This window comes from Coffea eugenioides, chromosome 9 (genome assembly GCF_003713205.1).
Source record: "Coffea eugenioides isolate CCC68of chromosome 9, Ceug_1.0, whole genome shotgun sequence".
Classification (NCBI taxonomy): Eukaryota; Viridiplantae; Streptophyta; class Magnoliopsida; order Gentianales; family Rubiaceae; genus Coffea; species Coffea eugenioides.
Genome location: NC_040043.1, coordinates 2,411,688 through 2,550,816, shown reverse-complemented (window position 1 = coordinate 2,550,816; position 139,129 = coordinate 2,411,688). Strand labels below are relative to the sequence as shown.

The 139,129-nt window shown below is 37.2% G+C and overlaps 17 protein-coding genes across 30 annotated transcripts in view; 12 read left to right on the top strand and 5 right to left on the bottom strand.

Annotated features, from left to right (window-relative positions):
- Positions 1–26,605: 26,605 nt before the first annotated feature.
- LOC113783048 (protein PYRICULARIA ORYZAE RESISTANCE 21-like) lies at positions 26,606–27,752 on the bottom strand. The gene is made up of 3 exons (XM_027329064.1): positions 27,616–27,752; positions 27,233–27,314; positions 26,606–26,986 (listed from the first exon to the last, which is right to left on the bottom strand). The coding sequence occupies exons 1-3, from the start codon at positions 27,625–27,627 to the stop codon at positions 26,685–26,687; spliced, it is 396 nt and encodes a 131-aa protein (XP_027184865.1). The 5' UTR covers positions 27,628–27,752; the 3' UTR covers positions 26,606–26,684.
- Positions 27,753–32,083: 4,331 nt separating this feature from the next.
- LOC113782655 (heavy metal-associated isoprenylated plant protein 7-like) lies at positions 32,084–36,657 on the top strand. The gene is made up of 5 exons (XM_027328528.1): positions 32,084–32,624; positions 32,770–32,968; positions 33,863–34,050; positions 35,695–35,785; positions 36,222–36,657. The coding sequence occupies exons 1-5, from the start codon at positions 32,616–32,618 to the stop codon at positions 36,557–36,559; spliced, it is 825 nt and encodes a 274-aa protein (XP_027184329.1). The 5' UTR covers positions 32,084–32,615; the 3' UTR covers positions 36,560–36,657.
- Positions 36,658–44,197: 7,540 nt separating this feature from the next.
- LOC113782647 (oligopeptide transporter 3-like) lies at positions 44,198–48,802 on the top strand. Its single transcript, XM_027328520.1, has 6 exons — positions 44,198–44,865; positions 45,336–45,433; positions 46,055–46,624; positions 46,980–47,235; positions 47,365–47,547; positions 47,656–48,802. The coding sequence occupies exons 1-6, from the start codon at positions 44,323–44,325 to the stop codon at positions 48,271–48,273; spliced, it is 2,268 nt and encodes a 755-aa protein (XP_027184321.1). The 5' UTR covers positions 44,198–44,322; the 3' UTR covers positions 48,274–48,802.
- Positions 48,803–50,769: 1,967 nt separating this feature from the next.
- On the top strand, positions 50,770–54,269 carry LOC113783299 (oligopeptide transporter 3-like). Its single transcript, XM_027329391.1, has 6 exons — positions 50,770–51,213; positions 51,814–51,911; positions 52,300–52,869; positions 53,003–53,258; positions 53,363–53,545; positions 53,652–54,269. Exons 1-6 carry the CDS (start codon positions 50,854–50,856, stop codon positions 54,267–54,269), a joined length of 2,085 nt encoding a protein of 694 aa, XP_027185192.1. The 5' UTR covers positions 50,770–50,853.
- Positions 54,270–55,351: 1,082 nt separating this feature from the next.
- On the top strand, positions 55,352–59,092 carry LOC113783542 (oligopeptide transporter 3-like). The gene is made up of 6 exons (XM_027329703.1): positions 55,352–55,858; positions 56,760–56,857; positions 57,015–57,584; positions 57,661–57,916; positions 58,069–58,251; positions 58,352–59,092. Exons 1-6 carry the CDS (start codon positions 55,352–55,354, stop codon positions 58,967–58,969), a joined length of 2,232 nt encoding a protein of 743 aa, XP_027185504.1. The 3' UTR covers positions 58,970–59,092.
- Positions 59,093–59,192: 100 nt separating this feature from the next.
- LOC113783543 (SNF1-related protein kinase regulatory subunit beta-2) lies at positions 59,193–65,867 on the bottom strand. Its single transcript, XM_027329704.1, has 4 exons — positions 65,272–65,867; positions 63,964–64,142; positions 63,707–63,869; positions 59,193–59,681 (listed from the first exon to the last, which is right to left on the bottom strand). The coding sequence occupies exons 1-4, from the start codon at positions 65,476–65,478 to the stop codon at positions 59,358–59,360; spliced, it is 873 nt and encodes a 290-aa protein (XP_027185505.1). The 5' UTR covers positions 65,479–65,867; the 3' UTR covers positions 59,193–59,357.
- A 1,793-nt stretch (positions 65,868–67,660) lies between these two features.
- LOC113783712 (acyl carrier protein 3, mitochondrial) lies at positions 67,661–71,297 on the top strand. Of its 4 annotated transcripts, none has more exons than XM_027329921.1 (3): positions 67,661–67,794; positions 69,795–70,028; positions 70,948–71,297. In XM_027329921.1, the coding sequence occupies exons 2-3, from the start codon at positions 69,804–69,806 to the stop codon at positions 71,137–71,139; spliced, it is 417 nt and encodes a 138-aa protein (XP_027185722.1). In that variant the 5' UTR covers positions 67,661–67,794; positions 69,795–69,803; the 3' UTR covers positions 71,140–71,297. The 4 variants fall into 4 exon arrangements, with proteins under 4 accessions (XP_027185722.1, XP_027185724.1, XP_027185721.1 ...); XM_027329923.1 differs by having other exon boundaries at positions 67,662–67,794; positions 69,811–70,028; XM_027329920.1 differs by lacking the exon at positions 67,661–67,794 and adding an exon at positions 67,855–69,692 and having other exon boundaries at positions 69,811–70,028.
- A 66-nt stretch (positions 71,298–71,363) lies between these two features.
- LOC113783711 lies at positions 71,364–73,814 on the bottom strand. Its single transcript, XM_027329919.1, has 2 exons — positions 73,464–73,814; positions 71,364–71,981 (listed from the first exon to the last, which is right to left on the bottom strand). Exons 1-2 carry the CDS (start codon positions 73,759–73,761, stop codon positions 71,626–71,628), a joined length of 654 nt encoding a protein of 217 aa, XP_027185720.1. The 5' UTR covers positions 73,762–73,814; the 3' UTR covers positions 71,364–71,625.
- A 2,535-nt stretch (positions 73,815–76,349) lies between these two features.
- LOC113781945 (nudix hydrolase 2) lies at positions 76,350–81,010 on the bottom strand. Of its 2 annotated transcripts, none has more exons than XM_027327823.1 (9): positions 80,589–81,010; positions 80,217–80,476; positions 79,470–79,535; positions 79,203–79,340; positions 77,866–77,943; positions 77,645–77,695; positions 77,502–77,536; positions 77,025–77,133; positions 76,350–76,724 (listed from the first exon to the last, which is right to left on the bottom strand). In XM_027327823.1, exons 1-9 carry the CDS (start codon positions 80,809–80,811, stop codon positions 76,533–76,535), a joined length of 1,152 nt encoding a protein of 383 aa, XP_027183624.1. In that variant the 5' UTR covers positions 80,812–81,010; the 3' UTR covers positions 76,350–76,532. The 2 variants fall into 2 exon arrangements, with proteins under 2 accessions (XP_027183624.1, XP_027183625.1); XM_027327824.1 differs by having other exon boundaries at positions 76,634–76,724; positions 77,025–77,129.
- Positions 81,011–84,032: 3,022 nt separating this feature from the next.
- LOC113781946 (nuclear transcription factor Y subunit B-6-like) lies at positions 84,033–87,707 on the top strand. The gene is made up of 2 exons (XM_027327825.1): positions 84,033–84,093; positions 86,968–87,707. The coding sequence occupies exons 1-2, from the start codon at positions 84,033–84,035 to the stop codon at positions 87,705–87,707; spliced, it is 801 nt and encodes a 266-aa protein (XP_027183626.1).
- A 2,139-nt stretch (positions 87,708–89,846) lies between these two features.
- LOC113783364 (tRNA (guanine(9)-N1)-methyltransferase) lies at positions 89,847–93,717 on the bottom strand. Of its 3 annotated transcripts, none has more exons than XM_027329482.1 (4): positions 93,169–93,717; positions 91,326–91,685; positions 90,179–90,396; positions 89,847–90,026 (listed from the first exon to the last, which is right to left on the bottom strand). In XM_027329482.1, the coding sequence occupies exons 1-3, from the start codon at positions 93,571–93,573 to the stop codon at positions 90,190–90,192; spliced, it is 972 nt and encodes a 323-aa protein (XP_027185283.1). In that variant the 5' UTR covers positions 93,574–93,717; the 3' UTR covers positions 89,847–90,026; positions 90,179–90,189. The 3 variants fall into 3 exon arrangements, with proteins under 3 accessions (XP_027185283.1, XP_027185282.1, XP_027185281.1); XM_027329481.1 differs by having other exon boundaries at positions 89,847–90,396; positions 93,169–93,599; positions 93,653–93,699; XM_027329480.1 differs by having other exon boundaries at positions 89,847–90,396; positions 93,169–93,716.
- A 2,073-nt stretch (positions 93,718–95,790) lies between these two features.
- LOC113782828 (sister chromatid cohesion protein PDS5 homolog A) lies at positions 95,791–117,482 on the top strand. The gene is made up of 33 exons (XM_027328757.1): positions 95,791–96,025; positions 97,814–98,017; positions 98,125–98,306; positions 99,590–99,716; positions 99,821–100,039; positions 100,440–100,656; positions 100,734–100,879; positions 100,981–101,126; positions 101,223–101,372; positions 101,476–101,524; positions 101,612–101,803; positions 101,888–102,070; positions 102,817–102,971; positions 103,049–103,175; positions 103,314–103,463; positions 103,556–103,615; positions 103,823–103,959; positions 104,036–104,153; positions 104,282–104,413; positions 104,544–104,743; positions 106,693–106,849; positions 107,069–107,215; positions 108,268–108,348; positions 108,514–109,131; positions 109,242–109,346; positions 112,124–112,203; positions 112,751–112,802; positions 112,928–113,008; positions 113,090–113,127; positions 115,112–115,177; positions 115,254–115,420; positions 116,409–116,791; positions 116,901–117,482. The coding sequence occupies exons 1-33, from the start codon at positions 95,930–95,932 to the stop codon at positions 116,943–116,945; spliced, it is 5,010 nt and encodes a 1,669-aa protein (XP_027184558.1). The 5' UTR covers positions 95,791–95,929; the 3' UTR covers positions 116,946–117,482.
- Positions 117,483–118,094: 612 nt separating this feature from the next.
- Positions 118,095–122,116, top strand: LOC113783687 (protein C2-DOMAIN ABA-RELATED 11). Of its 3 annotated transcripts, none has more exons than XM_027329891.1 (4): positions 118,095–118,256; positions 118,705–118,848; positions 119,299–119,394; positions 121,512–122,116. In XM_027329891.1, exons 2-4 carry the CDS (start codon positions 118,738–118,740, stop codon positions 121,809–121,811), a joined length of 507 nt encoding a protein of 168 aa, XP_027185692.1. In that variant the 5' UTR covers positions 118,095–118,256; positions 118,705–118,737; the 3' UTR covers positions 121,812–122,116. The 3 variants fall into 3 exon arrangements, with proteins under 3 accessions (XP_027185692.1, XP_027185690.1, XP_027185691.1); XM_027329889.1 differs by having other exon boundaries at positions 118,096–118,262; XM_027329890.1 differs by lacking the exon at positions 118,095–118,256 and adding an exon at positions 118,294–118,441.
- A 1,014-nt stretch (positions 122,117–123,130) lies between these two features.
- Positions 123,131–125,407, top strand: LOC113783464 (DNA oxidative demethylase ALKBH2). 2 transcript variants are annotated; one of them, XM_027329603.1, is made up of 4 exons: positions 123,131–123,789; positions 124,434–124,550; positions 124,649–124,838; positions 124,923–125,407. In XM_027329603.1, the coding sequence occupies exons 1-4, from the start codon at positions 123,511–123,513 to the stop codon at positions 125,126–125,128; spliced, it is 792 nt and encodes a 263-aa protein (XP_027185404.1). In that variant the 5' UTR covers positions 123,131–123,510; the 3' UTR covers positions 125,129–125,407. The 2 variants fall into 2 exon arrangements, with proteins under 2 accessions (XP_027185404.1, XP_027185405.1); XM_027329604.1 differs by having other exon boundaries at positions 123,132–123,789; positions 124,926–125,407.
- A 315-nt stretch (positions 125,408–125,722) lies between these two features.
- Positions 125,723–131,483, top strand: LOC113783565 (probable acetyl-CoA acetyltransferase, cytosolic 2). Of its 5 annotated transcripts, none has more exons than XM_027329739.1 (15): positions 125,723–125,967; positions 126,240–126,314; positions 126,729–126,827; positions 126,930–127,103; positions 127,262–127,367; positions 127,864–128,002; positions 128,151–128,228; positions 128,324–128,389; positions 129,061–129,146; positions 129,421–129,520; positions 129,600–129,710; positions 129,790–129,831; positions 129,992–130,078; positions 130,248–130,333; positions 130,557–130,690. In XM_027329739.1, the coding sequence occupies exons 2-15, from the start codon at positions 126,275–126,277 to the stop codon at positions 130,621–130,623; spliced, it is 1,281 nt and encodes a 426-aa protein (XP_027185540.1). In that variant the 5' UTR covers positions 125,723–125,967; positions 126,240–126,274; the 3' UTR covers positions 130,624–130,690. The 5 variants fall into 5 exon arrangements, with proteins under 5 accessions (XP_027185540.1, XP_027185539.1, XP_027185542.1 ...); XM_027329738.1 differs by having other exon boundaries at positions 125,723–125,939; positions 130,557–130,689; XM_027329741.1 differs by lacking the exon at positions 130,557–130,690 and adding an exon at positions 131,168–131,483 and having other exon boundaries at positions 125,726–125,939.
- Positions 131,484–133,874: 2,391 nt separating this feature from the next.
- LOC113783298 (WEB family protein At1g12150-like) lies at positions 133,875–136,188 on the top strand. Its single transcript, XM_027329390.1, has 3 exons — positions 133,875–133,896; positions 134,208–134,515; positions 134,656–136,188. The coding sequence occupies exons 2-3, from the start codon at positions 134,243–134,245 to the stop codon at positions 136,186–136,188; spliced, it is 1,806 nt and encodes a 601-aa protein (XP_027185191.1). The 5' UTR covers positions 133,875–133,896; positions 134,208–134,242.
- Positions 136,189–137,250: 1,062 nt separating this feature from the next.
- Positions 137,251–139,129, top strand: part of LOC113783539 — a 2,119-nt gene continuing 240 nt past the window's right edge. The window contains exons 1-5 of the mRNA XM_027329697.1: positions 137,251–137,312; positions 137,572–138,174; positions 138,315–138,436; positions 138,584–138,699; positions 138,819–139,129. The exon at positions 138,819–139,129 is cut by the window's right edge and continues 240 nt beyond it. Coding sequence (XP_027185498.1) covers positions 137,297–137,312; positions 137,572–138,174; positions 138,315–138,436; positions 138,584–138,699; positions 138,819–139,098 — 1,137 coding nt within the window. The 5' untranslated portion in view covers positions 137,251–137,296 and the 3' untranslated portion in view covers positions 139,099–139,129. The remainder of the gene's footprint in view (positions 137,313–137,571; positions 138,175–138,314; positions 138,437–138,583; positions 138,700–138,818) is intronic.

The following is a 139,129-nucleotide window of genomic DNA, read 5'->3' as shown; positions in this document are numbered from 1 at the left end:
ACTCTTTTGCAATAGGGTTTCGATATTAAAAATTAATATTACATTTACAAAATTTAACCTCATAATGCACATATTTACTACAGATATGCACAATAAGTACCTCAATTTGTCAAATGCAGCTGTTGAAATTGGTGGGTTTTGATTAATTTAATCCCTCGCTCAAAGGTCGGCTGCCCACCGCTGCTATCTACTCCATTTTGAGCTCCAGGAGAAGGAAGAGGGAAGATTAGCTTAACTGCTTAACTGCTGATGTCGCGGCTGCCTTGCGACGTGTAACAGTTGAGAGAATGAGGGATTGAGATTTGAGACTGAAGCTGAGCTGCTGAAGAGGAACGAAGAAGAACTGAAGAAGAATGAAGGACGACGGAAGGAAGGACCAAGGAGTTTTCAGTTTTCGTTTTTAGTTTTCATCATTTCATCACATTTCTCAAGCCAAAATTACTTATTCACCCTTCATTATTACTACAACATAACTGGTTAAGCCCGTAAATAGACTAGCTAACAAACCTAAAAGAGTAAATTGATAACTAAAATAACATTCAATACACAATCAAGCTATCGATCTCAAGCTACTCGACAAGCTAACAATTCTTCCTTCTAACTACTCGAACTCGACTCGTTTCCTGTAGTGAGTAGCTCGAGATCGACTCGAGATCGAATCCGATCGAGCTCGAGTCGAGTACCTAATCAAGCTACTCGCGAGCTCGATTCAAGCTATTCGATTTCTCTGCACCCCTAATTGGAACTGAGAACTAAGTAAGAATAAGGCAGATGACTTTAAAGAGATGATACCTGAAAGTGTTTCAGGAACCCAAAACCGTTTTCAGAAATTGGTAACTTTTTTACTTAAATATGAACATTTTTTACTTTTAGTATTAGTAAGTTTAATTTAAACATAAGTAAATTTTGTCAAATAATAAGTAAATTAAATTACTCAAAGTGTAAATTTCTATTTCTGACTAAAACTTATCTTTCAGGCATATACTTACTAGTTTTAATTAAAAACTTACTAAAGTTAATATTAATTACTTTAATATAATATTTAAAAAGGTTGCTAAAAAATTTGATCTGTCACTAAAGGTAATAGAAACCTATAATAGCAGGTTTCCCTAATATCGTTACCATAACTATAGGCACTGTAGCATTGTCAAGATCAAATGCTAAACTTCACAAAATGATGAATGGAAACTGATTTATTAGGATTAAATGACAAAATTAACTAAAATATTAATCAAATGAAAATCAAAACTATAAATTCTTCAAAATTATTAAACCTTCCCTATTTCATCCTAAAATTCACGAAAAATCTGTCCAAAAAACATATTCAGATTTTGCCAACAACAATTCAGATTTTGAAGGGACAAAATTGATTGTATTTTCCTAATTGTTATGGGCCTTAGTAACATTAAGCCAAAATTCGAGGGTTAAACATGCAATTTCTGAAATTTGTTGCATGCATGTTACGAAGCTTTCTTATGCTTCTGCAATTTCTTATCCGCAAGGTTCTGCAACTTTCCATACCGCAACTTTCTTTCCATTTCAGCATGCAGACATGTTCACCAACTACCAGGATCTTAACTCTCAATTATCAACTAAATCAAAAGCTACATTTTGTTGCAGGATTAAAGCAAAAATCTGAGCTGACCGTCAGGGACAAAGGGAACTAATCAGCAAAAGAAAAAAAATGCAGCAGGACCTTTCTCTGCAAAATCACATTTACAAGCTTTCCGTAGCTCTCGGCTATTCATCACCTAAATCTATCGCACAACAATGAACGAAAAGGGAACTACAACATGCCATTTTGATAAGAAAAACAATTCCATCCCTCTAGCATCAAGAACATGAACTAAACTACCCAACCTGATAAACAAAGTTTCTGAAACAAGAACATACAAGGCAGGAGCAAAGAATCTGGCTTGACTGAGATAGAAAGAGGGAAACCTCAACAACTCGAGCGTATAAAACACAAAAGAAAGACCAATGCAACATCAAAACCTTAGGTTTCCTTTTAAAATTCTGGTTTAAGACTTTTTGCGAGAAAATTATTTCAATCAGTACCAACCTACCCCATTACCGATCACTGGATTGAGAGCAAGAGGAAAGGAAAGAGGATATACAAACGGATACTTATGCATATTTTAATAGAAAATAAGTACAGAATTCATTCATCAAAAATGTTAACGGATACTTATGCATATTTTATAGAAAATAAAAATTTTTATACATATCGAAAATTAATAGAAATAAGAAACAATCAAAGTCTGCTTTATGACTTCTAATTTTTAAAATTTAAGCACCAGCCAACCAGAGACAATATGATAACTAACAATTAATGTGTTTCATTTTTCAAGTGGGAATAAAAAATGAAAGATCAAAAAATATCCAGAGAAAAAGGACAAAACTGTTTTCCAGGAAATGGGTAGTCATTGTCTGCAAGTCATTTCTACTTATTTTCATTTCTTAGTATTGAATTGCACCGGCCAAACCCACCCTTGAGGGGGCCTTAACTGCCACGTTTTGCAAAACAGCCACAACAATAAAGGACATAAAAAATAAAAACAAAGAAAACATCAAGGACCTCTGTTTTGTCGGTTGGAGGAAAAATCAGGACGCAGCAAAATCACAACCTTAGATTCAAGAACTTAAAGCTTAAAAAAAAATATATATATTGGAACACCAGAAATATATATTGGACATTTTCAGCCCCAAAATTGAAATAAAATCTTCAAATTCTCAGCCTTGATTTCGCAAGAAAATCTTGACAAACAAAACAAATGAACTATAAATAAATTACAGCAATATAATCAAACGATTTCAAGAGGACATGATGGTCTAACCTCGTCACTGCTATTTTTCATACGCTCTTTGGTTGGCTACCACCGTCGCTAACCCTTTTATTGTGTCTGCATATGGCAGCACCCAAAAACAACCAATCTATGAGAAAGGATAGAGGGAAAGTGGAAACTGAAGATCAAAATTTGAAGTGAGAAAATTTATTCAATTGTAACCAAGAGAAAGTGTGGATCAAAGTGGAAACCTTTGCCTGGGAATTCAATCGTATGTTGGAACTGAGAACTAAGTAATAAGAAGGCAGATGACTTTAAAGAGATGATATCCGAAAGTGTTTCAGGAACCCAAAACTGATTTCAGAAACTGGTAACTTTTTTACTTAAATATGAACATTTTTTACTTGTAGTATTAGTAAGTTTAATTCAAAAATAAGTAATTTTCGTCAAATAATAAGTAAATTAAATTACTCAAAGTGTAAATTTCTATTTCTGACTTAAACTTATCTTTCAGGCATAAACTTACTAGTTTTAATTAAAAACTTACTAAATTTAATATTAATTATTTTAATATAATATTTAAAAAGTCGCTAAAAAATTGGATCTGTCACTAAAGGTAATAGAAACCTATAATAGCAGGTTTTTCTAATATCGTTACCATAACTATAGGCACTGTAGCATTGTCCCCATTTTATATTCATTTTTACATTACATATGCATGTCATTCTTTTTAGTGGTTGCACCTTATATTCGTGAACTATCTGTAGAAAAAAAAATAAAATTCTAGACTATACTAAATTTGTTATACCAAATATGTTATTCTTATTATTGTATTATTTGTTATGCCACTTTTCTCATTTTGTTAGGCCTACATTAATGCAAGTTTAATTCTTATTATGTCTCGTGTATCAGAAAATACATATTATCTTATTGATGTTGATACGTCCAATAGGTAATCAAATTGATGCTAAAATTTTAGAATGAATAAGTTGCTTTTGCATAACGGTTGTAAAGGTTTCTTGAGACTTTATGAATTATTCTTCTTGCGTTTGCAAAAACAATTGCAGAAGATTTTTTGTAGTGGAAACGGAGTTAAAACTTGCTATAGGTTACTTTCCTGTATTTCAATTTTATCCTAAAGGGTAATTTGCTGTTCAACCTAATTTTATTCCAATTTTATCCAACTAGTAAATTAACTTATGAAAAATAGTGAAGTGGATAATTTATGGAGGCAAGCCGTAAATAGTGGGTGGTTAACTGTAAAACGCCTTTATGTTTATTTTATTTCGATAAATAAATTTGTTTTTGAGAAAATGGGTACTCTTTCCTTATAATGCAGGAAAGCCATAAACAGCGACTGTTTTATTAGAAAACGGGCTTATTTTCTTTTTTTTTCGAAAAGAAAATTTGTTTTTGGAAAAATGAGTGTTAAAATAAATTTTCTTTTAATCCGATCAATAAATTTTATCTAGACATCCATACAAAAATTTATTTATCGGATAAAATAAAAATAAACCTGTTTTTGAATACAACACTAGCTCTTTATGGCTTTCCGCCATTATAAGAATAGAGTACACATTTTTCCATAAAAAAAATTTATGGATAAAATAAAATTCTGCATAAACCCATTTTCCAATAAAACACTACCTCTTTATGACTTTCCTCCATTATAAGAACACAGTGCCCGTTTTTCTCATAAAAAATTTTATTTATCGGATCAAATAAAAATAAACCCGTTTTTCAATAAAACACTAGCTCTTTATGACTTTTTTCCATTATAAGAACAGCGTACCCATTTTTCTATAAATAAAAAATTTTATTTATTGGCTAAACTAAAAATAAACACATTTTTTTATAAAATACTAGCTCTTCCTGACTTTCCTCCATTATAAGAATAGAGTACCCATTTTTGCATACAAAAATTTTATTTATTGGATAAAATAAAAATAGATCCTTTTTGAATAAAACACTAGCTCTTTATGGCTTTCCTCCATTATAAGAACAGAGTACCCATTTTTCATAAACTAATTTATTTATTGGATAAAATAAAAATAAATCTATTTTTCAAAATAAGCACCAGCTACTTATAGCTTTCCTCCATAAATTATCTATTTTCTTAAGTTAATTTATTAGCTGGATATAATCAGAAAAAAAATTAGGTTCAACAGTAAATTACCCTTTACGATAAGATTGAAATACAGGAAAGTAACCTATAGCAAGTTTTAACTCCATTTCCAATACAAAAAATCTTCTGAAATTCTTTTTGCAAACGCAAGACACCTAATTCATAAAGTCTCAAGAAACCTTTACAACCGTTATGCAAAAGCAACTTATTCATTCTAAATTTTTACCATCAATTTGATTATCTGTTGCACGTATCCACCTGAATAGGATATTATGTATTTTCTGGGACACGAGACATAATAACAATTACACTTGTATTAATGTAGACCCAACAAAATGAGAGAAATAGCGTAACAATTAATACACTAATAAGAATAACAGAGTTGGTATAACAAAATTAGTATAGTCCAGAATTTTTTTTTTTTTGCAGATAGTTTACGAATATGAGATTGAACCACTAAAAAAAAGACATCTATATTTATCTATATCTATATAAATTTGAGAAAGAATTTTTAGCAACAAACCTTCACACATCTTCCCACTATCAATTCTATTTTTCTAGCATTTCACATTTAATTTAATTTATAAAATATATTTCTCTTAACTTCCACATCTACTTTTCACATTTGAAATTGTTAGTTACTTTTTAAAATCATTTCATTTCAAATTGTTGGTTAATGTGCATGTTATCTTATTTGTACTTCAACCTATCATGTTTTCGATTACCTTGCGTTATTTATGATTCTACTCCAATTAAAACTTCTATAAGACCATAACAAGAGATAACAAATATGATATCCTTTCATGCTTTCTTATTAATTTAAATAAGTAAGATTATTTACACTATATTTTTGTTATTCACACTTCAATAATCATTTTGATCATATAGTTTTCATTAATTAGACTATATGATAAAACAAATGGTGGAATTACAAATAATAAAAAATGGAGTGCAAATAACATTTTTCTAAATAAGAAGTGGCTTCCATGCCTTTCTAATTTAAATAAGTAAGAAGTGGCTCCACTTATATAGGAATTTGGTTTGAAATTTATTAGTGGGAGGGTAAATAAAGAGAAAACATTACCAAACTTAGTAAAAGTAAAAAAGTAAATGATAGTATTTTATCTTTTAACTTGGTAATCCTAAGTAAAATAGCAAAATTATACAGAAAACAAAAGGAAATAATGTCGTGAATTTAAAAAATCAAGAATGGTACCATTCATGAAATCTAAATTATGAAATCACTAAATAAAAAAAAAAGTACTACTGGCCTTTTAACGTGGAAATTTTTTTTTTGATAAATATTATAATAACAACACCAATTTTACCAAAAATTTTAAAAAAAGTAACATTATAGTTTAAGAAAAAAATATAGAACATTCGACCCTAAAATACTACTTAATTTGTATATATCTAATCCAAATTTGACCCTGATTAGATTTGAATAAGAATGTAAAACCCAAACACTAAGGATAACTTTTGATATCATTAATTATTTTATGTATTCTTATTACCGTCTTCATATGTAAATATGTATTTGCTATGTTAAATATATATATATATATATATTGATTGTAGTACTTGAGAATATTATAGATATTATCAGTTTTTCATTTCCATTTTTAGGTACTAATAATTGCAACCATTGTAATCAATTTTCAATTTTATATTTTGATTATGATAGGTAAAGTTAAATATATTGGGTACATGGATATGAATTTAGAAGTTGGGTATGGGGGGAGAAGGGAGGGAAGAAAATGGTGAGGAGTTGAAAAATGGCGAGAAAGGTTGAAGAAGAAATGTGGGTTACAAGGATTAGGGGTGTGCATTCGGTGCAAATTCGGTAATTCGGTGCACTGAATTCGGTGAATTCGGTTATTCTATCTGTAAAAATTTAAACCGTTTTCAATTCCGAATTGGGCATAACCGAATTCATTCCGCAACCGATTTCAAATTCGAAAACGGTAATGAATTCGGTTAAACCGAATTCATCTATGATTTATAAATTATTACTGATTTGATTCCTAAATTTATTCATAATTGAACACATTACTTATGTTCTAATCATTTTGTGGTTTAATTGGCATTTATTTGATCACTTATACCTAGAATCCTTAGTCTATGATTTAAGAAACACATAAAAAGTGATTAATTTAAACTAAAATAAACCTTAGACTATACAATGATTGGTGATAATTTATGAATTTATAATTTACAATGATTAATTATAAGCAATATTAGTTAGTAGTTACAATGAATTTATAATTTACACTGATTAATAATAAGTAATATTAGTTACAAACTTACAAACTACAATGATTAGTGATAAGTTATATTAGTTACAAACTTATAATTTATTTCAAATCAAAATAAAAACTTATTTACTTACACATGTTATTGTGAAAGTCAATACACTAATACATTGATTTGCAATTCACATACATTCACTTACAGTCTTACACTGCTTAGTTGTCTTGTCTATACTTAAAGCCTTAAGATTAGTAAATAGATAATATGAATTTTAACTTATTTGATAACTTATGCCTAAAATCATTAGTCTATGATTTAAGAAACACATAAAAAGTGATTAATTTAAACTAGAATAAACCTTAGACTGTACAATGATTAGTGATAATTTATGAATTTATAATTTACAATGATTAATAATAAGTAATATTAGTTACAAACTTACAAATTACAATGAGTAGTGATAAGTTATATTACTTACAAACTTATAATTTATTTCAAATCAAAATAAAACTTATTTACTTACATATATTATTGTGAAAGTCAATACACTAGTACATTGATTTGCAATTCATATGCATTCACTTACACTGCTAACTACTTAGTTGTCTTATCTATACGTAAAGTCTTAAGAATTAAGATTAGTGAATAGATAATATGAATTTTTATGTTAAATATGTAGAGTACACTAATACTTGCAAGTTAGAGATTACGCATTCAAATATTCAATAATTCAAACATGAATGATGTATCAAATTACCAATATCTAAATTTAATTACAAATTATGTTTATTGTTTAATATTTAGTATTATACATATATGTGTTAATTATTATCTAATTCTAGTCATGTTACTCATGTATAAAATAATAAGTATTATAGTTATCTTATATTGTTATGTATTACTATATATTGGTATTATTATAGTCATATAACAATTAACAAATACTAAAATAATATATTGTACATTATTATATATTATTATTATTATAAGTACATGATATGATGATAAATTGATAATACCATATACTAATTATTATTAATAGCATTTACCTATATAATATAATAAAGTATTAGTAGTATATACTAATACTAAATAGCATTTATCTATATATTATATAATTTTATATATCAATTTGGTAATTCGAATGCGGTAATGCGGTACCCGATTTCAATTACCGAATTTGAATGCGAAATCGGTTATTACCTAATTCATAATCTCATTACCTATTTCATACCATATTAGAATTCGGTGAATGTGGTACGTACCGAATTTGTACCAAATTACCAAATACCCGATTTCAAATTACCGAATTGAATTTGAAATCGGTTATGAATTCGGTAAGAACCGAATTTGCTCACCCCTAACAAGGATGGGCGGAGTAGGGAGAGAAGAAGAAAGGGGATTGCAAGAATATGACAGAGATGACAAAAAAAAAAAAATAGAGAGAATGGTACCATGATAGAAGATACGAAAGTCGTAGAAGGCATCTCATGACTAGCTGACGGATAAGAAAAGAGAGATATGATGGTGATTTTTAATAATTTTGAGAACTCTAAAAATATATATTACATAGATTTTTTTTGTTAGGATTCAAACGCGGAATAAACAACTATTGAGATATCAAGTGCACAACAATTTAATGGCAAATAAGCCACAAGTATGAAAGATAAACGACACACAATATTTAACGTGGTTCGACTCCACCATTGAGCCTACGTCCACGAAGAGAAACCTGTTCTTTATTATGAGAGAAAAACTCTATACAAGAATACAACTTGAATCCAAACCCAACCCTTGTATAGCATTTCTCATCTCTCAAGAACCCTCTTTCACACCCCATGTATAAGGCTATATGATGCCCCTTGTGTCTCCTTGTGTGTTTCTTTTGTGTGTCTCTCTGTGTAGTATGCCAACCTATCTATTAATAGGGAACATTTCTGTCAAAAAATCAAATAACAATTGGAAACCAATACTATTTCCTAAACTTACATAGAATAACTTCTAATTCTAAACTAAATAGAATATTTCTTGGCTACTACTTCAAGTAACTAAAACCAATTAGAAAACTAACTTCCACACAAAACAAGAATTCTATCTAAAAGAAATTAAGTCAATTTCCTAACACATCTCCACCTTGGCGAAAGTTTCTTTTAGCAACCATTTGCCTTCAACTACCAAATAATATGGTACCAAACTACACACCCGAATCAATACAATCCTGACATCAAATGGATTCAATCGGCAAACGAACATGTGTAGTTACACCGAGTCCAACCTCCAGTTGACTCGTGAGAAGGTGCCTCAATTCACCATCTCCCTTTGCAGGATTTCTTCTTACCACCACTTATAATCTGGGATCCCCTTCTGTGAGCTCTAACCCTAACCATTGAGGCAATCAAGTGGTAAAGTCACCATACTTCTTCCCATCCTCAGGACTGTCTCGCCATATGTGGTTTTCAAGACTCCACTTAAAACAAAAAATTCGTAACTGTCAGAGTCTTCTGACGCATAGAAATTAGATCTCTTTGTTTCTTTGGGACACGTGCTACACCACCCAAAAAACATAACTAAAATCTAAAATTCACCGGAATGAAATATCTACCGTTGGAGGTGTGAGAAAGTCTCCACCGATTCACGTCCAAAATTAATATTGGACTCTACCTTTTGCTTGACCCTTGAATCACTTACCTAGATTCATCGTCAAGTATTTTAATGCTTTTTGACTTTCTATCATTCACCATCAATGATTTTTGCCAAACCATTGAAACAAGAATACCACTCATTAAATTGTTCAATTAGTAACAGCTACCAATCTACTTGATCTCAATAATTAATTAGGATCCAACTACGAACCTTGAGCAGCTCAGTCTCGCAATCAAGCTCTGATACCACTTGTTAGGATCCAAATGCGGAATAAACAACTATTGAGATATCAAGTGCACAACAATTTAATGGCAAATAAGCCACAAGTATGAAAGATAAACGACACACAATATTTAACGTGGTTCGGCTCCATCATTGAGCCTACGTCCACGGAGAGAAACTTGTTCTTTATTATGAGAGAAAAATCCTATACAAGAATATAAATTGAACCCAAATCCAACCCTTGTATACCATCTCTCATCTCCCAAGAACCCTCTATCACACCCCATGTATAAGGCTACATGATGCCCCTTGTGTCTCCTTGTGTGTCTCTTTTATGTGTCTCTCTGTGTAGTATGCCAACCCATCTATTTATAGGGAACATTACTGCCAAAAAATCAAATAACAATTGGAAACCAATACTATTTCCTAAATTTACATAGAATAACTTCTAATCCTAAACTAAATAGAATATTTCTTGACTACTATTTCAAGTAACTAAAACCAATTAGAAAATTAGTTACTTCCACACAAAATAAGAATTCTATCTAAAAGAAATTAAACCAATTTCCTAACATTTTTAAATATACGTTAAAGTTTATAAAAAAAATGCTAATCTAAATGCAGTCAACAATTTTAGAGGTACAAGATAGGAGAAAGATTTTTTTTCTAAAAATGGAAGAAAATAAATTGGTTATAATTTATTTTTTTATATTGTAAGTTTTGATATATGGGTATAACATAATATGTTTTGTTGGGTACTGATAAATTGATTTTTTTTTAGAAAACTCTTCTTACCTTACCACCTAACCTAACCCTATCCTTAAATGCGTTAACAATTTCTCTATCATGTAAATCATTATAAATTAAAATTTTTTTCAACATGTTAAACATGCACTTCTTTAAAATAATATATATATTATTCTGTACCACAATATATAAATATATACAATATTATTTTAATATGAAATATAATCCCGTGCATAGCACGGGTCAAAATACTAATATATATGTATTGCAGAGGGAATTTTGGATAAGGAGCTTTCCAAATTGTTATGTTGTCTGAATACTATTTTATTACAATTTTACATTTCTAAAATTAAGAAATGTTTACCTGACAACTAATCCTATAACTGGTCGTATAAATCCTATAATCATGCTCATGTTTGTCCCACATTTCTCTCACGTTTTCCCTTCTAACCCATAAAATTAAAACTCCTAAATTTTAACTAACAGATAATAACCACCCATGTAAAATGATATCTGAAAATTTTAATTAATATCTCACATTTACTGCCGATTTTACTGAGACTAATAACTAACAGTTATTACTGACATTCACATCTCACACTTACCACAATACTCATAGTAACAACTAACTGTTAATTTAATAAATTCGCAACTAGAAAAGTCACATATCCAAAATTTAGGAGCATGTTTCAATTATAATTTTCACAATTCAACGTATTTTATTGTTATAATATAGTTTACTCTCACAATCATTTACAAAACTGATGCTCACTAATCCAATTCACCTATTTCATTTTTCATCATATAAATTCAATACAGTGAAAAAATTATGTTTCATACATTCACCATAGATAAATCTCAGTTACAAACATTTCAGTTAGTGACAAAGCCAAGATTTTTTTTAGAGGGGCTAAAATGAGTACTCTGTTTTTATAATGGAGGAAACCCATAATGAGTTACTGTTTTACTGAAAAATTGATTTATTTTTATTTCATCCGATAAATAAATTTGTTTATGCAAAAATGGGTAATCTGTTCTTATAATGGAGGAAAGTCATAAAGAGCTAGTGTTTTATTCAAAAATAAATTTTTATACTTTTTATCCGATAAATAAATTTGTTTATGTGAAAATTGGTGTTAAAGAGGTGGTATTTGATGAAAAAATAATACTTTACGATACCAATGGATAACAGTTCAAACACAATCACAGATTTGACATTTTAAATAGTGAAGAATCGGTTCCATTTGAATTAGATATTTTTCGGGATATTTTTTTAAAAACAGCACTATAGTCCTTCGAACATGAACTACAAGTACTGTATGTATCTGCTATTATTTTCCCTTTTAGACCATTTCTTTTGACTTATGTGCTTTCTCATAGAACATTTTCATTCATTTTTTTAAAAAGCAAAAAATATTAATTAAATATGTACAAATCGAAAAAAAATACTATTTTCATTATTGCCACTTTGCTCATATGTTACAAGACTGATAAGAAAACCGTGAAGCGTTGCTATTTTTATGAATGATAACTTTTCCTGTAAATGGCTAGCTCTTTATGACTTTCCTTTATTATATGTCAATACACCTATTTTTAACGACCATTTTACATCTCATTTATTTAGTACTTTAAACAATGATATTCAGAATGTCTCTTTCCCTTTTATACCAACTACTTTAATTTGTGAATTTTTGTGCTCTGAGGAAAAATGTTTTCGCTTTGTTTCTTTTAAAACTCCAAAAGAAAAGATTAATTTCCCTACAAATTTCAAAAATACTTATTTATTCACATACGATCAAATATGTATACAAGTATATTAACAGTACCTACTAAGTAAGGTACTCAGTTTTAATCATTAATAATACATTTTAGTGTTATTTCAAATAACACTAAAATATGGCCTTCGTATAAGTTTTTTTAAGCATAATACAATATTTTAGCCATACATTAGCATATTTTTGTCATTAATCAAATTAACTATGTTATCAGTAAAAATCACTATTTATGTATACAAACAAACTTTTACTTCAAATAAACTTACACCCTCAAAAGTATATTTGGGATATACTTTTGTAATTTATCTCTTTAAAAAGTATGTTTCATATTAATTACAATTTACCTTTTCGATTGCAAAACTTACTAATTTATTACGTTAACTTACTATTTTAGATGAGAAATTCAATCCCTTATTTTTACCCATAAAACTATTCAAGTGGATAGGTCTAACGGGTAATCAAATGGTCGCTAAAATTTTTATAACCAATTACATCATGTCTAAAACTATTTTATTTACCGTAACGATAGTTATGGGACCATTTTACCGGATGCTTAACCTAAACACTTGGGTACTAAATTTATATGTGTATATAAATATAATGAAGGCTTCAATCTCTTTGTGTTTCACGTTGCCGTTGAACTACTACGTTTACCTCTGCTCCACTTTTCCTTCTTTCAAGTTATTATCCCTGACACGTGTGACATTTACATTTATTATTTGTTAAAACTTCAGTACCTTCTTTGCGCATATTTCTTTGTCCAAGGCATTTTCAATATTTTTCCGTTCCTAACGGGTACAACTGCAAATGCATAAATGCCAGTGGTTCTGACGTGCAATTACCCTTCCCTGCCCCAACCTACTGATTTGGAAAACGGAAGTCCAAACTTGTGCTTTTTTTGCTTCTGGCCACAGACCAAAATTTGAGATTTGCTCTTCACGCGTTCTCCAACAATTTAACATCTCCGTTTGTACTCCATCCAACTCCAACACGTGTCATGCTCTGAGAAGCTGCCTACGATAGGAATGGTCAAACGCTTCCTACCATAAAGGTATCCCTGTTCGTACCCTGGAATTGAATAACGAATTCGAAGTCACTTGACTCGACCAGTTGAGTGGATCATGTACGCTGGAGGAATTGAATAACGAATAATTGTCACTTGACTAGTTGAATGGATGGTGTGCGCTGGAGGAATTGAAGATGGAATGGAAAGGAAAGGCGGCCCATCTTGAAACCCAGTTCTGTTCGTAGCAATTCTATGGGCTCACTCTTGAAACTACACAGCGAGGCCCATGAGACTGGCTGCAGAGCCAGGCACCAGGCAAAATGCCTTTGGACATGAATATGAATTGTCTGTCTTTCTTCATCCAAAAATATATCTTCTAGGTACGGTTTGAAATCATAATAATAATGTGTCATGTACTGTAGGAAACTAACCCACAGGATAGAATAATTCAAGCGAATCACACACACAAAGTAATAACTTGGTAGCGGAATATTTATATATATAAACAAACGGGACAGCTAAAGAAAGAAACGAAGGACGACAAAATCTTCAGGAGGCAAACTTCATGGATTGTTTGCAATTCTCGGCTCATAGTAACAAGGCTACCAGTAGTGGTTTATATAGACCACTTTGTCTCCTAAAACTTAGATTCCAAATCACAAAGGGAATACAATTGGACTTGGACTTAAAGAAACCAATACCGACTAGGAAACCAAGACTTGATTTAACTACTACATAGCCTCCCTTAAATCAAGATATTCAAATTTCACCATGCCGAGCATCTTCTTCAATTTTATGAACATCTCCAATTTGTGCGACTTTGTCAAAATATCAGCCACTTGATCTTCACTTTTGCAATAGTCAATGACAATTTCTTGCTCTTAAACCAACTCACGAATAAAATGATACTTGATGTCAATATGTTTGCTGCGCCCATGAAAAACTGGATTTTTTGTCAACTCAATAGCAGACATGCTATCACAAAATATTGTGGTAGGACCATCTTGCTTGTGTTGCAAGAATCCAAGCATTCTCCGCAACCAAAGTGCTTGAGTAGCACTACTTGTAGCTGCCATGTACTCCGCTTCTGCCGTGGACAAAGCAACCACCTGTTGTTTCTTTAAGGACTAAGAAAATACACCAGATCCCAAGTAAAATGCATAACCAGAAGTGCTTCTCCTTTGTATTGTGTCACCAGCCCAATCACTATCAGTGTATCCAACAAGATTGTTATCATGTGAAGATGAATAAAATATACCGTCAGATTGTGTAGCTTGAATGTATCTCAAAATTCTCTTAGCAGCTTGCAAGTGAGACTGGCGTGGAGATTCCATGAATCTACTAATCAAACCAACTCCATAAGTGATGTCAGGCCTCGTAGAAGTTAAATACCTGAGACTCCCCACCAACCTCCTAAAATAAGTAACATCAACAAAATCACCGGTGCCATCTTTGGTTAATTTCAATTTTTCTTCAACCGGTGTCATCATTGGTTTAGCCACATCTATCTTAAATTTCTTCAGAATATCACTTGCATACTTCCTTTGTGAGATAAAAATTCCATCATCCAACTGATGAACCTCAATACCAAGAAAATAAGACATCAATTCCAAATCTGTCATCTCAAATTGACTAATCATGGCCTCCCTGAATTCAGAAATTAGTTTAGGATTGTTGCCTGTAAATATCAAGTCATCCATATACAAGCATACAATAAGGACATCTCTTTCAGGATTGAATTTGATGTACAGAGTATGTTCATATGGACATCTCAAAAAACCATGCTCAATAAAATAAGTAACGATGCGAGTATACCAAACTCTAGGAGCTTGTTTCAACCCGTATAATGCCTTTTTCAATCTATATACTTTGCCTTCTTGACCCTTTCTAACATAACCTGCAGGCTGCTCAACATATACCTTTTCTTGAAGAAAACCATTTAAAAATGTAAATTTTACATCCATTTGATGAATTTTCCAGCAATTATTTACAGCAGGTGATACAATCATACGTACCGTATCAAGTCTGGCAACTGGTGCAAAAATTTCAAAATAATCAATACCTGCCTTCTGCTTATAGCCTTTGACAACCAATCTCGCTTTGAAGCGATCCACCTCTCCTGTTGGCTTATACTTTATCTTATATACCCATTTCACTCCAATTGGCTTCTTTTCAGGTGGGATAGTGGTCAACTCCCATGTATTATTTTTCTCGATGGCATGAATTTCTTCATCCATTGCACGAACCCAACGATCATCTTTGATAGCTTCTTTAAATGAGATAGGATCACAATCTGTAAAAAGAGCAAAATTTACAATTGCTTCATTAGTTAAATCATCATCTGTGCCAACAACATAATCATCAAATCAGGTTGGCATGCGTCGTTCTCTCTGTGGTCGACTGGATGTCTCAACCTGAATAGCGGAAGATGAAGGATCACCAAGAGATTGCACAACTTGCTCCACTGCTTGCTTATCAGCACTTGGTCCCATAATGGGAGAAATGGATGGGTGCTTTGGCGATGTCTCGGGATCTTGTTTGGACCAATTCCAAGCTCCATGTTCATCAAAAATCACATCTCTGCTAACAATCACCTTTCCTGTGTTTGGATTGAATAATTTATACCCTTTTGTCTCATGACTATATCCAATAAAAATACACTTCTCTGCTTTGTTATCCAATTTCTTTCTCAACTGATCTGGAACATGTGCATAAGCAAGACAGCCAAATATCTTGAAGTGAGAGATATCCGGTTTCATGCCAGTCCAAACCTCTTGTGGGGTCTTCCCAAAATTGCATCTAGTAGGACACCTGTTCAAAACATAAATAGCACAAGAGACTGCTTCTGCCCAAAAAGATTTAGGAATACCTTTAAAGTGCATCATAGACCTCACCATGTCCATCACAGCCTATTCTTCCTTTTTGCCACACCATTTTGCTGAGGTGTATATCTGGCTGTCAATTGATGTTTTATACCACTTTCCACTAAATAGTCATCACAAACAAGATACTCAGTGCCTCTGTCAGTTCTCAAAATTTTAATAGAGTAGCCACTCTGCTTCTCTATATAATTTTTGAACTTTTTAAACACATCACATGCATCAGATTTATTCCTTAAAAAATACACCCATGTCTTCCTACTGAAATCATCAATGAAGGTGATAAAATACTTACTACCACCATTGGAAGGAACTTCAACTGAGCATAAATCTGAATGAATCAGTTCAAGTGGTCGATTTGCCCTCCAAGTCTTGCCTTTTGGAAAATGATCCCTGTGCTTCTTTCTCAAAATACAAGACTCACACTTTTTGTCAGGAAACTCAACAGAAGGCAACCCAATAACTAATTTCTTTCTTTCAAGAAATTTCAAGCTCTCAAAATTCAAATGCCCAAAACGCATATGCCATAACCAAGCATCATCACAAGTCATGGAATTAAAGCAAGGTAAATCGCCACAATTAAGAGAAAGGGGCCATAAACGACTACGGTTCATCTTTACCTTAGCAATTAATCCCAATTTCTCATCACTTATGGTGCCATCGCCATATTTAAAATGCAAGTCATAACCTTTCTCAGACAGTTGTCCCAAACTCAACAAATTATGATATAAACTTGGTACATAGAAAACATCAGAAATATAATTCGAAGGCCCATCTTGCAAGATAATTCTGATTTTTTCTTTTCCAAGAACAGGCACTGTTTCATTGTTTCCAAATCTCACAGATGCATGAAAAGATTCATCCAAATCAGAAAACATCTCCTTTTCACCACACATATGATTACTACAACCAGATTCAATAAACCAATCATTCTTCATAAACTCTTCAGATGTAGAACTAGAAAACAACAAGGTCTCCTCTCTATCACTACTATTTTCAGCCACTTTAGCATACACCTCTTTATTAGACCAACATTCATTCTGATAATGACCAATTTTACCACAATTATAACATTGGACATTAGATCTATCACGCCTTTGAAAATTATTTCTTTGACTTTGTTGTTGACTATTTTTCTGATCCCTATTAGAATTGTTTCTGGGTTGGTAAGAATAATTACCTCTTCCACGACCACGAGAGTTATCTCTGCCTCCACGTTCTCTACCTCTGAAGTTCTGGCCCCTTTGATTTGTGTCCATACGATTCACCTCCTCTTTTTCTTTTGGGTGATCTACCTTGGCTTGTAACACCTCCTCTACTGTATCTGATGGCTGCGAATTCAGGGACATCTCATAAGTCAGCAATTCACCTTCCAATTCAGCAAATGACAAATTGTCAAGGTCCTTTGTGGCTTCAAGGACCGTCTTCTTGGTGTGAAATTTGGCAGTTAGAGATCTTAAAACTTTTTCAACAACTCTAACCTTTTCCAAATTCTCACCATTTGACTCCATATCATTGACAATTTCTTTAATTGTGCTAATAAAATCTTTAACTGACTCCGTAGATTTTATTTGGGCCAACTCAAATTGTCTCCTAAGTTCCTGCAATCTGATTTTTCTCACGTTAGCAGCACCTCGATTTGAGTTCACCAAAATTGTCCAAACCTCTTTTGCCGACTTTGCATGTATAAATTTTTTGGCAACATGCAACTGGACTTGAGTGTTGAGATAGTACATTACCTTGCAATCCAACTATCTATTTCTCTCTAATTCTTTAACTGCATCGCTTGATAATTCTATACCTTCTATCGACTCCGTATATCCTGTTTCGACAATATTCCAAACTCCAATATTTTGGAAAAAATTCTTCATCATCGACCTCCAAACCTCAAAATCGTTTTTACCATCGAAGATAAAAACGTGACAATTGTGCAAATAATTTGGATCCATATTTTAATTTCTCAGGATCTCAGACAAAGCTCTGATACCACTTTGTAGGAAACTAACCCACAGGATAGAATAATTCAAGCGAATCACACACACAAAGTAATAGCTTGGCAGCGGAATATTTACATAAATAAACAAACGGGACAGCTAAAGAAAGAAACGAAGGATGACAAAATCTTCAGGAGGCAAACTTCATGGATTGTTTGCAATTCTCGGATCACAGTAACAAGGCTACCAGTAGTGGTTTATATAGACCACTTTGTCTCCTAAAACTTAGCTTCCAAATCACAAAGGGAATACAATTGGACTTGGACTTAAAGAAACCAATACCGACTAGGAAACCAAGACTTGATTTAACTACTACATGTACCAACATGTTGTTGGTGATAGTATCGAAGAATTCCTCAACCATTTGAGATCCATGGAACTTGGACCACTTTTGCAGTGGGCTGCCGTCTTTGTCAAATGTTACAGCCTCGTCTTTTAAAAATTGTGGTGGCCGCTTCTTTCTCTGTGATTTCAAGTCAGGATAATCTTTCCATCCCTCCTACACAAGTATACCGTTGTCATCACTATATATGATATGTTAGTGTACGCAAAGCTTTCAAAAAAAAATCGCCCCACTTCGGGACGTCGGATACTCTTTGTCTATTCGTCAAAACTTATCCTTCTTCCCCCAACTTTTCTATTTTTTTTCTTTATTACTGCTCGCTTTTAGATGTATACCAGTGTTCGATTTCTCTTGGAATGACGAGCTGCATTAATTGTTTCTTTCCTGCACCTGTACGTCTGTTTTCCTGTTTAACATTTTGCGCCTAACTAAGTTTGAAAATGTTGTCAAAACATTTGAACAGCAACTTGCAATCTTTCCCATAACGTGCAATGTTGAAGCTATGGTCCGTCCAGTATATTTATCCAGCTGCAGTTAAAATAGTTACAGTTGTCATCAAATTAAAAACATACTCCTATATATATATATACACACACAATAGTTACAGTGAATGGTTATATACATGAGCGGAAGCCAGAAGCGTCACATATATACAGTGAATGGTTTCTTGAACACTGGTAGTAAATTGGGGGGGTCCCGCTAGATTCCAACTTTTCTTTTTTAAAGATCCTGATAGCCCTTGCCAGGCCGACCATTCGTTTGGCTTTTGCTTGCAGGATAACTCCAAGGGCTTTTACAAAGTTGGAATCCTTTCCCATCCATCTCCGTAATAATTCTTAGTATTTCCTCTTCCACGCATGCAAGATTTTATTTACTATATATATTTTTTCCTAAATTACGGTAGTGTCAGACTACTATTTAATCAGTCAAAGGCGACTACTACACTTGCAGATGATGTACTCGTAGTCGGAGATAGAATCATAACAAGGGGGCCAAAATTATGAGGTGCTGAGTCAGCTGAAGGACAACACCGTAAGTAACTCGCTTTAATGAAATTTGGAATTTTGGAGCAGCAGCTGCAGCAGTGGGCACCGGGCAGTGTAGGCAGTACCACCAGACCGCGACCACCCGCTACTTAAATTACATGTTCCTCTCTTCCCATTTTCCTTCACCCCAAAGCCTCGAGCTTGCTGTATGCCTACTATACTGATTAGTAGTATTAGCTTGGAATAGGGGCTTGTCAGAATTAGACGATATAAGCGAAGCAAGTTTTTAGTTTTCTACTTCCAAATATCCTTGCACATGATTATTCTAATTGCTCCCTCGAATGAATGGAAAGAAATCCCAGTAACTACTATAAGTTTTGCTATCATTTTCTCGTTGATCTCATGCATGGTATGCTGTAGGAGAAGAAAGAGGAAGCGAACAAGGAGGAGGAAAAGAAACAAATACTGGGAAACAAAGAAGACACTAGTAAAAAAGAAGAAGAAGGGGACAAGAAAGAAGAAAAGAAGGAAGAAGAGGTTCAGGAGATTGTTCTCAAGGTTGACATGCATTGCGAGGCTTGTGCAAGAAAAGTTACTCGAGCTTTGAAAGGATTCCAAGGTTCCATTCATTGCATTATCTATTTCTCCCCCTTTCACCCTAGTTTAGTTAGTAGGATTTGCATTATTCTCAACCTTGTGTACAGAGGCTCAACCAATTTTTCCTGCCTCCCTAAGCTTGAAACCTCAAAATTCAATTTTTTGAAACTTTAGTTAATATTTTTTTAAAAAAGGAGAATTTCGAAAGGGGAAAGGCCTCCAATTAGTTGTTTCTAACAGCATTTGTTATCGCAGTAATGACACTTTTAAGAAGGCACCCAAACATTGACACTTTTAAGAAGGCACCCAAGCATTGCTTCTAACCAAGTTTTCAACAACCAAACAAACGATTCTTCGGTTTCATCCCAAAGCAGAGCACCCCCAAACAAAATTGACTGGTAATGATGATTAACTCCAGTTAATGGAACAAAAGGCATCTTATATTTATTTGTCAGGTATGTAGGGTCAAATGTAACCACGTCACCAAAGTGTTTATGTGAGGACTTGCAAAATCCCGCATATTTTCTTAAAATCTCCTTTTATTTTGAATAAATTATTTTATAATATCTTTACTACTCATTTACTTTTTTAATAGTTGTAATATATAATAGAATTAAGAGTTTTACCCTTAATTTTATAGTTAGGGTAAAATATGATTTTTGTGTATTTTAGTAGTGTGATTAATTGGTGAGGTGTGTGTTCTAAATTTGGTGGTTAAGAGTGAGTTTTAGATAAAAGAAAAGGTGTGATTAGAAGTGCTACTAATAAGTGAGTGAATCATAAGTTAAAACATAAGTACACAAGAGTTAAGGAAAATAGGCTTGAATCGATGTGCACCGTTTACTGCTAATTGAATACACCACTTGAACACTACTTTATTACTTTAATCTCCTTACTTTTATTTTAGCAAAATTAGCCCCAAAATATCCCTCAAGGCAGTCGAAATTTTGGACTAAATAAAAAGGGAGAAAATAAAATATTTTGAGATTAATCCATGAAGCGACACTTGGCGAAAATCAAACCAATTTTGACTAAGCAAATTTCCTTCCTTCTTATCTTCAAATTGGCTTCTTTTCTTCTTCATTTTTTTTCTTGTTGGCTGAGAGTGAGAGGAGGGAAAAGAGAGAAGAAAGTTTGCAACTCCAACCTTAAATCAACCCTTGTTTGAGTGAAATCAACAAAATCAAACCGATTAAACTTACCTCTTGGTGATTGGAAGGTTTGGTGTGGTGAAATTTTTAAAAGGTAGTGGTTTGTTTCTCACTTGCAAGAAGTTATTGGAAGGTATAAGGCCTAAACTTCCTTTTCTCTTGCTTAATCTTGCTAATTTTGATATAGAAGTTTTTAATTTTGACTTGTTATGGTTGATTTTCTAGTTTTTGATGGTGTAGTAGAATTTTCAACTAGGGTTTGCCTTCTTCAGTTTTGATTAGTGTTGTTTAACTAGTAAATGATGTTATTGAACTTGAAAATGGAACTTATGAAGTGATTATGGGTTTGAGTGTGACTTTGTAATGTTAAAATTTGAAATTCCAGCATGTGATAGGGAATTTCAGTTCAGCCCTATTTTTGGTATCATGCTGGGCTGCAAATTTCTCCATGTTTTAGATTGAATTAGCTTTTGGACAAAACATGAAAGATATAGGGTTTTGAGTTAACTTTCTACCTACAAAATTTCAGATCAATCAGATCATGTTAGCTTAGGATTTAACCAGAGCATTCCTAACTGCACAAAAAAAAAACTCTAATATTCCTGACTTGTTTTCATGTACTTCTGACAGTCTTGTTTTGACCCTGAAAATGCGAGAATTGGGTGTTAATGTCTTTATAAAAAATGTAGGTCTATATTTTAGTTTCGAAACGCCATAAAATTTACCTTGATCCAATATATCTAACTGCAGTTATGGTCAAAATACCGAAGGATGACACATCTGCCATTTATAATTTCTTTTTTAAAACTGGTTTCCAGCTTTGATCTTGATGGTTTCATTGCTAGAACTGACTTGTATTTGGATAATATTGGGCCTAGTTGAAGAGTTATTTTGTTAAGCTTGCTTATGTGTTGAATTTGGGCTGAATTGAGAAAAAAAATGAAACCATAAATGCCTGAAAAATAGCGAAATACAAAGGACATGCTGCCCAAATTTTTGCTCAAGGGTTAAACGAGAGAACTTGAGACTTGAGCGACGACTCAGGGTTGAAGCGAATTTCGATTGTTTATAGTATTTGAGTTTTCGTTAGTAAAAGGTACATAAGTTGAAATTTTTGTCGAAACTTATACCCTTGAAAAAGTAAAGGTAGCGACTCTTAAAAATATGATTTTCTCAAGTTTTATACCAAGTGTGACCTCAAAAGTATAAATCACTTCTCTATCGAAACTAAAAGAGCGAGCATGAGTTTTCTCAAGTTTGATAAACCATATGACTACTACTTAAGCAAGTTTTATTTATTTGATTTTCTTGAAGTGAAATTCTTATGTTTCGAACTCTAGTGAATTTGACACTCTTAAATGATATTTTGTCGCAGATTTGGACTCCAACCAAGGAGTTGTATCTGAATGTGATTTTGACAAGTATTAAATCTTTGGTGAGTGTTTCCAAGTGCATGATTGTACTTGATACTTGCTTTTAAATGTTTTACCAATGTGATTTGACAATAGTTGACTTGTTTGAACCGGCAAGGGTGTACTTTATCGCACTTGCCCTAAAAGTGACTTGTTACTATGCATTGAATGCAATTGACTTGATATATTTGTGTATGACATGAGCACTCCCTGAAATTCTAGAAACCCTGTGGCTAGTTACTCGAGTCGAGTCGGTAAGAGTTTGGTCGATTAGGTAACGAACCCTGGATCTCTTGTTTTGTCGAGTAGAGTGTTATCTTCTCGACTAAACGATATACTCGAATATTACCACACGTGTTTATCTTGGCATTCGGACCTGATAAGTGGATTAAACGGTGGACGGAGATTGGCGTTAAGTAGGGCACTACTAGACTGGTTACTTTACCTGAAAGTTGACGAAATGTCAACTATTACTTGATCAAGTTATGGCGGCGTTATTTTGGCAATAGCGGCTGTATCCTTTTACTTAACTTGTTAAATATCCAGTGATTGACTTTACGAAGTGTTATTGCTTCCTTTTCTTGACTTCATAAGTTCGCTATTTTGATACATATGATTTTAAATCATGGTCAACTTACTATTTGGACATGTCTGATGTTTTGGAACCTCACTGAGTTTTAACTTACTCTATTAGTTTTTGTTTTTCTTACAGGGGGTACGAGCGAGAGCGTGAGACTGGTACAGACTAGCGTAATCTAGTTTTTGAATTTTACAATTGTACTTGCGCTAGTGTTCGATTTGGGTTGAATGTATCTGGAACTCATATCTTTTGTTATATTTGGGATTGTAAGAATGCTTGAGATAGAAATGAATGTAAATGTACGTTCCAAACTTGGGAACAGTTATTTCATTAACTTTTGAGGTTGTGAACTATTTTATTTGATGTAAGTGAGAGTGAGTCCTGACGAGATTTGGGTAGGCGGTCCGCTAAACCCTGAGGTATGCCTTAGGGGGAGGTGGGGTCGTCACAGTTTATGTGATAACCTTGACTTAGTATCAGGCCAAAAACAATTAGCAAGGCGACCCCCTCGGTATCTACTTGAATTGCATAAAAGAAGCCAGGATTCTCAGATTGTCGCTTTTGAAAATATTGCAGCATTAACTGTGCATCTCCTTTTTCTAGTTCCTTTTGTCTTTTTGTACTCAAATAGTTACAAACATCATAATCAGTTAAATTCAAGTTTCCAATTCCCCCAACTTGAGTAGCTAAAATTGAGACAATCTTGCTTGGCCGAACACCAGATTGGTCTAGCATATCAATCAAATTCTTTTGGGTCTCACTTTTTTTTCTTTTTGAATAAAATTTTTTTTGCTATAAGGAGAGGCATGTTCAGGATTATGTTCTAAAACAAGTCTAGCAATAATCCACTTGCCATCTTCCTTTTGGGATACAAACACCAATGCCTTGCATCCTTGTCTTGTTTTATCTCGTGGCATATCAACTTTAGAATCTCTTTTGGAGCGAAATCCTTCTTTGGAACAAACAAATTCTTGTCCAGTTATCGATTTATCGCTCCTTGATTTCGTGATACGATTTCTTCGCACACTAAAACCTTTATTGTGTGCATAGTTAGAGTAACACTTAAAGGCATCACCCAATGATTCAAATTCCATTCCAACATATAAGTTTACCTCTTTTCCAGGTTCAATTTGTTCATTAGTAGAATATTCAGGCATAGATCCATGTGCAGCGTCATGGTCAAATTGATCTTGTTCCATAGGACATTCAGTACCAAGTTCACGTTCCATAGGACATTCAGTACTGATTGTTTTTCGGAAAGATGCAACCACAATACCAAACTAGAGACACAAGTTTCACTAAATTCAATAAACACAACAATAAAAACTAGCACTCTTGAAATATTCAAAACAGATTTAATAAGAATTTCCACTAACATGGTTGGAATCGACCTACACTATAATTTAGTTACTTTTCCAGGATTTCATTTTGTTAGAAAAATCAAGTTCAAAAATCAACATAACCCATGAACTTCTATATTCCAAAATTCAATCATTCAGCAATATGATAGTCATGGCGACAATTTTTTGACATATTTATTTCATCTTTCTTTTATACTGCAAAATCCATTCTTGAACAAATATTGAATTAGGGTTTACACTTTGTAAAAATTAAGTTAAAGTGGGTTTATAAAAGACATCATACATATGAAAGAGAGAGAGAGATTAAAGAAGTCTAACATGTCATCCCAATTTTGAGTTGATTAATGAAGAAACTTGGTTGCAAATCCAGAATACAATAGAAAGACAAGGAAGAGGTAATAGGTAATGGTTACAGGTTAGTTAAACAAGATATTTATCATTAAAATATTTTATATTTGGTAATATGTAATGGTTACAAGTTATAACAGGTTGCCAATTTTCATTAACAAGGTGGCGCAATATGATGAGCCGTCAGTATAAAGTAGGTTTACACTGACGGTATAGGAAAGATTAACTCTTTCTTTTTCTTCCCTTTTTTTGAAGATGAATAATCATAGTCAAAAGAGTTGTTCCAGCAATCATCACATTTGTTACATATATCAAAATATGTGTCTAGAAATGAGGTATGGGAAATAATAAACAGGGTCACCTTCTTGATCAAAATGATCAATGATGTCTTGGAAATTACATTTCTCACAGTCATAATCATATGCACCCAGAGCCTTTCCTTGTTCGAATGGCATTTCTATGGAAACCTTTGCAAGTATAATAGATGGGTAAGACTTATTTCGATCCAGCTTAAGATGTGAATGATTAAAACTAATAGAAACTCGTCCCTCAAATATTTGAGAAATTTTTTAAATTGACGATTCAATGGATTCATTAGCATGAGTGTGAAGAGTTTCACAATCTTTAATCTAATTATCTAGTAACAATTGGATCAATTCAGATTTTGAAATCTGTTTTGGAACATGAGTGCAAGAAGCTAAATTCTTTTCATGTACTCGGGTGAGAAGAGCTTCCTTTCCACCACAAATTGTCAGACCTAGAGCATGGTTTTGTATCTATATACCATCTGATAGTGGAGAGTGGCAACTATGGCATCTGAAACTTGATCTGCTCCTATTATTTGAACATGTACCTTAAGAGCATCAAGTAGATGAGGATCAAACAAAGACGTATTAAAATTTGGAAACAAGGTTATAAAAACTGTTCCTGCGTCTAGAGTTGTTTCGACTATCGCAATGCATGCATGTTGATATTTTTTGAATCTTGTATCCAATAGAGCTATTCTAGCAACCATGCGTAAACCTTTTCTTTCATGAAAAGATAAGGAAAAACGTATGGCACCAAAATAAATATGAGTGAATCCTTGTTGCTTCCATTGAGAAAGAAAGTTTGGTGGGATAAAGAGAGGGATAAATTGTTTTTTTTTGTAGCAAGGATATGATGCTGATCAACCTTGGAGGCCTGGATATATTCTCGTACTCCTTTTGGATGATGCTTGATTAAGTATTTGATGACCCTTAATAGTGAGAAAGCTTGTTTTCCAAATGCAGAATAAGGATTAATAAGGGGTAAGGAGGTTGGATTTACTACTTCTTGTTCAATGGATATTTCATATAGATAATCTAACTTATTAGAATTAGATTTATGTAAAATGAGATCAGAAGAAGATAAGGATGCTGTTAAGGATGACATTGTAACTAGTTTTCTCCTTAGAATCTGGCTCTGATACCAGACTTCAAAGTCTCCTGCAAAAATACTTCAGAGTATTCCCCAACAACAAACAAGCCACCAAACAGGTGTCTTCGACTTTTCAACTACTCTAACTGTGGGTCTCTCTGACTGTGTGGTGTCATCCGGCTCATCGAGCGGTGGCTTGGGCTTTTCGGGCTCTTTAGGCTTCTCCGGCGGTGGCTTGGGCTTTGGTGGCTCCACGATCTCAATACTCTTAATGACTTTGCCACCCTTGCAACATAATTTGTCGCGGATTTTCTCGGGGCTACAGCACACGACGGTGATGGTCACCAGATTTTGCTTCTCATCATATATCTGGTCTCTGATTTCTCTTGTCCAAAAATATTAAAGCCACTAACTGATCACTAGTAGTTTCATAAGCCACACTACCCAACTTTTGTTGTTCAACTCGGCTAATAATAATCATGGAGTGGCGCACATGCCTAGCCATGTACATAGTCGGTGGAACGGTGGATGTCCTCCAACCAACTGTGCTTGCTCTAAAGAAGAACTACTACTAGTAATACTGGTATTGAAAACATAAGAGATAGAATTGATAATTATAAGAGACTCACGAGGAAATTTGCAGAGGATTTTCTTGACCTTCTTATAGCAGCAGGGGCATTGAAGATCAACCTTGAGTCTCATTGTAGTCACCTGTATGGTTGCATATATATTATCGGAGCAAAATAGTCAAACTCGATCCATACATGTGTATATATATAACAATCAAGAAATGCACAATTATATGGTTTACGCTGGGAGGTGGGTAGAGATCTTGATATAAAGAGAAGCAAGCATATCTCACGTTGTATGTGCTGTCATAGACTTGCAATTAAAATTTTCAGATTGAGCAAGCAAACACTACTAAAAGAGGGAAAAAAAAAAGATGCAAAACAATAATATATCACGAACATTTGAGGGATTGTTGGGAAAGCTAGCAGGAGAATTGGCTTACCTTCTCAGCCATGGTTGATGAAGGAAGGAGTCAGTCAGTGGCGATGGGTGGATCTGATCAAGAACCCACAGCCTAAATGATAAATGTTGGAAATGGGAAGTTTTTTTCTTTTTGGTTGGGGGATGAGGGTGTTGTGGGTGTGGGAGAGGAAGAGTAGGGGAGTGGGGAGGGGATGTAGGCAGCAAGCAATATACTAAACTGATGCTAATAAATGGTTGAAGAATTACTGGTAGGAGCCAATTAAGTTGAAAAAAGTGCGAGGACTTTATGTCAAAAGATGGCAACTGGGCAGCATGCAGTGATATTTTCAGTGTGTAAAATATTAATTTTTATTTTAAGTACAGAATATGTATGAGTTAGCTAGCTCCAAAGGTTTTTGCTGTATGTCCTGATATGCAGATGCTCGTAAAATTACATTTACGGTCAGCCAACAGAGAGAGAGGAAAAAAGAAAGAGAAGAAATCGTACAAAGTACGAAAGAAAGCCAAAAGCAAATGAGGAATGCGGAGGAAAGACCCTTTTGTAACACCTACAGTTTTCATGTAGACACGTGCCAAACTTGACAATCAAAACTTTGACCAGTAATGATAGCTGCTCACATAAAGCTGGGTTTTTTGGTGAGTAGGGAGTGGTACCTCCAGAGTTCTCCATGCTATATTAATTAATAATTACGTTGGGATGGAAAGATAAAAATATAAATTGCTACTCACTTAAAAAGAAAAACCAAAAAAAAAAAAATCTTTTGGTTATTGTGTACTAAAAGATTACAAATATTATTATGTAGACACCTACAGCTCCCTCTCTCTCTCTCTCTCTTTGGGGGTGGGGTTGGGGGGCAAAAATTGATAGAGCAGTGGTGAGAAGTGAGAACCCTGCTAATTAATTAACGGGAAAATCGTTCAAAACGTCCCTCACATTTTGTAAAATAATTTTTTTCATCCCTCACTTTTAAAAATGTACTTTTACGTCCCTTACAAATTCATATTGATCAAAATTGGTTCTTATCTAGGTTTCTGACTAATTTTTTGTCGGAATCCACCACGTGCCTTGCACGTGATCATTTTTGAAGGGCAAAATTGTCACATCAAAAATTACATCATCCAATCCATAGTCTCTCACATTTCACAAAATGAATTGTTTCGTCCCTCATATTTCACAAAATAAATTTTTTCATCCCTCATATTTTACAAAATAAATTTTTTCATCCCTCATTATTCATGTGTACGAATAACTTTTTTTAAAACTAATGTATATATCCATTTGATCTCACATAAATAATATGAATAGCATGTAATATATCTCTATTTGATTTCTCCTGAACGTACTGTTCATGTGAAATTAAAATAGATATATATAGGGGTTTAAAAAAAATTGTTAGTTTTTCACTCATGTTTATTTCTTTTACTTGAAAATTGAAAACAAAGAAGTCATTTAATTCTAAACATTATCATGTTTATATCGAATTAAATTTAGACAGAAAAAAATAAACAAAGGAAAAGTATGATAAAAAAAAGTAAGTAGTTGACACTTTTAAATTTTAAAATAATCATAAGGCAAGAAATTCAACTGTTGGTCTTAAAAGTAGCGAATAAAAATTCCAGATTTAAACTGCAATTTGTAGCATGACTATAGAATTCGAATTAACACCTATTAATTAGATACTCTTATTAAACAACTCAATAAATGAATTATTACTAAAATAGAAAAGGCTACAAGTATTGAATAGATTCACATGGTGAAATCACACACACTCACACACATATATATATATAGGTTTAAAAACAAAATTATTGGATTTAAACCCATGTATATATCAATCTGTTTAGGTGAAATCAAATAGAGATATATTACATATTATTTGTACAGTTTAGATGAAATCAAATAGATATATACATAAATTAAAAAAAAACTATTCATACACGTGGTCAATGAGAGATAAATTATTTTTTTTTGTGAAATGTGAGGGATGAAAAAATTCATTTTGTGAAATGCAAGGGACTATAGATGGATTATGTAAATTTTGATTTGACAATTTTGCCCCTAATAAATAATCACATGCAAGGCATGTGATGAATTCCGACCAAAAACTGGTCGGAAACCTAGATAGGGACCAAATTTGACCAATGTAAATTTGTACAGGACGTAAAAGTACACTTTGAAAAGTAAGGGACGAAAAAAGTCATTTTACAAAATGTGAGGGACGTTTTGAACGATTTTTCCTTAATTAAATGCTGCTATCACCGATTAGAAAACAACACTAGGTAACATGGCCTTGTTAGCATGTATTGTAATACTACTGTACAGAGCCATCAATCCCGTACACTAAAAAGACTAGGCCAAAAAATATCGTTATCTATAAGAGTCATTATTGTCCAGTTCATTATCCTATGCCCTTTGCAATTAACTATGAATTTTTTTTTTTGTAAATGAGTAGTACTCGTCGGACAATCATTATGACATTTAAATCACATCTAATAAACCACCGTGTAAATGCACATATTGACAATTATTATTATCTTATCTTGTGTGTATGTACCTTTTCTATTTAACTTTATTTTTTAAAAATATCAACTATTTATTACCACCTTAACTATTTATTACCTTGTTAGTGAGTTCCATCTTAACAATGGTAAATCCACTAACTATTTATTACCACCAGTTTCGTTATTGTATTGGGGTTTAACATATACAGCAGTAGTTTGCTCTCACATGATGACTTTACTTTGTTGGATGAATTTTGTGACATTAGAAGTCTCAAGCAACAACATTCATTCAAGGTGCAAGTGTAAACATAGAAGTGATGAATTACTGTTGGGGAATCCTAAGCAAATTTTGAGATTTGAGAGCCGGCAGCACCTACCCCGCCCACTGCACTGCTGCTTTACTACTCTTTATATTCCTAGAAGATAGATAAAGTCGGAGTGGTAATAATTCACTGCTAATTTGTAAACAACTAACGAAAATGGGAATTGGAGTTGGTGGCTGAACGGGCGATGGTCGGCATCAGGGACAGGAACTCGCTTTCATCTGTCCAGCAAGGACATTTCAATTGATCACACCAAATTGGTGTGGAAGACATTATTAAGGACTTAGCTAAATTGTTTCGAATGTGATCTTTCGGATTACAAAAAAAAAAAAAACCACAAATATGGATTTATGTCACAGGCTTAGCGTTCAAAAGGATTTATAAGCATTTTTTGTGATGAGTGTGAGTGTATGCATTGTTGTAAAGCTTTGCTGGAGCCTTTGCCCAACTTTTGTAAATTTTCTTATGATCAGTACATCGTTAACGTTTCCGGAAAAAAAGAAAAAAAGAAAAAAGTAAACAAGATCTGTTCGAAGCATTTCTATTGGCGCACTCTTGAAACTACACAGCGAGGCCCATGAGAGTCTCATGATGAGGCTGACTGGAGAGCCAGGCAGCAGGCAAAATGCCTTTGGACATGAATATGAATTGTCTGTCTTCATCCAAACATACACCAGTAGTAGTTTCAAGTTTGTATATGCAAACACTAGTTTCAAGTAGTAGTATCGGAGAATTCAACCATTTGACAAACACAAGATCCATGGAACTTGGATCACCTTTTGCAGTGGGCTGCCGTCTTTGTCAAATGTTACAGCCTCGTCCTTTAAATTCAACCATTTGAGAAACCTATCAACACAAGATCCATGGAACTTGGTCCCCTTTTGTGGTGGGCTGCCGTCCTTGTCAAATGTTACAGCCCCGTCCTTTAAATTCTAGTGGCCGCTTCTTTCTCTGTGATTTCAGGATAACCTTTCTATCCCTCCTAGACAAGTATACCGTCTTCATCACTGTATATGTTAAGTGTATGCAAAGCTTTCAAAAAAAAAAGTGAAAAAAAAGCCCCACTTCAGGACGTCGTTTACTCTTTGTCTATTGGGTTCTTGGCCAAAGCTTATCCTTCTTCCCCCAACTTTTCTATTTTCTATTTTTACTGCCGTTTTTTTTTTTTTTGCCTCTTATAAAATATTATTACTCCTCGCTTTTAGACGTGTACCAGTGTTCGATCTCTCTTGGACTTGGAATGACGAGGAAATGTGCTGCGTTAATTGTTTCTTCCTGCACCTGTGCGTCTGTTTTTCTGTTTTAACATTTTGCGTCTTGCTAAGTTGGAAAATGTCGTCAATACATTTGAACAGCAACTTACAATCTTTCCCATAACGTGCAATGTTGAAGCTATGGTCCAGTACATTTATCCAGCTGCAGTTAAAATAGTTACAGTAGTCATCAAAAAACGTACTCCTATATGTATATATATATACAGTGAATGGTTTCCTGAAACATGCAGTAAATTTTGGTTGTTTTTGGGGGGTGGGGTCCCGCAAGATTCCAACTTTTCTTTTTTAAAGATCCTGATAGCCCTTACCAGGCCGACCATTCGTTTGGTTTTTGCTCGCAGGATAACTCCAAGGGCTTTTACAAAGTTGGAATCCTTTCCCATCCATCTCCGTAATAATTCGTAGTATTTCCTTTCCATTAACTTCTACGCATCCAAGATTTTATTTACTATATATTTGTTCCTTAATTACGGTAGTGTCAGACTACTATTCAACATTTGCAGATGATGTACTCGTAGTCGGAGATAGAATCATAAGAAGGGGGCCAAAATTATGAGGTGCTGAGTCAGCTGAAGGACAGCACCGTAGGCAACTCGCTTTAAAGAAATTTGGAATTTTGGAGCAGCAGCAGCAGTGGGCACCGGGCAATGTAGGCAGTACCACCAGACCGCGACCACCCGCTACTTAAATTAAATGTTCCTCTCTTCCCATTTTCCTTCACCCCAAAGCTCCGAGCTTGCTGTATGCCTACCATACTGAGAGAGAAAGGGTCCTTGCTCTCATTTCATTTCATTTCTTGTATAAGAAAATCTCCACGATCCCCCCACTCCTCCTCCCTGCAGTAATACATTCTATATAAACATAGATACTACTGATTAGTAGTATTAGCTAGGAAGAGGGGCTTGTCAGAGTTAGACGATATGGGCGAAGTAAGTTTTTAGTTTTCTACTTCCAAATATCCTTGCACAAGATTATTCTAATTGCTCCCTCGAATGAATGGAAGGAACTCCCAGTAACTACTGTAATAAGTTTTGCTATCGCTTTCTCATTGATCTCATGCATGGTATGCTGCAGGAGAAGAAAGAGGAAGCGAACAAGGAGGAGCAAAAGAAACAAGTACCGGGAAACAAAGAAGATACTAGTAAAAAGGAAGAAGAAGGGGACAAGAAAGAAGAAAAGAAGGAAGAAGAGGTTCAGGAGATTGTTCTCAAGGTTGACATGCATTGCGAGGCTTGTGCAAGAAAAGTTACTCGAGCTTTGAAAGGATTCCAAGGTTCCATTCATTGCATTATCTATTTCTCCCCCTTCACCCTAGTTTAGTTAGTAGGATCTGCATTATTCTCAACCTTGTGTGCAGAGGCTCAACCAATTTTTCCTGCCTCCCTAAGCTTGAAACCTCGAAATTCAATTTTTTTTGAACTTTGGTTAATTAAAAAAAAAGAAAAGGAGAATTTCGAAAGGGGAAAGGCCTCCAATTAGTTGTTTTGTTTACTGTCTGTACTTGGACTTCTAGCATACATGGATATGGAGGCATTTTTTTTTTTCCAAAAAGAAAAAAACTAACGTTAGTTCCCATAATCCATGCCTGCACGTTTTCCAAATCAACTTTAATTCTTAAAAAAAGAGCCGAGTATAGAGTATTTGAACCATCGCCTTTCTCGTAGTGGTCCATCATGTTGCACTCATGTACGTAGCCCTCCATCAATAATTACTGCCGCCTTGGCTTTTGTACCCTAGAACAAATTTATACTATTTAGTTTGCACATTTAATTTCTATACCATGTATATATATTACTTTGGCTAACTGAATAATTGCGATTATATATATGTTAATAATATGATATAATTTAAATGTAATTTAGTTGTGCTAATGGATGTCAAACCCTTTATATAGATATACTATAATAGTACAAATACTTTCGATGATGCTTACGGGTTGAGTTATTGCTGAAATTGTTGGTATGAACAGACGACTTCTGATTAAATGAATCTTAAGGGCTCCAAAAAAAAAAAAAAAAAAACTTAAGGGCCCATGAATCATTTGAGTTATGAATAAACGTTAACATTTTTATTTTTTAAAGATAAAAAAAATAGAAGTGATGAGAAGCATTGGATAATATTTATGGGATGATGGATGGGAATAGAAATACATTTACATTTTACACAGGAGTGGAGAGCGTAACGGCGGATTGCAAGGGGAGTAAGGTGGTGGTGAAAGGCAAGAGCGCGGACCCGGTGAAGGTGTGCGAGAGGATACATCGGAAAAGCGGCCGAAAAGTGGAGCTTATTTCACCTTTGCCTAAGCCACTAGAGGAAGCACCCACAGCCCCCGTGGAAGAGAAAAAGACGGAAGAGGTAAATTTAAATTTTACTCTCTAATTCTCTGCTTGCCGTTAAATGCATTTCATGTCATGTCATGTCGTCAGCTTTCCTTTCCTCTTTCAGAACAATCTGTCCAAAGCCAAAAAAACAGTTGTCCTCTATTCTAATGCCATTAGCTCCATAAGATAGTCCGTTGGAAATAGCTTCTATTCTATCTAGGAACTCATTTTGGATTCATTTGATTTATTTATTTATTTTGGGTAAACAAACGGGACTGGATTGATATTTCAATGTGGAAGTAATTTTTAAAACAGTTCAGCTAAATGAAACCGGGCGAGCATAGTCAATTGATGCATGGGACTCTTTCGTGGGATGGGATTAAACATGCTGCTAATAGAGAGCTAGTTAACCTTCTCAGCAATCAAAGAATCTATCTACTAGTAGTAGTAGCTTGAACTTTAAAGGTTACGATAATTGGATAGGAGTAGGAGCAGAGCGTGGAGGACAAGTGATTCATGCGTGTGTGCTTCTAGCACTACTACTATTGGAGGCGGGAGGACTGAGGAGCGGTATGCTACAGGGTGGTAGGCAACTCCCTTCCTTCGCCGGGAGGGGAGCGGCGTCCGTGCAGCTGACAACGAAAGCTACATGACCGACCACGGACTTTTAATTTTCCAGCCACGGAAGGGCCCGCTCCCCCTCCTCCTTCACAGTGGCACAATTCCCTATGAAAGTCATGGGTCATGGACGGTGGGACCTCCTCCTGTCCGGAGTCCTGCTGCTGCTGCTAGAGTGCTAGTCGTCCTCATCATCATCTTATTGTCCCTTGTCTCTATCTATTAGTACTAATATTACTACTGCGAGGTGCGGTCGGATGGATGAGACTCGTCCAATCCCATCTTTCATCAGACAAAAACAAATACTTATTATAGCAACATTGATTGGCACAAAGGTCTCTCGTGATTCTTCAACTAGTGCTTTTTACGGTTGAATGAATTTTTCAATTACCTTTGGGTAGTTTTGAAAGCTTGGCAATAGGCTCATGTCATGACTCATGGGGATCCTCATTTTCGCATGCAATAATCAGCAAGAGACGAGACATCATAGATACGCGGGGATCGAGTCAATTAGTTACATTGGCCCGGCTAAAGTTAATATTGATTTGGAGGGCTTCCCCTTTTTACTTTTTAATTGGAAATCCCCCTCCAAAAAAAAAAAAAAAAAAAATTCCTCAAGCTTATGATGAAACGACCCCAAAGTTGGTGTTCAATTTTTTAAAGCTTTTGATGAAACGATCCCAAAGTTGGTTTTGGATAGAGTATTATTTTAAATAATTATTTGAAATAGTTATTATAATATTTTTTGTGATGTAATGTATACAAAATAAAAAGGTGATTGAAAATATAAAAATATAAATTAAACAATATATTTGTGATGCAAGCAAAAAATTTTAAAAAAAAAATTTCATATCCAAACATAACATTTGTCTTTCGTGTTTTTACTCGGTATATGTATACTTACTTCTCTGTTTATACATCTTTGTTGGCATGACATTACACCTAACCGTCTGCAATCTTCACAATGTACGTACTCTACTGCATTAAGCAAATTCTCCAACTCAGACATGATAAACAAAATCACACCCCAGTCACCTTATTTCTGTTGCATGGATGGCAGCCGCCTGCTGTTATAACAGTTGTGTTGAACGTTCAAATGCATTGCGAAGCATGTGCTCAGGTTTTGCAGAAACGAATCCGAAAAGTCCAAGGTAATCCGTCTTGTGCTCCACTTCTGCTTCTCAATTTTTTGTCCCACTTCCTCGGGTCCTCTCTTGTTGCACTTTACCAATATTAGTATGAGTACCGAGATTGTGTGACAGATTTCACACCTAGTTTTTAACTTTTGAACATGATCCAAGACTGCATTTGTTTTTGCTTGGAAAGAGGGGACAATGACATAATGTAGTCAGACAAATTTTGGAATGCTTCTGAAATGTTCGTTCTAAAATATTGATACCATCTGACTTGATCCCGGTTGTAACAATATGCACTAAAAGATGATACTTCCCCTCGCAAGCAAAAGTGGAACATCTGAAATGTAGACGTATTCCACTACAAAGATTTATGATCTTCTTGCATTGAAATGACTGAAACGTTACCGAGCAGTAAATGAAATGTTAGATTTTTGGTCGGTCATGATCGCAGGTGTCGAATCTGTCACAACAGACGTTGCAAATAATCAGGTCGTGGTAAAAGGTGTTGTTGATCCGGAGAAGCTGGTGACTGATGTGTACAAGCGAACCCGCAAGCAAGCTTCGATAGTGAAGGATGAGGCAAAGAAGGAAGATGAGAAGAAAGATGACGTGAAGACGGGAGTGAAAGAAAATGAGAAGAAAGAAAGCGAGGAAGGGAAGGAAGGAGATGATGTGAAGACAGACGCCAAGAAAAGTGAATACTGGCCTCAAAGGTACTACTACATGGAGTACGCTTATCCTTCTCTAATGTTCAGTGATGAGAATCCACATGCTTGCACTGTTATGTAACTAATCATATTTACAATAACGAAGGAGCTTTCTATATATGCAATTTTCCTTCCTTTCCGTGTATTAATATGTGTCAATAAGACTCCGAGTTTGAGGAATTATGGATTTGATGATATATATATATATACACTCTTCTTAAGACTTTGACAATAATTTCAGTATGTTGTCGTACGAGGGGAAAAAATTGTAAATATGAAACACTGAATGGATTCTTATATTTTCTTCAATTTCCCTCCTTTCTCCTCTCCCTAGCTCCAATAAAATAAAATAAAACGAAAGATTGATCTTGTGCTCTTTCACCTGGAACTTTTTTTTTTTTTTTTTTTAAAGTTGCAATAATGGAGGCTTGTGTCGCACTTATTAAACGATCATGAAGTGGTTCTGGTGACAAACTAGCTCACAAAACTATGTGCTTTTCAGTTTGCACCTTCTTTCATCAAGTAAAATCATAAAGCCAAGTCCCGCTGTAGCCATCAGGCCTTCCTTCTCCAAAGTACTACTACTGTTTCAATCACGTAGGTGAAAAAAAAAAAAAAAAAAGGGAAGAGCAAGCAAGCATAACCATTTGATGCATCAAGCAGTAGCTGAATTAGGCATACGCATGCAATGAGTTGTGGCTATAGGATTATGCTATAGTAATTTCTGTCCACAACATAACGAGCTGAATGATGAAATTCACAACATTATGCGTTCTTCGTGATATCATCTATTTGTTGAATGATGAAATTCACTTGTAAACTGGTCATTTTAGCATTAATCACTCCAACGACAACCATTAACAACCGAAAGAAGAACTGACCATCCGAATAGCGGATATGGGCCCGCGGGTTAAGGGCTTAATTTCTGTGTCTGTCCCCGTTTGCCTTCTCCTTCTTCACTTCTTCCAACACCTCATCTCCAGGCTAAAAGATAAATAGACAGAAAAAGAAAGAAAACCATTCCCTCTTTTTTTTTTTCTTTTTTTTTTTTCAGCATCTCGGCCATAGGTTCCATTCCATCTACATAGGCTACATGGTTCGTTAACCCGGAAATGACAAGTTCAGGACAGGCGGTGTAGTAAAAAGAAGGGAAATGAAACACACACTTGGCTGGATGGGTTCGAATGATATAAATGTGGCAAGAGACCCCCTAGCGAAGTAATCCGGTCGCATCGACCATCTTTTCATCATTTTTGGTGTTCGCTTTTTTAAGATTTTCTTGATTGACCATACTCAACAGGCATGGATATATTCTGTAATCTAGTGCACAGCAAGACACACTTCAGATAAGGCACTACGGATGGCTCTCCGGCCGCAACAAAAATTACCCGTTGATCGTTGGGTTGTTTCGAGGGTTGACTCTGCAATCGCCATCATCATCGGCCGATTTCTGACAAGATGTATCAAAGGCAGGGCAAGTATCAGTTGTAATTTTTCTCCTCTTTAGTTGAGTGTCATTAATTGAAATGCAAATTGGCAGTGCGAAAGGTGTGAAATCCCTCTGAAAGCAACAACAATCATATTTTAAATGAAGACAGGAATCGGAGCATATTGATGTAGCGTGTAGTAGTAGTGTATATGCTGCGACTTTAAAGAGAGGCTGTAATTCCTCGATCGTTACGTACTGAAACTTGTAATTTCGTAATCTGAGAGTGATTCCTCTGTCTTCTGCTACTACATGAGAATAAATCAACTTGTGAATCCAGCCAGTGACGTGGTCCAGCAAATACTTTAGCAAATATGTTTTTCCCTCCCCTTTGTTTATTTCTCTAAATTAATTAATACTCCTACTACAAATGCAAGCACATTGCAAAACCCTAGCGCGACCACGACCGCGATCGCGACCTGAAGGAATCAAATTACCGGACCGGACTAAAGAAAGGAAAGGATGGAATTCCCCAGCTAGCCGTGGGAAGATATGAGCAAAGGAAATGCACCCACAAGACACGCTGATCTGAGACTCAGAGCATTCAAGCACACAATTTTATGGTCCAGACCCGCCACCTTTTCTTTTTGCAAACTTTAGCTAGGCAGCTAGCGTTAATGCCACCAAACCAAGGTGATGGGGCGGGAGGAGGATGAGGCCCGAGGGGAGGACGCCACCACACGACAGATCCAAAAATCCGTGCTTCCAGATATAATTATAATTACTAATAGTATAAGTGTATAACCCTTTCCCAAGATGCTACCTACTTGAGGAATTCCTGCCCTGGAACAAGAAGAATTTTCCAGTCTCTACCTACAAATAATAATGATTATCTGAGTTTTCCTTATCCAAATCTGCGTTCGTCCAACTCGGTTTTTTTTTTTTTAAAGCTAATTATAATAGTCGTAAGAGAAAATCACGATGGGGTCTTCTTCTCTATCTTCTGTTCGTTTCCTTAATTACACTCATCATACCTATAAACTATACCAACTTGTTAATGAAACAAGAGGACGGATTGAATTAAAAAAAACTCACTTACCATCAATATTGGCATCTTGCTAATGGAAACAAAACATTGATCGGCAGGGCTTACAGAGTATTTGGATGATTAACGAGCAGACAAAATTCCAGCATTTAATGAAACAGAAAGGGAAACATCAAATTCAAAAGTTACGACCCTCCTGAAATAGGCCTTTCCCTGGCTACCTTAGCTAGATATATATATTTGTTGTTTCTCTTTTCTCCGTCCATCCAATTGATTCATTCTCAGGATTGAGCCCCACCATATTTGTTCACTTTTCTTAGTTAGGCTTGAAATGGTAGCCAAACCACTGAACAAGCACGTCCCTCTCTCTGACCTCCGGTGCGCAGCTGAGCTGGTGTTCCGACTTCCACGTGAAGGGAGACTATCATTTTTGTCCATTGTGTTTGGGTTTTTGTGATACGGTACCTCCTACCTCATCCATCACTGTTTACAATTTACTACTACTACTTTCTTTTTCTAATTCTGACAAAGTAAAAATAATTAGTGCTGGACTCGCATGAGTTGAGTTGCGCGTATGACTTAAAAACTAAAATAAACATTAATTAATTGTATCCAAAAATTGTTTTGGGTTCCTTGTATTTGCGGTTTTATCCGATTTATTAGTTTTACCTAAACTAAATTTAAAGAAATTTTTAATCGAAATGACTCTCGTGAAATACACACCAAAAATACATACATGGAAATTAAAAAGAAAAAAAAAAGGTTCATTTGATACCAAACATGAAATAACTATTATCGCCAAGCAAGAATCTTCTGGATGGCAACCATTTTTTCCATTGACATGCCTCCTGCATATCCTTCCGTCTGAGGACACCTGTCGGAAATATTTAGCGGCACAAATAATTGGATTTCCAAATCGAATCCGTTGACATACACCGCTTCTCATCATCATTGTTTGAATTTTTTTTCCTCTTTTTTGTGCGGCTTTTTTCTGATATGATCTTTAAGCAAAAAGCAGCCCGTGAGAAGCACCATGAAAGAAGATGATTCTTAAGTATCGCAAAGGCAAGTAGGCGAAACATCTGTGGTCAACGCTTGTTTCAATAGGGTCAAGCCCAGGCCAAACGGCAAAACTCTGTGGGCCCCAGCACTAATGATAGAGTAAGTACTCCTATGGCTATAACAATACAGGTTCTTAGGCTCTCGTCTGGTGGGAGTGGACCATTTTCTGAAGCCTGCCTACAGGTCCGTCAAGTCAACAAACGGTGGGACCACCAAAAACAAAAAAGGCCAAATGGCCGCCGCCTCCCACTCTTCTTGTTCGATGGTCAGTCCTCAGTCCTCACTCACTCGTCCGTCATCCTCCTGATCATCTTGTCAAAAGTGATCCACTCCGCAGTCTGCACTCTCGTACGTGCTTTCCCAAGCAAACTGAAACACTACTACTAAGGCTGGTGGCCACCACCAAGCCCTTAAGGCTTTGGTGGGGTGGGAGGCAAGGGTTCAAACCTTGCCTCCCACCAAAAATGCCACTCTTGTGGCTCTACTTCAAATTCAGACGAGTGTGTAGTGCATTCGTCTGGTCCGGTGATGGTTCTGTCCCCATCGGTCCCTATAGATTTAGTTGAGCCTTCTCGTAGATAGAGTAGAAGTAGAGATGACAATCGAAAAAAAAAAAAAAACACTACTACTAGTCTACTACTCAGGTCATCCCTCGTGTGGATTTTTGTCCACTACGGTTACGGCCTACAGACTTGCTTCAGATTAATTGAGTATAGGTTTCAGTGCTAAAATAGACCTATGAAGGGAAGGAAGCTTATCAACTTATGAAAAAGAGTGTTGACATCAAATTTGTACTCGCGAGCTCCATCTCTACTCCAGGTCTACCAGTGCTTCCATTCAACTCTACGGTGTTGTTGGCTGCGACATTAGATTAAGATTAGGATGAAGTTGCCTTTATGTATCCCAAAATTCTGCTATAAAAATTTGCGAGATTTTACGCTGACTTTGTGGAGCAAGGTGTATATATATACATGAACTCGCAGCCAGTAGTGACATGACTGATGTAGGGTTCTTTTCTTTCACCGTTTACCTTAACATACGTAGGCCACACTCACAAGTAGAGTGTTTTGTGGGGAGGTACTGACAAAGTCCTATACAAATTAAGTTATTGAGCAAGTGATCGTTATTTCTAGTTGGCTTGGAGTAGCATTTTCGCATTATATCCCAGGCCTCAAGGTTAGGGTTTAGGCTACATTCAGCATTTACTTTCATTCACTACTCTCCTCATCTATAATTCTGGGATTTAGTTTATACTTTGTACCCCCTATACGTAGTTATGTAGTTACTTAACAATGTCTTACAAACAAATTAACAAAATCTCTTTTCCTTTTTGGTAATATTACAAGAAACACATAGTTGGATAAATACTAAACATATATAGTCAGAAACAAAAACTCATACATAGTGAAATTTGAATAGCTAATAACTCCTACATTATCTAGTATACTATTGCTAGTGTAATTTATGCTTGTGACAAATTTTCATCACCTATATATATGTGTGTGTGTGTACCTTGAGATAAAAAGCACTCTCAAGACTTGTGCAACTACTTCCAATAATGTTTTTAGAGTACTTAGAAGAAAGAACACTTTTCTTCTTTATTTTTCTAGCTCATATTTTGGCACGTAAAAATGGCATTGTGGAACTAGAACTACAAACGAGTCGAGCGGAATCAAACTTTAGCCTAATCAAACCGAATCTTGACTTAATTTTATTAAGTTCGAACTCGAGTTCGACTCAAACTTGAATCGAGATTAAAAAATTTTAAAAATTAAATATTTTATCTTTAAAAAAATGAATAAAATAATAGTTTTTCTTAATAAATAACAAACTATTAGGAATATATAAGTAATTTCATTATTAAAATAAAAAATAAAAATAAAAATATATAAAATCAACCTCGTTCGTGAGCTAATGAGTTAAGTTTCTTTAAATTGTTCAAGTTTGAATTAGATTTGATCACTTCGAACTCGACTCGATTTCAATATTGATCAAGTTGGAGTCGAACTTTGATTCGAACTACTCGCGATCGGCTGGCATGCGGCTTGACTTGTGTATAACTCTGGGTAGAACTATACTTTCTTGGTTGTGTAGACTAATCAGAGTAATAGCAAGTGCGATTGAGCTATTGTATTTAGGGGGTGACATGATAAAGATCCTGCTGCATCGGAGTTGATTTTTCCACAGAAACTTAAATTACATTATAGAGAGCGAAATATATGTACCTCAACCTTCCATACTTGTGCATTATTATTATATTATTATCATAACTATTTTATAATATAGGTTAATTTTTTTTGTTTAATATTCATATTTTTGTTCTAGTGGAATGACAAATACTATACTACTGTAACGGAAAAGAAAGGCACCTAACCGATATAAATCAGAAAGATGCAAGTAATGGAAAAGAAACCCACTTAATCTACTTTTCTTTTCTTTTTTTTTTTTCTAAGGATACGTATCATGTGTCGTTAAGGCACTAAATAAAAAAAGATTTTTGTAATGGGTGTACCCATTAACACATCTAGTATTTACATAACCTATCATATATATACATATATTAATAATTATTATCTTTCCTTACATTTATATACTTTTCCGATATAATTTTGTCTATTCTCTTTTGCTGAATTAATGTATGAAATCCAAATCTTTATTAGGGTGCGCGAGTAAAGGAAAGGAAAAGTGTTGCTGGGCCCGACCGGGGCAACGGGCATGCACACTGCGGACGCCCGAAACGTGTGTGTTTTTGTTGTTACATGGCAAAAGTAACGGTAACGTAAATCAGGGAAATGCCAAGTCAGCGGGAAACGTTAAGGCAGCGGGCGTAGCGTGCAGGAGGAGTAACGGCGTCGCAACGGCGTACAAAGAAGTGGGGGCGAGGGTGTCGACGTGGATGGAGGGAATGGAGCCCGCAGAGTTTAGCCACACGTGGGGGGCCCGTAGTTCTTTGGGTGAGTGGGAAACGGGAGTGTGGCAGAGGCCTTAGGCAACGCGACGATCACACGCTCAGCCTTCAGAGAGACAAAGCCAGCAGCACCACCCGCTCGTCTGATTGATCCATCCGTCCACTTTCGGTTTAACAATTTCCATTTAGCGTTTGACTATTCTTTACTCCTATTTCTTTTGTCTATTTGTCTACGGAATATTGGCAGCACTACTACTGTCCCGGAGGTCTGCATGGATCCACTGGATTGGTCATCTGCTAAAATTCTCCACAATTCACCATTCAGATATGCATCATACAGGTCTCATTTCCGCGGTTAATATGCCAGGAAAATGTTACCGTTTGTGCCACTTTTATGAATGGTAAAATAAATGGTAAAAAGGTGACGATGAAATTGGTTAGGAACTAGTCCCTTAGACTACAAGTAGGAACTACGGACCGTGTGGCAGTAGAATGCAATAATACAACAATCGAATGCAGCTTCAAAAGTAAAAGAAATGGTTCCAACCCCCGGTGTCCTTACTCTGCAATTATATGATTTCTACGTTCATCCAAAGGTTCCAGTCCTCCAAATCTCCTGTTTAAAGTGTAGTGCTACGTTTATCAAAATAAAGTGCATACATTTTCTTAACTCTTTTGTTCAAGCGTATACTAAAACCAAAGTGTTGTGCATATATTACATACATGATCCTCAAAGCTGAAATTCAACACCCGAACTGTATCTAACCATGAATTTTTGGAGTCTCCTGAGACTTTCTAGGAGGAAGAGGAAGGAATGACTCATACGGTAAATGTCAGGGTGCTTTGAAGTAGAGTGATTGATTAGGGTGTGACTTTCAGACCAAGCAAATAATTTCAGCATATGTAGGATTCGGAGATGATATGATGAATTGATTGACAAACCATAGCCAACCTCAATACATAACAACATATATAGTTCCAGTCCCCCTAGTCTAAATTGACACCAATCAACAAAAATGACACCCCACCCTTGTCTTCATTTTTTTTTTTTTTTTTTTAACACACACTGGAACTCTGGAAGGCACTATAGCCAATACAACTTTAATACTTACTGGTAGTAGTACCCCAATATATTTTTAAGAAAGTCGGAATACACTTCTACTATTAGGAATACAATTGTAGATGATGTACTGAAGAGGGCATTGTAGTAATATCAGAACCCTTCCCCTCCTGTTATATATACACAACACAGGTAAAGACACCAGTTAGGACTCAGACAGAAGCTTCATTCAAACTTTTGCTTTGTGGTTGTGACCTCTGTAACTTTCATTTGCAAGAAAATAGCAGCACATCATCCCATCCCTTCCCTTCCCTTCCCTTGACTTTTGATCCATAACATCCATTATGGAGGCTTCCAAGCACCCCTCCGCCCAGCCCCAAGCTCACCCTCCCCCTCACCCAGAGAAGCTCAACGGAGGAGATGCCCCTGCCCCAACTGATCATAAAGACAGATGTTCCGTGGAGGAGGTGGCGTTGGTGGTCCCTGAGACCGACGATCCAACCCTCCCGGTCATGACATTCCGTGCATGGTTCTTAGGCTTAACCTCATGCACCATCTTGATTTTCCTCAACACTTTCTTTATCTACAGAACTCAGCCCCTCACCATCTCCGCCATTCTCATGCAAATCGCCGTTCTCCCGATTGGCAAGTTCATGGCTGCTGCATTGCCCACCAAAACCTACACTTTATTCCGACGGTGGAGCTTTAGCCTCAATCCGGGACCATTTAACATCAAGGAGCACGTCATCATCACTGTTATGGCTAATTGTGGGGTTTCTATTGGTGGTGGTGATGCTTACTCCATTGGTGCTATTACCGTCATGAGGGCTTACTATAAGCAGACCTTGAGTTTCCTATGCGCTCTCTTGATTGTCTTGACTACCCAGGTACCTGCTCAACACTTTTGATTTCGCCCAATATTGCTACTACTCTAACAATACAGCATGAGAGTTTTTTTCACAATCTTGCCCATGTCTTCTCGGGGTATATATTTTTGGCTTCAAAAAAAAAATTTTTTTTGCTGAGTTTTATTTTTTTTCCTTTTTCATTGAATTTTTAACTTGGGATAAGGGACGGGGTCGTGGATTGTGAGGAAAATTTTTTTTTTGGGAGGAGAATGTCCTTAATCCATTTCTTCATTTATGGTTGAGGGAAACAGAGAAGTACGCTTACCGAATCAAAACATGTATTCAATCAATTTCAGGACATCCAATCTACTTTTTATAATTCTACTATTAATTATTGAACAACGGGTCTTAAACTGGACCTCTGTCGTGTCTGAAACATTCTAATATTTATTCGACTGTGCTTATGTTCCTTTTTTTTTTCCTTAAAAAAAAAAAACCTTGAAATGCAGATATTGGGTTATGGATGGGCTGGGATGCTAAGGAAGTATCTGGTTGACCCTGTTGAAATGTGGTGGCCTTCGAACCTTGCTCAGGTTTCCCTGTTTAGGTGTGCATTTCTGGCTTTTCCTGAACTTTTCCTCGTTGAGTTCTAGTAGTTTTATGACACTCGTATCATGTTCGGCTCTGTTTTCTCTCATTGACTCCACATTTTCCTTTGACAAATTCAATTCTGGTTTGTTAGTTATGACATGTGTTTTTTCAATGACTTTGTGAAAATTAGTTTTTCTTCCCTTTTCTTTTTGAAAAAAGAAGTACTGAGACACCAGGAAAGTATGTAGGAGTTGAGCCTTTATATAAAAAGTGCATCCATGGTTTCATGAAACCATTTGACGCACCACCCATGCTATGCTTACCCAAAGGATAAGGCACCATTGCCTAGTGGATGTCACGCTTAGTGGAGCCAACATTCCTTTCTGGACATTAAGTCCCACATATACTGGTTATAAAACAGAGTTAAAAAGAGTGGTGACAGAACAACATTTCTGCATTTGTTGATGATTCCAAATCATGTATTTTCTTGCTTTGGAATTCCAGAAACACATTTGCTATAAACCATACGTTGTATCTGGCTACCAAATATAGATAAACGTTCGGGCATCTTGTCTGGGTTACCTTTATTCTTTATGCAGATTCCACTCGCTTTGCTGATTTTTCTTACTTCATACAGGGCACTTCATGAGAAGGAATCAAAATCACAAGGCATGACAAGGATGCAGTTTTTTCTTATATTCCTGGCTGCGAGCTTTGCCTATTATGCACTTCCCGGTTATCTGTTCCCAATTTTGACATTCTTTTCTTGGGTCTGTTGGGCGTGGCCTCGTAGCATAACAGCACAGCAAATTGGTTCTGGGTACCATGGATTGGGCATTGGTGCTTTTACCCTTGACTGGGCTGGAATTTCAGCTTATCATGGCAGCCCGCTAGTCACACCTTGGTCTTCAATTTTGAATGTTGCCGTTGGCTTTGTCATGTTTATCTACATTATTGTCCCTCTATGTTATTGGAAGTTCAACACCTTTGATGCTCACAAGTTCCCCATATTCTCCAACCAGCTGTTCACTTCTACTGGCCACAAATATGATACAACCAAGATTTTGACCCCGAATTACGAACTTGACATTCCTGCCTATGAAAAATATAGCAAGCTCTACCTTAGTCCTCTCTTTGCCCTTTCAATTGGATCAGGCTTCGCTAGATTTACAGCAACCCTCACTCATGTAGCACTTTTCCATGGCAGGTTAGCTCTTTCTAGTGCAGATGTTCCATTTCTTGAGCATCTGCGCATTTTAGTACCTAGTTTCTAAATCAAGGTTCTGATATAATGTACCTCAATCTGACAATGATTGATATTGAACGGGGAGACATTCTGTGAGAATGGAAAGTCCTCGTGGCACCAAAACACTGTCAGTTGTCTAGCAATTCAAGGTCTCTGTAGTCCCTGTTCCGTCATCAAAAGTAAAATGCTTAATCAGCATGCATTTTGTGATTTCATAGTTCACACTTTGTTTTATGTTAATTATGAGTTGACTTGCTGAAATGTCCCTGCGCACACATAGACTGACGTGGATGCTATTCATTTATTCTTCTTAAAGCGACATTTGGAAGCAAAGTAGATCTGCTACCAAGAACGTCAAATTGGACATCCATGCAAAGCTGATGAAAAGTTACAAACAAGTCCCTCAATGGTGGTACCTCGTCTTATTAGTAGGCAGCATTGCCCTGTCCCTAATGATGTCTTTTGTCTGGAAAAGAGAAGTTCAGCTGTCATGGTGGGGAATGCTCTTTGCATTCGGATTGGCTTGGATTGTTACACTCCCTATAGGTGTTATTCAAGCAACTACTAACCAGGTATGAACTGGTTTTCAAACTGTGGACGGTTGAATGTAATATCCGTCTGTCGATTCAACACCGCATGAACAATTTCACGCAGCAAGCGGATATCAGTGTTGTCGATGATGTTAATTTCTTGTTTTGCAGCAACCAGGATACGACATAATTGCTCAGTTCATAATTGGATATGTCCTCCCAGGAAAACCTATTGCAAACTTGCTTTTCAAGATTTATGGCCGAATCAGCACTATTCATGCTCTCTCTTTCTTAGCTGACCTTAAGCTTGGGCACTACATGAAAATTCCTCCGAGATGCATGTACACAGCTCAGGTTTTGCTTGAAAAAACCTTTTCTCCCAATGACTGAACATTTTTGCTCTTCACATTGGATATCTGAGGCTTCAATTGCCTGCATTTTCTTTTTTATTTCATTTTCCAGCTGGTAGGAACACTAGTGTCCGGTACAGTCAACCTTGCAGTAGCATGGTGGATGTTGGGAAGCATCGAAAACCTGTGCGACGTCGAGGCTCTGCATCCTGAGAGCCCCTGGACCTGTCCTAAATTTCGAGTCACTTTTGATGCTTCTGTGATCTGGGGTCTAATTGGACCGGAACGTCTGTTTGGACCTGGTGGTTTGTACAGGAACCTGGTATGGCTATTCATAATTGGAGCAGTCTTGCCAGTGCCAGTTTGGATGTTGAGCAAAATGTTCCCAGACCAGAAATGGATCCCTTTGATTAACATACCAGTTATATCTTACGGCTTTGCTGGAATGCCCCCTGCAACCCCGACCAATATTGCAAGCTGGATCATTACTGGAATGATCTTCAACTACTTCGTTTTCAAATACAGAAAAGGATGGTGGCAGAAATATAACTATGTTTTGTCAGCTGCACTGGATGCTGGAACTGCTTTCATGGGCGTGCTATTGTTCTTTGCGCTGCAGAATGAAGGGAAAAACATCAAGTGGTGGGGGGCTGAGCTGGATCACTGTCCATTGGCGTCCTGCCCAACAGCACCTGGAATTGTAGTTGAAGGATGCCCTCTTTTTAAGTAGGATATGTTGAACATGATGGTTTCTGTGGTTTGACCCATGTTCAAAGATAAGTTCCATGCATAGTTTTAGAGGCCAGTGAAATCTTCGACGCTGATTGTAGTCGTACGAAGTTTTGCATAAACTCTGAGAAGCAATTCCTATCTTTGAGTTCTTGTAAGTGCTCAGTTATACTATACGGTTTTGCAGGAATGCCTCCGGCAACTCCTACCAATATTGCTAGCTGGATCACTACCGGAATAATCCTCAACTATTTCGAATTCAAATACAGGAAAGGATGGTGGCAGAAATAATGTTTTGTTAGGGTTGAAGTGGTGGGGAGCTGAGAAGGATAACTGTCCATTGGCTTCCTGCCCAACAGCACCTGGAATTGTAGTTCAGGGATGCCACTTTTTCAACTAGGATAGCCATAGGTCCCTGTAGAGTATTAGGTGCTTCAATTTCAAGTAATTGTACGATTTGTGTTAGTACATGTAAAGTGGAGTTAGTCCTTAATTTCCCAATATTTGAACAAGTTGGTCTCTTCTTCTCCTCCAAAAGTGCGAGTGTACTTGAACAATTGTTTGGAAAGGGACTTTTCACCAAAAAAAATCTCTACATTTTTCATAAACACACCTTTTTACTTCATATATATCAGATCATTACAACATACTTTCTACAAAAACTCGAGAAAATTGCCATCCAAGCACAACCTAAAGCTTTCTGTCTTTTCTTGTTTGCTACCGAAGGACCTTATTTACGATGGAATGCTACCATATATATGCAAGGCATTGTTACGTAACATAACAGAATTAATTGGCTTTCCCTCTGCGACATGCTGACTGCAAAGTTGACCCCAAAAACAGAAGCACATGCGCCCGCGGCTATTCATCTTTTCAGATTGAAATCTGCCTTCTATTATTTAGTACCACACGACAATTCTTCCTATTTAGGTTACGGTGTGTTACCAATTAGTAGATAGAAATCTGCAATCCATTAAGATCGAATGTGGTACTAATTAAGTAGTCAATATTGGTTTAAGAGCAATATCATATAACAGCGAGCACCCCGCGTGAATGGTCCAGCGGTAGCACCTCTCAATAGTGACCGCGAGGTCCCGAGTTCGAGTCTCTACTCTGCTGGATTCTTCCGCGCACTTATCGTGCTAGGGTCCGGTTGGGGCGCCGGACCCGAGCCGCAGGGGATTAGTCGGACCCCGTAAAAATTGACTCGGACACCCCTGTGTCGACAAAAAAAAATATATATATAACAGCGAGCAGGACTTCCGATTCGTTCAAGACAGGCAGCATGTGGGCCGTGCGATCGATGTAAATTGTAAGTGGCAAATACCTCTCGGAATGAAAGGGAAAAAAAAAATCTTTTTTTTGGATGGTTTAGTTCGTTTGCAAGAGTAATTTAGAACTTGCAGCCAATAAACAAACGACCCGCGAGGAATTGTGGATAATTTAATCGGTGGATCTTTAGGAAGTCAGGTTACAACCTACACTGCTCCCCTGTAGAACTAGATAATACCCGTGTAGAAACGCATTGAATTAATGTTGTTTATTTTATGTTTGCATGTGTCTAATGAGGACAGTCAGTTTTCCACAGCTGTAACTTCAGACGGGTTTGAAAATTGGAACTAGCCATAGGCATCTTTTTGTCTCATGCCCCCCCCCCCCCCCCCAAAACAAAAAAAAAATAAAAAAATATATATATATATATATATATAGTTAAGGCTTTTAATTAGCCTTTTAAAAGTCATATTTGTATGTGTTTTAGTTCAAAAAATATACAAGTATATATGATAAGCAATACATGGATGTTCCGTTCAAACTAGTTTATAATTAGATGAAAGTATATATGGTAATAAAAAAAATAGTAAGCATTTTATCCTTGACCACACTGAAATGAAACTCAAATAATCGTTCTATCCTTCACTAGACTGAATGAAACTTGTGATCAAACAATGCAATAATGCATATTCATGCATGTCTTCTATATAATTTAGAGCTACCGCATGTTTATTCAATCAATAAAGAGGAAAAAACTTTAATTTGCATCAATTTTTTTTTTCTCATTTTCATCATTGACTAATAATTACGTAGCCACCCACACCAAACACAGAAGAAAAGAAGACAAAAGCCTTTGGTTCCTTCAAGTCATCGTTGTGCTTAAAAAGTTAAATCAAGATACACTCACTCAGCAATAATAGTAGTTACCCCCCGTAAAGGTTCTGCAGCAGCAGCAGATTATTTATAGTTGTTTCCATCATAATTTATAAGAGAGAGGGGAGACCCCATCCATCGTTCGTTTACACTTTACATAGAGCGAGCCAATTGATTGGCAGAATCCAAATTAAACTCGTCTCGTCCCCTCCCCCTTGGACACCGCTGCCTCTATTTTCTCTAGTTGCCTGCTACTAGTTGCAAAATGGCAGCCCCAGAGAACGTCAATGCAGGAGGAGGAGGACCCCTGCCTTGTGCTGCAGTTTCCACGTCAGGAGAAGAAGGTAGATGCCCGGTGGAGGAGGTGGCGTTGGTGGTTCCAGAGACAGACGACCCCACACTCCCAGTACTGACATTCCGAGCATGGTTCCTTGGGATGACCTCGTGCTTCATACTCATCTTCCTCAACACCTTCTTCTCCTACAGAACCCAACCTCTCTTCATCTCCGCCATTCTCATGCAAATCCTTACGCTCCCGATGGGCCGCTTCATGGCAGCTGCATTGCCCACCCGAAGTTACTCCGTTAATCTTGGACTTGGACGATGGAGCAGTTTTAGCCTCAACCCGGGGCCTTTCAACGTGAAAGAGCACGTGATGGTGACTATATTGGCTAACTGCGGTGCCGCCACCGGCGGATTCGAAGCTTACTCCATGGGTGCTATCACCGTCATGAAGTCCTACTACAACCTCAACCTCACTTTCTTCGCTGCATTTCTCATTGTCGTCACCGCTCAGGTATACGTATCGATGTATGTACTAACCTCATACTGTATGTTTTTTTACAAAAAAAAAAACAAAAAGCTTTGATGCTAAAAGTTGAGATTTCAAGAATTACCAGTCCTAAACTTTAATCCTACGTCTAAAATTATTCTAGCCCTTCATTCATTCATTTTCTTCAAGTTTTCCTCCCACCAAATAAATTGTTTCTAATTACTAGTATTAAATATTGCATCGCATATTAATGTCTCGCTTAGGACAAGCACTAGCTATTAATTAATAATAGCTAGCCCTTGAACAAATTTTGTCTTTTAATGTCTACCGCATTCACACCCCTAATTACATCTTAAACATGGATTCAGATCATCACGTGACACTAATTAAGCTTCCATTGGCCCTTGGCATAAGATTATCTTTTACCAATCATAACGAGTAACATTTTACCATCGTTGCCTATTCTACTCGTTGTTGCTGCAACACTCCAATTCCCTTTCTTTTTTTCATACAAATTAATTTGACTCGTCAACTTTTCTTGTCTTTTTTTTTTTTTTTCTCTTCTATCATGATTTGTGCTAATTAATACAAGTAACTAATTAATAAGTTTGTCCTGGGCTGCAGCTTATGGGTTATGGATGGGCTGGGATGATGAGGAGGTACCTCATTGAACCTGCCGAAATGTGGTGGCCTGCAAACCTGGCTCAAGTTTCTTTGTTTAGGTATGCTCACCCTTAACTTCTCCACATTTTGTTACAGAAATAATCAAGTTAACAAATAGCACTGTAGACTTCCATCGTTGCCTATATACTGTTGGAAACACATATAATTTTATTTTATACCTATTAATCCTATAAGTTATAGAAAAAAGAAAATATTCTCTTAGACAATATAAGCTCCTGCTTATATTTGATAGAAAAATTCAAGTACTGCAAAAAAAAAAAAAAAAAAAAAGGAAGAAGGAAGCATTTGCCAGTCGATTTGGAGAATTAACAATACGTAATCATCGAAAACAACAAAAGCTCATACCATTGAATGAATGAACAAAGTTGTACAGATTTACAACATTCGATTATTGGGATTTGGATAAAAACTCCGTTCTTACAACAGGGCTCTCCACGAAAAGGAATCGAAAAAAGCAGGCATGACCAGGATGCAGTTCTTCCTCATGTTTCTAGTAGCCAGCTTCGCTTACTACACCTTTCCAGGGTATCTGTTCCCGCTCCTAACATTCTTCTCGTGGACCTGCTGGCTGTGGCCTCGCAGCGTCACGGCCCACCAGGTTGGTTCAGGATATCACGGTCTCGGACTGGGTGCCTTCTCCCTCGACTGGGCGGGGATCGCGGCTTATCACGGCAGCCCACTAGTCACACCCTGGTCCTCCATCGTCAACATAGCCTTCGGATTCGTCTTCTTCATCTACGTCATATTCCCGCTGTGTTACTGGAAATATAACACCTTCGATGCCCACAAATTTCCCATCTTCTCCAATCAGCTCTTCACCTCCACCGGTCAAAAGTACGACGTGACCAAGATTTTGAACTCCCGGTTTGAACTGGACACTGCTGCCTTTGAAAAGTTTGGAAAGCTGTACATGGTCCCTCTCTATGCCATGTCACTTGGGTCGGGCTTTGCCCGAGTTTCATCGGTTTTCATGCACGTGGCGCTTTACAACGGCGGGTACGTACGTGCTTGCTTGCCATTAGCTTGGTTCATAGCGTGCTAGCATACTTGTAGTAGTAAGGTACATTTGCTGTCTTGGCCGGCACTTTTTTTTTTTTCCCCTGAAAAAATGTAGTATTTTGCACAACAGCGATATATGGAAGCGATTTAGCTGGTCTACAAAGAAGATCAAACTAGACATCCATGCGAAACTGATGAGAAATTACAAGGCAGTACCACGTTGGTGGTTCCTGGTGGTGTTAGTCATCAGCATTGGACTGTCACTCCTGGTTTGCTTTCTACTGAAACAAGACGTGCAGTTGCCGTGGTGGGGTTTCCTGCTTGCTGCTGGTTTGGCCTGGTTGCTCACCCTCCCGGTCGGAGTCATTCAAGCTACCACCAACCAGGTAAGGACTCAACTATTTAATTTTTAATTATCCACTACTAGTATAACCTCATGCAGTCACACTTATTCCTTGTCCACACAAATTCATTATATATAAATGTGCAGCAACCTGGATATGACCTTGTTGCGCAGTTGATGATCGGCTATCTCCTACCTGGGAAACCGATTGCCAACTTGCTTTTCAAGATGTACGGCAAGACCAGTATCCTTCATGCTCTTTCTTTCTTGTCTGACTTCAAACTTGGTCACTACATGAAAATTCCCCCAAGAAGCATGTTCACTGTACAGGTAAACCAATTCTTGATGGCTAGCTAACTGGCTTTTCCTTCCAGCTGAGTCTCCGTTTAATCATGTCATCATTTGATACACATTTGTGATTTCGTTTCTCTTCCAGCTGGTTGGTTCACTAGTTGCTAGTTTAGCCAACCTTGGAATGGGATGGTGGATGTTGGAGAGCATCCCCAACATCTGCGATGTGGAGGCGCTTCATCCGGACAGTCCATGGACGTGCCCCAAGTTTCGAGTGATGTTCGATACTACTGTAGTATGGGGTCTGATTGGACCAGAGCGGCTGTTTGGACCTCATGGTCTGTACAGGAACATGATATGGCTATTCCCACTGGGGGCCCTCTTACCAATACCTGTGTGGATTTTAAGCAGAAAGTTCCCGGACAAAAAATGGATTTCCCTAATCAACATCCCTCTTATAACTTGTGGCTTCACCGGAATTCCACCTGCAGCCCCAACCAACATTGCCAGCTGGATTGTCATGGGTTTGATCTTCAACCACTTTCTGTTCAAGTACCGGAAAGGATGGTGGCAGAAGTACAACTATGTTTTGTCTTCTGCTTTGGATGCAGGGACCGCTTTCATGGGGGTTCTGTTGTTTTTTGCTCTTCAGAATTCAGGCAAAAACTTGAAGTGGTGGGGAACTGAGCCAGACCACTGCCCTTTGGCGTCCTGCCCAACAGCACCTGGGATTACAGTTGCAGGATGCCCGGTTGTTAAATAGCTAGCAGAACAACAATGGAGATGTAATTTGAAGAAAAACTAGGGGGAAAAAAAGAATCAACTCTCATGTGCTATTTCTGTACGCAGATGCGCGCTTTCTATACTAACGGGTCATAATCGAGCTAAGCACTTCTAACCCGAAAGAGTTATGCCAAGTTTAAAGCGAATAATTAGTTTCATGTTGTTCCACAGGTTGATGACCAATTTTGCGCCCATAAAAAGGAATAAAAAAAAAAGGAGTAGCAATTTTGCTTTTCCGGAGCTTAGCAGTCAGAATATGTCCTGACTTGCACTTTAGGCCCCCCCCCCTAGACGTTAGTAATCGAACCCTTCGCATTGTATCCCTTAAAGTTGCTTAGTTACTACTAATGAACTACAGAGTTGACCCAAACAAGAAGGAGATGCAGATTTTGGGGGTTTTTATCATATCCAAAGATTAATTTTTTTGTCAAAAAAAAGAAGAAGAAGAGGAAATCGCATTGATCTGTGGGATGCATTCCTCCTAGGTAACAGATCTAGTGTTATTAATTGCTGATCAGTTGTTAGAAAGGCAAATGCAAGCTTCAAGATGCAAACATATGTATCTCAAAATAAAGAATTGATTGGGTTAGTTAATGTTCGGATCCCGTCAAAGAGAGTCCAGATATTACCTACACTGCTTCCCCGCGAGCCAGATAGTACCCCAAACCCAATAATCTTTTATGCTTCAGCTTGATAACATGTAGATTATAGAACAATAAACAATAAACAAATAAAATTATTAATTTTTCAAAGGTGGTTGTGACATTAACATATACTATATCTAGTACATGCTAGTAAATCACAAATGAGACATATAAAAGCAAATTATATATATGTGTGTGGATTTCTTTTGATCATCTTTGGAAGTTTTTAGTATTCAACGATTCTCGATGTCGTTAATTACTCGATTATAGTAATTAATTAGCGGCATCTGTTTTGGGTCCCTTCTGTTGTTGTTGCCGTGCGTGGCAGAGTCTATAGACTATATAGACAGAGATGCAAGGAGGAGGAGGAGGATCAAGCAACTTTCTGAGGAGGTACTACCACCAGTATAGCCGTCTCATGGTTTCGGACAAGGCCGACAATCGGAGCAGCGGTACTGGAGGGCCTCCAGAAACCGAAGAGTTAGAAAGATGCTCGGTGGAGGAGGTGGGGTTGGTGGTTCCAGAAACAGACGACCCTTCCCTCCCAGTAATGACATTTCGAACGTGGTTTATAGGCCTCAACTCATGCCTGATATTGATATTCCTCAACACTTTCTTCATATACAGAACCCAACCTTTGTTCATCTCCGCAATTCTGATGCAAATAGTTGCATTACCAATAGGGAAGTTCATGGCAGCTGTGCTGCCTGAGGAGAAATACACAGTTTTTGGAAGGTGGAGTTTCAGCCTCAACCCTGGGCCCTTCAATGTGAAGGAGCATGTGGTCATCACTATATTGGCTAGTTGCGGGGCTGCCGCCGGTGGAAGTGAAGCTTATTCCATGGGTGCCATCACCGTCATGAAATCTTATTACAAGCTCAACGTCAATTTCCTCGCTGCACTGCTCATTGTTTTAACGACTCAGGTAAGCGACGAACCCTCCTGCTCTCTCTCTCTCTCCCTCCTTCATCGATCCATCTATTTAAAATTTCCCCTTTAATTTGTGTTTCAATTTTTTGGGTAAATCACGCTCTACCCCCTATGGTTTTGCATTTTTCACATAATTCCTTTGTGGTTTCAAAAACAATATGTAATTCCTTCGTAGTTTGGACTAAAATATTAAAGCGATAAAAATGATGAATCCACATAAATGTCGATATTACCTTTGTTTAGAAACTAGAATGATTGAAGTAGTCAGAATCTATAAATATACTATGCATGACACTTTAATTTGTGTTTTACCACAAAATCCGCTCATGGCTTAATGTTTTAACACAACTTTTTTATCGGCAGCGGAGTCAGGATCTTAGGGTCAGGGGGTTCAATTTTCGCCATCACATCAAATGTAATTATAGTAAATTTTCAAGAGTGCATGTTAAAAAATTTTCAAAAGTTTTATGCCTAAAATAAAACTTTCTCAAAGTTAGAGGGTGCAATTGACACCGTGAAGTTCATTTGGCTCCACCCTGCAACTTATGGTTTTTAAAATATACATATAACCCCCTTCCCTAGTTTATAAATAATTTTTAACTTCACATAGGGATACTTTTGACATTTTAGTCAACTTCATTACGTAACTTTGATAATTTAATTTAAATCATAAGGGGGTTATGTATAATTTTTGAAATCACAGAAAGGTTATCTGAAAAAAGTGCTAAACTACCGAGGATAAAGTGTAATCTACCTTTTTTTTTTGGTATAAAGTGCTTTTCTCGACATTTTATTCTTGTATACTAAATCATTTCTTGATAATCGTACAATGCAGTACGAAGAAATGTTTCGTTCATGCATGTATTTTAACATTTCGGCGAGTAATCCTGTTGCAGCTAATTGGCTATGGCTGGGCTGGGATGCTAAGGAGATACCTTATCGAACCTGTTGAAATGTGGTGGCCAGCAAACCTTGCTCAAGTTTCTCTATTTAGGTCTGTTCAGCTTTTTAATTCTCTACAACATTTTGCGTTTTTTGCGCAGTATTTCCTCATTGTTTTCAATCAAAAAAAAAAGAAAAAGAAATCAGATTCAGCATCAGTTGACAAAGATATAATTCGAACTCTGTGAACCAATAGTGATTGATTACAGGGCTCTCCATGAGAAAGAATCAAGAAAAGAAGGGTTGACAAGGATGCAATTTTTCCTCGTGTTTCTGGCAGCGAGCTTCGCGTACTACACATTTCCAGGGTATCTGTTTCCGCTGCTAACATTCTTCTCGTGGGTTTGTTGGGTTTGGCCTAATAGCGTCACGGCGCAGCAAATCGGTTCAGGGTACCACGGACTTGGACTAGGTGCCTTCTCCCTTGACTGGGCAGGGATCGCCGCCTATCACGGCAGCCCACTGGTCACCCCTTGGTCTTCCATTCTCAACATTGCTTTCGGCTTTGTCCTGTTCGTATACGTTATTTACCCTCTTTGTTACTGGAAATACAACACCTTTGATGCCCGCAAGTTTCCCATATTTTCCAACCAGCTGTTCACCTCCAGCGGCCAGAAGTACGATGTAACAAAGATTTTGAACTCGCAGCTGGAGCTGGACACCGCTGCCTATGCCAAGTACGGAAAGCTCTACATGTGCCCCCTCTATGCCATGTCACTTGGGTCGGGATTTGCTAGAGTTTCTGCAGTTTTCGCGCATGTAGCTCTTTTCCATGGCAGGTTCGGCACTCGATCACCTGTTCTCATTGAATAATAATTAACAATGTCTGCTTAACTCAAATGTTTTATTTTATAGTGATATTTGGAAGCGATTCAGCTGTGGAGCAATGAAGATCAAATTAGACATTCACGCAAAGCTGATGGCCAGTTACAAGCCGGTCCCTGAGTGGTGGTTCCTCATCATATTGGCGGTGAGCATTGCTCTATCACTCCTCATGTCTGTCGTGTTGAAACAAGATGTTCAGCTGCCCTGGTGGGGCTTCATCTTTGCTTCTGGCTTGGCCTGGGCGCTTACTCTCCCTATTGGAGTCATTCAAGCAACCACCAACCAGGTAATTGACCGCACAGCTTTACTGAAACACTTTTAATTCTTACTCACTATTGTTATATAAATTACTTGAAACGATCCATCATCTTTAATTTTATTGATTGGAAATTAATTGCAAAAAACTGTTTTTGCTTACTTTTTCTCTTAAATCTGCAGCAACCTGGATATGACATAATTGCCCAGCTGATGATTGGGTACATCCTTCCAGGGAAACCAATTGCTAACTTGCTTTTCAAGATCTATGGCCGGACCAGCGTTATTCATGCACTTTCATTCTTATCTGACCTTAAACTTGGGCACTACATGAAAATTCCACCACGATGCATGTTCACTGCACAGGTAAATAATACTAATAATAATTCTTCTTTTACTGCGTACTCAGAGCCGGCTGAGCTAAACTGAGGCTGGCTGATTCATGCTTTACCCCTTAAATTTTTAGCTGGTAGGAACGTTAGTTGCTGGTCTAGCCAACCTCGTAATAGGATGGTGGATGCTGAGAAGCATCCCAAACATCTGCGACGTGGAGGCGCTTCATCCAGAGAGCCCATGGACATGCCCCAGATTCCGGTTAACCTTTGACACAACAGTGGTTTGGGGACTTATTGGACCAGAAAGACTGTTTGGACCTAAAGGTCTGTACAGGAACATGGTATGGCTATTCCCCGTAGGAGCTCTCTTGCCACTGCCTGTATGGATTTTGAGCAGAATCTTCCCCGACAAAAAATGGATCTCTCTAATCAACATACCGCTCATAACTTGTGGCTTCGTCGGACTTCCACCAGCGGCTCCCACCAATATTGCTAGCTGGATTGTCATGGGATTGATCTTCAACCATCTTGTGTTCAAATACAGAAAAGGATGGTGGCAGAAGTACAACTACGTTCTGTCTTCTGCGCTTGATGCTGGGACAGCTTTCATGGGCGTGCTGGTATTCTTTGCACTGCAGAATTCTGGAAAGAACCTCAAGTGGTGGGGCACCGAACCAGACCATTGTCCTTTGGCATCCTGCCCAACGGCAGCAGGGATTGTAGCTGCAGGATGCCCAGCCTTCAAATAGCAAAAGAACACCCGAGACGTAATTCGAGCTCAGATAGGAAATCCTTCTCCATATGTAATATTCTTTCAGAAGTTTCATCGACAATCAACTTAAAACACTTGACCAAAATGTTTCTAACCGTAATCCTTTGGCGACATTTCGATCCATCCGGCCTGAACAAGCTCTCACTAGACAGCTGGGGAAAGAAAAATAAAGGAATACAGAGAACAAACAAATCCAAAAATTTGACACCAAAATAATTATCCCCAAGTTGAATAAATTATCAAAGTCCCTTATATTCCAAATTTCAATTAATGTTTGCTCATGGGGCTAGAAATTTTAACCTTAATTCTAATATCAACTACATATAAAGACTGAAAACCATTGTCCAAACAGGTGGGCCAGATCTTCATCTCTGTATGGACTTGTATAGCACTACTGTAACATATTTGGACAGGAAACGATGAGTAGAACCAAGTGCTACCACTGATGGGCTCCGACCTTTCTGCATGTAGAGATGGTTTAGCACAACATGCTGAGGCCTCGAAAAAGGAGGTGGTATCTCCAAATGTGCGGATGGGACGTTAAGCAAAGTCATTTGGAGATGCGGAGGAACCAAAGGAGGCTCTTTTGCATAATCTTCAGCAACAAGTTGCAAGTTGTTGTAACTTGATTCAGGAGACTGGGGTGGTTCAAAACCAGAAACACTTTCAATATCTTCTGGAACATAATCCTATAACACATTGTACAAGTTAATACGGTCCAAAACCACAAATCATTTTCTCAACTAAGATCCCAATAAGAGGCAACTACTTTAAGATCAAGATCATCCCCATTCTTATATATGCAACTATTTCAAGATCAAGATCAACTCCATTGTTATACATGCCACTATTTCAAAAGCACAGACAATTTCCTCAATAAAGATCCCAATAAGAAGCAACTTTTTCAAGATCAACTTAATTCTTCAATAAGCTACTACTCAAACAGATTGAAATTCTTCAGAAGTTAAAAACATTTACAAGTATACGCTTACTTAGAACAAATATTAACATGAAATGTAGCACTGCAATCTAGACCTATAACGCATCTGCTAAATAAAGGTCTACAACGTTATTCACCATAGCACAGAACTCTTGATGCCAAGACAAAGATAATTAAACCTGAAACGGCCAAGCTAGCATTTAAGCCAGAAAAAAAATACCCCATGGTAGTTATCAAAGATGCTCAGACAAATTTCAGTACTACTTTAAGTATAAATGAAAATCATCAAAACATAAAGGTTAAACCACTTCCAACCTAATTCCAGCACTATGTTCAGCATTTACATTACTGTCTTCTTTTTACTTGTAGCACTCAGCCAATTTTTCTTCTATCTGTCCTCATCTTTCCTTAATCCATTCCCTCTTAAAACATATTCACAAGAATATTGCCCAGGCCATACCATATTAACCTCAACAGTGAGCAAAAGTGTGGCCTTTTATATCGGCAAGTTCTCTTTAACTAAAAGATCACAATCAGATAATACATCTTGTGACTCATTCGCATCCCCATTTTCTATTAGATTCTTGTCCTTTCTAAAAAATGAATCAGTTTAATGTTCACGTGGATGGACCTTCAACATGACATTCTGATATTTTTCCCCTTTCTTTCCATGGACATTCATCCTGCATCACATTAACTATTGCAATCTCATCGTATTCTCAATAATTGAGCACTGATGGCAAAGTCATCCACTTCTTAGCATCTACAAACCTTGAGAACTGTCATCTGAAGGTTTGGTTACTATTTTGTTGATTGTAAAGTCTATAGATCCAGACAGAGATACTTCAAGCAATCGTCTGCTAATTCATTTAATACAAGTAATTCTCCACGCTAACTTCTAAATTAGATGTGTTCTTGGCTTCGTTATAATAATAATAATTTAGAATTACATACACCATTATTGCCCAAAGAACGGGGAAAAACAAAACAAAAACAAAGACCTTTCACATATGTCAAAAATCAAACCAAAACCCTTAGTGAATTTATCCTAAACCAGACATTTAACTGAAAAGGCCCAATCCTGGTAGGATAAGAAATAACAACTATGACTTTTGCAAGATTTACACAAGATTGAAAGCACAAGGTAGACCCAAATATCCAAGAATTTCTGTCAGAAGTATTCATAACCGTGTACAGAACCACCGATCCTCAAAATCTTAACAAGTTAATATCCCAAAATCCTAGTAAAACCCTTTTCTTATATGTACAAGTTCAAAAAATTTCTAATATATGAATTGGCAAATGAAGTCTTATTGCAGCTCCATATACACCTAAATATAAGCTTTGCTGAAAAGGGTTTCCATCAACTTATGCTGAAGAGGGCCTTCCTCAAGTTTTGCTGAGGATGGGCTCTCAAAGATTAAGTTAGAATGGCCTTTCCAATCCATACTAAACATGAGAATGAATTTGATTGTATTAGAAAGGCCTTTCCATTTTAGGCCATTCCTGTCTATCAAACAAGGGTTAATGGGGATAATCTAATATTTTAACACAAATCAAATGTAGCTTGCACTAAATGTACTATGTGATGTATCCTAGGACCAAAAAAAAAATGAAAAAGAGGAGTAACAAAGAAGAATTACTTTTAACTAGTTAACTGCATCCAGTAGATTATGGTCTACGGTAATGAGCCCAATCATACAATGAACAGACATACACCATGTTGCATCCAACTAGACAGTAATACAAAATATTAAATACATACATACACAGATAAAACAGAAGTTGCACAGTTTTTACTTCAATTCAGTTAGCGTCCATCTTATATGTAAATTAGATCAAGCAAGCATGTTCTTAGGGCAAAAATGTATAATAATCATGACTAGTCCTAGGTATGTTGCTCGGACTCGCCATCCAACCCAGGCACACCAGTGTCGACATAACACAATGCGGTTGTGGGCGCAGGGTACATATCAGATACTGTCAGAAATAATTGGGTGTGTTAACTACTGGAAATGTCACTTCATCGACAAATTTCTGATCATCTGCGCTTATGTCTTGGTCAAGGAGGAGAATGATTTGATCTACAAGATGATTGATGAGATTGGAAGAAAATTTTTCCGCATTGAGGAAAACTAAGAATAGCTCGAATTCAGAGTTATAGTTGTACTCAACATGCTGATGCTGGACAGAGAGAACGAGGAAAAAGGAATAGAATTTTTTGAAGTAACATGCTGGTGACCTTTTAGAGATTACTAGTGCATTCATTGGATAAATAATATACACATGTTTTTATTTACTGGTTGCTATTTGGCCACCAGAAGCCAGTCACTTTTAGGTGACTTTAACTCTTTCACCATACCACATCCTTCAAAAGAATTAATTGTATAGAACACCACTGCAAATGACAACGCCATTCTCCAAGATTTGTCATCAATCCAGCCTTAGCTTTGGTTGTGTTTAAGCATGAAATAATCTGACAATTAACATGTGCTTTTATCCTTTATTAATTTGCAATATTATATTGAACAATAAAAATTTTTCTAGCAGGGGAGGGGTGGAATTTAAGAAGCAAGGAAAGGAAAGGGGAATTTGAACTCAGAACCTCTAAATGTAAATGAGCCTTCAAAATATTTTTCCAAAACATTTCTTTCATTAATGCAAGCCAAATTTAATCCATGTTACCATCTTATGTTTCTTCAGAATATATCTTTTTTTCACTAATGAAAGCCAAAAAAAATTTTTGCTTCTTCAGAAATTATAACTAACTAGTAGCTATTTTGATAAAATAATTAGTCATTACTCTTAAATTTATTAAACTTGGTGCCATGTCCAAGTCTTTAGACACGTGTCCCTCTATCCTAGAGTTAAACAAATTGTCACCGAGATATGTACCCGTATCTGACGCCATACCCGAGTCCAAGCAACATATGTTTCTATATGAAATTTCTCCTACAAATATCAGTACATGCAAATGCTCGACTCTCTTAAGAGGTTCAGAGTGCTGACACGATATGGATATCACACATAGATTTTGATTTTACATCTTCATAGCGTCTAGCAAGTAGAAATAATTTACAAACCATGTCCAAGCAATATCAAGATTAAGGTTATTCATTTTGTCAGGATTCCTATCTTCACTAGGAGACACAATACGCAAAAAATAAATGTTAACTTTCCTTCCATAATATGTCTCTCTGATTACTTTTTGTTTATTCTGCTCATCTTTTGGAAAAGCTTTTTCATTTGAATGCTATCAAAGAGACAAATACTGCTTGCTAACTGAAAGCAAGTGCTATAAAGTTTCTTCATCTCAAAGACAGTCTGACATGTGCCCATTGTGTTGTCTAGGGGAAGAAGGAAGAGAAAAATGCTTTAAACTTCTATTCATCAAAAAACATTATGTAAATTTCATGTTCCAATGCAGTAGATGTAAGATTGTCATAACTTCAAAACTTAACCACCTTCATTAAATAAACTTCACCACCTCATGAGAAAAGAGCATAATACCATTTTGAATAATTGATTCTACACAATAACCGATTGGAGTTATAACTAATAAAAGTTTGAGGATAAGCACACAAAAAAAGCATTAAAACTTTTACAGTATAATTGATGTATGATAAGAGATCTCCAGAGTTGGGAATCATAAATTTGAACCCATAAAATTAATTCCAGCAAAATAAATCAAGGTAGAGCCACAAATTAGAACCCTGATTTTTTGTCTTGTAGTATTTGAAAAATTGACAACTTCTGAACAATACAAAAGAATACCTGCAAGTCCAAAATGTTGCAAGGATTGCCTGCTTCATCATGGATCCAAGGCATATCAGGGAGATACTTCCATTGTCCATCAACAATAAACCTATATTGGTAGACACCAGATGGCAGCACTTTCATGATTGTGAAATCTTTCCCAGATCTCTCCAAAAGTGTTCTGTCAAAACAAATAACTTTGGTCATTTTTCTTGAAGCGACTGAGCCAGAATCAGAAAATGTCATAGCATGTACCATTGTCCTCCTCGAGATACCTTGTTTTCCAGTTGTCCCATGATCCTTCGACAGCAACTTCATTACCATCATAGCTCCATGTAATCATTGTTGGGATACCTTGTTCATAATACATATCATCATGCCCTGACATTGTTTGCATCCATGATGGACTTGGAATGTGCATCTCATCAGGTCTTTGCAGAGGAACCACTGGCATCTGAAAGCACCATCACCAAAGAATTATAACAAAAGCCACAATAGCCTTTGACATCTATTCTATAGCAGACAGTTTACTCAGAAACAAAGAAGACAACAAAAAGGCATATTTGGCTTGGCTTGACATTGTGCACACACTAGGAAGCATGTGGACATGAAACGTTGACACTCATTTCAGAGCTAAATCAGACGGTTTCTTTTTGTTAAAACCACCGGAACCACCAGATCATTTTGGTAAACTTTAAGAGGACAAATAATATCCAACATTTCCTTTTTCTTATTTAATAATGAGACAATTTCAGGTAACTTTGTGGATAGTAGAGAATAAGTACCAATCCTGTCAACCTTTCTCATTTTCGGGATAGGAGTTGAAGCCCTCTCCAGTTTTTCAAAGCTTGCTAAAGCCTTTATATCTTACTTGCAATGGATAACTTTCTCCACAACTGTTGAAAAGCCAACCTCCGCCCCCCCCCCCCTTCTTTTGATAGTGGGGTAAAACCATACCATCATACAAACAAAAATAAGAGCTCGACCAAATAACTATCCATTCATGACGAATAGTTAGACAATAAGAAAAGTCTATGCCTGGCAACAAATTCAGAGGTCCGCTTTATACAGAGATAAGCAACAATTATGCAGAGCTAAGGAAGGCATCAGGATATACTACAGAGGTTAGGCAACAAGCCTAAGCGTTGCATTGCCCGTGGTTGAGCAGGATGCGTTTAAGCCAGCGCGTCTAGTTTCCAATCCAATGGTAAAAAGACTAGTGAGAGGGATGCTCTCAAAGCATCAGTTGTTCAAAATCCAAGGAAACGTCATTACCATTCAGAAAATTCCATTAATCCCACAGTGAGAACATGAAACAGATATAGTAGATTAAGCAACCGAACTCAGCAATTGCTGTGGTAACAATAAAATCCAAGAGAAAGCGCTTTCACCACATGAACTCCACCACCAAAATTACAACTTCGATTCAGATCTACCCATGCAGTTGCAATTCGCAATAAAAAAAGAAGAAAAAAACTAGCCATTCAATTCCGCTAAACTTACTGAAATTATCACGAAAAGGAATAAAAAATCTAAGCAAAGATTGTTACTTTACTTAAAAAAATAAAAAGGCAGGAACTTGCCTGAGGCCTAAACATCAAAGGAGAGTGAGAAGCCCTAGGACTGGGCGGGGGGGATTGACCCATGAACTCTCCTACATCAGCATGATTACCATATCTACCCTCTTGAGCGGCCAAAGATTGCTGCGCACCGCCACCACCATCCTCCGCATCAAGTCCAGAAGGGCTGTTCCCATCACCACCATCCTCTCTTCCATTAACATTCCCCATTACTTTATTATAATAAATCGCTAAGAAAAAACTCTAGTAGAAATAAAAACTAGGGATTTCATATAAAGAGGTCTTGCTTCTATAAACCGGTAGTATATATACTGTATATTAGCCACCCACAGAAGCAGTGCTAGTGCTGAATATCACCGCCGCGTCAGTGGTGACGGTGATACATTGATAGACCGACATAAGTTTGCGATTGACTGTGGGATGAGAAAATGGAAAGCTGTGATTTTAGAGAGTGTAATGCAGCTTCTGATTGGTGGATTAATATCTTCCCTTTCGCTACTTGATTAATTTTGATGCTTGGGGTTGGGATCTTGAATGGATTTGATTTGATTGCCGAAGAAAACTGGAGTCTTTTATTTAAGGTATAAATTTTTCTTTTTTCCAAAATATCGCTTGCTTTATTTATGGTAAATGGTACTAATAAAAGCTCTTTAGATTTTACTATTATAGTGGGGGGGGGGGGGGGGGGGGGGGGAAGGGGGCGCTTGATCATCAATTACTAATGACTAGTAATCCTTTGGTTTTGGAACTCGCAAATGCAAAAGCATAATAATGCTGCTAATTATAATGCAATGGCGTAGGAGTAGGTTTCACAGTGGATTTTTTTGGTGGGGGGGAGTGTGTGTGTGTGTGCAGCTAAAGTACAATCATATCATATCATACGTGGATCTAATTAGGATGGTTAATGTCATATCAACTAAGTATTACCCGAGAGGAGGAGGACCGTGTTAAATGGATTGGAAAAGGAAATGTAAATAAGAGATTGCGGTAAAAAAATAGTAGGCGTAACTCTTCCTTTCTTTATTACACGGGTTTGTTTTAATAGAGTATTATTTGAAATAATTACTGTAGTACTCTTTGTGATGTGATGTATGTGAGATAAAAAGGTAATTAGAAATATAAAAAAGTGGGTTGGAAAATGAATTAATACTAGGGTGTTTTAGGTGAAACTAAAATACCACACTGTATTCAGCACATCATCATGTTGTACCAACAGCAGAATGGCAGAGGCTTATTGGAAAATGGAAGCAGGATAGGATGATTACATTCTTGGAGCAATCAAGCCTTAGGTGCATCCTAGAACCTAATGCAAGCAATCAAGCCTCTTCGATATTATTACCGCTACTCATTCAGATTCAGTTGCATTATTACCAATTTACATATAGGCTTCTGCTAGGATTCTTGAGTAGGCTCCGTCCTAACGAAACATATCATTATCACACTCTTTTTTAAGTAATTGTGCTAATAATTTGAGCGACAGCAAGCAGCAGCTGTGACTTTGCTTATCAAAAAAGTCAAGTTTGTATTGATAAGCAAAACAGTAGTGTATTAATAAGCAGCCTCAGAAAAAAAAAAAAAAAGTGGGAAGGAAGAGGGGGCCGGGGGGTAGGGAATGAACGAGAATGTGATGCTGATTGCTGGCTGGGAGGAGAGGGTGGTAGTCATTTCTTGGCTCCCAGATGATGCTTTCAAGTTCGAGTGTTGGGTTTTAAGTCTTTTTCTTCAAGAAAATAGTGGAAATGGTTGCGGAGAGGAAGAGAATTTGGTGAAGTCATTTTCTTGGACCTCAATGAATACGATGCCCAATTATGCACAGGGTCCCAGTACAAAAGCGCACAAGTTTCTCCCGCATAATTCAATAATAATGTACGCTATATACTACTACATACATATATATATATATATTCTATATCCCGAAAAGGGGCAAAAAAAAAAAAAAGGGTAGTTCCTTAGCTCCATTGGATCTCTGGTTCCATTGATTTGGCCTTTTATCGATGTAAGTTAACTCAATTAATAATATCTTATTAATTTTTTTTTAAAAAAAAGAGACATGTATTTAAAAAATTTCTAATATGAGAAGAGTTACGTCAATAATTGACAGATGATGGACGATCTTTAAACTATCAATTTTCTTAGGTATGAATTAAAATTTGGAGTGCTTGTCTTTTTTATTGTTTGTTTTGCTTTTTCTTTTTTCTTTTGATGGGGGAGACAATTGGGGTGAATAAGGAAGCCTTGGATTTCCTTTTTTTTTTTTGTTAATTGGATTTCCTAATTGATTGGGAACATTTGGTGTATATATATATTCCTCAATATTCAAAGAAAACACATCTAGTTATTTTTGAAGTGGAGGGAAAAAATGGAAAAGACTGTTGTAGTAAAACTTGTTAACACGTAAATGGGCCCGAAGCCATTCATTCGGCGAACGTGCAAAATCTTGGCTTCGCGGCATAATAGACTGCGCTGATTTCTCAGAGACAAAACAGCTAACATCTGCTGGGCTACATCCTCAACAGCACACTACAGGTGAATGTTCCTATATACATTTTTTTTTTCCAGATGGTTTCTGTTGCCCTTCCACCATTTTTGATTTCCAGTCTTGCTATTTACGCGTTGCACTGGCACTTCCCTTCTCCTCTTTTTGCTTTCGCCCTCTGAAATTGGCTTCAGAATTGCTGCTCCTTCGTTTTCCTTATCTATTTGATTACTCTCTATAAACAATTGCAAACAATTTGCATTCACTTGTTTGGAAAGGCTTGAAATCTTCTACCACCAGTCTATCAGTATAGTAGGAGTCTAATGTGGACATCATGGTTTTCAAGATTTGAGTTTTCATTTCCCTCTACATGTTCACTTTTCCGTCTTCCTAAATAGGACCCCAGTTGAGACCTTATACTCTTGATGATGTTCGAGGAAATTCCTTATCCAAATTGTTTTAGGATCTGCACGTTGTCTCTGTTTCTTGGTTGTGCTTGTTGGATATCTGTCTATTGGAAATGTTATGGCGCAAATTTCTTGATTTTTTTTATCGTAGCCTTGATGTTTTGAAAGCTATTCGCCTCGGTTGATTTTTGTTCACATGTTTCCTGTGTCACTCAGTAAGAGCAGATTAACATGCGATGATGCAGGGATATTTAATTGTAATTGCAGGCTACTGAAATCCTTTGTCTAAGAAATCCAAAAAGGGTTCTTTTCTGGCATTTGGCTGGGAAAATTATTTGTCTTCTTTCAGTTAGATGCTTGATATTCGCAAACTACTAGTACGAGTAGTTTAGTCTTCAATCATTTTGTGAAAGGGCCAACAGTAGTTTGCATCTTTTTTCTTTTATAAGAAAACCTTGCATCTCATTATACGTTACCTACTCCCTCAACTAAATTAGGTTGTGGGATCTGTGCTGGGCTAACTGAAGAATAGAAAGAAGTGGTCTTGCAGGCTGATGGAGTGCCCTTTGCCTGGTCAAGGGCATGAACAAAAGTATGAAGTCAAATCCTGCACTTTGTGTTCAAAGGAAACTGATAAGGGAAGAGTTGATATACTATTCTTCGAAGAATATAGATTTGTCTTCTCAGAACCATGGGAGAGATACTTTCAGTAATCGCATAATTTTTAAATACTAATATCATGCTGCCATTCATAAGATCTTGTGATGATAAAGTCACAGCACAACCCATCAATTACACCATTTTCCTCTTTGACCCAAGGACATGGCAATTGTTTTTGGAGGTCATTTGTACAAGTACTTGTACTATGAAAAGCATCTAGGTCAGCTGTCCAAATGGAAAACTGCTAAAGAAATGGCTGCTGTTGTACGGTCCCTGCTTACCCAATAACAGCTGAAGCAAATCTTCGTGACTCATGAAAAAATGTTGGATGCTTAGTGGTTTACTTCCTTTGCCTTTTCATGCATGGTCTGAGATTGAGAATTTGGTGATTTAATATTGATATCTACTGTATCCTAAACGGTCTGCTTTGACATCTATGATGATAGGTTGAAAAGTATCTCAACCTACGATCGGTTCTCTCATCTGATTCTGACTTGGTGTGAAGAATGAGGCGCATGTCGGGGAAAAAACAAAAAACCAATTGTGTATGGGAGGAGTGGGGGGATAATAGTCTTGTCATCACTTTGAGATTGCAGCATCCCTTAACTAACAGTTGAAGTGTGTTAAGTGACAGAAAATAAACATTAAGGGTAACTGACATTACTGGTATATTTTATGGGTATATGTGATGAATCCATAAGATTAGTTTTTGTGTGAACTACTTGTGTTACTTATCGTGTTAATGGTAATCCTTTTTGTTATCTTTTTCTTCGGAGAAAGAATCAGTTTTGTTTTAGGGCAAACTTACTATGGGAGAAACACCATCAGACAAAAAAGGGTGCTCTACTTCTACTATAGTAAAGATTATCGTGGAGTCCATGATAATTACTGCTATGCTACTTACTACTATAGTAAGATTTAGGAGTCCATGTGTGTTTGAACTTTGTTAATTGGCTTGATCTGAAGACTATCTGCGTCTGAAGTTTCAGTGAATGCCAGGTTGCTCAAATATGCAGAGCCTGAGAGCTTCCATTTTGAGTTATGTGAGGATCAGAGTTTCTATCAGGGAGCAGTTTTTCGCTCGAGATGTGAATGCACTAAGCAGACTCAGCATGCAACTGCATGCATGCAGCACCTCTTCCAGTTCCAGCAGTGACCAAATAATGGAACGAGTGGTTTCACTGGTTAAGAAGTTTTCCAGTGTTGATGCTACAAAGGTGATTAACTCAATGCTTTCCTAGTTTATTTGTCTAATTTTTATACAAGAGATTATGTGGTAATTAAAGTAATGGTTGTTTCTAATGCTGATATAGTTATTTCCTAACATTAGCATTTTAAGATCTCACAAATGAAATTTTGGTCCCTTGTTTGTCATGGTTTGACTTTTATGCAGTGGAGTTTTAGAGCGAAGCCATGCATGGCATGCACACTGAACAGATTTTGGCCAAGTAATTGAGCTATATTATTCAAGCATAATGACTGATCTGGCTAAAGAAGGTTCTCATACTTTTTTAGATCCTTGTAGGGCATGCAAAATGGAAGAGAAGGGATGATGGTGCGGGTCAATTTATAAGACGTTAGGGTCTGACTAGTCACCACTTGTGGATGGCTAGGGAAAAGAACCATCCCTGTTACGAATTGCCTGGAATACTGGGGTTCCTTACCAATTGAATCAGTATTGGAATTTAATTTGAACAGTTTGCAATGACGGAATTGTCTAACTAGATAAGATTTCACTGCCTGCTGAGACATCTGTCTCTAAGATGAAATGCTACCGATCTGCTCTTAGCTCTATTTGTTGTTTGCTTTTTCAAATCCATTAGCTGTATATGATTATTTAGGCAAAATATCGCTTGTTTGGGCCATAGGTGTCAAGTTTAGATCAAAATTAATTAAGCTTTGGGATTTCTGGAAGAGACACTCTTAGTGTTAGATTCGGTATGCAGTTGCGCACATAGTGAAAGCCACCTGCAGGGGGTTAAATTATTTGGAAAACCTACAGTGTAACTTCTTTTTTTCCTTGCCTTCTGTCAGTAATCTTAAGCATTCCTATTTCAAATACAGCACCGCTGTTGAATTAGTGAAATGGTTAGTTGCAAGGATTTTAAACTGATGTGTTCTTCCATTAATTGTTAGGTTACTGAAACTGCTGACTTCCAGAAGGACTTGAGCCTTGACAGTCTTGACAGAGTAGAACTTGTCATGGCTTTTGAGCAAGAATTTTCTGTCGAGATACCAGATGAAGAAGTAGACAAACTTAAATGTTGTGCAGACGTAGCTAAATATATAACATCAGGAGCAGGTCATCAAAACGCAGAAGGCTCCTGATTTTGTGGGATGTAGCAATGCTTTTTCATTTTTGGCATAGACATATTAGTGATGGAGCCTTTTAAACGCTGTTTATTTGGAATTCAAAATGGATTATTTTCAATTTCTGCCGTCCACCCTTCCAATTTTATATAAAGAGAACCCGTTGCTTTCGTTTATGTTGCGTCTTTTCTGATTTGTATGTGGAATATCACAGCATACTTTTTATTCGAGTTCAATTTGGACAGATTTAATTGTTTGAGTAATAAAGGGTGATAGATATATAGTCGCCAAGCAGAGATTTCCGTGGCACTTAAACTGTACAATATTCTGATTTACACCTCTCTCTCTCTCTCTCTCTCACACACACACACACACTCACAGTTGTAAAGCCTGTGCCTGATGTGGCGCCTGCGAACAACTTCTTTACATGGTTACAAGGGAAAATATTGAAAACCGCAACTTTGTTGTGACTGAAGAAGCGCCATCAAGATAAGCTGAGGTCTATTAGTTTCCTTTCTCCTGGTAGTAGACATGTATCATGTCTTTGCTGTTCCTTGAAACATTTCTGCATGACTTTGAATGTTTAGTTGTCAAATGTATTGTTTTCACTGTGTAAGCACGGGAACCATCCTCAATGGACAGCAGTCTTATAGCCTTGTGTTTTCCTGTGAAAGCCGGACGGCAGTCGGAGTTCTTTGATAGATGGAGGACTCTAACGAGACATACTTTTTCTAGATTTGGAATTGCATGGAGATGGGAAGGGAGATCGATGAGGAAGTCTCCATATTCATCTGTGGTAGCTCGTGCGCAAGATTTTCTTGACTTCCAGCTAGTACCGCAGAAAACTGCCACGGACGCACCTGCAGCACGGCAAAGACTATATGAATCCATTCAGATCTATCCAAAACAGAAGACTGGCTTCTTAGCTTCACGCTGAGAAGGCTACAGTCCAGAAATTAAAGCTTTGAAGATGATTCCTCTAATCTTGTTAGGGCTCCATGCATGAAGATCAAGTAGCGTTACTGTCTCTGTCAGTCAGGACCCTTTACATCCCTAACCCTATCTAGTGGTGGTCTCGAAGAAGAAGACTAGCATCGGATTGATGGAGGAGCACCTAAAGAAGTTAACTAATGGCAAGCTTGGGCTGAGTTTCCATGAGATCTACAGGAGAGGTAGAGCACACTATATATTCAACCGTCAAACGAGAAATCTACTGAAATCCAACAACAATTGCTCCTAAATTTCCTTTAGCACCCAGACAAAAGTGATCCACAAAGATTGGGGCTTCACGAGAGATCATGTATTTTACCATTTCTGAAAATATGAATCTAGTTAATACGTCATTTCTAAAGAGAAAAAAAGCGTTTCAATCAGGGTTTGTCAGTTTTTTTTTTCCCTTTTTGTTGTTGTTGTTGTTTGTGGTTGGGAGAGGAGGCCAGTAGTTGAGTTATTGAATCTTGACAACGGGGATCTAAACACTTGATCCACCACTCTATCATATTCATAAGCATAATCATGTTCTACTTTGATACCATATGCATATATGACACTGAGATTCTCACACGTATTATGGACCCCCTAAAGAAAGAAAAATGTATATTAAGGAGGATTCACTTATTTTCTTTTCTGATCTGGCTCCAAAACAGATACTAATAGTACATATTGAGTTTATTGACCGAGATTAAATAAAACAATATTAAAGGGGATTAATTAGTAACTTGAGAAGCTTATTGCTACTGCAAAATAGGACTCACAAGGACACAAATGGTGCTATTAATTACATGCATCCATTAACCATTACTAGTATTAATTAAGGCAAGTTATTGATTGTTCACCGTATTTATAAACACAAGTATTAGTATTAAATTTGCCAATCCTAACGAGCCAAAGCTTAACCGACGCTTGACAATTAATAGATAGATGTCTGAAAAATAAAATAAACATTAAAAAGAAAAAGAAAATCGTTGCTCATGCGAACTTGAATGAAACAACAATATGCGAATGTACAACGAATCAAGGCCGGGCAGGCAAAGGCGTCGTCTTGGCGGACAATATGAATGTGAAGCTATGCAACAAAACCAGTCTGCCGTCAGCATGCATATCAATGCTGGTTAATGTATTATTATTTTACAGAAAACCATATCTACGTTTCAATAATGTAATTATTCCACTAATTTTATCTGATCATGTTAAAGGGGAAAAAGATGCATGTACACATGTATTGTGGTGCATGATTCAATTCGGTTGTATGATAATCCAGAAAGAACCCAGGAGATTTCATTTTATAAAAACGTAAGTTCTTGTTTATGGAGATTCAAATAACTCGTTTTTTGGTACAAAACCTGAGACGGGAGCTGGTGCGGGAAGTGGTTGGTCTAACTGGTTAGCCTGATGATGATGATCATGGATATCCGCACAGGCATGACAGAGTAGCTTGCCGCTGATGGTAACCGTGGACAGCTTCTCTTCTCCGTAACCAGCCATATGCACCAACTCGTCTCTGCTGGACAGCTCCGCGATGGGATTATCTATTGTCATGTCCTCCGATCCGCCGGCCATCACCGGAATTTCAAGAAAGGGGAGGAAAACCAAGAAAGCCATGATCATGATCGTGTCACTGCCGCGAAAATGGCTCGTCATCTTCTTTGTATTGCTCCTAAACTTTGTATCAACGCAAAGATGGACTGAAGAGACAATGAAAAGCTACCCTCCCATCCCCTCTTGGGCTTATTTATAGAGAGCCGTTGCATGGTTCACAAGCCCTTTTCATTTGCTTATTTACTATTTTCACCCTAGTCAACTGTCCTTTATATTTCATTTCACAGTATAACTATAAGAGGAGCTTGGATCTTTTACATATACTATATATGTGCTTTAAAGAATTGTTATTGCTAAGTATCACTTTTTTGGGAGAAGAGTACTCAATAGTTTGTGTATTTATTACGTACACCTGCAAGCAAATTCAGCGTCCGTTACATGACATCTTCTAGAGCTAACATGTTCAACTAGCTAGTCTCTGTTAACTAGACCAAAAACTTTGAGTTGCTGCTATTTTAAGTAACATAATTACAGGGGGGGAAATCTGATAGATCGATCAAGAATTTTAGTAAATTTCTTGTGAAAATAATGAAAGAATAGATGGTGTATTTCACTGCTGGATCAATCTTTCATTATTATTTTGATAAGAATTTTAACAATTTGTTTGAAAGTTTGATTCCCCTGTGACCACCAAGTAAATCACGCAACAAACATAACTCCACAAATCGAGTACATTTTTTCTTATTATATGCGTGTTGCTTTGGCATAGAGGGTAAAAGTTTCCATTTATTGCTAGCTAGTGTAAATTAAAGTAGAAGAAAAGGAAACAAAAAACCTTTAGAATTAGCTGCTTGCTTGCTAAGAGGATTCAACGATTACTTAAATTTATAAAGGGAAAAGGACTATTGTTCAGGAATACGAATAAGTACCATATAAAGGGCAAGCTAATCTTAAATTAAATCGCGTCGAAGTGGTGGAAGGAAGGCGTTTTCTAAACTACTAACAAGGAATTTAGATTGCTAATTAAATTAGCAATGTGGATGGAAGGGTAGATTGGTGACATAGAAGGTGTAGTAGGTGAAGTTTTGGGGTACTACACAAGGTGTGGGGTGGGGGGAAGCTGGAGTTGTAGAGAAATGAAGAGGGTATGGTGGGAAATGAAGAAGAAGATGGGAGTTGGAAATGGAAGGTTAACCGTAAGGTTGGTAGCCTAATCTTATCGACTTGCGTATTGTTTTATCGGCAAGAAAAGCCCACGTTTACGCACGAAGTCTAAAGGCCAAAAACGAAAAGGGCTTCCAATTCCAATGGCGTTGGCTGACAATCGTCCATGTCGACTCTGAGTGAATTCGTCAAGCCTGCCCCCAACTATCCCATATCACCCCATCCACAATTAATTTGTTCTTTCAATTCTTACTTACTTTACTAATTACTTGTTCTGTACACGTTCCCTTCCCAGGTTGATCAACTTACAGATGTGTATTGTAGAACAAGTAATATGATTAAAAGGAAAGAAAAAAAAAGTTCATCAACTTTTACTCACTACAACCAAAAAGAAAAAAAAAAGAGAAAAAGAGTCTGGCAAAGAATCAAAATCCATGTCAAAAGTCTTAACTTTCTCGCCAATTAATTTCAGCGAAGAAAGAAAATGCTTCCTTGCACAGCACATCGGATTTGGGTGGAGTTGGACCAACTAAGTCAGCATCTTATTCTAAAGACTGCTCAAAAAGCTTCAGGTACTCAGCCTTCGTAGGTTTGGAGATTTTCCACCAAGGAGTCAACTATCGAGCTTAATTTAAGCTCTTAAAACGTAACATGATGGACAGATATATATATATATATATATATAGAACAAGGTCAGAAAGATAAGAAGGAAAGAGCTTAAACATTATATATATTTGAAATAGATAATTGGTTGGTTATGTATTGTAAACCTCCTCTCCTGCCCTGTGTGACTACCAAAAGTGAGCATTGTACATCGAATATGAATGGCCTGTCTACTTCGTTGGGAAATATGAGTGCCTTTGTTCAGGATATCCTTCTTAACGCCAATTAAGACTTAAGAGAGGGGGGAAAAAGAGATGTGCATGATTCTTTGAAAAAAAAAAAACAGAGACGTGGTGCATGCTTAGATTTTAGGGCAACTACTACTACTATATATCATGGTATTGCTAATCTCTTATATTATAGGAAACTTCCAGAGTAAATATCGGAACCAAAAAATCCTACTTTAAAAACATTGGGCTTGTACGATAGATACAGACCAAAAATAATGACCTACTTTTTTTAATTTTAAGAATTCTAAAAACATTCACTAGTTTATGCGATAAATGGGAACTACCTTCCTAATTTTAAGAATTTCAATGTTTGTATTTATGGCTTGCTTAGATATGTCATGATATTTAGTCACATTTTTTTTTTTTTTTTTTGGAGATAAACTCCATTGAAATTATGTTCTGATAACATCAAGCTATTATGGCGGTGGCCTAAATGAGTATGGAAGAATCAGGAGAGGAGTTACTTCATTTCTGTGTTGTTTCTCCCCTTTCTGGCTTAAGCCCATACACCTTATGCAGGGATGAATTGAAAAAAAAAAAAAAATTTTTACTCAGCCAACTAAAGCAAAATTACCAAAACGAAAAACAGGAAGGTACAAGAACATGTAACGTAAATCTGCGCACAGAGGACCATGTAGAACTGAAAGAAAGTTGAGGCCATTTGTTCTTCATTTTTCCACTCTCCAATGGAACAAATTGTTCTAGAACAGGACCCAACCTTCCCCAAGAAAGAAATAGAATCAATGACAGCCATCGTGGCATCGTACGAAGCCTAAAAATGAAAATTTTGAACCATGTACTTGGAATCATCATAACTCATTCATAATTAAGGCCCTGCTTGTTTAAGTACAGATGCGTCTTCTTCGCAGAGAGAGATGTCTCCGCAGGCACCGGGGTAAATCCAGCATATTGCCCACCCTTCTTTGCTAAACATACATCTGAAATGTCCTTGAAAAGCTGGTGCTTCTGCACAAATGGCTGAGCTGCGTATTCTTGAAACGGCATCCACTGTTGACCAAAGCAATCCAGCACAACAATTAATTATCATTTTATCGGTGCTGAGATAACTCGGGAGAATATGAGAAGTTCGAGGTCTTTCACTCAGACACGTGCAAATTAACAATTGCCTACAAAGAACTGGGAAGTTTGAGGAACGTAAATTGTCATTTCGTATTAACTATCAGGATATTCCCACAAGAACCTCACTCAACCAGATCCGCAATGTTGTCAGCTTTCTTTGATTCTCCTTTAACATCCGAAACTAGCAAGGATAACTACACTATTTATCAATAACTTCATCTAGCATACCTGGGCTGCCTCTATCTCTCTTTCCTGCAGTTGAATCTCAAAGGAAAGGGGCTGCAGCATGCACACAAAGAACAAGTCTGACTTGTCAAAGAATGACTTGTGGCTCTGTCTGAAAATTAAGTGGACACAAAATCCCAAGTTAAGTGGTTAGCTATGGTGTATGAGCATGGTTGCAGAGCTGAACAATGAATTCTATTTATTAAACATGGCACAGCAGCAACATGTCAAGTGCAAACCCAAAATATGTATAATTTGGCCCAAGCATGCAAACTACATTCATTAAAATATCACTGGTGCTTCCATCAGTTTATAGTGGCTTTAATATAAACCTTCATCTTATCCAAAACAAAATTAACAATGTACCTGAGACGAGTTCAGTAGTCATGGCAAAAGAGATAAGATTCAAGCTAGAGTAGATGTAACGACCGGATTCACAATGCATAAATGGAGATAAAAGGACTCTGCAAATACATATACCTAAACGCCAGTATCTCCACAAACTTTGCATCGACCTAAAGCAGGACAAAAAAATAGTACAAAAATAATATCAATATCAAATCAAATGCACAATGAAAAGGTTGGCATTACTTAATCAAATAAAGTCAGCAATAATCACTTACACCTGTCTCTTCTTTAACTTCTCTAACTGCCGCAGCACATATATCTTCCCCCTGAGTAAATAAGAAGATTTAATGAGCGTGGAAAATGCCAAAAGTAAACCTTTCATTGTTGGTATTAAATTTTTGATGAGTTCAATTTTCATGATTATGATCATTGCTAGTATTATCAATATCTCTCTACGTTGCACAATTACAACATCAAACTTACCAGCTCCACATACCTCATCTACAACTCCTGTAGGGAATTTCCAGATGCCTGTTCCACGAAATCTTCCACTCTTCTCTTGGACAACCAACACCTAAACAAGAATTTGCAAACTGAATATTGCAATCAAATATGCACAAGGTCCGGAAAACTAAATTCCAAAGTTATCCTACAAAACATGCTGATTATTTCACTTAGAGAAGTCACCAACATTATCAGTAAATGATATGCAAGGCACTCTCCCAATTCTCAGCCCTAAACCCCTAAAAAATCAATATTTCTTCAAACCATCACAGAGACAACAAAGAAGAAAAAAGTTGACATAGAGTCCCCAAAGGAAAAAATGAAAATCAGAAAATGACATACAACTTTGGACAGTGACAAGCATGATCATTTTTACCAGAGTGATGCTAGATTCAATTTCCCATATTCCCGCAACACCAAAATCTCAAGACGATGCGCCTTTCATAGCTTAGTTCTTGGAGATTAGCAGTGAGTAACAGAAGCAACCAAGGCAAAAATGCCATCTCTGAGCATTTATTCAGAACTTTATAACATTCTCTATTTTGGAGGAAAGATGCATGTTGCCGAAAAATATTTTAAGATCCATGATTACAGCTTAATTTGGGTTTGTTTCTAGGGTTATTTTCTGCGGCATGAGGGCTGAGGGCTCATGAAACAAAAGCTTCTAAACACAATTCCAGAGCGGAAGCTGGAAGATCACTACAAGAAAATGCCCACCGAGTAAGCTAACAACTAATGAACTGAGTAGCATCTCTTTACCTGCAAAAGCACATCTGCTCATGCATGTGCTTATACAAGTAAACTATACCTGTACGTGACTTGCATGTGTAGATACATTGGCATACATTATGCATTCGGCACAAAATGAAGTTTTATTTTTTATTTTATTTTTTTGTCAAACAAAATGAAGTTTTATTGAAGTAGAGATAATACTTCAATGCTGATTATCCTAAATACCAGCTGTAAATTGTGAAATAAATAAAGAAACTATGCAATGCCTGGACAATACAACTGTAATAGATGCACCTGTGCATGCAATAGAGAATAGATATGAGAAAATGACAGGATAGAAAAAACTTTGAGAGCATGATATTGCGCACTACCAAATAGCATAACTCACATAAGCAAGCAAGCACTCCCTACCACATTAGATAAAATTAATTGGCTTTAGCAGTTGCTGCTATGAATTGACTCCATTATGACTATCAAGTTTTGCTGAACTAGCTTCAAGAGACTGAAAACTATACACAGTAGGGACAAGAATATTAAAAGCTTGCTCAAAATAACTTTGCTAGATTAAGCGAACATGAATAATGTATAAATATGTACCTCATTCTTCTCATTCATGACAAATGCACCGATGCCAACCCGGTGCGAGGCATTTGCTGGGATAGTATTTGTAGCGCTAGGAAGCCAATGGACAAGCATCAAATACTTTGGTTCTGCATGGTGGAAATAAAATCCTGCCTGAAAAGCGATATGGGAATGACAAAATCTCTCCATCATTGAGAAATTTTGGATCTATAACACCATAATGAAGGCTTGCTTGTTCTACTAACCAGATATACAAAACATTGACAATGGCAACAAACTAACCTTGACTGCAGGTTCAACAAGATTAGCAAGCTCAATAGGCAATTTGATCCAAACACCCTTCTTACCCTGCAAAGATGATAACCTGTTAACAATAAATATACAGTACAATGAGAAGTTGTAGAAAAATTACAGAAGTTGCTTAAAAGCAGAGGAATAGCCCCTCGCATAGGTGAAAAGATGAAAAGATTATTTCCGTAGCACCAAAGGGAACACTAGTGGATCAGACCAAGTGGAACAATGGGAAGTTGGGTTACAAGTATTGATATCATCCTTGCAGAAGAAGTACTTGAAGATTATGTGTCTAATCAGAAAAGGCCAGTAATCAAGTACATCAACGAAGAAGATAAGCCTAAACCAACCCCCACGACCAAAGGAGAGTATCACCTATGTAATTGCCTTGTTCTCAATCAGAAAATGTGCTCTGACCCATTTTGAATCCAATCTTGAACCTTTTGCTACATCACAAATTGCCCAGGGAACTTACAAAGACGAAATTACCACGACCAAGAAAATGGTTCAAGAGAAATAAAAAGCAAAAGATTGAAGCTTTGAGATTGTAGTGGCAAGACATATAAGCATGAAGGGTGGTTGGAAAGAAGAAAAAAAAAAAACAGCCAAACATGGCATCTAGAAAGTGATTCTTTAAGTGAAAAAAAAAAAAAGCAGATATCTGATGATTGTAAAGGTTCGTAGCTTCGAGAATAATAGTTCAAAAAAGGACAAAAAATACAATGGATGGGAGTTGACCTGCAATTTCCAGTGGGAAAGGGATGCATGGAGCAAAGAAGTAAAGAGAGAGGGGTCCAAGGGCTGATCGGTGAGTTGGACAATGACACCGTCATGGTCATCGTCTTTCCCAGCTAAAATCCTGTCCAGCTTGTCCGGCGGCAATGACGAGGAAACCTCCAAAGCTGACCTGGTATTCATTGATGATAACGATCTGATTCTGGTGGTGTTGTTCTTCAAGCAGTAGCTTCCTAACCTGGTGGTACCTTGGCTGAATTTCCCTGATATCATACAATGATTAACGGACTTCAAAACTTTGACCCGAAATTATCTCTGTTTTTTTTTTTTAACATATAACAAGGGAGTGATATAGGAGTGCGGGGGTGAGATGACCTAGTGATGTACAAGAAGATAGATCAGTAATCCTAGTCCGAGTCCGAGTCCGAGCCCGAGCGCTACTACTTGTGATTGGGTAACTTAAGAAGGCAAGTTTTTGATGGTTAGAAAATAAACCATAATATTTTGTTCTGGTGGGGTTGTTCTTGACGATGAAGCAGGAGGAGGAGGAGGAGGAAGAGGACGATAGTTTTGGAATTAATAATCTCGCCGCTATCATGTTGAGTAGAGTAGTAAATTAGCTTTTGATTCGATAATATTTTATCATTACGCTATCTTATTTCTTGTAATTTTTTATAATGGTGAAACCGGACGGCCAATGTAAGAGCTAAGAAGTAAGAAGAAGATGAGGAAATAGGAGTTTTTGGAATTGTATGTCTGTTTGGTATCGGCAAGACGACGGCGACGTGGAAGTCTGACCTTTTCCGCAACCCAATTCACGACTACTTCCCCAGTGCTTGCTTTCTACAATTCTACTTTGTAGACTAGAAAAGTAAAATGCAAATGGTACACAAACTTTGACCCTTTAGCAATTCTGGTACCTCAACTTTAGATGAAAGTAAATTTGGCACCAACATTACAATATCTAAGCATATTGGGTTCTCTTGACACGTATTTTCGAATTCGTACCGAAAAAATCATGTGCTACGAAATTGTAAAAAAGGTTTTTACGGTTATACTTCATCTAAGGATTTTCAAATTGTTTCAAGGTATTTATGTGTAACTAAATTTCATAACTTTTTTTGAACAACGTCGTGATTAAATCCATAAAGGCTGGATTGAAATAAGGGTCTCAAAAAAAAAAAATTTTTTTGAGGGTATAGAGAGAAGAGGGGGATTTCTGAGCTTTTATAATTAGCTCAATTTGGTATTTTCTTAGAATAAGTTATTTTATTCTTAAACGAGTGACTTATATTCTATTGGTCCTTAAGTAGGCCACTAGGTATGCAATTTTTTTTAAAAATTTTTAAAAATTGATTATTGGGCACATAATAGCATGTGATTTTTTTCCGTTGAAGCTCGAAAAAATTTGTCAGGTGTACTAAATGTGCTTACTCATTGTAATACTAGGTACTAAATTTGCTTTCATCCAGAATTTAAGTACGAAAATTGCACAAATGTTAAAATTTGAGTACCAAAATAGCATTTTACTCTTCTTTCTACTTCGGTTATTTAATTTTCTTCCCCCCCTGGCCCTTTTCTGGGGTAACTGCTCTGTTCAAATTATTATCAGACAGGTCTCTATGTTTTGAAAAATTACAAACCAACCCACATTGCCCAATCGACTCTGAAGTCTGAAAGGCTTCAACAACAACAACAACAACTACCGCCTGTATGTGTTATAACTGCAGCGACAAAAAAAAGGAAAAACAGCTTAGAGAAGCAAACAAGAAGATGGACCGACCACAATTATAATTCTTCTCCCCAGCCCCCCAAAAAAGGGTACTTACAAAAAATCTCCTTTGAAATTATTTCTGTCACTACATAATTAATAGAGGAAAGAAAGATTTAATATTTTATAAAAAGGTACTAAGTTTTGAAAAATCTTGAGACAGTGAGGAGGTTGTAGTTCACCTAATTAAGATAATAGTACTTATGTGTCTTCGAAGATTATGAAAATGCACCATCACGTGTAAGAGAACAACGGCTGATTGGATCAAAATTTCTATTCAATCAAAGCCAAATATTACTTCAAAACTCCAAAACCAAAATACTTCACAGCCTAGAAAATGTGTCACTAAATGTGAAAAGAAATAATTGAAAAGCCACAAAGACAATGCCACCATTCTCATTGCTAGCTCCATCACCAGCAAACCACCATCATCACTTGACCTATGTTCATTCTTGTAATTCCATTTACTCCAAATTCCCGATGATTTCTCCAATTCCTATCAAATCCAACTCTCAAACAAAAGTTCTCTTTATTTCTCCCTTTTTCAACTTCTCTCGACTTCTTCTTCTCTTCTCAGAATACGTTCCTTTCTGAGAGAAAAACCACTTATAAATTTCATTTTATTATTATTTTTAATAAAGTCTCTCCTAAATGTTCTTAATGAAAGTTCTATGTTTCTTTTAGAGGTTTCTAGTGAGAATTTTCTTTTTCTCATAGAGGTTTTTAGCGAGAATTTTCTAATTTTTTCTTATTTTGTTGTTATATCTAAATTTATTTCAGATTTAGTTGTCAAATCTGAAATTTTATTGGGATATTGAATCTATTCCGTCAGATGTAATCATCATCATTAGAGTTTAAAGCGTTGATTAGCAAAATTTGCGATTGCAACATGTATAGAAGGGAGCTGCATCGATTTATCTTGTTAGAAGACAAATTGACAATTTCTTATACTTTTAGATCTGTTCAAAATATTTCAGATCCATTATATCTATTAAAGTGCACATCTATTATTTCTAGTGTATGTTAATCTGCCATTAAGACAACGATATAAATCAAATCGTACTGGACGATTTTTAGCAATTCATTAATAAAATTCAGGGGCAAAAGATCTGAATAACTCTCAAACTATAGAGTTGGCCAACTCTTAATCCTTTAACTATTAGGTCACGGACTCATCACATGATTAATTTTTAAAGGACAAATTTTGCAATTCACTGATTACGTTCATACCAAAAGTAAAGAATGACTAACTCCAACCTCCTCTTTGTGGATTTGGGTTTGCAAAACGTGAAAATCTAAGTGGGTTTTGTAATTAAAGGTCAATGACCCCGGCCCTTTAATAAATGAATCATTAGTGCTCATGTGATGAGGCAACTGTAATCGCCAATCAACCACGAGCGAGCAAGATAATGGGCGCTGAAAGCAGGTTTGACAGCCCGACGACCGATAAATGACCTCTCTCTATGGACTATGCATGCATGAGCATGAGCATGAGATGACCTGGATGCTTACTGCTACTGGTGTCTGGCTCCGAGTGAAGGAAGGCGGAAGCCCCATTTCATCCCCACTCCCCAGGCTCGAAAAGTTGAATTGGAATTGGAAATATAAGCATAAGCTGCTGAAAATGAAAACAAAAGCAGTTAACACAGGCAGGCCTGCTTAGCTAAGCTTTTCTCCTGGCGGTCAAATGCACCCAGTGCTGGCCAACTGTGAAGAAGCCCCTCCTCTCCTCTGTCTGTTGCTAATCCTACCGGCGAATACAAACGTCTCGTCCACCACGCCTCGATGCCACGTGGAGCATCCCTTTCCTCTCTTGCTCACCATTATAAATAAAAGCCACTTGCCATCTGCAGATCACCATCTTCTTCCACCAACTAGCACTCTAGCTACTCCTCTAACTTCTCCATCCATCCACATATATATATATATATATACACACACACACACACACACGTATTCATACCGCAGATCAAAATTCTTGTGTTCTTTGTGTGTGTGTGAAATAAAGTCCTACAACAAAGACACAGAAAAGGGTACTGGGAGATCTGATGGAACTTGGAGGAAATGGAGGCTTCACTGGGTACCGCAGGTTCCCCCAACCAAACTCCGGTAAAGAACTAGCTACTAAAAGATATCGAATTTTTATATTCTGAATAAAAATGCTGCATTGACAATTTCTTTTTCTTTCCTCACCTCAGATTGAGCCAACTAAACGCACGGCTTTCTTTAGGCAACATCACACTATTACTTCATGCACATGATTTGATCCCCCCGTTTTTTTTTTTTCTACATTTTTGTTTCATTTTATATACTATATACTTAGATATGGTTTTGGGTTTTTCTTATATATTACACACCGACAAACAAGAAGAAGGATTAAGGAAGCATCTTTGATTCTGAAATTGAAAGGACATGAGAGCAAGTTTAGCCGTATCCCATTCCCATGGGGTGCCGTCAATGTTCATTTGCATCCGCATATACAGCAATAGTATCTATATGTTCCACAGTTCTAGTCTTCAACTACTGTTTTTTAAGTAAGATATAGCAGCCTCGACTGTCTCTGAGATTACTCTCTTGTCCGTGCATCACTTTAATTGCTCTTCCTGTCGAACCGTATACACATAGCTCCCTAGCTAGCTAATTCATGTACTAATAAATCAGGACAGGCTCCTAACAATTCAACTAATACATCTCACTTTTCCCCAACCTGTTCATAGCATGGAATGGTGTGGGGTATGTAGCTCATTTTAGTATAATGATAGATCAGCGGGCGTTCCAACCCCCGGTTCTATGTATACACTACCACTGTATGGAGTCGGGAATCTGGAGACGCATTATTATAATTGATGTTATTAAGTACACACGAAAGAGAGGTAGGAGAAAAAGCAACAAAAAAAACTACAGAGTCTCTCGATCACAGAAAAGAAAGGAACTTCTGTTCCGGCCGGGGTACACTATATGACTCTGCAGAGCTGCAAATATGCGATTGGAGCTGATGTATTCATTTGTCAAAAAGGGCAAAGGGGACACAAGTGGCATGCATGCAGTAGTGTTTGATATTCATCTCTCCTTAATAAAACGAACACTTGTCACTCATGCACTCTCCTGCGCGACTTATAATATCTTCCCGACTCCATTTTGTATCCCTGTTAGTGTTGAGTTAGGTTCCATTTTCTGGCATTCCATTTGGCCTGCAGTCCGGGGGACATCTTCACTAACAACAGCAAGTAGGAATTGAATATACTTTTAATGCTTCTGGATTCCTAGCGGTTGAACTCTAGTCGTCTATGGACAGACTCTGACCCTAATCATCTGCATATATATATATATATATATGTGTGTGTGTGTATATATATATATGATCGGTCCTGATGTGTAGTAGTACTGCTGCTTGGACAATCCCGGTGTATGTTGTTTCTTTGTTAGTCAGGATTAAAACTTTAAACCTCAAATTTAACGTACAACACAACACTGATGATATGCATCATATACAAGTACTTTCTGCACGCATGCCTTTTAAATTTAACTACATTCGACAAGAATCTGTGTCTACTGCAATTTTTTCAGCATTCATATTAGTACTTGTCTTTCTAGGAGGAGGAGTAGTAGTAAGTTTTTTTTTTTTTTTTGGCAAAATTTAAGCTTTCTGATCATCAGTAATTAAACCGCTCCTAGTTTAAAATACTAGCTAGATGCAATGCTTTCATGTCATGTTAAAAGGTCCTACTGGCTTAGCCATGAGTACTGGAAGTCTGAAACTCTGGGAGTCTCTGGCTACTTACGGCTTTGTCTGGAGTAGTAAAGTAAATGGTGGTGACTGTGTTAAATAGACGGAGGATTATGTGTAGATACGAGACAAAAGATTGATGACGGCAACTTGAAACTGGAACCGCTCCTGTTACGTCGTCGTCTTCCTCGTTGTCGTTGTATGGAACCTGGACGGTTTCCTCCTCCGAGAACTTTTTAACTTTTTTTTGAGTAAGGTTAAAAATACAAATGGAGTCACAAATGTTCCAAGACTCTCCTCTCCTCTGAATTTTTTGTCGTTGATGCTGCTTGGCCCAAATTCCACGTGCTCTTTTAGTTTCATTTCCTTTATAGTTATAATTTTGACTTAAGATGTCATTTTTCTTGGTTTTATTAATTTTTATCATTAACTTCTCTGCCGGTGCCTGTTGATCGATCACACTCAAAACGAGTCTAAAATCAAACAAATATTTCTTTTCAAAAAAATGAAAAAAAAATTAATAAAAAGGAGAAAATTATGGGCATGGTTATTCATGATCTTATTAGTATATACTAGTACTACACAGAATATAGTAGAACCATACTACGTAGTGTTCATTAACTAGAGATTAACGTGATGATACTGGTAATTTTGAGGTGTTAATTTTGGGGCGTGGAAAAGAAACCACAAAAGAGAGAGAGAGAGATACGATTGAGGAGCCCATCGGGGTCAGCTCAGCCGGTGAACCCATGGGATATTCCTCGTGGTGGCACAGGTTCAAGTCTGGCTTCACATATCGCCTGGGTGCTCTTGGGGGGCGGGGTACACAGGTGCAGAGGGATTAATCGAGCCCCTTATGGATTGACCCGAACACCCTCTGTTGACAAAAAAAAAAAAAAAAGAGAGACGATTGATGATGCTGTTCATGATTTAATAAGGCCACAACACAAGTGTCTAACTTATGGAAGTAGTATATATGTATATATGATTTAGAAATTATTTAGTAGCAAGCAATATTTATTAATTTGCAGCTGAAGACTAATTACTTTAGCACTCTAATCCAACCTTTGATTACATGAAGGAAGGAAGGAAGGAGCGCCAAAGGATCATTTTTGGAGTGCAAATATATCTTTTACTTTACTACTACTAGTACACCTTAATTGAAAGTTTTTTTTTTAAATAAATTTTTATTGTTCTTTTTTTTAAAAAAAAATATATTAATTAAGAATATGGTCAATTGGCGTATGCATACCCAGGGATGACGAGAGCAGCAGAGATAAGCATGGGACTGCCATCTAAAACAAGCCATAATACTCCACCATCGTCCTCGTCCTCGTCCCCTGCCGCCGCTGCTGATCATACGATGATGGACGGTGAATGCACGGTCCGGGAGCAAGACAGGTTCATGCCAATAGCTAACGTGATCAGAATCATGCGTAAGATCCTTCCCCCACATGCTAAGATCTCCGATGATGCCAAGGAAACTATCCAGGAATGTGTATCGGAGTACATTAGCTTCATCACCGGAGAAGCCAATGAGCGTTGCCAGCGCGAGCAGCGAAAGACTATCACTGCTGAGGACGTGCTTTGGGCCATGAGTAAGCTTGGCTTCGATGACTACATTGAGCCTCTAACCCTATATCTCCACCGCTTTCGTGAGTTCGACGGCGGTGAGCGTGGCTCTCTAAGGGCCGCTCATGATCTTGCAGTGGGGAAGAGGGCAAATATTGATCATCTAGCTGCAGCTGCTGGCTTCGGATTAGGAGGCGGAGGCTTTGCAACCTATCCCCCGCCTCATTTTCACTTGCCTCATCACCCTCCTTTAGTCGCTGCTGGCTTCTTCACCACCGCTGCTGTTCCATTTCACATGAACGGGTTTCTCAAAGATCCATCCTCAACCGGAGGGGGCCAAGCAACTTCTTCCCAGGCTACTGCTGCTGTGGTGGCTAATGACGGTGGTCATCAAGAACAAGCATTTGACAACTGCAAGGAGTAGTACGTACTAATAATGCAGGTAATTAATAATTGATCAGCGGCTGGCTGCATGGGGTGGTGATCATAATTATTTTGGATCTTGTTGTGTATGTGGTATCTATCAATTGACATTAATTTGTTGTTCTACTTTGTGTTATTAATCTATCTAGTTCAATGCAGGCACTGTTATGTTATGTTATGTTGTTTTGGCAAAATTTGGTCCGTCTAACCTCTTCGCTTTTCAATGGAATATTCGAAATGGTGGGGTGGAAGTGAACTTGTAATAGGATGTTTATTTTAATCACCTTTTTTGCATTCACACGGATCATCCATGAAAACAGACGAGCATAAACTGTTGCTTGAGTAATACTTAGCAGTTTCAGTTCGGTTCATTAGTCAAACTAGGGCTTGTCTTTGGAAATTTAATATAAGAAATTTATATGATCGAAATGATTAACCTAAGTGTCCAAATTTCTTCAAGGAAAAATGGCCATATTTATTTATTTATTTATTGGGAAAGACAGAGTTCCATTCCTCCAAACTTGATAAATCTAAATAAATAAATTGGTATTTAGTGTGTATTCGAGTACACAAAATCTTAACGAGTGTACACAAAATTATATATAATGCATGTTGCAAACAATTCTTGATATTTTCGAGTTTAAATGTTTCGTTAAACGACCACGAATTGCGGGGTTCGGATCAATTTGCTCATTACATTAACGAAACTTCTGTGAGCTCAAACAAGCATGAATCCTCAATAATATTGGTAAAAGGGATAATTAATTGCAGAAACCTCCCCTGAGGTTTTTGCAATTACTAACACTCATCTCCCTTGTCTAAATTTTGCAATTACTAACACTCATCTCCCTTGTAATTTAGACAATAGCACTTACCATCCCTTGAACTTAAGGTTTGTGTTGCAGATTTATTAGTCAACGCCAGAAAAGTTACAATTCAAAAAAATTTTAAGAAGTGAGATGAAAAATTTGTACCGCATTTGCCCTTCGTGCTGCTTGCCAAGTTATATTATTAATTAACAGAAGAAGAATGACAAAATCAGCGTTTACTAGATTTGTGGTGCATACATAGTAGTAGGCTGCATGAATCCGTGCTCTAACAAAGACACGAGTTTAATTTACTGCATGAATCATTTGCCCCGTTCGAATGTGTCCCTCCCAGTTAGGTAAATTAATCGAAGATGACCATAGCAGAGTTTGCTTCCTCCATGTCTATCTTGGAATAGCCAGTTCACATTAATATAAATTAATATCTTTGGCACTAAAAATTAAAAAAGAAGAAAGAAGAATAAAGAACGGGTCTTATGATATCCCACCCCCCATTCATTCATGTGTGTCAGGATTTACATAAAATGAGCAATAGCGAACCCTTTTGTTTGGACTTTGGAGGAGCTATCAAAGTCATGTTCGTTTGAATGGAGAAGTTAAGGTGTTGGAGAATGTTGCGGACATGGACTGGTCGAGCAGACAAAGAGGTTGCCATTGCACGTGTAAGGATGATTGCCCAGATCAATTGCATTCAGGCTTCAAGACTAAAATTGTACTATATTCTATCTGTTCTTCAAATTTTGTTCTCTCAATCTAGAGGAGGTTGAGAAGCAGTACCAGGGTGAACTAGAGGAGGTTTTGAAATAGAAATGATTTGGGTAGATATATTTGTACAAGTTCTCTTTATACTTATTTTAGTAGAAACTCCATAATGGCTAATAATGGCTAAAACTCACAGGTAATCTAGTTTGATTAATCACTCAATTTGTTGACAAAAAATAATTTTTCTATTCCAAAATTCTTTCATTATGTTTTGCAATTAATTAGGGTATAAAAGTAAAATCGTACAATTTATTATTAGTAATAGGTCCAATTTCCTCCTAGGGGAGGTCAGTGCAATTTTAGAAATCATAGGGGAGGTGAGTGCTAGTATCAGAAACCTCTGGAATTATCCCTTGGTAAAACTGGCTCATTGAAAGCTCTAAAGTATATCACATGCTATGGGCCAACTCTTCGTACATTACACATTTGCAAAAATATGATCATAACGCTGGAGTATTTCTCTTGCAGTTGCTCATGTCAGCCAAAATAATAAAATGGTACGAATAGATTGACTAGACTGAAAGAAAGCCAAATGAGAGAGAGTTCAGAAGTTTGCAGCTTCAAAAGAAACTTTAAGTAAAAGTGAATTCTTAACAAGAAAGAATTCAACTAAAGAATTATGTATCTGTTAATCGACTTGATATCCTTCATCTGCCAGCCAAGCAAAGTTGCTTGTGCCTTAGATATCCATTAATTATCTCAACTGAGCACCTCAACCATGACATTTAAACCTATTCAAGCAAATCAGGGGGGGAAAAAAAAGAAAGAGAAAAGACAGTAAGGAGATTCTGCCTGCTGTAAGCTTCATTTGACCGCAAAACTTTCTTCCTTGAATAAATACAAGTATTTTTGAACAGCAAAGAAGAATCTGATGCAAAACTACCTCCCGCATGGTTAAGGCCCTTGAGTTTCAATGCACTGCCTTTTCATCTCCAGCTCATCTCCCTCACCATCAACCTCCTCTTCTGTATCATGTTCATTGTCTTCTGACCCAGTCCCACATCTTTTTCTTTGAGGAATCACCTGGAAGAATGAAGCCTTCCAATCCCCTGTTTCTAGGTACTTGAGGAGTATCTCTACCACCTGATTTACAGTGAGGACCTGCGCTCAGGTAGTGAGAAGCATTATTTTACAAGACACATGGAACATTTTACATTTTGAGACAACTTCAAAGTGATTTCTTATAGTAAGTGCCCAAACATTACCCTCCTGAAAAGTGGTCAATTATCCCATATCACTAATACAAAGCTGAAAAAGACAGAACTCTTCCACCCAATGATATACAAAAACACTTTACTAACTGAGAAGCATCCAGCAATCAAGGGGAAGTTGTGTAGCATATCTCGCGACATTACCACAGAATCTTTCTCGAGAATAAAGTACTATAATTTATACTACCAAGTCATCATAAACAATATCAAAATCCCAAATGCAGAGAAGGCAACATATTGTTTAAAAACCAAGGCTTCTATACATATAAGTGGACTTGCATGTGGCGAAAATGCAGATACACAAAAAAGACTCTACCTGGCAGCATCAAAATCCTTTCTCCAACATCCCCATTCCCACAGTGGTACATCCCCATTCTCATAGTGGTACTGAGTCTGTTAGGGATAGCTATCTCTGGTGAACAAACTAAAGCCACTAAGAATTCCTTAGATTCCTAAAAAGGCAACACATTGAGGTGGAAGAAACCAGGAATACAAAGTAGCATAGGTGACAACAGTATGTCTGGCTCATGCTATTCTTGAGCACGATTCTAACGAAACACAACTATGATGCAACACACTCCATGTAGTTATTATACGAAGGCAACTAATACGGTTAGGATAACAATGTGGAGGTCCAGCAAAATCTCTCATCAAAATGCGCATCTTCATCCGGAAAGTAAGTCCAACATGTTCTCATACTAAAATAAATAAACATACAAATCATGATGAGAAATTTTTCTTAAGGTTAACCAGCAAAATGTTATTCCTGATGTCCAGTAATGAATTCCAGTTGGAATAAAATAAGCAAATTGGATATACCTGAGAACTAGACATCTTAAGGTAATTCCCTATAGGGAGCTTCGCTGTCTGAATGCCCTGATCTTTTGCTTTCTTCAAGGTTATCCCTTTCCACCGATTCCGGTCTACCATTCCACCAATAATATATACTTTCTTTGGATCGAGGTCATCTAGTTCGGTTTCTGAGTCAGCTGTGAGGTACACCAGGTTATCCTTCTGATGTTGGAAAGCTTCAACATATGGGCGACTCTCCTTATCGATTACCCACTTCTCATATCCTGGGAGCCTTTGCAGTTGGCTCTGCATTTCTCCTTGACAGCCAGTCAACCAAAGACGGGCAGGACATGGACATCTTCCATTTACAGCATAACAGTACATAATCTGCAAAAAGACAAATCCATTATTACCTTGTTCATATTAAGTTTATTAGCCCTCTGCAGTTGACCAGAAATTGAAACTTAACCCATAGAAGTGTCTTGGAATTCCATCGCAGGATTATGGCAAGTAAAAAGATGCTCCAAAAGCGTAAAGACCAAAGCCTTTCTTAATTGAGTTAAGTTGTTCAGAGATAAGCAAAAACTGAAACCTAGTCCGGAACATGCATTGGCAGATAAAATCAGGTTATGAAGAAATCCATGCCATACATGTATATTCGCCAATCTCGAGCACACCAAATATTTTTCTGTTCCACTTTTTCCTCTTAAGATCACTCCATAAGTCCAATTTAATTTATTTAAAATGCACTCAACTAAGGCTACAGGATAAGCAAAAGAATTAATCATAATTCAGCACAGAGAATGGGTCTGAGGAGAAAAGTAAGTGAGCTGCAAAATAGGAGAACTGGAACAATACTACATGGAACAGTCAGATTCTAGCAAATACCTTTAGGAAGTGTTGTGTTTAAAAAACGAGAAGGAATTAGTTGGCCTCGGCATAAGGTGAAGGATTCTTCTCTTTCTAATTAGCAGGTGTATATCATGGCAAAAGCATTAATCACAATAGTAAAGGCGCTTGAAAGGAAATGGAGATGACATTTTGAACCTGCACGAGGTTCAAAGACTCTGATAAAGCAGCAATGGGTGTTGTTGGCATACCAAATGTGCTCCCTTCTCCCTCAACAGAGAGAAACGGAGAAACTTCATAAGAAAACAAGCATCAACATAATTTGGATGTATAGAATTCATTTTAGAAGAACATTTGGCAACCTCTCTAACCATTGACAAGAGCTGTAATATCGCTTGTATTGTGCTCGCGGTTGTGCATTGAAATCAGAATAATACGTCATTCATAGTCCATTCTCAAAGTCAACGCAAATCAGAGTTCATATGAGATACGACATGCTCGGTCAATTTCTAAAGAATGCTCAAGTTTTCTCCCTCTCATTCTCAAGGTGGGGGAGAGAGAGAGAGGGGGGGGGGGGGGGGGAGGAGAAGAAGTGAATGCTTACCTTGAATAGCCAAAGCTTGCCAAGTAACAAGGTGATTTATGTTAACCAAGGGAAAGGACAGGAATGAAAAAGAGAGAACAGGTGATACTGGATAGAGTTGGAAGCATGGGCTAGCTATCATGGATTTCCATTTCCTGCATCTCATGATACATACAGAATCGTGTATGAATCAATAAAGAAGCAAAGAAAGGGCCAATGGATTTCCAGATGCCGAATACATAACAGAAAGCACCAAGACTTGTCTTTTGCTAACTCCATAAGTTTGACAACTGGGGATGAAACTATATTTTCTAGTTTGAAGTGGTGAAGTGCAGGCAAAGACTTATAACATAAACAAAATCCAACATTAATCTATCCCCTGAAGAAAAATAAAAGGAAACGAAATCACGGGGAAAGTTATAAGTAAGAAATAGGGACCTGTTGAACGAGGCTGTTGAGTTGAGCAGGATTCATGAGATGGGAAAACTCGAGATCAATAACGATATTGTGGCCATTGACTCTGGCATTATTCAGCCTCTCTAACTTGCTCTCTTTCTCCTCGCACCGCTTCTCCATCCTCTCTTTTCTTAACCCCTTTCTGGACTCAATGAGCTTCTGCCTCTCCTCTTCGCTCCCTAAGCTCCCAAGTTTCTCTTCCCACTCCCTTTTCTTGCGTTCAGCTTCCCTCTTCTTGTGTTCCTTTATCATCGCCTTCTTCTCCGCCTTCTTTGCCTCCCACCTTTGCTGCTTCAACAACTTCTTCCGGGCATTCTTCGACAGCGGCTCTGGGGACTCCACGGGGCCGGCGTTATGGTCGGGTTGCTGCGGAGACTCAGACTCCATTCGAGGATCAAACCAAGCTCGCTTACCCAGCCAGCTTAAAGCCAGCCTTATGCGCTCAACACAGGAGGAGGCTCTTTACGACGACGTACTTATCAGCGTTCAATTACAGGCGATCTCCGCCTTGAATTCCATCCATGGGATGGGACTCCAAAATTTGCCCCATTTAGGTTTGGTTTGGACTTTCGACCCAAATGGTGGCAACTTTCATACTGTCTTGGCCCAAAGTGGGACATATTACTGATATGAAAGCATGGGCTCTATCTATGTTCACTTTCTTTGGTTCTCTCTTTTTTTTTTTTTTTTTTTTTTATAATATTACGTGCTGAAGTTGAGATTGTGGTTTACAGGTAGACAATTTCATACGGATAGTAACATTTAGCAATGTGAAAAAGAGGTGCATGTGATGGGATAAGAAGGGCTAAGTCCACACTCCATTTTAGCTAAATATTTCATACTGCTAAATAGCTGCTGCACTCAAGTTGCCTTGCAATAGAGGGCAGGACAAGACAACCATTTCGTTACAATTCTTTTATGGCCAGTTTGTCAGTTAATGGTAGAAAAAAGAAATCTTAATTTATACGAGAAAAGAAAGGGTATGAAAAAAGAGAACATGTTTTAATTTTGTTTGAAGGTGACGAAAAATGAATTTGAATATAAATATCATTAAAATGTTTATATAGAATCATTCAAGAAGGTAAAAGTTGATATTTTCAAAAAATTACTCCAACTTTTCATTCAAATTCGGCGCGTGTATGTATGAATTTTAGTATATATATATATATTTTTTTTATCAACACAGAGGTGTTCGGTCAATCTTTACAGAGCCCGAATTTCAGTAATTTCAGTATGAATTTCAGTATATAGTTGGCAGAAAACATGCTGACACGCACAAGTACCTATGAGAGGGTTCACAAGTGTGGGGGGATAATCAGTTGAAACGGGGTACACTTGGACATGGCAACGTAACTAAGAGGAAAATCAGTTGGAGGATAATCGGACAAAAAAAAGTAAAAATGGGGGATGAACAGAAGGGAATACGAGGAGGAGAAAGAAACGGTTAGCTGAAACTGTTTTGAGTATATGGAACATGTATGGATGGATGGATGATGGTGCTGAAGTCAAGAATGAGGAGGACAGGACACAGTGACAGACCCTCTTCTCAAAATCCCCTTTTTTTTTTTTTGGGATAATTGCACAAACCTCCTCTGAGGTTTCTGACACTTGCACTGAGACCCCTCCAAGTTTTAAAAATTTCACCTAGCTCCCTTTCTTTTCAAATTTGGTAACAATTCAGTTGAATTACTATCATGATAGAGATGACATTTATATTCCATGAGTACCCTCTTCCTCCCTATATTAGTACAATATTGCTTGTTAATAAAAAGGTAGGGATGATTATGGGTATTTTATTCTAAATCATTTAATTTATGTTAAATACATAAATATTTGCAAATAAAATTCAAAAGCCGTTACACAAATATTTTTACGAAAGGAAAACTAGTATGTTTTGTATTTAATATAAATGAAGTATTTGAAAGTAGAAAAAAAAATTGTTCATAACATACCAGTTCTTTACAAGTTTCTTCCATTATATGAATAAAATACTAGCTATTTATGAGTATTTTATTTTGAATCATTTAATTTATATTAAATACATAAATGTTTATAAGTGACATTCAAAAAGTGTTACACTAATATTATTACGAAAGGAAAACTAGTAGGTTTTTATTAACAAGCAATCTTGTACTAATATAGGGAGTAAGAGGGTATTCATGGAATATAAATATCATCTCTATCATAATAGTAATTTTTTAATCCTAATTGGACTGAATTGTTACCAAATTTGAAAGGCAAGGGAGCTAGGTGAAATTTTTAAAACCTAGAGGGGTCTCAGTGAAGTGTCAGAAACCTCAGGGGAGGTTTGTGAAATTATTCCTTTTTTTTTGGGTCTAAAGATAGAGAGCTCGTGCGAGTGAGCCAGCAAGGACACTACTAACTACTAGACTAGATTGTTAGTAGGACTCAGTATTAATTTAGTACTATTTTTTTTTTAAATTTTAAAAAATATAAATGGGGATAGAGAGATTGGCCAACCCCATTTGTTTCGCTTCTTTGTTCGAACCCACAAACGCAGAAGCGAATTACCACTAAACTTCGAACCCCCCCCCCCCCCCACCCCAGTTTCTCTTCTGTCTCTGGGAAGAGCTTCTCTCACCAACGCAAGCCCAAAAACAGCTGGGAAACGTTTTATTTTGTTTTCTTCTTCTTACTGACTGTTAGTAAGAGCAGCAGTGAGGTGTGGTGCTAAAGTAGCAGTGGTTATGCAGCTGGTGAAGCAGTTGTGAAAATTACGGAAATGGCTAATCAAAAACTTCTGCTGCAGCTCAAAGAGCTTGGATCCAAGCTCGACAATCCTCCCTCTACTAAAGACTCCCTCATCAAGCTCCTTAAGGTTTCCTCCCGTCTTTTATTCTTCCCCCACCCCCCACCTCCGGAATTTTTCCTTGCTCTTGATTTTGCTCGTTTCTCTCGGTTAAATTTGGGTACTTGCTGATAAAAATTGCATTTTTTTCTTGGGGTTTCAGTTCCAATGGGTTTTTGGGGTGTTGCTTTTGCTATTCACTTGAATTAGGGTTCTTCATGCCTGCTCTGCGCGCCTATCTAATTGAATAGAATTGTGCATTTCCTTTGGACTTCTGGCGTCATTCATCAACCCTTTTCCTCCCTCAGAGAAAGATGTAAATTTTGAACCGTTGAATTTTTACTTTCTGTTTTTATAAGTGCTAAAAATTTGTTGTATATATTTTTTAAATGTTCTGGTAAAATTGTTGTTGTTCTTGTTTGTTAAAGCAAAAAGAACAAAATAAATGCCAAAATTCTCTGCTCAACTCACAGCGCTTTGTGCCAATTCAGTTAAATTAGGGTTCTTCTGTGAGTGAATGATGGAAAATTCTGCCATTTTTAACGTATCGACTTTTATTAGTCTCTATATGTATATATACGTATATGTAAATTGAAGTTCTTGACTTTTTTTTTTTCTTTTTGTACTTTTCTCTTTTCAAACAAAAGGGATGTGGGATTCTAAACTTGTGCACCTAAGCTTGCTTTCGATTTCTGCATTTTTTGTTTTTAAATATGAAACCAACCAAAAGAAAAATTTTAAACCACTAAAGTGCTCCCTTCTGTTTTGTGATTGTCGTGAAATATTTAAGTTAAACTGAAGCAGCTCTTGATCTTGTCTTATCCTAACAGGGATAGTTCTTATTACGCCTTCTTCTCATGATTCATATTTTGCTTTTGTCGAGCACATGAGAAAGTTGAAATTACATATTTTCACTTTTAAGTTAAGAAAAATTTGCATTAAAGGTCGCGTACTTTGGGGTTGAAAGCTACTCTTTACATTTTGAAACAATGAAGACAAGATTTAGTTAGACTACATCTTACAAGTTTTTTTTTTTTTTGGGTGTGTTTGTAAGAGAGAGAGAGAAGCATAAAGCTTGGTGCTATCTTTAGGAATCTGGAACTCTTTTGAATGACTGAAAGGAAGGTTAAGATGTACGTCTTGGTTTTGAAGGAGAAAGGATTTGTAAAATTTATCATGCAAGTTACGTTAAGCTTATCACGAAAGTCTTTATGTGATTTTAGCTCAAGATTGCTGCTTGGCTAGTATAGTGATTCTAAGTAAGGGGATGTAGCAGGAGCATTTTACATGTAAAGATATGTTTATTTGTTGTTATATGAACAAAATTTCTGACCTCTTGAGTATGTTTTGTGGACTGAGGTATTCTCATTTTTAATTTATTTCAACTTGCTAAGAAACTATTCTTGTCTATTCTGTTTGCTTATCCTTATTGTTCTTTACACGACCTCCATCTCAAGTTATCCTGAGCAATATTGTCCTTATTGCTTGTGTTTCTGTGTTAATGATCTTCTGCTATTTACTGAATGTACAGAAGCGTTGATATTTTCTGAATGTCTTACTGCTTGTAATTTTCTTGCTTCTGGGTGTCTAACTTGGATGGCAGAAAAATCTGGGGAGAAGTTATAGACACCTTTCCGTACTTTGTATCTGGAGTACTTCATCTAACTTATATCCATTAAGGAGGATGTCTGTCTGAACCAATACTGTAAACATCACCCCCATGGTTTTGCAGCAAAACCAAGTGAAGTTCCTATAGTCAGTTGTGCAGATTAAAGCAGATCTTCAGCTGACTGCTTAATGGCAATGTTTTTCTTGCAGCAAGGGGCTACCTGCCTCTCTGACTTGGAACAGTCACCACCAAAGGCTGTCATGGAATCCATGCAACCTTTTGTAAATGTAGTTGTCAAGCCTGAACTTCTGAAGCATCAAGATAGGGAAGTTAAGCTTCTTGTTGCAACATGTATCTGTGAGATTACTCGAATAACCGCACCTGAGGCTCCTTACACAGATGATATTCTAAAAGTATGTTTTTCTTCTACTCATTAACTGATCAAGCACTTCAATAATTAGCTCATGCGAGCGGTGAGCTTCTGTCATATAACTAGTAACGCCTCTCGTATCTGCTTCAGGATATCTTCCATTTGATTGTAAGCACTTTCGGAGGATTAAGCGATACAAGTAGTCCATATTTTGGGAGAAGAGTAGTCATTTTGGAAACTTTGGCAAAATATAGATCGTGTGTTGTGATGCTGGATCTTGAATGTGATGATCTTATCACTGAAATGTTTAGTACGTTTTTCTCTGTTGCCAGGTGTGTCTCATCTAATGCTTTACCATAATATTGAGGGTATTTTGTTTTATTAACCAGAGGTAGCTTGCTATGATACTCTAGTGTGGCATTTGGATAAAGAGTTAATTTTTTCTGAAGTATGATTCTTCACCATTGCCTTTGGGAGAATTAATTCCAGTCTTGCTTACATCTAAATTCAAATAATCAGTTCAACTTTTGCTCATACACTCACTCATTTACATATTCTGGTGACATGGTTTCCTAATTTAAACAAAGTCGTTTCCCTCTCTTTTTTCTACTTTCCCCCCCTCTCCTGTGTGTGTGGCTTGCAAATTTTTCACTGTGACAATTTCTCCCTGTCAAAATGCACATTCTTTGGTTTTTATTTCAGTCTATTGGAGCTCTTGGGATATGTGTTCCAAAACATAAGAGACTGGGAACTTCATGTGGGAATCCCCATTTTTGTCTTTGCTTGTTTGAGAGGCTAATGTGTAATCTTTTATTTAGCTATAGATTGGTGGATCCTCAAATTAGGTGTCATTTTTTTTTATGGCGTACTTATTGTTATAGAATGTTGGGGCTTCCATATGTATGCAGAAGAAGAAAAAAAAGAGAGAGAAAGGGAAAAAGCACATTGAGTAGGTTCTCCCCTCATTTTTAAAGAAAGATGGAGAAATTAACTAAGGAGAGTTGGAGGTGGGTGTTAATGACCTTTTTAAGATGAAAGCTAAAGACAACTTTGAAGAAGCTAATTCATCAGTAGTCAGGGTTCTAAGCACTAAGTTACAGCCGATGACTGCTGAACTTGGGCTTTCGGATAAAGCAGTGATATTTTCATCTGGGCCATCTATATGAAACCAAAAGGGCTCTATATCTTGTACTTTTGCCTGTGATCCCGTTGCTATGAAAATACTAATAAAGGGTGTGGTATTCTAAATGCTCATGAACAGAAACATTAGACTAGAATAGTCGTTAGACTGAACAAAGTGGCAAATATCACGAGTGTTAAGCTATGGCTCAGAAAATTGAAGATGTCTGTTGGCAGGTCCCTAATTGAGTATCCTTGGCTGCTCTTGATGCAAAGAAGCTACTTGTGGTATTTTAGTTTTCAGTGCCTTATCAATGATAGAATGTTGAAGAGTATGATTAATATCTGGACATTCCTGTTCCTTTTAATCTGATTTCTGATGGCTAAATTATGGGTCCATAAATCTGATGTTTGAGAAACTTTGTGTATATTATGCCTGATTGATTCTTGATTCAGTAATTTCTGCTTCTTTTACCTTTTAATCCAACCTATGCAGGGATGAGCATCCTGAAAATGTTCTAACATCAATGGAAACAATCATGGCTGTTCTCTTAGATGAGAGTGAGGATGTCTGGGAGGATGTCATACTTAATGTATTGTCTAACCTAGGCCGCGATAAAAAGGTAAGAACAGATGCTCTTTGAACCTTAAAAGTATCTTCTGGCACAATAAAGATTATTTGCTGGTCACTGGAAGAGGAACTGACTGTTTGAAATTCAATGATCAGGATGTTACTACAGCTGCAAGGAGGCTTGCCATGAATGTGATTAAGCGATGTGCTGGAAAACTAGAACCTAGCATAAAGCAATTTCTTATATCATCAATGTCAGGAGACAGCAGATCATCGAAGTATCAAATAGACTATTATGAAGTTATTTATGATATCTTTCATTCTGTCCCTCAAATTTTATCAGGAGTCGTCCCATACTTGACAGGAGAGCTCTTGGTAATGAGATTGGCTGCTTACTTCCTGTGCCTCAATTTTGTACAATTTTGCTGCTTTTGATATGAAAATAAATAATCGATGAATCTCACATATTTGAGGAGCAATTCTCATGCTTGCGCTCATGAAAACCTGGTCTGGCTGAACATTCCTTGTGAAAATTGCTCAGTTTTTTTCATTTCATTTTTGTTCTCCGTAACATTTCAATTATAAGCTTGCAAAATTAGGTCAATTAAATAGAATTCAGGATATTTCCTGGTATCATGAGATGGAGATGTTATTTCTATTTCCCAAATTCAGATTTTCAGGATACTTCCTGGTGTCATGAGATGGAGATGTCATTTCTATTTCCCAAATTCAGATTTTGGATGAAATATTTAACCTTTTTGTTGTGCATTCACAGACGGATCAGCTGGATACTCGTTTAAAAGCGGTGAAATTAGTTGGGGATCTTTTTGCACTGCCTGGGTCTACTATCCCTGAAACCTTTCAGCCAATACTTATGGAATTTTTGAAAAGGCTCACTGATAGAGTAGTTGAGGTTAGAATGTCTGTTCTCAACCACATCCGAGTTTGTCTACTCTCTGATCCTTTTAGATCTGAGGCTCCTCAAATTATTGGTAAGGATTTCTGAATTGGTTATCCTGCATTTATGTATTTTAGCACGTTAGCTCTGATATAGATCTGTACATGCTAGCTGCCCTTGGTGACCGACTAATGGACTATGATGAAAATGTGCGCAAGCAAGTAGTTGCTGTGATTTGTGATGTAGCATGTCATGATCTAACATCCATACCTGTTGATACTATAAAGCTTGTGTCGGAGCGGCTTCGTGACAAATCTGTGCGTTTAAGCTTCTCTGTGTGCATATCTTTGAGGCCTGATGTTCCATTCATTACTTCTTTGGTATGACATGCTGATCTTGTTTCCTTTAATATATTCAGCTTCTTGTGAAGAAGTTTACCATGGAACGGCTTGCTGAGATATACAAGAATTATTGCATGAGTTGCTCAAATGAGTCCACAAAGAGTGATTCATATGATTGGATCCCTGGGAAGATATTGAGGTGTTTCTATGACAAAGATTTCAGGTATCCTAGCGTTTATTGATAGTTGCAATGTATCAAATCTTTATTCCTGTTTGCTTGTATTTTTCTCAGTTATACACATTCGTATTCTCTCTGCAGATCTGACACAGTGGAACCAATTCTAAGTCTGTCCTTATTTCCATCAGAATTCCCTGTTGAACATAAGGTTAAGAATTGGGTAAGATCCTTTGGTGGATTTGACAAAGTTGAGGTAAAGGCTCTTGAGAAGATATTGGAGCAGAAACAAAGGTTTGATATTCATACTTAAACTTGACAGAACACATTCCTAAGATGATTGTTTTTAAACTGCCTCCTATTATTTGAGACTTTAGGATTTCCTGTTTGATTTCAGGTTACAACAGGAGATGCAGAAGTACCTTTCTCTCAGGCAGATGTATCAGGTTTGAGTTTAATGTTTAGTTGTCATTTCAGGCTGAGAAAAAGTGATGGATTAGAGTGTTGATAAACTTGATTTTACTCAAATGCAGGATGGTGATGCTAATGAGATCCAAAAGAAAGTTCTGTTTTGCTTTCGTGTGATGTCTCGCTGTTTTACTGATCCTTTCAAAGCAGAAGAGAGTTTTCAGATTCTTGACCAATTAAAGGATGCAAATATCTGGAGGATTTTAAGAACACTCCTTGATCCAAATACTACTCCTACACAAGCTTCCAATTCCCGGGTGAGAAAACTATTTTAAGTTTATTATACTCTCTTGCTCATTTTTCAAGAGTCTTGAAATCAATCATCATAATTTTTTACACAGGATGATTTACTTCGTATCCTGGGCGAGAAGCACCGGCTTTTTGAGTTTTTGAACATATTGTCCTTGAAATGTGCAAATTTACTTTTCAGCAAGGAGCATACCAAAGAAATCATTCTTGAGGCTGACATCCAGAAATCTGCCGGAAATGCACAATTAATTGTGTCTTGCATGAGCATACTTGTGGTAAGAGTATATGTTCTTTAGCTGCTTCTAAAATGATTTTATGATTTTCAGTGGTCATACCTCTTGTGGTATTATATTTGGTACTAGCTTTAAGCTATCTGTTAGGGAGGAGGATTATTTAATTGGCATTATTGTACATTGGGGGCCAACTGTTCCAAATCCTAATCATACATCATGGGAACTACAGAGTTTTTAGTCTTTTCCATTTCAGAGTACAGGAAGCAGTTTTGTATAAATCACCCATCTTAACGAGTCAAAAGAACAAAAGCAGAAAAAGAAATGAAGGGCAAGTCTTGCAACACATTTTTCTGCCTCCAACTTGTAGCTTAGACATTTATATGTTTTGTTGCACAATGCACTTGCCAGAATTTTTGAAAAAACTATCATTAACTGCTGGTGAAAAGGAAAGGACTCCACATGGTTTGATTACTAAACAAACAGCAGTTCTTTTGACATGACTGAAAACTGTAGCATTTTTAATTGATGACAGACATTTAAAAAGTGGTGCCTTTGTAGCATTAAATTGCCAGTTCACTGTCTTGTATGCTTCTGATACTTTGTCAATTTTTGGTCAAGCAATCTAGTGATCACTTTTTGCGGCACTTTCAGGACAAAGTCAAAGCTGTATTTCCTTTGAACTGCTTTGTATTGTTCATGATTTTTTTTTTGGTTTATTGACACTATTTTGTACATTTTATTTTTCCTTGAATTTTTCAAGCCAAAGCATCTTATTATTAATTCTGCAGATTCTTGCACGTTTCTCTCCTTTCCTGCTCAGTGGAATTGAGGAAGATTTAATTCATCTGCTTGACGATGATAATGAAATAATAAAGGAAGGTGTCTTGCATGTTCTAGCAAGGGCTGGTGGAGCCATCCGAGATCAGTTGGGAGTTTCATCAAGGTTTGGATGTCGCACTAGATAGTTTTATCTTTTTGGTTCAACGCTTGGAGTTTGTCGAAGTAATTTTTTACATGCAGATCTCTTGACCTAATGCTTGAAAGGATATGCTTAGAAGGTAGTCGAAGGCAGGCAAAGTATGCTGTGCATGCACTAGCTTCAATAACAAAAGATGATGGACTGATGTCTCTTTCTGTATTATACAGGGTTTGTTCTAGCATTTTGTTTCACAGACAGATTTAGTATTTGCTTGCTTTGCCTTTTGCTGATCTATTATGTTTTCTTTTTGTCTTGATAAATAAGGACACTATGTTCTCTGTCATCACGTTTCACCATAAATTGCAGAAGCTTGTGGATATGCTGACGGAGAAGTCACACCTGCCTGCTGTTCTGCAGTCTCTGGGGTGCATAGCGCAAACTGCCATGCCAGTTTTTGAGACAAGAGAGAAAGAGATTGAAGGCTTCATAATGAAAAACATATTGGAATGCAGCTCTGTATGCCTTCTAAAACCACTGTACTTTTCATTATGTTACTTCTTTGTTGCTTATTTCATATGAATCCTATCTAAAGTATTGTGCACAATCAGGCATCAGAAGATAGAGTGAAAGAATGTTTTGATGATCAGAGTGAACTTTGTTCCCTGAAGGTCAGTTCATAAATTTTAGCATGTTGTGAATGAGAATATACTGTATGCATGACATGTGGGCATAAATATGCACGCATGCACATACATATTTCAGCAAAGTGCAACATTTATCTGTAAAGCATTTTGTGGATACTCTATTTGCTACATCTGCTTTCATTAGGTATGATTTTGTGAAACTCGTATTTATTGTTGGATTTTCTCGTGCAGATCTTTGGCATTAAAACATTGGTAAAAAGTTATTTGCCTGTCAAAGATGCTCACCTTCGATTGGGAATTAATGACCTTATAGGAGTCCTTAAAAGCATACTCTGCTATGGTGAAATGTCGCAAGAAATTGAATCGAGGTAGTGTGAACTTCCATAGGTAAAATGTTTGTTGTATTGTTTCTTAGTTTATATATATATTGGTTTCATTTGGCAGTTATGTTGACAAAGCCCATTTGAGGCTTGCCGCAGCGAAGGCTGTTCTTCGTCTTTCTAAGCACTGGGATCATGAGATTCCAGTCGATGTCTTCTATCTAACCCTGGGAATTTCGGAGGTGATATATTATTTGATGCTTTACTTGAATAATGTAGAACAGAATTTACCAGTGCTTGTTGGAAGTTTCTTGACCCAGTACTCTTTTAAGTTAATGTTCTGTTTTTATTTCACCCTTCATGTTCTTAGGCAAGTTTTCCTGAAGTTCGGAGACTCTTTCTCAGCAAAATATATCAATACATAAAGGATAGGCTCTTGGATCCTAAATATGCTATTGCATTTTTACTTGACATGGGATCTCAGCAGCAATTATTGGAAGAGGTGTAGTACCATGCTCATGGCCATTGTCATACATCTTGCTCATTTATTGCATGTTCCAATTTCCCACATCTAAAAAAATGGTTTTGAGTTCAATTCTTCATAAATTTGTGCCTGCTAATGCTTTTTCCAGGAACAGCACAACTTAATGGATATCATCCAAATGTGTCAGCAAGGGAAGGCACGCCACTATTCTGCACCAAGTGATGCAAATACACCACCACTTTATCCTGAATATGTTCTCTTGTACCTGGTTCATGCTTTTGCTCATAACTCGTCATTTCCTAATCCTGACGAATGCAAGGATGTTAAAGCGTACGAATCTTTTTACAGGTACAATTGGTTTCTATTCTGTTGCCACGTCAGTTATGCAATCCCACAGAATTGAGGGATTAAGAATTGGGAGGGAAGACTGTTGTAAATCCCCCCATATGTAGTTCTACATTTTTACCCTATTTTGCTACTCCATTTTATTGATGAACTAACTTCACAGTCATTTATCAACAGAATTGTTGATTTTTTTTTTCCGAGAGATGGTTTATTTTACTTTTCCTTGTAATTTATTCTGGCAAGATGGATATGTGAATGGAGATCTATAAATGCTCTAATAACTGCGGCAAAATATAAAGCAGAACATAATAAGCAGTTACTATAATAGTATGTCTGCTCCATCACTGTCTAAAATGTATACTAAGCATGGAAGCTGAATTTATATAGGAGTCAAACCAGACAAGGGACAAACTGAATTAGAGTCAAATTTCCTAAATAATATCCACTGGCTCCTGACTTTGTTAATGTAATAAAGTGACATAAAGAACAACTTGTGTGATTTTTGAACATTTCTGCCAACTGGTAGAAACTTCCTTCATATTGTTACGAGGATTTCCGATAGCAAATCTTAAATGACCTCTTTAATGTCCGTCTGAGCTACTAAGGTCTCTCCTCTAGTTTCTTTTCTGAAATTAATATGGCATCTCACCATGCCCTATTAATGAGATCTCTCCCCATGCCAATGTCAAACAAGCTCTTAATTACAAGATTAGTCTTAGTAATACTGTGGAGTTGTAGGTTATAAAAAAATATAATCTATCAGAAAAGTTGTTAAAGCTCCTTGAAATTATTAGTCGTGGAGCTTACTGTAATCTCAGCCATGGGGGAGGTCTCTGTCATAGGGATGTACTTGAGCTAACCTGGTTTAATTGTCCGTGACATGTCACATACAAGGATCTGTTGATCTAGTGAATCAGTAGCACAAATCAATCTTCCATTCACCCATAATTTACAATCATGTGCTCACATGTAATTATGCTAGTGATGCTGTGCAATTACTAGGAAGCAGATCTACAGCTGCTGATACGTTGTGTAATTTGCAACCACTATAGGTATGTTAGTGTTTCTTAGTTAATTATCAAGTCTACACAAACTAAAAACCAAAAGTTCAGTGGTAAGTTATGTTTAATCACTTGTCAACTCATATAACTATAAATTACCATGTTTAAAATATTCTAATCAAAATACTCTTTTTTTTCCTATTATGTAAAGTTTAAGATAATTTTTGTCAGCCTATGCTGCCATTTTCCTGATCATTTTGATTGTTTGAAAGGCTTTTAAGTAGACGAACTTGTCTTGAAGCACAGAAACTAGGACGGAACCACATTTCTCAAGAAAAAAAAGCCCGGACAGTGATCCATAATCAGCAAATTAGTTAAGAGGGTGACAGTCTCTTTGTGTTTTACAAAGCGTGATGCTGTTTCTCCAGCTACTTAACCTGACTCTCTTTTGAGTGGGGCTCAAACCAGTTGTACCTAAGAAACTAGGTAAACTTTAGCCTATATCCTTTTAGGAAATAGCGGGCTGATAGGAAATTGTAGCACATAGCTTTAATTCATAACTAACTCAGGAACTCAAGATCGGAACGGTATCCCCCTTAATCCCCGTCAGGGGAGGAGAAAGAATTCCTTAATTCATTATTAGATCAAGAAGGACTCTTTTCTCGTATCTTATGCATACCAACTCCTTTAGGTCCTAAGCATGAAAAACATTTATTGGAATCACAATCTAATGATAACTCATTCGTACTATACTGCCAAGTCCATCAACCCCAACACAGAGAATGGAAAAAAGAAAAAACATTTACCTGTTGCTTGAAACTATATATGGTTTCAAATTGTTATCATTCAATTTGAGGAACCTTTACACATGTTTGCTATTCAAGATGTTTGCTATTCAAGATGTTTGCTATTCAAGATGTTTGCTAAACAAATTTATCTGTTCTTTACTAGGCAATTGTACTTTTTCCTTTCAATGCTGGTGCATGGAGATGAAGATGGAAAGTCTGACATTGATATTAGCAAGGACAAGGAAAGCCTTTCTGCAATAATTTCCATCTTTGAAAGCATCAAACGTTCTGAAGATAACGTTGATTCTACAAAATCCAAGGTTGGATAGACTATTAGGTCGTTCTTAGGCTGGGTTCGCAAATATTGCTGGTGGGAAAAGGAGAGAAGTCTGAAGTTCAGTGTAGCCTGATTAATACAAAATATATTTCCTGTTAGGATATTTTGACACCTAATGAAAAGAAAAAGGAGAAAAATAACATTAATGACGTGAAACTGCCAGTTCATGTCTGCTTAGTAATATGTGCATTTTGTGTGGCAGAAATTATATGCTATATGTGATCTTGGCTTGTCAATTACGAAACGTTTAGCACCAAAACAAGAGGATCTTCAGGGCTGCAGTGCACCTGTCCCTCTGCCTGCAGTACTATATAAATCAAATGAGACAAAAGAAGGCAGTGACTCAGTGGTATGTCATTTATGTGGACTATTTATATCTGCAGTTCTTCTCTTTCTCTATCAATTTAGTTTCCCAATGTAATTTCAGATCTTGCCTTGGTATCTGCACATCTCCTTTATAAGTCCTAAATAAACATACGAGTGAGAAGAAAACAAGAGAATGTAGTGCATATGCCTTTTCTGATAAGTCGACTTGACTGTGATGTCATCAGATGGAAAAACCATGTAACAATTTATTGAGAGAGCCTTTTGTGAGTGGATTTTGAGATTTACAACCTGGTTTTAGTTAAATGAATTAGATGTATACAGTGCCTAACAAAGACTGGAAAAAGATAAGCTGGACTCGGAGATCATTACAGTAAAAGTATAGGATCCATTTAATGCTGTAAAGTCTTTTTGATTGGATACTGAACTCCAATAACTTCAGAAACCGTTTGCATTAAACAGGAAATTCTTACCTAAAAAAGAAATGGATAAAGAGATAAAGTTCCATATGATTGGCACTAATATAATTCATGAAAAGTATAGTGACATCAGGACACGGAAATCCATTTTCCAGAATCTTAAATAAAATGTCTTTTGTGATTGGATATTGTAACATAAAATTAGTTGGGAGTTCAATAAATTCATCCACATATTTGCTTTCGCAGACAAGGGAAAAAACATTAGTTGACATGGAAGGGACTGTAGTTGCCCAACAAAAAGTGAGTATAGTCTTGAATATTTGACGTATATTTTCTACCGCACATTGCAGCAAGTCTTTAAAGATATATAATCTCACATGGAGTGCTCAATTCAGAATATCCACAATTTTTTTCAACCAATAGATGTCTTCCAAATTAAGCTAATTTTAATGAGGGCCTCTTCAGTAAACGGTGGTTACCTAACTCGAATCTGGCTCATATGAGGTTGTTGTTTCATTGCTTTGTCAGTCCTATTTCTCCAGTTTATAAGTTTGTTCAACTGATTCTTCTGTTATGTGTGTGTGTTCTTTTTTTATTTTTTATTCTGACTAGTTCTGCTGCACCTCATGTTGACGTCATTTACGCATTGTTCAAATAGGTTAGTGAATCAAGGACATGGTTGGCTGATGAGAGCGTTTTGACATACTTCCAATCCATTAAACTGGAAGCTAATAAAGCTGTAAGATTTCTTTATATCTCTAGTTGTAGTTGTTGCTTGAACTATAAAATCTACTACATAAGAGAAAAAAGAAAAGAAGAAAGTCATCTTGGGGCAATAAATACTTTAGGATTTTCAATGTCTCGTCTTGATTGATTTGTTTGTGGCCTACTATGTCCATGTCAGGTTACTCAGGAAGTTGTTGAAGATGAGAGCATGAAGGACAGTGAAACTGATGGCAGTGAGATGCCTTTAGGAAAAATCATAAAGCGCCTTAAAGCTAAAGGAGCCAAGGCAAGAAGAGAGGTGAAGAATGAATCTGCACAATCTGTTCAGAAGAATGAAAATGATCTTGATATCTTGAAAATGGTGAGAGAAATAAACTCAGATAATTTGGGTGACTCTAGCAAGTTTGGGTCTAGCAATGGCCACGAGTATGTGTTAAAGGAAATGAAAGCAGATCGTAAGCTTCAGAAAAGGAAAACAATGTTGGACGAATCAAAAAATGTTCCTGTTCCAAAACGCCGGAGATCATCTTCTAGCTTGGTTCATAAATCTCCTGCTAAGAATACTTCGAAGGAGGAATTGCCATATTCTGAAGTGATGGATGAGGGTTTTAAGACTGGTTCAGAAGAGAGATCTTCACGTCAAAAGATGAACGAACCAGAAGAGTCAGACTTGCTTGTATCGTGCATTCAGAAGGATTCAAATCCAAGCTTCCCGTCAAAACATAAAGGAAAGCGTTCATTTAGGGGCCATGACAAGGGACATGAAGCTAGATTGCTTGGGAATGATGAGCAGAAGGTAACCCTCTGTCATTCAAGAAAAGTCCTGACATGCATACAAGCTCAAAGTATTGCATATTAACTTCTTTTTTTCTCCATTTTGTCATATTCTGCCTTCACATCCTGCAGAAGTATAAGAAAACCATGGATACAGATAGTGATGTTGCAACTAATAATTCCAACTCAGCTGCCACCAAGAAGCAGAAACGTCGAAGTGTTGCTGGCTTGGCCAAGGTTAGCCTGTTGTCTCTGTTCTTTGATCATTCGTTGAACTTTGTTTGGTGTTCATCAAATAAGATTTGCTTTGTCAAATTTCAACTCTGAACTGCTATTTCTCTTCTTTTTTTTTCCCTGCTGTCATTTATCATTTGACAATCCTGAAATGAAGACTTACTGTCTTATATTTTCTGTGCATTATAATAGTCATTGCAATGGTATGTAACTTTCTATTAGATAGGAATAAAGTTACTTAGACTTGCTTTTGTTGTTGCTATCGTTTATAATAACTTGCGACTGCATTCTTTGTTGGTGGGATTATCATTTCCTTGAAGAGATTCATGGAGATTATGTGTTTTGATGGGGGCATGTGAATTGTGCTGCTGCCAGTACGGTTGGAGTTGAAGGGTGATAGGATGGTTTTTAGACTCATTCTAGGCTGAAAATTGCTACTATGAATATAGTCTTCCTATATATGCTCATTTCTGTTCATATGCAAGGAAATAAATTTTTATTAAACAGTAAAAAATCTATCTGCTCCATGAACCACATCATACATTATCCATTATTGTTATAGTCTCTGAGTTATACCCCCATTATTAGCTCAAGCATTTTGAGCTAATGTTTTGTGGAACAATATTCTCCGAGTGAACCTCGTTGCTCCAAACTCTTTGGCAGCTAGTTTGAAGTTCTCTCCATTTAGCAATCTGATCTGATTGAAAATATTGCTTTGTTTGGCACAATCCTGATCTATTCCTGGGTGGAGAAGTAACAGAGCTCTCTGTGTGAGAAATACTAAAGGTTCATTTAATTTGGTGGTTGTCCAAATAGTGAAAGAACAGTTTTGAACTCTCGCAGTTAAGTTCATAAGTCTCTAATATGACAATGAATTGTTTTTTGTATGCGAGTTTTGTTACAAGATTTATTGACTAAGCGGTTGCTTGAAAAGAAGCCATGAAGACAAGAAGCTAAGAAAACTGGTGATGGTACAATGGCATGCGTATTTATACACTAATACATTCACTGTATGGTTGATTTGGTATTTGTCCCCAGAAGTACAACAACAGAGTGAAACATGGAAAGTACCTCTCTTGTACTAAAACTTCTGGTATTTTTTGTTTCCTTTTTTATTTTAGATTAATATAGTAACATTTGCACATAACATATAGGCAACAGTACATGATGCAAAAGTTTATCTTCCATTGGATGCTTGGGAACCTGCTATTGAATTTTGACGTGTACTTGAGCATATCAAATTTTTGAATTTTGGAGGCTTGCCAATCTTTTATGAATCTGAAAATTTTTTGTTTGAGTTAAACATCATAGTGCCACCATCATATAGTTGTTGCAGTGCTGTGATTGTCACCAAAAGGGGTCTTAAATATGACCTATTCCTTAATATAATAAGGGGTGCTGTGAGATGAAATTGTTGATTCTTAATTAGATATCAAATTCTAAATCAAATAGGATAGGTGATGTCTCTTTCTATCATATAGTGTTAAAGAAAAAGTCACATAACCTAATCACTTGCCTAAGTAAAACAGATGATTTATGAATAATTCGTTGCTCATGATTACCTTTGACCTCTTGCTTTAATAGACGAAAAGAAAAGGCTTTTTCTTTGCACTAAAAAGTACCTGGTTGTAGTATTGATATGGAATAATTTTTGTTTGAATTAACTGCCTTGTGAGATCTGTCTCCAGTCTTTGTAAACAAGTACTTTGTATTTTTAAACTATTCTGGCTGTGTTGTCATCTCCTTAGTCTTAGCATGCCCTTCCCCTACCCTGACTGCTCTTATGCTTGTTAAGAATGAGTGATGGGACTTTGTCCCTAGTCACAAATATGGTGACATAACTTTTTTATTCTTCCCCCCTGCCTTGCTAATAAGATGTTCACATCTTAAAATATCCTATATTAGAATTGGAGTAGGTAGGAGGCTTGCCAATTAGAATAGCATGTAAGTGGTATGTCAGCCTTTGCAACTAAGAACCTGACAAAGTTTTAAGATTGTGGCTTAGCTGTACTCTTGTCTAGCAGTTAAGGCTTGGGATGAATCCCTTATCTGCTGTCGCCTATCCGCTGCAAAAAGAGTTTGCATATTGAATGTGACATCTGCTCTTCTCTTAGCATGAACATGATTTAGATTCTATATGTCCTTTTTTAATTCTTAAGAGAACACCTTCCCCCCTCGCACTACTCTTCTTTTTCTTATTCCTTCTTTCTCCATATATTTTGAGCATACAGTGATATAGTACACAGTTCATTCAAAGCACCCAGCTCTCTCTACTACTCAATTTCTAGTGATATGCATGCATAGATAGATTTTCAGTTCCAAAACCTTCTGCTGTGCGGCTGTAGTATGGTATTTTTGTAACCCTTCCATCTGAAGGTTCCAAAGTCGAAGGATAATGAACTTGTGACAACTGAGAAAACATAAACCAAGATTTTTGAGTAATTATACTTTGTTCGTCGTCAAGCATAATTTTCAAGTAATATTGCTCATTATTATGCTCATTAGCAGAGTATGATATGCATATTGTGACTGCAAGAAACATACTCCAGCATCATTGGAAGATAATTTGCAAGTATAGATAATACCTGCTTATACAGTAGGAACGTTCCTACTGTACTACTACCCAAAAAAAAAAAGTAGGAACGTGTTGTTTCATTATATTTTTGTACTACTTTTTGAATAATTGCTGCCAATTTTCTGTTTGTGGCCTCATTGCACCAGTATCAGGCCTAGTTTTTGCTAGTTATTATTGACTGACTGTACTTTGTGGGATGATATAGTGCTCCTCAAAGGAAAGTGATGCATCAATCGGAGACTTGATTGGCTGCAGAATAAAGGTTTGGTGGCCAATGGATAAAAGGTTAGCACTATCTTCATTAGAATCAGCAATGAGTTAAGGTTTGTTACTATTCTTGTTGATGTATTGGAGAAAATATAACAGTGCTAAAGCAGGAATCGTGTTTCCTGTTTTTTCAGTTCTTTTATAGTGTTTTGATGTTGTGTGATTTATGCTTGTCTTTTCCGTTAAGATTTCATTGTAAAAAAATATGATAATATGCTTAGCGTGTATCTTTCATTGAAAAGCATTCTTGGGTTCCTCATCTTTCCTCTTTCACTTCTAGTGGGCTTTGGTACTTACATTACCCTTTCTTGTCAAATTTATTCATATCTTCTTGTCAGATTATCTTCAAACACGTATTGTTCTTTAGTCATTCAAGCTCTTAATTAGTTTATCAGTTACCCTGATTTTTCTTTCTTTTAAGTGTTTCATCCTTGTCCAATTATTCTTACATGATCCACAAAAACTGAAGGCTTGGATATTTTAATATTTTTCCTGTTTTAAGTTTATTGTAGTGGATATGGTGCTGCAAGACACCTGCCTTGATGTTTTGACTGCTAACCTGCAGGTACTATGAAGGTGTTGTAAAGTCCTTTGACACGGAGAAAAAGAAACATGTGGTAAGCTGCTTTCTTAGTTCCTTTCATTTCCTCCCACTTAGGAGGAAACTTCTGTCTGTCTTGCAATGGAAATAATCCAGTGCATTGGTGGGTTTGATTTGGTAATTACCTGTTCCTTTAAACAGATATTGTATGATGACGGAGATGTTGAGGTTCTCCGGCTGGAGAAAGAGCGCTGGGAGATAATTGACAAAGAGCAGAAACTGGTAAAGTTTGTTGTTATCCTTATGACACTTTTTTGAGCAACTTATTCTGGATATTTATCTATTAATGATCTCTGTTTGCAGCGATCAAAATCATCAAAGAGATCAGGATCTAAAGGAAGGTTAGTTCTTCACTGATTACATTGTTAATTGATGAACAGTTGAGGTGGGAAATGTGTTTTCAGCTTTGTCTGTTGCTTGTTTTTGGTTACTCCAATTTGTTGTGACTTGCATTTATTGGTTTTTTGTGCATGTACTTTCATTTTAGTGTATTAAAGATTGTCTTCTTGGCTGCAACAAAGAATATTTAGTTGCAGATATAGAGAATAAGCAATTATAGGACTCTTGCCAGCAGAGAGAAAAAAAGGCATCCATCAAAAACCAAAAAGTACAAAAAATAAAGTTCATGGGATTGTATTCATAGCTGCATGACTGCTAACATGAATGGCCCAAACTAGAATCTATTGCAGGTGCTGACTATCAGCCATCTATTGAAATGCCTGCACTGCCACGACACATCAATAATACAAATCTGATCATGATATATGGAAACTAGAATTTGATGATTTTTTTAATCCACATGGTTTATCTTGAAGGTAGCTTGAGTCAGATAATAATTACTGCTGCAATCATAATAGATTTGTTTATTTCAACTCATTTATGAAAATTGGTGCAATTGCATTTCCAATTTCCTAATGAGGATCTAGATTGGTCAAATATATGCTTCAAGTGCCTTTTAGAACCAGCCTTTTCCCTTTTGAAGGCACATTGTGTACTTGTCTGAAGCCTACTGTGTGTAATATCTAGGGAAGTTTCTTTAGTAATAAATCCATCCAATTGATGGATTTTATAGGAAGACTTTAACAAGTCCAGTATCTGGTTTCTTGTCGAAGATGGAAATGGATAGCTGTATTCACTTTGATTAAATGAATTTATTCTAGAAAAGGAAAACATAGAAGAAAAGGTTTTGATTGAAACCAAATAAGGAATTGAATTGATATTGGTTTCCAACTTGAGCTGGGAATTATTCCTGATAATAGCTTTAAGCTCACTTTTGGTGTAGGTCCATGCTATGCTTTCACTTGAAAATACATAGCTTGACAAATGGATGAGGATATACCTCTTGATTCATTTAGACCCATGATGCTTTTGAATAATTACACAAATTTGTGCAGGAATTGTAGCTTTATGTTAGATTAACAGTATATAATGGTCATATTTAGCATTCTGTAGCATAAACTCTAGTTCAGAAAAGTGAAGAGAAGGGTCGATTTCAAAGTTCTTTGCAATCCTCATTCTCCAATACGTGGGGATCAAGGAATAGATGCTAAGAACAACTGGAAAAAAGGTTCTTGTCCAATTAATTATGTTTTAAGCAGCAAAAGGTGGAGCTAACTCTAGATAGCATTATTTAAGTTGAATAAGAACATGTCAATCTTCAACTTGATGACAAAAAAAGCCATGTTTTTCTCCATTTTGTCTTTCAAAGACATTGATTTATGTTCTTGGGAAGCTTGAGAACCAACTCATGGCATCAGTTACGAATGGGAGGAAATGCGTAAATAAATAGGAAGAAACACTTGAACCAAATGGATTACTTTTGGGTATTAGCTCATGTCAAAGAAATCTATATCATTTTCATCTATTTTCTTATTTATTTTTTTTAAATACTGCTTTTTTTTTGTTTTGTGTGTGTTGTGGGGGGGGGGGGGGGGGTGCTGCCAGTGGCGTTCATCATGGTTTTGCAATGATTCTCAGGAAATCTTAATGATGCCTGATCACTTTGTGAGGTACAGAAGTGAGTTTTCCTTTTTCAGCGTCTCACGTCGAAAATTTACAGCAGCTTGCACTTAGCATGCCTCCTATCCATTACCATGGCATGCATACAGTTATTACATTTTTATTTAAAGAATTTATTGTTCGTTTGATGATATAGTCTGAGGGCTTTGTTACTGTTCTTTTTTGTGCAAAATTAACATGTGAATGCCAAGTTGCTTTGTTAGTCTTTGATATTATACTGTCTTCCTTCTCTGTACATGTGCTTGCATTGGAATAGGATGTGAATTCATCCTCAATGATGTACTACTGATCTTATTGACTTTTCAGGTCTAAAACTCATCAGAAGAGGAAAGCTTCAGATGTCTCAGGACAAAAAGAGAAAATTCTTGACTTGTGAGTCAGATATTGCACTGCAATTATTATGAAAATAGCCCCACATGTTTCATCAGCTTTTGAAATTGATTGACAGGTCACCATCATCTCAAGCAAGAGGCAAAAGAACCCCAAGGAAAAATGTAAAGCATGGAAAAGCGGATGTGTCAAAGGATCAAGTACAGGCTTCTTTTGAGAGTGGAGGCAGTCCAAATTTGCCAGACCCTGTACCTGAAAAGTCTGAAGATGCAGACTCTGATGAAGGTTGCCATTTTTTTCCTTTTACGCCTTGTGTTCTCAGGAAGTAAATTATTTAGTTACGACTTAAGCTGTCAATTTTTTATTGAAGCATTTATTTTTTTTAAATGACATAACCAGTCCTGTTGGTTTTCAATTGCAAAAGTTTCATTTGATAAATATAAATGGTACGATCGGGATAAGGATGCTTGATTAATTTGAGTCATTTCGTTGTTCCTCCACGTGGATGGCTATGCCAGGTTTTCCTGGCCATTAGATAAACTAACCAGTATGGATCTGTAAATTTACAATAAGCTTAGAACCAAGATGAGTTAGTTTTATAGATACGTCTTTATGGATAAGGGTATTTCTTGAGATATCACCGAGTGTGAGGTTTATGGGCCTTAGTGGGACTGTCTTCTTCAGTTTTTGTGATGTTGTACAAGTTTGTAAAATATTGTGTTTAATGATCTGGGCTGAAGAATTAAGGAATTGAGGAAGCTAGGAGGGAAGGGAAGATAAACTCCTATATATAGATTCAGCTTATGTAGCGCTTACGGACGACTAACTGAGCTATTACAACTGTGAGTAACTAACTATTCTGGCAATATTACAAATTTTCCTAGGTAACTTCTTTAAATGATGATCCAGCCTTGATGATCTGATAATGAACTGTTGATTATGAAATTTTATGTTCACATTATTGTGCTTGATGGTTTGGATCATAACATTGTGTTAATGATCTCATGTTTCATGGGGATTCAACTGTTAGGGGGTATTTTGGTAAATATGGTAGCTGCTGAAAATGGGTTTCAGCTGTGGCCTGTATAATTTTGGTTCAATTTACTTGATGTCTCAATTTACTTAGTTTGAAAATTTTGTTTTGAATGCATGTTTAAGAAGTTTGTTTTGCTTGTTATATCTTTTTATGTCAAATAATAGCTAGTTGCTTTGTAAAGGACAGAGTGATGCTGTTTGTGGTTATAATTCTCAGTATGTTTCATGACTATTCCAGAAAGGCAGCAAAGTGTTGGTGGGGAGAAGGGTTTTGCGAGTAGCGAACAAAATGAAAAGGATGAAGGTTCAGTTTCTAAAGGAAAAGAGGAAGAAGATGCTGAGAACATGTCAATTGACTCGGACAAGGCCCAGGAAGAATCATCTTCTGAAGCTAAACCGGCTGAGGGTGTAACTGAATCCTTGCATGGTGATGGATCTGACAAGGAAGAGGTTTCTTCGTCAGATGAAGAAAAGAAGCCAGCAGTGACAAGGGATGCAGTAGAGAAATCAGATTCTGAAGATGTTCATGGAGATGATGCGGGTATATTTGGTAAAGAACAGCATATGTCTGATGAGAAAACTGGTTCTGCAGACGAGGAAATCTCTGACGATGAACCTTTGGTACTGAATACTTTTTGTCTTTCTGTTACATTATAATAATGTGTTCCATATCCCAGCGAGTACGTGCTCTACATTCTGATACATGTATATATGTATATGTTGTATGCAGTCTGCGTGGAAGCGTCGAGTAGGGAAATCGGCTGAAGGCAAATAGGGCAGCAGTAATGACAACGTTCCTATAGATTCTCATGTGTCATTTTGTAGAAGTGCAACATAGACATATTTCATTTTGACTCAAATCAAGTTGGTGCAATCCGTACAAGCCTGACTGCGCTGCTAATGCTCTTAATGATATTTCAGTTGACAGCTTACTTCAAATAAATGGTCGGAAGTATAGTTTCCTGCACAGGATTGTAGCATTGCCAGAAGCAGCAGATTTTATAGGACATAAGAAGAGACATTTCTGTATAGATGCAGGAATGGATGTGCAGTTTGAAATAGATCAGCAGTTGTCGAGAGTATTTTGTACAGCTACAATTTGGCATAATGTAGTGCAGCTGGGGTTGTTATGGCTTAGCTTTTCATTTGTATATTCCTAGCTAGAGCTAGCTAGCTTAAAAAATGAGACTGATGTAAGTAAGTGCATGCTGTTACCTGAATTCATTTTTGTAGACACACCCCTCCGTCCGTCCAGCCAGCTATGGATGTTGTTATTAATGTATTGGAGCATAGACTGTGTACATTTGTGGCCCGCCAGCCTTCCCAGTAATTTTTTCAAGAGAGAAGCAGTCGAATAAGGGGCTAATTCATTAAGTCTGAGGACTAGGATTTGTTTTGGTAGAAAGGTTGAGCGTAACGTAGGTTTTGAGTCCTTTGACCTAACCCATTAGTGGAGTACTTTTTTATGTCCTGGCAAAAAGAAAGGAACCTTTTACATTACAGGCCATCTTCTTCCGCCCAGACTTTAATTGAGTAATAAACCGCCGGAAATGCGGCAGAATCTGTGATATGTGGGGATAAAGAACAACAAAAAGTCTGACTTGCAGCAGAAAGCCTTCAAGCGTCCAAGAAAAGAAACCTAAATGCAGACAAAATACGAGAGACAAAAGCAACTACTTGAAGTTGAAGGATATCTGTACCAGTTGGTAAAGTACGATGATAATAATAATTAATGTTTACCAATTTACAATCCAACAAATGGATAATGATTGATAAAACGGCAGAGAAAGTGCGGCAATTAAAGAATCCAATTCCGCATTACCAATCCAATGGGTTCAAAGCGTCAGCCACTGAGGTAAGGAATGAGACGCCACACTTGAAACTAAGGACTCAGGACCAATGAAAATCACAAGACTCGCGTCAAACAGAGTCCCATATTCCCCACCTTGGACATATGCAGCTTTGGACCAAAACTTCCGACGGCCTACCTACCCACTCGACACCTCCAAGCTCCAACAACAACCCAGAAAAGAAAAAAAAAAAAAGCGGGGGAGATTTAAGAAGATCACAGGACAGGACAGACTTGGTGAGCGTGAGACTATCTCCCTATATTATGCCCATTTTAGTTCTTCAATTTCCTTTCCTCTAAATTTTCTCCCTTTGGGTCTCGACTGCTCTCTCTCTCTCCTTCTATTCTTTTTCATTTTCCCCTCAAAAAAAGGGGACCTTTTTTCAGTGGCTTCTTCTTTTACACTTGTTGAATGAATGAAGGTAGTAGCTTCGACTCTTTAAGTAATCTAGCAATTCTGGAAGAAAATTCAGTTTTTTAAAAAAAGGTCTTTTCTTAGTAGTACTAGTAGGATAATAGTCTTTCGTTTCCTGTCTGATTGCTTCCATTGCCAGAAGTAGAACGAAAGAAGCAAGTAGAAAGTAGAGTAGTTATCTTTAGCAGCTTCATGATGCAAAATATTTTCCTACCTACCCTATCTGTCCGTCTCTAATTAGTACTCGTGCATCGAATAATGGAAATGCAGCTAAACTCTAGCCTACCACTCTGAAATCAAAACATGGGAGAAGCAATGGGGCAGATAAAAGTAGAGGTAGTACACGGGAAAAGACTGGTGATCAGGGATTTCAAGAGCAGTGATCCTTATGTCCTTCTCAAGCTTGGAAATCAGGTTTTTTTCCTATGCATTTTACTACTCTCCTATACACCACCTTCTGTCATATTTTTCTTGATGCATTTGCACATTCCTTTTTATTGCTTTTGCTTTCCTTCATTTCCCCCCCAAAAAACAATAATATTTTTTTTTTTTGTTTTTGTGTGCTTTTTGGTTTCTTACACAATTAGATGGGATATGAATTGCTGCAGAAATCACCATTTTATTACCTGTAATCAGCGCTACATCCTGGAGGCCTATTCCACATAATTTTGTCCTTAATAATTCTGCCTTATGAGATCTCCACATCTATTTCGTTCTTATGCTGAATGTTGACATATTCGTGTCTGTAAATTACACCGCATTTTGAATTATATTGTTGAATGCATCCAGTTATTTTGTTTTACATTATCTCAAATCACTTTGCTCCATCAAGAATCAATTTTTGTATCCTCTTATTTGCAACAGACAGCAAAAACCAAAGTTATAAACAGCTGCCTCAATCCCGTTTGGAATGAAGAGTTTAGTTTCACCTTCTCTGAACCTGTTGGAGTTCTCAAGCTGGTTAGTCTCTTCTATTGACAATATCCTCTCTTGATCTGTGGCACGACTTTTTTGTTCCATTTTCATTTTCAAACTGTTTATGGTCATTATTGAGATAAAGGACAACGTGAGTGCAGCCTCACCTCTGCATGAACGGAAGCTGTTTCTCCAGTTATTATACCTTAATGTTAAATGAATTTGTAATGCTATGTGTGGAATTAACCTTCTGCATCAACATGGATATATACCCGTATTGACTCACAAGCCTGCACAGGATTTTCAGTTGACATTTTGGATCAGTACACATGTAACAAACATTTAAGGGGAAATTTCATTAATTAATGGTATATTAGATATATTCATACGCTTGCATGTCATCAATGATAATGCTGCATTCTTCAACTATATAAAAATTTCCATTGATGTGTCATTGAGCTATGTACTTGTTGCCACATGGTCATAATTATCTGAAAGAATGTCTTCAACTGGTCATTCCATAAAAGACCAACTTTCTTGATGCTGCATGTACAATAACTGTATTGGAAAGTAAGAACATGAGATTGACCATGAAATAATTGATCCTTACTGTTTATAAGTGAAAATCCAGACTGCAGAGGAGAGGACAACTGAGGGAGTAAACAAATGAATCACTTTTGACAGCATACATCCTTCAAATCTCAAAACTTAGAATCTTGCAGTTGGAATAAGACTAAAGCTTGAACAAAGAGTTCGCATTGCCCCCTCAATTACATTTGAAATACCTTTTTCACTAATACAAAAGGTTCTGGATTGGGGAAGAATGGGCTGGTGGAAAACTTACCATTGTTAGATCTCAGCATGAGGAAATCGTGAAGTAGTCACCTTATATGCCACTGTTAATTTCCTAAGAATGATGTTCATATACAGTACAGGCCTTTTATAATTATAAAAATGGTCATTCCAAAACAAGAATTGATCACAAAATGGTATTCTGGAGCTAGATTTAATTCCTTTTATTGTCAGAACATTCCAATTTTCAGTGGATGATAGTTGTGAGTACTCGGCTGTTATTAAATGTTGAAACTGTCATCATTTTAATCTGTGCCAAAATGTAGGAAAAAGCTTCATTTTTATACCAGATTCACCTTGATACCTGTGTTTATCATATATGTAACTCTGTATCTTGTGGCAATACTAAAATTGGTCTTCCAAATTGCTTCATGCTAGAAATGGGTTCAGTTAGCAGTAAAAAGGAATTCATGTAAAGCATTAACAGGAGAAGATACCCCATCATGATGATGTATTAGAAAACGATTGTAGGAGTGCCACTAAAATCATCCCCTGAACTTTGTCATTGTAAGGTAGGAAACTTCCATAGCTTCTCTCCTCTCTTTTTCATTTTCAGAACAATAATGAGCTAGATGTTTCTTGTCTGGTTGGTGTCTTTGGAGATAACCTGGCCATTATAGTTTGTAACTGCAAGCAAGTTAACAAAATTTCAAACAAATGCTGCTTACTGTACCCTTCAATCTGCTTTGTCTTTAGCAGCCTAGGCAAACTGCCACTCAAATTTCATCAAAATATGTGCTGTTGTAAATAAGTCCAACGAGGAGCTGCTATTTTCCACCCTCCTCCTTGAAATCTTTTCGAGACATCAAAGTTTGAAACACTTTGAGATTCTAATGTGGGATTTAAGCTTGTGAAGTTTTATATTGATGCAACCTACGAAACAGGAAACAAAAGAAGGAGAAGAGAGAAATGGTAGATGGGAGTCGTACCCTCCATCTCACACTGTGGTTAGACTTTCACTATCTCCATTCTCTATATTGAGTTTTTGTGATGCTCAAGGTACATGCGTGCACTTCAACTAAACCAGGAGCTATTGCTGGGATTAAAAAGAGAAGTCATATTGCATATTTTATCTTTCATGTGTTCTAAAAGTTTGGCCAGAGAAGCACATTTTGTTTGTTCGTTGATGAAGGATGTACTCTTGTAATAAAAAAAAGTTTGAAGCTTAATTGCCAAAAATGAAATAGTAGAGACAAAAGAAGAACCTTTAAATCTGGGACATGAATGGCTATTGAACATTTGCTGAAAGTAATCATGAAACTAAAATGCTCACCAGTTAACAGCAACTGATAAAGCTGCATTTTCAATAGGAAGTGTTCGATAAAGATCGGTTCAAGTCTGATGACAAGATGGGACATGCTGAGCTTAGTCTTCAACCCTTAGTTGCTGCAGCGAGGCTGAAGCAGATTCTTAGCGTTGCCACTGATGGGATGACCTTGAGAAAGGTTATCCCTGAGAGCGATAACTGTCTAGCCACTGAAAGCTCCATTGTTTGGGCAAATGGTGAGGTGAGGCAAGATGTTTGGCTGAGGCTGTGTGATGTGGAATCTGGTGAAGTAGAGTTGAAGATCAAGCTAGTGAATCTTCCTGCAGTTTCCCCAGCAAGGTAGTGGGGGAGCAAATGTTCGGCACAAGTGTTTGATAACCCGTTAATGTGCACAGAAGCTGATGTCGACAGTTGAGAATCTCAGAGTCTAACCTATTCCAGCTATCCTTGGAGTAACGAAGATTTCAAAGTAGTTTGTAGAGGAGGATTGTTGTGTTTCAATTGTAGTTATGGAGATAGTGGGTCTAAGTTGCTATTCACTCACTGTGAAACATAATGGTTTTCTCTAGCATAAGATGTTAAAGAGGGTTGTATGTGAAATGCGTGCAGTGTTTGTCTCCGTAAATTTTCATTTTGAATTTGGCATTATCATCTGTGGGATGAGGCATCAGAAGACAGGGTAAAAAGGCTAAATATTGAGCAAGAAAATGCTGCGTTGTGGTTATAATTGTTTAAGGTAGATGAAAGTTGTGCCGATAAAGAAGTTGATTAGTGGACATATGAGGATAAAAACCCAAAAAAAAAAAAATCAAAGGCGGAAACAGCTTCTGTCACTCAAGAGTCTTTGTTGGGTTTACAACATATTGTATTTAATGAGTTCCATCTGACCAAATTCCTTCGTACCAAACAGAAATATGTCAAAAGTGATGATTGTGAATAGGGGTGGCAATTTTCGACATGGCCTGAAAACACGACACGAACCTAACACGAAATTAATGGGTTTGGGTTGAGGTTTCGGGAATTCGGGTCAGAATCGGGTTGGACCCGATGAACTCGAAAAGAAAACAGGTCGATTTTGGGTCAACCCGTGGCGACCTGATATGACCCGATATGACCCGTTTACGAATTAAAAATAATTTAATAAACATAAAAATAATTTTATCTAACTAAACTAAGTTATTCTTTTTTTTCAAAGGCATTAATTACTTAATCCTAAATGAATTTATTTAATTTGTGTGAAGTTGAAATTATTATATTTAGACAAATAATATATTATATTATTTTTTAATTTTATACTGTTTTAATTTATTTTATATTTTGTTTGGGATAAAACACTTCTACGGTGTTTAATTTATTTTAGATTTGGTTTGAAATTATTTATTTAAATTTTTATTACTTGATTATGTAATTAGTTTTGTGAGAAATTGATTTTATTAGAAATTACAGTGATAAATTAATAAATTAAAATTAAGTTTCGGATCATTTCGGGTCGACCCGCCAACCCGCCAACCTGAAATTTTCGGGTTCGGGTCAGCATACCTGACCTGTCACGGGTTGGCGGGTCGGGGTCGGGTCAACAGATTTTTCTGACGGATTGACCCGAACCCGACCCGCCAACCTGATTTGGACCCGAATTGCCACCCCTAATTGTGAACATAATCAAGACCGTGATTGAAGCTGCAACATTTAGAATAATCGATGGATCAAACACAACAGTAATAAAATTTGAGTCTTCAACCTGTAGAATAAAAATGATATGCTCCATTTGTCATTTCCCCCCTTTTACACCCATTTTATTTATTTATTTTTCCAGTTAACATTTGTTGTTGCTGTCGGAGAAGTAAGAATACTACTGCTGTAAGAAGAAAATCGTAGGCTGGCGGTGGCGGGTTACGTGTTACATATTGCAAGGGGAGTGGAGAAAGAAGCCGCGAGTTGTGAAACGACTCGATTGATAAAGAGAGATTCCAGAGGGCGCCGCTCCAAAAAGGGGAAGGGCGGTTAAACTTTTGATAGTGCTAGAAATCTAGTATCGCATTCGCATGACGACGGTGACGAACCTTATCCTGAAAGCAGCAGCAGCAGCAGAGAATGGTGAAGAAGACCCTGGTGGCGCTGTCGGTGGCTGTTCGGGGACAAGCAGCAGCAGCAGCAGCCGCCGCCGTTCCACATTAGATTTGGATTTAGGAAATGGAAGCCAAGTGGTGTACGTGGCGAGGTTCCTTGGCTACCAGGAGTCGTGGGATTACTTCCACTATCTAAACAAACACATCCCTTGGACCCGTCCAACCATCCGCGTCTTTGGCCGATCTTCTGTCCAGGTAGGTGCATTACGCTCTGCCGTCTGTGTGGGTGTGAAATTTTTTTTTTTTTTTTTTTTTTTTAATTTCAGATTCAATGTTTTATCATGCCGATGGTCTTAATTTGCGGGTTGTTGAGCGAGTTTTGTATGTGGGATTCTGAGATTCACCTGGTTTTCTTTGGTGGGAATACTTTGAAGATGTTGGGCTTTAACTCATAAATAGTATACTCTAATACTTTATGCTGGAATTGATTTCTGATGCCTGAATTCTGATGCTGTCTCCTGACTTGATGCCTTCTCATATTTTATTGTGGGTCATGGGCCTAATTTAAACAAGCGCCCGCAGCCCCTCCCCCTCCCCTCTTCCTTCCCGGCTCAACAATTACACTTATGTAAACATTGATTAATCTTCATTACTGCGGCATTAGACTTGTAGCTCAGAGACACCACCACTTTTCTCTCGGCTGGAATTGCGATTTGTAGTCAATACTGAATTCAGACGTTTCTAAAATGGTCTGAATATCCAATTCAACTCTACACATGCTCCTCTAATTTGAACTAGTGCGGAGGAGCGGTTCATCGTTTCAAAGGGAAGGGATGCATGAGAAAATGCTCAACTCAACGGGGTTCAGGATTTCTGATTTGTCATTTTCCTCTCCACAGCCCAGAGATGTGTGCTATGTCGCCAGTGAAGGATTGCCAGACCTAGCATACAGCGGATACCAGCCTCATGCACATTCCTGGGATGAGTTTCCCCCACTCAAGGACATTCTGGAAGCAGTATGATTGGTGTTTCTTCAGTTTGATTTGATGGATTTGGCATGCTGCATATATGTGTGCCTGACTAATTGGCAAACCACGCTGTTGCTATGTTATAGGTCCACAGTGCGCTTCCTGGGAGTTGTTTCAACAGTTTACTGCTGAATAGATACAACGGCGGGAGTGACTACGTTAGCTGGCATGCTGATGACGAAAAACTGTATGGTCCAACCCCTGAAATTGCCTCGGTTTCTTTTGGTTGTGAACGGGAGTTCTTGTTGAAGAGGAAGCCAGGCAAGAATTTTCGAGGTAGCTTAGCTCACTCAAAAAACTTGTTACTAGTAGTAGCGTTCTTTATGAAAAAGAACATTTTATTTCATCTTGTAATGGCAGCAGGCAAGAAGAGATCAGAGGGCAAAAGGGCAAGGGAGCAGGACAGGGTCGCTGAACAACACTCGTTCACGTTGAAGCATGGGTCGCTTTTGGTGATGAGAGGCTACACTCAGCGGGACTGGCTTCATTCGGTGCCCAAGCGGGCCAAAGCGCAATCCACACGAATTAATCTCACCTTTAGACTTGTTCCGTCGCACGCTGGTTGAACCACCTAATTATTAGTTTTTTTTTTTTTTTCCAGGGTAGCGAAGCAAGGCTTTGCTTGCTCCTTTTGTGTTGAAATGAAATTTCGATATCACTCACTGCGGCTTGACATGGTTGGGGTGGTTCTGGACCTTTAGACATGAAATTCTCTGTTTCCGAGCAAAATCAGTACCGTGAAATCAAAGAAGCAATTTTGTATCGGTCAAGAAATTAGCCTTTGTGTAGTAATGACACTTCTTAATCAAGGACCCGTCGGTCCGTGTTTGGGTCTTGAGCTTTGACATGCAGCCTGTTTATTTAACGTTGTTATTAAATAACCGGCTTACCAACTGTCCCAAATTCGGCACTTAAAGTTGCAAGTACTCACCATTAAACCTAACCTACCTGCCGTGCGGACAAACTCTCATCAATTGCTAGTTTGGTAGGTTTGACGTCCAAGCTGTTACTGCTCACTATTTATTCTGTGTACTGTGCTACTATGTGACGTCGATGAATTTATCCAAACTCGCACGAATCGATAACCACGACATTTAACATTTTGTAGTATTTGCATTTCCAACAGATATATATATATATAAAAGTTGCTAAAATTAGTACGCTCGCTCCGGAGTCCGGATCATGCAGTGAGAATAGACTGCCACTTTGCTTTCTGTGTCTGCGTTCCCCAATTCCAAGGAAAGGGTCCTCCGCTCCACCTCCGTGTAGTCTTTGCTTGGTCTTTTCCTGGAGGCAGAGGGCGGCACGGACGGACTAATTTCAAGATTCTCTCCGCCGGAGACTGTTTTACCGTATCAGTTACACACCTTGGTTTTGGTGGGTCTTTTCTCGTTTTCGTCCCGATGTACGTTTATACTGCCTGCCCGGTTGCTGTTGATAATTAATTTCATTCTCTTGTTTAGAAATTAGAATTAGAGTTGTCCAAGCTGTTACTCTATGGATACCTGTACTTCCGTATGAAAATAAACCTTTTTTTCTTTTCTCTAACTTGCCTCCCAATTCTAAACTCTGAAAACATGTAAAATTTGCTCTCTCCTATAATCCTCTACTATTCCCAATTTTTTCATTTCCTCTGCTGAAAGAGTTTCTCTCTATTATTATTATTTTTTTTGGCAGATCATCTTCATCTTGATCGGGGACTAGAGACCTCCATGGCCTATGCTACAACTGATAACTCTATTCAACCGAGAGGTCCTCCTCTGATTTTTTAGTTGTCTCTCTTTTTGCCTATCTTGTTTCATTACTACTGGTAGGTTATTTTACGCTTCACCAACTTGTTCCCGTCTTCTTAACCTAAATTTTTTCCATTTCTCATTTTCTGGATAATTGCTTGGGTCTTGGTCACAATATGGTCTACTATTACTATTACTGATTTCTGGGTTCCTTATTCTTTATGCTACTACTGCACGCTACTACGTTTGAATCTTTGGCACTTCTGCAAAGTGATACGTGAATCAGATATTGCAAGTTCTTGATCGTGATCCTTGCCCATGTTTTGCTCTTGAATCCTATCATACTGTGATCAAGTTCACAACTTCTTCTTGCTTGTTGTTTGGCGGGCTCATCACATCTGCCCTTTTTTTTTTGGTTAACCATATCAAACAGATGTTTGCGTTGTTGGAGTTGCCAGAACTCCAATGGGTGGATTTCTTGGCTCCCTTTCTTCTTTGTCTGCAACAAAGCTCGGCTCTATAGCTGTTCAATGTACGCAAGACTAATCAGTATACACCTGCAGCTCTCCAACTCCCTCTTTCTTTGACATTGTTACCATTTTTGCGTATCTGACCCACATCTTTAATGTTACAGCTGCTCTAAAGAGGGCAAATGTTGATCCATCTCTTGTACAAGAAGTCTTTTTTGGAAATGTTCTTAGTGCAAATTTAGGCCAAGCTCCAGCAAGACAGGCTGCATTAGGGGCTGGGTTACCATACTCGGTAATTTGCACGACCATTAACAAAGTGTGTGCTTCAGGAATGAAAGGTGCGTTCTTTATGTGTACCAACTCGCATCTCCAATTTGAAATGCCAATCTCAGAAGAAAATTCAAATTGAAATACTCTATGCATTCACCTATTTGTTGATTTGGATCTGACGTATCATGCTAAGTGTAATGAAAATTTAATTTCTCGTTTTGTCCAGCAACAATGCTTGCAGCGGAGAGTATACAATCGGGTACAAATGATGTGGTGGTTGCTGGTGGCATGGAAAGCATGTCTAATGCACCAAAATATTTGCCACAAGCAAGGTTAATCTTTCTGGTTAACAACTAAACCATGTTTTTATCTGGTTTTTCTGATTATTTTTGGATAAATTTTGAGGAAAAGAATAAAGCAACAAAGAGAAGGAAGAAAAGGAAACAAAAGGAACATGAATACAGTACATAAACTTCTATCACTTTGAGCAACAGTTTCTTCCCGTATGATCCCTGTATGATCCATTGGAGGTTCAGTCACCACCGAAAGAAAACATGAGACCTCAACTTCTAATATTATTCCTACCATTCCCATCCGATTATATGGCTTATTAATTTGAAAATCTAGAGATCCAGTCTTATCATTTAGGAATTGAAAGCATACTGGATTTCCTGCATCTGCTCCATGCTTATATAGTGAAGGTTCCCCATTAGTTCAGGTTTTGAAGCTACTTCTGATTTGCTGTTGTCACCATCTTGAGATAATAAGAGAATAATTTGACCTTTCTGAGTTATACAAATTGTGGTTTGAAAAGTTGCTAATCAACAGGTTGGGATCTCGGATTGGGCATGACACCATTGTTGATGGCATGCTTAAAGATGGCCTGTGGGATGTTTACAATGATTTCGGAATGGGAGTATGTGGAGAATTGTGTGCTGACCAACACAATATTTCAAGAGAAGAGCAAGTGTGTTTTGGTTGCATTTGGAATTGTATTTTCCATTTTGTTTTACTCCATAAGTGTTAAATTTTTTTTTTTAAAAAAAAAAGGTCAAATGATTGAAAAAGACTTCGTGCATATCTTCATTTGTGTATCTGTACTTTTCTTTCCCTAGGACTCTTATGCTATTCGAAGTTTTGAGCGTGGAATTGCTGCACAAAAAAGTGGTGCTTTTACATGGGAAATAGCTCCAGTGAGACCCTTTCTCTCATGCTCTTGTCATGAATATTACATTGCTTTCACAACAATTAAGGTAATTTTTGCTATTTTGGTGTATTACACATGCAGGTCAAAATTTCTGGGGTAAAGGGGAAACAACCCCTCGTAATTGATAAAGATGAAGGTTTAGGGAAGGTATGCATGTCAAAATTGGGAATTTTCACAAACTCATATTGTGCAGCCTTTTTTTTAGCTTTATTCCACTGGTCGGTAGATGAGTGTCTGAAAATGCATTTGTGATCTTAATGTTTATCTTATCTCTGTGATTTCTCTCCACTCCACCTCTTAGAATCCTTTGCCTTCTCTATTATGACCATTGGAAACTTGATTTGGTGATATATTGACCAATCTGTCATGACATTTTTCATTGGTCTATTGATTTCTGCAATGTTAACTAACTCAATTCAGCGCTTAAACTTAATGGATTCAGATCTTAACATATTCAGACTGTTTGATAACCAAAAATTGAACATTTGAATTAATTAAGTGGCACTGAATTTTCTAGGCAAAACTTGCTCCGAAAATTAAGTGATAAGCTATTCACTTATCACTGAATGTGATATGCACTCAAATGTATTAGCTTTAATACTTAACAATTCAATAGCTTAATGGATTTAGACTTCAGCTTTATTAAACGCACCCAAATTTGGTATGGACATTGAATCTAATCATATTTACGACGTACATAAATTATTTGAGCTAATACTGACAAGAGTTTGACATTTAGATGCACTTTTAACTGCTTCAATTGCTTAAATCTTCATATGTAGACTTTGAGAACTCAGTTTACAATTTTGTCTTGCTAGTTTGATGCTTATAAATTGAGAAAGCTTCGACCAAGTTTTAAGCAGAATGGAGGTACCGTTACTGCTGGGAATGCTTCTATCATAAGGTTCAGTTGCTCTCTCTTTTCGTTAGGTCTGTATGTTTGTCATTTGTCAATCTCCAATACTTCAGTGTACTCTTTTCAGGCCCCTTTTATTCCTACACAATGCTTGTGTTCCCATTGCCCTCTCAATAAACAGTTAATTTCATTCGTTATTTCTTACATGACTTGAGTGCAAACCTATTCCCATGGTTTAGCTCTTGATTATTGATAGCATCCTGTTTGCCAATTTTGCTTTCCTGTGCTCACTTAACCTCTTTGGTATTCTGTTTCTGTACAGCGATGGGGCTGCTGCATTAGTTCTAGTGAGTGGAGAGAAGGCACTTAAGCTTGGACTAAAAGTTATTGCTAAGATCAAAGGATATGCTGATGCAGCACAGGTATTGTTAAAAAAAAAAAAAAGTATTTATGTTGTGAATTTGGATTAAGAACTTGTGCTCTAACAATGTTTGTGGACAGGCACCTGAGCTATTTACAACTGCTCCAGCTCTTGCAATACCTAAAGCAATATCAAGCTCTGGCTTGGAGCAATCTCAAATTGATTATTATGAAATCAACGAGGCATTTTCTGTAAGGACCTCTCTCCTGTCTTCTGCTATTACTGATAGTTTTCCAATTTGTTACTAGTGTTTTAGTTTTGTTTGTGAAGGTTGTGGCTCTTGTCAACCAGAAGCTGCTCAATATCGACCCGGTGAGTCTTCTCTTGCCCTTTGCAGTCTTTCTTTGACCTGTTATAAATGGGATCATCAAGATCGTGTCTACCATTTGGTTTATCAAATTTGTTAATTTTCTTTGTCTATCCATATTGGGCCATCTTTTCATGTTCCTCGATTCTTGTCCCTCTGTTACAGGAAAAACTTAATGCACATGGTGGAGCTGTGGCTTTGGGACATCCATTGGGCTGCAGTGGAGCTCGCATCTTAATTACATTGCTGGGGGTAATCTCATGACTATTTTTTCTAGAATTTTGTTTAAATGGAAAAGCATAGAGATGTGCAACTAGTCAACCATTTAACTGATTCTCTTCTCTTCCTCTCTCTCTCTGTGTCTCAAACATGCATGTATATGTGTGTGTCTACATATTCTTTTGCTCTTTAAATGCTGCAGGTTATGAGAGAGAAAATTGGCAAGTTTGGGGTTGCTTCAGTCTGCAATGGGGGAGGAGGAGCATCTGCCTTAGTTATGGAGCTCATGTAAGTCTCTTGGTTTACTCATTTATAAGTTTTGTAACTTTTATGTCATCAGGATTTCTTAATTCAGGAATCAGTGCACTGATCTGCATGTTGTTGTTTGTGCACAAGCACATCATGTATTCTTTCACCTCAATTCTGAAAATTACGCTGATGGCCTAATATTCTGAACTGGGTAGGAGGAAAAAGTAAAAATTCTGATGGTTGTCTTTGGTAATGATAATAGATACCAGTGTCCCAATTTTTCTCCCAGACATCGAGAACACTTTGTGCTACTTGGCTCTGGAACCTGATATGTTACCAAAGTGGTTCATCGAGTTGCCTCTGCAACTTTTTCAGTACTTTCTCCTAAGAGCAAACTATAATGTAGGCAGTTGTGGTACCTTATGCCTGCTTTGTTGTCTAGTGAATCTAAACAGGTGTTACCGAACTAGATAAAAGATGTTAGGACAAAGATCTCTAGATGCTTTATGATTACTGCACAATAACATGGACTGTACAATTACAAGTATATAATTTTTAGCAGAACATTGAATCAATGATTATCAGGTCAGAAGAATGAAAGAAACTAAACATGTTCTTATTGCAAATGAAAATTTATTGGAATGGAATGGCTACCCTTGCTGTGTGTTTGAAGTTGTGACCAGTTAGCAACACCAGGGGAGAATGTAGCAGTAATGCAGAAAGAGATTTTCATCCAAAATTTATGATCACAGTGCTGGTTAATAGTAGCTGTTTATTACACATTGACAAGATTATTAATGTGCAACCTTTAGATCATGTCATTTAGCGGTTGCTCAACATATTTTAAATGTACGAAAACTTTATATATTGCAGGCCAGTTACAAGGGTGGTGCGCTCCTCGCTTTAAAACTCAGATGTTGGTTGCAGAAGTGTCACTTTCACTGCCAGCTGATGTATGATTACTCCTTGCTGAACCCTTTTTTTTTTTTTTTTCGCCTTACTAGTTTTTGTAATTAAATGGTGCATCAAATGGTACCATCAAATAGTGCGGAGTACAGTTGTCTATGACTCTGTATAATTTGCCTCGTTGACAAGAGAGTGACTACTGAAGCATGCTCATAATTAGGAAAAGAACTGCGACAGCACATTGTCTGAATCAATTCCCAATCAACCCTCCTATTTCCCAATAGATTAGAATGGAAATTTCTAATTAAATTTTTTTTCTTTCATTTTTAAGAAATAGTAAGTTGACAATTTGTGAACATTCATATATATATATATATATATATATATATTCCAAGCACAAGAAGGAAGAATTCACCAAAAGAATAAATGAGGTAGAAAGGAAGCATTTGAGGGAAAACATAAAGGTTGAATGGTACTCTCGTTGCTAAGATATGCGCTGAGAAAGCACCAACCCCATTTTCTGTTGCTCCTATCTGGAAAGAAACTCCTTTGAATTGTGGCTAATCAAGAGGATTCTACGTTAACAAATAAATCGCAAGTAAAATTGCTTTTTAAAGAGGAGTGCTTTGCTTCTTTAATTGTCACAATAATTAAGACTTGATTAAATTTATGACGAGATGCTTCATTTTTGTAACCGCTATCATTATTTACTATTATCAGAATGCTGTCACTCAATTGTGGGAGAAGAAAGTACATTTGGCATAATAAAAAAAAAAAAAGACCAAATGTCTTTTTAGCACCCTAATATAATAGACTCATGGTACCTTTTGGTATCAAATTATCTAACATCTATTTTGTTAGATTCAATTGACCTTAATGTTCTCTTTTATGGCATTTGAGTGGAACTTTTCAGGCTTTTTTTTAGTAATTTTTTGGTCCATTTTATGTGTCATTTTATGATTTTTTTTTCTATAGTTTCATTGAGTTTTTTTTTTTTTTTTTTGTTTACCATTAATAATGGCTTGAAAATTACAGATACTTTTTGGGTTATAAAACTATCTTTTAATTAATATGGTCATTACAATGATAGATACTATTTCGGTTGTAAAACTATCTTTTAATTAATATGGTCATTACTATCTTTTACTTAATATCTTTTAATAAAACTCTCTTTTAATATAGTCTTCAAATTATAAATTCACCATAACTCAAAGGGGTGTTTCATTTTTATAACTATTACCTTGAATTATATTGATTGATATTGATTATTATTAAAATGTGATAGAATTTATCTAATTAGGGAGAGCAGTTTTGGCATCACATTAACTAAAGCAACTAATTGATGATTTTTGCATCAAGATATATAAATGAATATAGACTATTTTATTCTTATATATTTCTCCTTTTTCCTAAAAGCATCTATTTTTTGTTAACAATATTTTTTTAAAAATCTCAAATTTGGTTGATAAAAATTTTTGTCATTGCCTCAAGTAAGAAATTTGAAACACAAGAATTGGGGGTGGAGTGCAAGGGTTGGTAAAATAGTTTTAAAAATGGTTTTTAATTTTAATTACTAATAACATTATTGAGGTGTACTCAATTGGACACAGCGAAAATATATATATAAAAGCTCTAATTAAAAGACATGAGAGTAATTTAGACATGACAAAAACTAAGACCAAAAGTGCTTGCACTCTCTAATGCCTAGACCCATCATACATTTTGTATAGTAATGATGATTATGATAATGATAATAAATTTACTGAGTTCATATTTTTCAGTCGAATCTTTTATTGTATTTTTGAGAAAAATTCAGATAATATTTTGTAATATTTGCATGTCACTATGGTTAGGCCATTATTTATGCACACTAAATCTGATTACTGCGAACAATTTATTTTAGTAGAGAGTCAACGTAAGTAGGATGGATTTAGATCAGATTACTGATTGGAAATGGGAAACTTGCCGGTTAGTAGCATAATAAAGTATAAACTACTACTATAGTCTATGAAGAATGGAAGTGTTGTTTCAGCTTGCTTTTGTAGAGGGCATGAATTGAGGAAAATACGGGGTCCTTGTTAAATGAGCGGTGGAGGACTTGCCTGAAGCCACGGGGGGCCTTCATTTCATTGACTTGGTTGGATGGCCGGGAATTTGCCCGTCCGTCTTATTACTGCAGATACCCATTTAGCTTGGCGTTTATTCCGGGCTGATAGTTGATCGATACCACCTTGATTCTCAAAACAACTATTCTTCCCAATCAAGTAGTGGGGGTTTTCATTTTAATTTCTTGGCATTGTGTTGGAACAAGGATTTAGGGTGAATTTCCTAACGCCATAAAGAAAGTTTCTTCAACTTCCCCCACCCCCCTGAACATTGATGCCAACACTGGGCAGAGCTCAAAGTGGTGTATTGCTGTATGATATCTAATCTCAGCTAGTTGCCGTTATTGTTTCTCTCCGTCACAGGATTAATTCATAGGTCATTGACCATTTGCATGGTCTGCAGTCCCAATATATATATACATATATCCTTCTTCATTGAGATTGAATGGGGAAATTAAAGGAGGAACGGTAACTCCCTGCTTTCCAAGAATATATAGAGTTTCACCCTTCTAATTTCTTGATTGTGCATGGGAGGTCAAATACATCTACATCTCGATCACCAATGCATGCAAAAGTGATCCATCATTTGAGGTATGTTTTATAGGCATGCTTTGTACCAGCCGAGTCTGCAATCATTTGAGGATTCTTGTCATTGTCACTCCTTATTTCCTTCCCAGCCATTCATTTTTACCGCTTTGTGTGTGTGTGTTTTATTTTCCTTTCCCGTTGGAGGGCATTGAAGTGAGCCATTTTCAAGAATCAACAACAATGCTCGTAGTAATTATTTTGGTGGATTGAACTAAATATGATATGATAGTACTTGACGAGCTTGCTACGTTTTTAAAAAAACATTAAAAGAAATAAATAAACTGAATTTTTTGTGGTGATTTAATTTGTTGTAGGTAAAAAATTTCCTTCCGAAAAAGAAATTCTTACAATGTTCGGATTCCACATACGAACTCGTTCCTTGGATTCTACAATTCTGGCGGGTTCACCGAAACCAACAGTGGGGACTCCGAGATCCAGCAATGGAGGCTCTCCAAGAACTGAGGTGGGAGAGGTGGACACCAGCGCTCCATTTCAATCTGTCAAGGCCGCGGTTAGCTTATTCGGAGATCCTGCAACCTCGCCTAGGTCCAACAACGACGACAACAACAAGAAGCAGCCCCTTCTCTCTAGAAAGCCAAAAAATTCCTCTGCTGCTGATGAGGTATAGTATTCTAAATTGAAGCCGCCCTTTTTTTTAAAACATAGAATCTATCGTATCGCCATCACTTTTACCTCCATGGTCGGACGCAGGATAGTAATTTTTTTTTTTTTTTTTTTTGTTGGGTGTTGGGTGGGGAGCAGAGAGTGCTCGAGAAAGAATCCGCCCTTCACTTGGCCCTCAAGCAACTGGAGGACTTCAGGGCACGACTCAAATGCACAGAAACCACAAAAGCTCAAGCTTTCCGGGAACTCGAGAAAGCCAACAGAACGCTACAGGAACTGACAAACAAGCTCGAAATCATTAGTGAATCCAAGCAAACGGCCATCGAGGAAACAGAAGCTGCAAAGCAAAGAGCCAGGGAGCTCGAGGAACACAAATCCAGCAGACAACACCTTGGCATCGATGCTTGGAAACAGGACGTCGACAGCGAAAGAGAACTATACAAGGCCTCCGCTGCTGAGCTCATCTCTGCTAAACAAGAGCTTACAACCCTCCGACAGGATTTTGATCGAGTCCTCGAAGCAAAACTGGCTGCATTTCAAGAGGCTGCGGACGCCCAGCACGTCACCCAAGTTTACCGAGACAGGCTAACTCGAATTTCCAGTGAAATCACCACCTTGCGCGATACACTGGGAGAGGTCAAGTTAGCCACGCTCCAGGCGCAAGAAGAAGGAAATAAGCATCACGAAGAAAGGCAGGCTCGCTTCCAATCTCGCCAAACAGCCAACGAACAAGTAGAGCTGAAAATCAAATCCTTGAAAGAGGAATTTGATGCTAGCGAAATTCTCGAGGAAAAGCTCGAAGAAACAACGGAGGCAATCAAGCTTTTGCAAGAACAGCTGCAAAATGTTAGAGAATCAGATATGTCCTCTCTGAAAATCGCCACAGCAGAGCTTGATGATGCTACAAGAAGACTGCGAGAAATTGTGCAGGAACAAAACTTACAGAGAAGCTCAGTAGATTTCCTTAAGGAGGAGCTTGATAATGTCAAGAGGGACCATTCTGAATTGAAGGACAAGGCATCGAAAGCAGAATTAACAGCTGAAACTTTGCAAAGTGAATTGGAGAGATATAAAGCACAGCTCGACGCAGCTCTTGCAGGAGATCCCCAAGGAGAGTACGATGATATGCGCTTAAAACTCCAACAGCTGGTGTCGGAGGCTGAAAATGCTAGGCAGGGAGCAGAAGAGATCAGGAAGGACATCTCATTACTTAAGCAAGATGCTGAAACAGCACGTATTGCAGCCAAGGAAGCAGAGGAAAGGCTACAAGTAGCACTGAGTGAGGTTGAAGCAGCAAAGGAAGCAGAAAGGCACGCAGGCGAAATCATTCATAGTTCATCCAAAACTGATGCTGTCCAAGGCTCAACTTCAGATTTGCATGGCAAGATCAAGTTATCTGTTGAGGAATTCGAGTCTTTGAGCAAGAAAGCTGAGGAATCAAAATCAGATGCTGACCTAAAAGTAGCAACCGTCATGGCTCAGATTGAATCAATTGAAGCAAGTCAAAATGAAATGCTCAAAAAGGTGGAGTCCTCTATGAAAGAAAAAGAGGCAATAGAGGCTGCCATTGAGGATGCTTTAAAACAGGCAGAGATGGCTGAAGCAGCAAAGCAGGTGGTAGAGGGTGAACTCATGAGGTGGCGTCAGAAAGAACAAGACGATGTGGCCTGAGAATCTTCTTACTCGTAGGAGATGGATAATCAGCTTGAATTTACATGATGAGAGAGTTTCGCAGTCAACTGCATGAATTTTTGAAAGACGCGCGTGGAATTTTACTCTTCTACTACAGCATAGTGATAAGCATGCATGAATATTTTCTTCTAATTTTACCTGCTCGTAATAGATGGAATCCCCAAGCAAAGCAGGAAAAGCGCGCGCATTCACCCTTTTACTGCTTACCTCGAGAAAAAAATAAATAAAGGTAAAAATCCAATGGCAACTTGAAGCTTCAAGTTCTTCCTCTGCGATAGGGAGCAATAGCCGTACATATAAGGACTACAATTCGGATATTGTAGAATTAGGTGGACCAAATCAAATTATAGCACCAAAGGGAACATGCAATCCTTCCACCATTTTCAGAAGCTTTTTTGATGCAAAATACAGTATGGATGTCCTTAGTCAGTTGATTTTGACCCAAAAAAAAAAAAGGCTACATGTTTAATGATATGCATAATACATATACAGATCCAACAGTTAACGAAGAAGATGAGTTGGTTCGTAAATGCACATTGACCTAAGAATACATGTTTAATTCCGCCCATCCTTAGAATATCGGGATGTTCTTTTTGGAGGTTTTTAAGTTCTTGGCAAAAGAATGCCCCACAAATCACTTGTTTTTATTATCATCTGCTGATGATGTTTGCATTGCTGTCATCAATTTCAGTTTTTTTATTTTTTTTATTTTTTGTGTCTTTTATTTCCAATAAATATCAATGGATTGGCTTTTATCAACAACAAGAATAGAGAGCAGAAGAGTGAAAAAGAGCTCACAAGAAACCAACAATTTAAAGCTATGAAAAAAAAAAAAAAAAAAAACTAACCCACTGATCATTTAAGATGTACCTATGCAATAAGCCAACCAAGGTGGGAAAGTCGCGCCTGAAATTAGATTACTCTGAGCCGAGAAGAAGCTTAGGCTGTGGGTGCTGAACCAAGTCACTGCCAAAACCTGATTGTGATTCGCTGCAGATATGCTTTAAACGAAGAAAAAGAAAATGAATGGCACTGCGTGTCCGTTAGTTTATTTGGACTTTGAAAGATTCAGCGGCCAAACCGTACAATGAAAAGTCAAAAGGGTATGAAACTTCGACAAAATCACCATGTACTTTTTAATCAAATGCTGCGGACTTTTAAGCATTTGCTGTGGGTTTAGGAGTGATTAATCCTATTCCATGCATCTAAATTTCCCCAAAAGCAAAACAAGCAATATCCTTGTCTCCTTAACTACCTTTCTGCTTTTCTTACCTACTGCTACTGGTAGGAGTATTGATCATATCATTATCATCAAAAATCTCACAGTAGGAGCTAACTGACTTTTCTGCCGGCCAATCACAGGTGAGATGCGGAGGGCAGATGATAAAGCTCAGAACCTTTATGGATCCGAAAGCATGCCTGTGGTTGCCGTCACTAGTGTTGACCATCAAAAAGGTCCATGGGGTCCACCGTCATCAGCTCATTATAAAGGTGATGATGATTTCCAGATGATGATGATGATGAGCAGCAGCGGTGGATGGGGTAGCACTGGTGGGGTGAGCGAGATCGAAGAAGAAGAAGACGAGCCTGAATATTCAAGAAGAAGAAAGGTATTTGACTTCAATAAGAGCACGGGGGGTCCCCTGGATAGCGTTAGAGAAGAGGATCAACGTCAAGTTGTAGGCTTGGAATTGGAGGAGCAGTGCAGCAGCAGAACTAGTACTCTGTTTTCGTTCGATTTCCACGAGGCGGAATCAGAAGATGCAGTGTACTATGTGGCACTAGTGCAGGGGGGGCAGCAGGGGAATGGGGGCGGCAAGAGGGCCGCCGATCAGGACTCAGCCAGCATGGATGCGCTTTTATGGACGCTCAATCACGCCGCCACCGCCAACAATGATCCAACTACCACTCCTCTGCTCTTTCTAGTCCATGTCTTCCCCGAGATTAAGCACATCCCAACCCCGCGTAAGTAAAGCTAGTTTACTAATTTCTACAGCTGAATTCAGGGGATATTATTACTCTAGCAAATACTAAACATATCTTCAAGAGCAACTTCCATCTTCCATGATGATGATTCTTATTCCGTTGGGGGTTAAATATGGCAGTGGGAATGATGCCAGTGAGTCAAGTGAACCCTGAGCAGAAGGAAATTTACATGGCTCAAGAAAGGGGGAAGCGCACACAATTCCTTGACAAGTTTCTCAATGCATGTTCCTCTGCTGCCGAGGTTCGTACCTGTCATACTCTTAATACTAAATTTGAGCAATAAAATCTGCAAATTTGGTGGTGTTGGGGGTTTGACAACATTATGGAACAGTTGAATTTTGTAAGGAAAAGAAAAGAAAAACAATAGAACTCTTTGCAATTTGATCAGGTTAAGGTGGACACCATTCTTATTGAAAGTGACGCGGAGGCAAAAGCAATATTAGACCTCATTCCCATCCTCAACATAAGAAAACTTGTGCTGGGCACCACCAAAGCCATCCTCAGGTACAAATTCATGCAACACTACATCTCTAATGTTATTTATTAATTTTTGTTTTCAAACCTTGGGGGAACGAAAAACCAATGGAGTTAATTTCTTTCCCATGGACTGCGTGGTCGTTCAGGAAGGTGAGGTCTAAGAGATCAGCGAGTGGAGTGATCGATCAGATAGTAAAAGGTGCACCTGAGTTCTGCGAGGTGAAGGTAATATGTGAGGGAAAGGAGACGCTTGATTTCATGATCAGGGATTCTCCCTCTGGAACCTCTCCCTCTCCACAGGCACAGGGTACCTACTCCGACGACAACCATACTTCCCAACCTATGCACAGTCAACAACGTTCAAGCAGTGCTACCGATCAATCCTTCAGCTGTGGATGCTTCAAACCCAAGGTAGCTGATTTCTAAAACAGCAAATCCTGCATTCAAGAGCTGAGAG

Bases quoted from the DNA above. Each gene is read 5' to 3' on its own strand.
- LOC113783299 (XM_027329391.1), top strand. From the start codon at position 50,854: ATGACCTCGTGCTTCATACTCATCTTCCTCAACACCTTCTTCTCCTAC. The intron at 51,214-51,813 runs GTATACGTATCG...CCTGGGCTGCAG, and splicing joins TCATTGTCGTCACCGCTCAG to CTTATGGGTTATGGATGGGC. The intron at 52,870-53,002 runs GTACGTACGTGC...TTTGCACAACAG, and splicing joins GTGGCGCTTTACAACGGCGG to CGATATATGGAAGCGATTTA.
- LOC113783543 (XM_027329704.1), bottom strand. From the start codon at position 65,478: ATGGGGAATGTTAATGGAAGAGAGGATGGTGGTGATGGGAACAGCCCT. The intron at 64,143-65,271 runs GCAAGTTCCTGC...TGGTGCTTTCAG, and splicing joins CTTTGATGTTTAGGCCTCAG to ATGCCAGTGGTTCCTCTGCA. The intron at 59,682-63,706 runs GTATTCTTTTGT...AATGTGTTATAG, and splicing joins GCAACATTTTGGACTTGCAG to GATTATGTTCCAGAAGATAT.
- LOC113783364 (XM_027329482.1), bottom strand. From the start codon at position 93,573: ATGGAGTCTGAGTCTCCGCAGCAACCCGACCATAACGCCGGCCCCGTG. The intron at 91,686-93,168 runs GTCCCTATTTCT...GTCTTTTTGCAG, and splicing joins TCAACAGCCTCGTTCAACAG to ATTATGTACTGTTATGCTGT. The intron at 90,397-91,325 runs GTATATCCAATT...ACCTGAGCGCAG, and splicing joins TTAAGATGTCTAGTTCTCAG to GTCCTCACTGTAAATCAGGT.
- LOC113783298 (XM_027329390.1), top strand. From the start codon at position 134,243: ATGTTCGGATTCCACATACGAACTCGTTCCTTGGATTCTACAATTCTG. The intron at 134,516-134,655 runs GTATAGTATTCT...GGTGGGGAGCAG, and splicing joins ATTCCTCTGCTGCTGATGAG to AGAGTGCTCGAGAAAGAATC.
- LOC113783711 (XM_027329919.1), bottom strand. From the start codon at position 73,761: ATGACGAGCCATTTTCGCGGCAGTGACACGATCATGATCATGGCTTTC. The intron at 71,982-73,463 runs GTTTTGTACCAA...GCCGTGCTGCAG, and splicing joins CGCACCAGCTCCCGTCTCAG to GTGCGTCCGTGGCAGTTTTC.
- LOC113783542 (XM_027329703.1), top strand. From the start codon at position 55,352: ATGGTTTCGGACAAGGCCGACAATCGGAGCAGCGGTACTGGAGGGCCT. The intron at 56,858-57,014 runs GTCTGTTCAGCT...GATTGATTACAG, and splicing joins GCTCAAGTTTCTCTATTTAG to GGCTCTCCATGAGAAAGAAT. The intron at 58,252-58,351 runs GTAAATAATACT...TTAAATTTTTAG, and splicing joins GATGCATGTTCACTGCACAG to CTGGTAGGAACGTTAGTTGC.
- LOC113782647 (XM_027328520.1), top strand. From the start codon at position 44,323: ATGGAGGCTTCCAAGCACCCCTCCGCCCAGCCCCAAGCTCACCCTCCC. The intron at 45,434-46,054 runs GTGTGCATTTCT...TACTTCATACAG, and splicing joins GCTCAGGTTTCCCTGTTTAG to GGCACTTCATGAGAAGGAAT. The intron at 47,548-47,655 runs GTTTTGCTTGAA...TTCATTTTCCAG, and splicing joins GATGCATGTACACAGCTCAG to CTGGTAGGAACACTAGTGTC.
- LOC113781946 (XM_027327825.1), top strand. From the start codon at position 84,033: ATGGAACTTGGAGGAAATGGAGGCTTCACTGGGTACCGCAGGTTCCCC. The intron at 84,094-86,967 runs GTAAAGAACTAG...ATGCATACCCAG, and splicing joins GTTCCCCCAACCAAACTCCG to GGATGACGAGAGCAGCAGAG.
- LOC113783687 (XM_027329891.1), top strand. From the start codon at position 118,738: ATGGGAGAAGCAATGGGGCAGATAAAAGTAGAGGTAGTACACGGGAAA. The intron at 118,849-119,298 runs GTTTTTTTCCTA...TATTTGCAACAG, and splicing joins TTCTCAAGCTTGGAAATCAG to ACAGCAAAAACCAAAGTTAT. The intron at 119,395-121,511 runs GTTAGTCTCTTC...CATTTTCAATAG, and splicing joins CTGTTGGAGTTCTCAAGCTG to GAAGTGTTCGATAAAGATCG.
- LOC113782828 (XM_027328757.1), top strand. From the start codon at position 95,930: ATGGCTAATCAAAAACTTCTGCTGCAGCTCAAAGAGCTTGGATCCAAG. The intron at 101,127-101,222 runs GTATCCTAGCGT...TTCTCTCTGCAG, and splicing joins TTCTATGACAAAGATTTCAG to ATCTGACACAGTGGAACCAA. The intron at 112,803-112,927 runs GTAAGCTGCTTT...TCCTTTAAACAG, and splicing joins CGGAGAAAAAGAAACATGTG to ATATTGTATGATGACGGAGA.
- LOC113783464 (XM_027329603.1), top strand. From the start codon at position 123,511: ATGACGACGGTGACGAACCTTATCCTGAAAGCAGCAGCAGCAGCAGAG. The intron at 123,790-124,433 runs GTAGGTGCATTA...TCCTCTCCACAG, and splicing joins TTGGCCGATCTTCTGTCCAG to CCCAGAGATGTGTGCTATGT. The intron at 124,839-124,922 runs GTAGCTTAGCTC...TTGTAATGGCAG, and splicing joins GCCAGGCAAGAATTTTCGAG to CAGGCAAGAAGAGATCAGAG.
- LOC113781945 (XM_027327823.1), bottom strand. From the start codon at position 80,811: ATGATAGCGGCGAGATTATTAATTCCAAAACTATCGTCCTCTTCCTCC. The intron at 79,536-80,216 runs GTCAACTCCCAT...TCATCTTTGCAG, and splicing joins TTTCCCACTGGAAATTGCAG to GGTAAGAAGGGTGTTTGGAT. The intron at 79,341-79,469 runs GTTAGTTTGTTG...ATCGCTTTTCAG, and splicing joins TTGTTGAACCTGCAGTCAAG to GCAGGATTTTATTTCCACCA.
- LOC113783048 (XM_027329064.1), bottom strand. The intron at 26,987-27,232 runs GTGAGTCTCTTA...TTTGGACAAGAG, and splicing joins AATCCTCTGCAAATTTCCTC to AAATCAGAGACCAGATATAT.
- LOC113782655 (XM_027328528.1), top strand. The intron at 34,051-35,694 runs GTAAATTTAAAT...CATGGATGGCAG, and splicing joins AAGAGAAAAAGACGGAAGAG to CCGCCTGCTGTTATAACAGT. The intron at 35,786-36,221 runs GTAATCCGTCTT...TCATGATCGCAG, and splicing joins ACGAATCCGAAAAGTCCAAG to GTGTCGAATCTGTCACAACA.
- LOC113783712 (XM_027329920.1), top strand. From the start codon at position 69,554: ATGGTAATCCTTTTTGTTATCTTTTTCTTCGGAGAAAGAATCAGTTTT. The intron at 69,693-69,810 runs ATAATTACTGCT...AGTGAATGCCAG, and splicing joins AGATTATCGTGGAGTCCATG to GTTGCTCAAATATGCAGAGC. The intron at 70,029-70,947 runs GTGATTAACTCA...ATTAATTGTTAG, and splicing joins CCAGTGTTGATGCTACAAAG to GTTACTGAAACTGCTGACTT.
- LOC113783565 (XM_027329739.1), top strand. From the start codon at position 126,275: ATGGCCTATGCTACAACTGATAACTCTATTCAACCGAGAG. The intron at 129,521-129,599 runs GTATTGTTAAAA...GTTTGTGGACAG, and splicing joins GATATGCTGATGCAGCACAG to GCACCTGAGCTATTTACAAC. The intron at 129,711-129,789 runs GTAAGGACCTCT...TTGTTTGTGAAG, and splicing joins AAATCAACGAGGCATTTTCT to GTTGTGGCTCTTGTCAACCA.